Below are 144,179 nucleotides of genomic sequence, written 5' to 3'. Positions count from 1 at the left end.
TCCTTTTTCTCCCTCTGTCCCTCTGACTATACCCCTTGCCCATCCTCGGGGTTCCCCTCCACCCTTGTCTTTCTCCCTGGGCCTCCTGTCCCATGATCCTCTCATATCCCCTTTGCCAATCACCTGTCCAGCTCTTGGCTCCATCCCTCCTCCTCCTGTCTTCTCCTATCATTTTGGATCTCCCCCTCCCCCTCCCACTTTCAAATCTCTTACTAACTCTTCCTTCAGTTAGTCCTGACGAAGGGTCTCGGCCTGAAATGTCGACTGTACCTCTTCCTAGAGATGCTGCTTGGCCTGCTGCGTTCACCAGCAACTTTGATGTGTGTTGCTTGAATTTCCAGCATCTGCAGAATTCCTGTTGTTTGCGTTTTTCCACTGAGGCTGGGTGAGACAACAACTAGAAGTCATGGGTTAAGGGTGACAAGTGAAGTGTTTAATGGGAACATGAGGGGGAACCTCCTCACTCAGTGGGCATTGAATGTGTAGAACAAGTTGTCAGCAGAAAGAATAGGCGCAGGTACAATTTCAGCATTTAAGAGAAATTAGTATAGGTACAGAGCATGGATGGGAGTGATATGGAGGGTTAAGGTCTGGCAACAGGTCTATGGAACCAGGCAAAACAATAGTTCAGCATGGACTAGGTGGGCCAAAGGGCCTGTTTCTGTGCGGTAGTCTTCTGATGACTCTATGAACCTTGAATATGCACTGAATCAAAGCAGTCCTGCATTCATTACTCTGCCCCTTGTGACCAGCTCTTCATGGTCCTCACCTCTGGTACTGCGGTCCTTAGTCTCTACATGTAGGTAGGTAGAAGCACAACTGGACTTACAAAATCACAGGTAAGGGATGAAGTGATGGGTGTTTCTGATGGTGCTAAAGCAATGATCCAGTGTGTTTAGTCCTCTGATGTTGAAGGTGACATATTGATGGGAGATTTCTTCAAGCTGGACTGCATAAAGTCTCCAGTGATGATGAGAAAGGACTCATGGTACATTGTTTTATCCTTACGTCTGCTTGAGGTGATATGTAGACTGCAGTCAGAATGACAGTGTAGAACTCTCATAGTAGGTACAACAGTTGTCACTTGACCATTGACATCCCACATTGGGAGAGCAGAAATGGGACAAGAGTGCCATGTCTGAGCACCACCATTTTATTGACCATTTGACTCTTTGACATTGTTCATACAATGGCATTGAGAAGTCCAGAGGACGTTCACGAGAATTATTCCGGGAATAAAAGAGTTAATATATGAGGAACATTTGATGTCTCTGGGCCTGTATTCACTGGAGTTTAGAAAAATGAGGGGAAATCTCATTGAAAACTATCGAATATTGAAAGGCCTTGATAGACTGGATATGGAGAGCATGCTCCCTATAGCAGGGGAGTCTAGGACCAGAGGGCACAGCCCCAGAATAGAAGGACATCCCTTTAGAACAGAGATGAGAAGGAATTCCTTTAACCAGAGGATGGTCGATCTGTGGAACACATTGCCACAATAAGTTGTGAAGTGCAAGTCATTGAGTATATTTAAAGCAGAGGTGTATAGCTTCTTGATTCATGGCAATTGCGCTTGTGAATATGCACGTCAGCTAATTATTATTTCATTGTGATAGTATTTAACTCTATACTTGTCATCGTAGTGCTTGTCGAGACTTGGACAGAGCACACCAATGCTTCGCTGCCTGTTTGCTTTTGGCCTTCCCTGAGAAATTGGACTTTTGAGCTGACTGACTCTGAAGACTAGCGGTACTCATTTAATATTTTAGTTGTTCTTTTCAGCTACAGTGTAGGCTTCATTTTTTCATTTGAGAATATTAGTTAGCAGCCCTATTTGGCCTAGCGTTTATTTTTTTCTTTCCACTTTAACACTGTTCGCATTAAAGTCTGTGAAGTGTCGACCCGTTTCACTGTCTCTCACTCCGCACTTGGGCCATGTCTGAACCTGGTAACATAAGGATTATGGGGGAGAAAGCAGGAAAATGGGGTTGAGAGGGATTATAAATCAGCTCTGATGGAATGAAGGAGCAGACTCAATAGGTTGATTGGCCTAATCCTGCTATCTCTTATGGTTTTATGGTCTAACGGCTGGAACACTGAGTTGGGTTAAGGCATGTCTCCCTGAAACAGACTACACAGCTGTCCCTTATGTCCCTCCGATACAGCACTGTTGCTCTTTAGTCTTTTACTTAAGGCCATAAGACATAGGAGCAGAATTAGGCCATCTGGCTCATTGAGTCTGCACCACCATTCAATCATGGCTGATCCTTTTTTCTATCTCCTCCTCAACCCCAGTTCCTGGCCTTCGCCCCATAACCTTTGATGCCATATCCAATCAAGAACCTATCAATCTCTGCCTTAAATACACCCAACGACCTGGCCTCCACAGCTGCATGTGGCAACAAATTCCACAAGTTCACCATCCTTTGGCTAAAGAAATTTCTCCACATCCCTGTTTAGAAAGGGCACCCCTCTATCCTGAGGCTGTGCACTCTTGTCCTAGACTCTCCCATCATGGGAAATATCCTTTCCACATCTACTCTGTCTAGGCCTTTCAAAATTTGAAAGGTTTCAATGAGATCCCCCCTCATCCTTCTGAATTCCAGTGAGAACAGACCCAGAGCCATCAAACGTTCCTGGTATGATAACCCTTTCATTTTTGGAATCATCCTCGTGAACATCCTCTGGACCCTCTCCAATGCCAACACAACTTTTCTAAGATGAGGGGCACAAAACTGTTCACAATACTCAAGGTGAGGCCTCACCAGTGCCTTATAAAGCCTCAGCATCACATCCCTGCTCTTGTATTCTAGACCTCTTGAAATGAATGCTAACATGGCATTTGCCTTCCTCACTGACTCAACCTACAAGTTAACCTTCAGAGTGTTCTGCACAAGGACTCCCAAGTCCCTCTGCATCTCAGATTCCTGGATTTTCTCCCCGTTTAGAAAATAGTCCGCACATTTACTTCTACTACCAAAGTACATGACCATGCATTTTCCAACATTGTATTTCATTTGCCACTTTCTTGCCCATTCTCCTAATCTAAGTCCTTCTGCATCCTACCTACCCCTCCACTAATCTTTGTATCATCTGCAAACTTGGCAACAAAAGCCATCTATTCCATTATCTAAATCATTTGTATACAGCATAAAAAGAAGTGGTCCCAACACCGACCCCTGCGGAGCACCACTAGTCACTGGCAGCCAACCAGAAAAGGATCCTTTTATTCCCACTCACTGCCTCCTACCAATCAGCCAATGCTCTAACCATGTTAGTATCTTTCCAATAATACCATAAAGCCCTCAACTTGGTAAGCAGCCTCATATGTGGCACCTTGTCAAAGGCCTTCAGATAGTCCAAATACACAACATCCACTGCATCCCCTTTATCTAACTTCTTCTCAAGCGATTATACATTGGTCAAAAGGAGAGTAGAGAGGGGAGGTCTCAAGCCTCAACACATCAGTCTTGCCAGAAGTTCTCTCCAGTGCCGTTTTCTTGGCGGACTGGAGGCCTCCATGACACTCACGATGCTGTAGCAACATTCTGGAAGGTCAGTTAAGGTGAATTGTCAAACAGTCTTAAGATTGCTATTGCATTTATATAGCTTTGAGCCCATTTGGTATGATATTTGGCAGGTATGATATTGTGGCCATCACTGAGACGTGGCTAAAGGATGCATGTCTCTGGGAGCTGGATGTCCAAGGATACACGGTGTATCGGAAGGATAGGAAGGTAGGCAGAGGGGGAGGCGTGGCTTTATTGGTAAGAAATGATATTAAATCATTAGAAAGAGGTGATATAGGACCGAAAGGTGCAGAATCTTTATGGGTTGAGCTCAGAAATCACAGGGGTAAAAGGACCCTGATGGCAGTTATTTATAGGCCTCCAAACTGCTGCAGGGATGTGGACTACAAATTACAACAGGGAATAGAAAAGACTTGTCAGAAGGGCAGTGTTATGATAATTGTGGGGGATTTTAACATGCGAGTGGATTAGGAAAATCAGATCGGCACTGGATCTCGAGAGAGAATTTGTAGAATGCCTGCGAGATGGCTTTTTAGAACAGCTTGTTGTTGAGCCCACTAGGGGATCGGCTGTACTGGATTGGGTATTGTGTAATGAACCGGAGGTGATTGGAGAGATTGAGGTGAAGGAACCCTTGGAGGCAGTGATCATAACATGATTGAGTTCACTGTGACATTTGAAAAAGAGAAGCCGAAATCTGATGTGTCGGTATTTCAGTGGAATAAAGGAAATTACAGTGACATGAGAGAGGAACTGGCCAAAGTTGACTGGAAGGGGACACTGGTGGGAAAGACGGCAGAGCAGCAGTGGCTGGAGTTTATGCGAGAAGTGAGGAAGGTGCAAGACAGATATATTCCAGAAAAGAAGAAATTTTCAAACGGAAAAAGGATGCAACCGTGGTTGACAAGAGAAGTCAAAGCCAAAGTTAAAACAAAGGAGAGGGCATACAAGGAAGCAAAAATTAGTGGGAAGACAGAGGATTGGGAAGTTTTTAAAAGCTTACAAAAGGAAACTAAGAAGGTCATTAAGAGGGAAAAGATTAACTATGAAAGGAAGCTGGGCAAATAATATCAAAGAGGATACTAAAAGCTTTTTCAAGTATATAAAGAGTAAAAGACAGGTGAGAGTAGATGTAGGACCGATAGAAAATGATGCTGGAGAAATTGTAATGGGAGATAAGGAGATGGCAGAGGAACTGAATGAGTATTTTGCATCAATCTTCACTGAGGAAGACATCAGCAGTATACTGGACACTCAAGGGTGGCAGGGAAGAGAAGTGTGCGCAGTCACAATTACGACAGAGAAAGTACTCAGAAAGCTGAATAGTCTAAAGGTAGATACATCTCCTGGACCAGATGGAATGTACCCGCGTGTTCTGAAGGAAGTAGCTGTGGAGATTGCGGAGGCATTAGCGATGATCTTTCAAAAGTCGATAGATTCTGGCATGGTTCCAGAGGACTGGAAGATTGCAAATGTCACTCCGCTATTTAAGAAGGGGGCAAGGGAGCAAAAAGGAAATTATAGACCTGTTAGCTTGACGTCGGTGGTTGGGAAGTTGTTGGAGTTGATTGTCAAGGATGATGTTATAGAGTACCTGGAGGCATATGACAAGATAGGCAGAACTCAGCATGGATTCCTTAAAGGAAAATCCTGCCTGACAAACCTATTACAATTTTTGAGGAAATTACCAGTAGGCTAGACAAGGGAGATGCAGTGGATGTTGTATATTTGGATTTTCAGAAGGCCTTTGACAAGGTGCCACACATGAGGCTACTTAACAAGATAAGAGTCCATGGAATTACGGGAAGGTTACATACGTGGATAGAGCGTTGGCTGATTGGCAGGAAACAGAGAGTGGGAATAAAGGGATCCTATTCTGGTCGGCTGCCGGTTACCAGTGGTGCTCCACAGGGGTCCGTGTTGGGGCCGCTTCTTTTTACATTGTACATCAACGATTTGGATTATGGAATAGATAGCTTTGTGGCTAAGTTTGCTGACGATATGAAGATAGGTGGAGGGGCTGGTAGTGCTGAGGAAATGGAGAGTCTGCAGAGAGACTTGGATAGATTGGAAGAATGGGCAGAGAAGTGGCAACTGAAGTACAATGTTGGAAAGTGTATGGTTATGCACTTTGGCAGAAGTAATAAACGGGCAAACTATTATTTAAATGGGGAAAGAATTCAAAGTTCTGAGATGCAATGGGACTTGGGAGTCCTCGAACATGATACCCTTAAGGTTAACCTCCAGGTTGAGTCGGTGGTGAAGAAGGCGAATGCGATGTTGGCATTCATGTCTAGAGGAATAGAGTATAGGAGCAGGGATGTGATGTTGAGGCTCTATAAGGCGCTGGTGAGACCTCACTTGGAGTACTGTGGGCAGTTTTGGTCTCCTTATTTAAGAAAGGATGTGCTGACGTTGGAGAGGGTACAGAGAAGATTCACTAGAATGATTCTGGGAATGAGAGGGTTAACATATGAGGAACGTTTGTCCGCTCTTGGACTGTATTCCTTGGAGTTTTGAAGAATGAGGGGAGACCTTATAGAAACATTTCGAATGTTGAAAGGCATGGACAGAGTGGATGTGGCAAAGTTGTTTCCCATGATGGGGGAGTCTAGTACGAGAGGGCATGACTTAAGGATTGAAGGGCGCCCATTCAGAACAGAAATGCGAAGAAATGTTTTTAGTCAGAGGGTGGTGAATCTATGGAATTTGTTGCCATGGGCAGCAGTGGAGGCCAAGTCATTGGGTGTATTTAAGGCAGAGATTGATAGGTATCTGAGTAGCCAGGGCATCAAAGGTTATGGTGAGAAGGTGGGGGAGTGGGACTAAATGGGAGAATGGATCAGCTCATGATAAAATGGCAGAGCAGACTCGATGGGCCAAATGGCCGACTTCTGCTCCTTTGTCTTATGGTCTTAATGCAGAGGGTCTTGGCAGGCATCTGTGAGAGAGATAGTTTGTTAGTAGATAAGGTCAATGACCCTTCATGAGAACCGGTGTCACAAAATATTTCCAGCACTCTCACTTTTTAAACCAAAGGACCATAAGACATAGGACAGAATTAGGCCATCCAGCCCATTGAGTCTGCTTCATCATTCCATCATGGCTGATCCCGGATCCCACTCAATCCCATACACCTGCCTTCTCACCATATCTTCTGATGACCTGATCTACCAGTAAATGATCAACTTCTGCCTTAAATACACCCACAGACTTGGCCTCCACCGCAGTCTGTGGCAGAGCATTCCACAGGTTCACTACACTCTGGCTAAAAAAATTCCTCCTTATCTCTGTTCTAAAAGGTCATCCCTCAACTATGAGTTTGTGCCCTCTAGATGAGCTATTAACTTCAAACTTTCTGCATAATCACTCAGAGTTGAACTGCACATGCATGTAAGGAGAGCCGTATAACTCATCTCCTTCTACCTTAGGCCATGAACTTATCAATCACCCCTGCTGTGGACCACTTTCTGGAGGTCCAAGACGCCGATTTTTACCAAGAAGGGATCCATGTGCTCCACAACCGCTAGACTAGGTGTGTAAATGTAGGAGGGGACTATGTTGAAAAATAAATGTGCTAGGTTTTCTAAAATTGACTCCTTCTACCTTAGGCCACGAACTTATCAATCACCCGTTGTATGATCAATCGCTTAAAAGACATGCCAATTATCTCACAGTGCGAGTCTAACAGTTCTTCCTGCTTCCTGTTATCAGGACTCGTAATTTACCACCAGATGCATCCTTCCTCCTGGTTTCGGGGGTCTAATTGGAGTTCCTGGTACTGTGCTAATCATCCAAGTTTATTCTCGACACAGCTGCTCCAGAATGGTCAAGTATCCCATCATACACTAGTTTTAACCATTTCTACCACAAACACTAAATGTTGACTTTGCATCAGTCTTTTATGTCTTGTCCCTGAGGCTGAAAATTGCTAGCTCATGACATCACGAATTGTTGGAGCACAGAAGAAGACTACTTATCCCACCAAAACTATGCTGGTTCCTGTAGGACCATGCCAATGGTCACCATTCCTCAGAGCCCTAATAATCATTCTCTTTTATGGACAATTCCTCTCACCTCCTCCATGACACACTGGACAAACAGACCTTTTGTAACAGACTGATTCTGATGAGGTGCACCACTAAATGCCAGAGAAGATCCTTTCTTCCTGTGGCTATAAGACTCCTCCTCCCTTTATGGTTTCATTGCACATCTGTATTTTCACTATTACTCTTTAATACACATTTTGTATTTTTTCATACCTCAATGCTTACATAAAAAAACCTACAGCAAACTACAGGCCCTTTGGCCCACTATGCTGTGCCGAACATGTACATACTTCAGAAATTACCTAGGGTTACCCATAGCCCTCTACTTTTCTAAGCTCCATGTACCTATCCAGGAGTCTCTTAGAAGACCCTATCATATCTGTCTCCACCACCACCGCCGGCAGTCTATTCCACGCACTCACCACTCTCCGCGTAAAAAAACTTGCCCCTGACGTCTCCTCTGTACCTACTTCCAAGCACCTTCAAACTGTGCCCTCTCGTGTTAGCCATTTCAGCCCTGGGAAAAAGCCTCTGACTATCCACACAATCATCTTATGTATAAGTTGTATAAGATAATGATCCTGTCACTCAACCTATTCTCATAAGACATGCTCCCCAATCCAGGCAACGTCCTTGTAAATCTCCCTACACCCTTTCTATGGTTTCCACATCCTTCCTGTAGTGAGGCAACCAGAATTGAGCACAGTACTCCAAGTGGAGTCTGACCAGGGTCCTATATAGCTGTAACATTACCTCTAGGCTCGTGAACTAAATCCCATGATTGATGTATGCCTTCTTAGCCACAGAGTCAACCTGCGCAGCAGCTTTCAGTGTCTTATGGACTTGGACTCCAAGATCTCTCTGATCCTCGACACTGCCAAAAGTCTTACCATTAATACTATTTTCTGCCATCATACTTGACCTACCAAAATGAACCACCTCACACTTTATCTGGGTTGAAGTCTATCTGCCAATTCTCAGCCCAGTTTTGCATCCTATCAATGTCCCTCTGTAACCTCTGACAGCCCTCCACACTATCCACAACACCCCCAACCTTTGTGTCATCAGCAAATTTACGAACCCATCCCTTCACTTCTTTATCCAGGTCATTTATAAAAATCATGAAGAGTAGGGGTCCCAGAACAGATCCCTGAGGCACACCACTGGTCATTGACCTCCATGCAGAATTTGGCATTCTTTGCCTTCTGTGGGCAAGCCAATTCTGGATCCACGAAGCAATGTCCCCTTGGATCCCATGCCTCCTTACTTTCTCAGTAAGCCTTGCATGGGGTACCTTATCAAATGCCTTGCCGAAATCCATCTACTGCTCTACCTTCCTCACATCCTTAGATTCTGTATTTTAAAGTATATATTTCTGACTGAGACCAGGCTGGTGGTGTAGTGGCATCAGCGCCGGACTTTGATACGAAAGGTCCTGAGTTCGAATCCAGCCAGCTCCCCTGCGTGCTCTCCCAGCAGAAGGCAATGCTGTAACTTGCCTCATACACAGTTCTCCACTACATGGAGGGAAATCACCCGCTAACCGGAGAAATTCCTTATTTCTGACTGAACAACCCTGCAACAATGAAGTCTTATCTTATCTTATCTTACCTTTCAAGCCTTCTATTAATCAGACCCAGGTTTAGTATTATAAGACCATAAGACAGAGGAGCAGAATTAGGCCATCTGGCCCATTGAGTCTGCTCCGCCTTCAATCATGGCTGATCCATTTTTTCTCTATCTCTTCCTCAACCCCGGTTGCCGTAACCTTTGATGCCGTGTCCAATCAAGAACCTATCAATCTCTGCCTTAAGTATGCCCAACAACCTGGCCTCCACAGCTGCATGTGGCAACAAATTCCACAAATTCACCACCCTTTGGCTAAAGAAATTTCTCCGTATCTCTTTTTTTTGAAAGGGCGCCCCTCTATCCTGAGGCTGTGCCCTCTTGTCCTGGATCTCCCACCATGGGAAACATCCTTTCCACATCTACTCTGTCTAGGCCTTTCTACATTTGTTGTTTTGCAGCAGTACAGTGCAAAGTTGTAAAATTACAAAAATAGATACAGAGTAAGCAGAAAGGAACAATGAGAGTGATATGGGTTCATGGACTATTTAAAACTCTGACGGTGGAGGGGAAGAAGCTATTCCTGAATTGTTGAATGTGGGTTTTCGGACTCCTGTACCTCCTCCCTGATGGTGGTTACAGGTCCCTTGACCCACCGTGTCTGCCTGTCTGTACCAAATCTACTTGGCTGCATTAATTCAGGATATATATTGTATACATCTCTCTGACATTAAATGCACCTATTGAATTCTGTATCCTCTATGCCATGCTCATTCAAGGACCTGTTTAGATGTCTCTTAAATATTCTTACTGTTAATGCCTCACCACCTCCCTTGGCAGCTTATTCCAGATACCAACTACCCTTTGTGTGAAAAATCTACCCCTCAGATCCCCCTTAAACGTCCTCCCTCTCACTTTAAACATATACATTCTAGGTATAGACTCCCCTACAATGGGAAACAGACTGACTATCTACCCTATCTATGCCTCTGATGACTTTAGATACATCTCAGCCTCCTGCACTCCAGGGAAAGCAGACATAGCCTATCCAATCTCTCATTATTATCTGAATGGTGGCCGATTAGGAAAAGGGGAGGTGCAACGAGACCTGGGTGTCATTATACACCAGTCATTGAAAGCGGGCATGCAGGTACAGCAGGCGGTGAAAAAGACGAATGGTATGCTGGCATTTATAGCGAGAGGATTCGAGTACAGGAGCAGGGAGGTACTACTGCAGTTGTATAAGGCCTTGGTGAGACCACACCTGGAGTATTGTGTGCAGTTTTGGTCCCCTAATCTGAGGAAAGACATCCTTGCCATAGAGGGAGTACAAAGAAGGTTCACCAGGTCGATTCCTGGGATGGCAGGACTTTCATATGAAGAAAGACTGGATGAACTGGGCTTGTACTCGTTGGAATTTAGAAGATTGAGGGGGGATCTGATTGAAACATATAAAATCCTAAAGGGATTGGACAGGCTAGATGCAGGAAGATTGTTCCCGATGTTGGGGAAGTCCAGAATGAGGGGTCACAGTTTGAGGATAAAGGGGAAGCCGTTTAGGACCGAGATTAGGAAAAACTTCTTCACACAGAGAGTGGTGAATCTGTGGAATTCTCTGCCACAGGAAACAGTTGAGGCCAGTTCATTGGCTATATTTAAGAGGGAGTTAGATATGGCCCTTGTGGCTACAGGGGTCAGGGGGTATGGAGGGAAGGCTGGGGCGGGGTTCTGAGTTGGATGATCAGCCATGATCATAATAAATGGCGGTGCAGGCTCGAAGGGCCGAATGGCCTACTCCTGCACCTATTTTCTATGTTTCTATGTATTATAACTTCAGCCATTCTGTCCATATGGACCGAGACAGGACCATGGAGCAGTGATTATGATCTGATCAGTCGTGATCTTCTTAAATAGGGGGCAGTCTTGCTGGGCCGAGTGGCCGCAGTCTGCTCCTGATTTACACAAGTTCAGCTGCTTCTTAACATGGGACCATCCTCCCAATGGAGGACACAAATGGTCTCAATCCACTGAGTTATTCAGTGCCTGTTTGCAACCTGTTTACCACCTCCTGGATTGTTTACTTTAAACTGTTTTTATGTCCAAGGGGCTCCAGGACTCATGGCCCTAAAACACAGAACATCATCTGCTGAATTGCATCAATAAACTAGTTTTGATTACGATCCTCCCAACTATAAAGTATAAAAGACTGGGAAATTATCAAACAAAAATGAAATATGTACTTCAGAATTCTCTGATTAATCTATTGTATTATTTATTATGGCATACCAAAGTACAGTGAAGAGCTTTATTGTCACGCTATGCTTATTAAAAAAACTGGGAAATTATTAAACTAAAAGGAGGAACTGGGAGAGGCAGGTGGAAAGGTTTTGTCCAGGCTTATTTGGTTAACCGATTGTATTAATATTGTCACGTAGCAAAGTAGAGTGAAACACAAACAAAATGCTGGAGGTCAGGCGGCATCTACAGAAAGGAATAAAGAGATGCCATTTCCAACCATGACCCTTCATGAGGACTGGGAAAAACTTCATTTTGCATGCTATCCACTCCGATCATTTCACAACCTAAGTACAGAATGCCAGATATAGAGTTACAGTTTCAGAGGCGGGCAGGATAGGTAATTAGGTGCCTAATTAGGTAATAAGCAAGAAGTTATGAGTGGAGATGGTTCAGCCTACCTTGGTGGTGCTCAAGGAGAATTCAATTAAAATGAGACTGTAAACTGTAAAACCTAGCTAAATCTCAGAGATAATCCCAGGGGGTTTATCGGTTTAACAATTCTGCTGTGTTTGTATATTCTGTGTGTTGTAACATGCAGGACTAATTACAACAGGAATCACAAGCCCTTAAAAATCCCACAAAATGATAAAATCACCCTTTCCAATGTTATCAACAACATGCCTGAAAATACAAGGGTTTACACCACCACCTCTTGGTTCCAGGGACCTTGTGTCAATGCTGACCTCCAGTGCTGTCTCTGTGGAGTTTGCACGTTCTCCCTATGACCGTGTGGGATTTTCTGGTTTCTTTTCACAGCTCATGGACTTGTGGGTCAGTAGGTTAGTTGGCCAGTGTAGCTTGCTCCACGTTTAAATGGGTAAGAAATCAAAGAGGAAGTATGGGAGTGAATTGGCTGCAGATGTACGGACAAGTTTTGATTACGATGCTCCCAATTACAAAGTATCTTAATTACCTTATTGAAATGACTGGGAAATTATTAAACAAAAATAGTTTCAGGCTTCACTATTAATCTATTTAATTATTTATTGTGGCATACGAAGTACAGTGAAGAGCTTTATTGTCATGCTGTGCTTATTGACCTGGAGAGGGATGGGCTCCACTAGGTTTCAGATGCCCAAGACACACCGTACGATGAGAACACCAAAAAAAAGCTTGTCATGAGGGCGCCCTGACGACTCTACCAGGAGTTAAGGGCGCACACACACACACACACACACACACACACACACACACACACACACACACACACACACACACACACACACACACACTCACACACACACATGCTTATTGAAAAACTGGGAAATTTTTAAACTAAAAGGAGGAACTGGGAGAGGCAGGTGGAAAGGTTTTGTCCAGGTTTATTTGGTTAACCGATTGGTTTAATATTGTCACATAGCAAATGTTACGTACCCCGTAATTGGGTTGCCAAACCAGCAGAAATGGATCACTCAGTTGGAGTCTGGATTACTAGAACTAAGAAAGTTTTATTAAAGAAACAAGCAACACAGTAATCGAAAGGATAATAAATGCAACAGTTCAGCAATGATAACCACACATGTGCACAGAATTAAGATAACAGCATCAATCAAGCTCTATCGTTGTCTAGGGATAAATGACCAATTTCAAAGTGACACAAAGTTCAGTCCAATTTAGTAGTTCAGTTCGCAGTAATCGTTGCCATGGCGATGGACAACGTGGGGGTAGGGAGAGAGAGAACGAGAACGACTGATCATTCAGAAACGGCTTCCACTCACAGACCGGCGATAATTGCTCACAAGCAGCTTTCAGGCAGGTCCTTGGTGATGTCACCTGAGGTCACCGACTGTGACCCCTCCTCCAGATGCGGTCGATCCTCTGCAGTGAACCCGGCACCCAAGCAAGGGCGGACACACCGGGTTCCCGCTGATCGTACCTTTCCACCCTGTGCGTTGTCCGGTACTTCCCACCGACTCGTGAGAGGCGCACCGCTTCCAGGGTCTCGTTACCTCGGGTGTCGTGTGTGTGTTGCCTTAGCGAACCTGTCCCTTTTTATCCCCCTGCTGGGGTATCGCCTGTCCATCACCTCAAACAGTTCAGGGTTCAAAGGGGGAGCCGCTCCAGACAGCTCTCTCCCGTCCCTTCATTACACATCTCCAGATCGCCTGTCCATCACTTCAAACAGTTCAGGGTTCAAAGGGGGAGCCGCTCCAGACAGCTCTCTCACCCGTCCCTTCATTACACATCTCCAGACGCTGCTCCATTGTTCCTTATCTCTCCTTCCCTTGAGGACAGGTGGCAGACCAACTGCTGATGTCACTGATGCTATACCCAGGCCAGCAAACATCTTAATTTTATGTGTATTCTCGTCACACAAAGTAGAGTGAAACACAAACAAAATGCTGGAGGTCAGGCGGCATCTACAGAAAGGAATAAAGAGATGCCATTTCCAACCACGACCCTTCATGAGGACTGCGAAAAACTTCGTTTTGCCACACTATCCACACAGATCATTTCACAACGTAAGTACAGAATGCCAGATATAGTGTTACAGTTACAGAGGCGGGCAGGATAGGTAATTAGGTGCCTAATTAGGTAATAAGCAAGAAGTTCTAAGTGGAGATGGTTCAGCCAACCTTGGTGGTGCTTGGTGATGTACAGACAAATAAAGAGAGGGGGGAATGGGTTTGATGGGATTGCTCCCCAGGAATCAGCATTGACCCATTGGGCCAAATGGTATCGGCTTATTATTGTCACTTGTACCAAAATACAGTGCAAAGCTTGTCTTGCATACTGCTCTCACAGATCAAATCCTTACACAGTGCACTGAGCGAGAAGAGGCAAAACAATAACAATGCGAAATAAAGTATAAAAGCTACTGAAACAGTGCGTTGCAGGGGAAGAATGAAGTGCAAAATGTTAACGAGGTAGATTGTGAGGCCGAGAGGCCATAAGGTCAGTTCAGGTAACGCTGGGATAGAAGCTGTCCGTGAGCCTGGTGGTACATGCTTTCCGACTTTGCTTGGGTGAAGGGAGAAGAGAGGATGAGCAGGGTGGGTTTGGCTTTTGCTGTCTGCATTACTGAGGTAGTGAGAGGTACAGACAGAGTCCATAGACTGGAAGCTGGTTCCTTTGATTCACTGAGCGGCGTCTACAACTCTCTGCAGTTGCTTGCAGTCATGTGCAAAGCAGTTCCTGCACCAAGCCGTTATACATCCAGACATTCTACGGTGCATCAGTAAAAATCGGTAAGAGTCAATGGGGACATGATGAATTTCTTTAGTCTCCTGAGGAAGTAGAGCCATTGGTAAGCCTCTTGGCCTCCAGTTGTGTTGAAATGTGTAAGTAATTGTTAGACCTCTTCCATCATCGGTGTTTAATTCTACTTGAGGAACGGGGAGGGCATGGGACCGTAGAGCTAGAATATCATCTACAATCTCTCATCAAACTGACTGCAATCTCATTTGTCTCAGGTGGTACGGGAAAGGATTCTGTACAGTATATTCTGACATTGCCATAGACAGATATTGGGTAGCAGACGTGTGCAAGATCTAGAGTGACTACTTACTAAACTGATTTGGACTATTGGGGGTTTGCAGTTAATGTTGCAAATGTAACGGTCGAGAGACTGGATGGGATTTAACTCAACAACACAGAGTCCATTGAAAGACCATTGGCAACCTGATTCCATCTCCCTGAGTTTTAATTTCCACTGAAATTGTTTGACATAATTACTGGTTTTATTTATTGTAGAGTCCCGGTGCAGTCTGCTGCTCATCGGTGATTCAGGGCATTGTCCAGTTTCGTAACACACACATTTTTTTTCTTTCCAACATGTGGTGAGGCACAAACATCAAGCAACACTGCTACAACCTACAACAGTTAAGTGAACTCTTCTCCCTTGTTGACACCGTACTGAACTCTCCAGCTGGAACAGCAGTCCAGGGACAGAATCCACCCTCCGACAACCCCCATCTGTTTCTGAACTGTCCCTGCTGACCATCAAGTACATGTTTACCCTGATCTCATTTTCATCTCCCCGCATTTCCTCAATTCCACCCAGACCCCACCCTTCACCCAGTCACTGGGGCAGTTTTCTACAGCCGATTAACCCAGCAATGTTTGGGATATAGGAGGAAACTGGAACTCCCATGTGAAACTGTAACGAAAACCAATTTCCCCCGGGATCAATAAAGTATGACTATGACTATGAAATGCGTGTGATCACAGGGAGAACATGCAAGCTCCACACAGACATTAGGGATGGGTGTGAGGTTGGATCTGAAGCACTGGGTAGGGATGAGGGGTGGAGCAATTGAGAGAGTGAGGGGGTAATGTAGGGGAGAGTGTGTCAGGGGGGTGGTGGTGAAGATTTGAGAGGAGGTGGGGTTGGCATTGCACCCTGGGAAGAACCATAAAATGCACCTCAACCTCAAATCAGGTTGCCTGACCTACAACGATCTTGGTAAAAGAGACAAAGATTTAGTGGAAGGTGTTAATCAGTAGTGAAAGAACACAGAGAAACCCATCGACATGCCACAGTCTGTCCAACCTGAAATAAGAATAAAACTATAGTTGAGTCAAGATATTGGGGAATGTTAGGGAGGCTGATTGATGAAACAATGTGAATTTCTTTGATACGTTGTAGTAATGAAGCAGTTAAGCTTAAATTTCTTTTGTCTGTGTGAAGTTGGTGACACAAATACCAAGTCATGTAGTCCCTTCTCTCAATTCCCTCGTCTCCACTGCATCTGCTGTCAGGATGAGGCTTTTCATTTCAGAACGAAGGAGGTGTCCTCCTTCTTCAAAGAAAGGGGCTTCCCTTCCTCCACCATCTACGCTGCCCTCAACCACGTCTCTTCATTCCAAGATGGCGCCACGTTTGGCGGCCGTTTTGCGAGCTCCGTTCCGGCTTCACAGCATTCTTTTGATTTCTGCGATTTCCTTTGCATTTCTTTTCAAATAGCTGATAGTCACATCCGATACGATGGACTGACTCTGCTGAACATTGGGAAGACGGCATCTACCCACTACGTGCCACCTTTTCTACACTGGGACCCCGTGCTTGCGTGATCAATGTGAGAGTCACCTAGTGCATCGCTGCGACCTCAGAAGTGACGTTGGAGGCGAGGGGGAAGGGCCAGCGGCCTGGTGAGGTTGAGACGGCGTGCTAATCTGCCGCTGCTCCCTAGCACACTCTTGGCTAACGTTCAGTCCCTGGACAATAAGCTGTACGAACTGAGAGCCAGAATCTCCTACCAGTGGGAAACAAAGGATGTAACGTTTTGTGCTGCGTGGAGACCTTGCTGACGGGGGAGATACCGGGTCATGCCATCGAGCCCTCTGAGTTCTCCCTGTACTGGGCGGACAGGTGTAAGAACCTCTCTGGAAGAGTAAAGGAGGTGGGGTATGCTTCACGGTCAATAATGCTTGGTGCGACCCCCGGAATATGCATGCCCTCAAATCCTTTTGTTCCCCGGATTTGGAGTACATGGTGCTGCTGTGTAAACCTTTCTGGCTGCCTGGGGAGTTTACGGCTGTTATTACCACAGCTGTGTATATTCCGGCTGCAGGCTGATACCGACCTGGCTCTCAAGGAACTGTGCGAGACCATCAGCACCCTGAGACTGCACACCTGGAGAATGCCTTCATCATCGCCGGTGACTTTAATAGAGTGTCGCTGTCTGAAGTCTCTTGTAAATTTTCCCACCACATGCAGCTGAGCACACAAGGAGATAGCGTACTCAACCACTGCTACTCTCCCTTCCGCAATGCTTACAAAGCTCTCCTTTGCCCCCCCCCCCCCACCGTTTGGAAAATCAGATCACTCCTCCATTTTGTTGCAGGCAGAAGCTGTAACAAGAGGCGGCCATAGTTCAAACCATCCACTGTTGGTCTGACCAGTCGGTCTCCATGCAGCAGGACTGCTTTGATGGCATCGACTGGAATATCTTCCAAGATGAGGGTCACACGTTTCATCTGGAAGTGCATCAGGGATGTTGTCCCCCAGAAATCGATCAGGGTCTTTCCAAACCAGAAAGCCTGGATCAACAGTTCCGTGCGATGTACTTACCGCACGAGACAGAGCTTGCACTGCCGGTAATCAGCAAGAGCTTCAAGAAATGCAGCTACGATCTGTGCAAAGTCATCAAGGCAGTGAAACAACAACACAGAGACAAGGTCCAGACACAACTCTCCAACAACAACACACAGCTTATGGCAAGGTCTGCACACCATCAGACTTCAAAGCGAAATGCATCCTGTCACACTCACCTCAATAATAAGTGAATGCTTTGAGAGGCTGGTCAAGGACTACATCTGCAGCTGGATCGCCTACAATTCACCTACTGACACAACCGATCGACAGATGACGCAATAGACAGTGCTCTGCATGCTGTCCTTACACATCTGGAGAAGAGAGATGCTATGTGAGAATACTGTTCTTGGACTACAGTTCAGCATTCAACACCATAATTCCCTCCAGGCTCAACAAGAAGCTCAGAGACCTCGGCCTTGACCCTGCCTTGTGCCTCTGGATCCTGGACTTCCTGTCAGATCGCCTGCAGGTGGTAAGAGTGGGCTCCCTCACCTCTGCCCCTCCGACTCTCAACACAGGTGCCCCTCAGGGCTGTGTCTTAAGACCCCTCCATTACTCTCTGTACACCCATGACTGTGTCACCACCCACAGCTTCAATCTGCTAATTAAATTTGCTGATGATACTACACTGATTGGCCGAATCTCAAATAATAATGAAACAGCCTACAGAGAGGAAGTCATCACCCGACACAGTGGTGTCAAAACAACCTCTCCCTCAATGTCGCAAAAACAAGGGAGCTGGTTGTGGACTACAGGAGGAATGGTGACAGGCTAACCCTTATTGACATCAATGGATCTGGGGTTGAGACGGTGAACAGCTTTAAGTTCCTCGGCATAAACATCACCAGTGATCTCACGTGGTCTCTACATATCGGCTGTGTGGTGAAAAAGGCACAACAGCACATCTTTCACCTCAGATGGTTGAAGAAGTTTGGTGTGGGCCCCCAAAATTCTAAGAACTTTGTATAGGGGCATGATTGAAAGCATCTTGACTGGCTGCATCACTGCCTGGTATGGAAACTGTACTTCCCTCAATCGCAAGACTCTGCAGAGAGTGGTGCGGACAGCCCAGCGCATCTGTAGATGTGAACTTCCCATTATTCAGGGCATTTACAAAGACAGGTGTGTAAAAAGGGCCCGAAGGATCACTGGGGACCCGAGTCACCCCAACCACAAACTGTTCCAGCTGCTACCATCCAGGAAATGGTACAGCAGCATAAAAGCCAGGACCAACAGGCTCCAGAACAGCTTCTTCCACCAGGCCGTCAGACTGATTAACTCATGCTGATGCAACTGTATTTCTATGTTATATTGATTATCCTGTTGTACATAATACTTATTATAAATTACTATAATTGCACATTGCACATTTAAATGGAGACATAATGTAAAGAATTTTACTCCTCATGTATTTGAAGGATTTAAATAATAAAGTCAATTCAATTCAATTTCACTCCCATCTGCTCTCACCCCATCCTCCTGCCACCCTACCAGGGATAGGGTTCATCTTGTCCTCACCTACCACCCCACCAGCCTCCATGTCCAGCACATAATTCTCTGCAACTTCTGCTATCTCCATTGGGATCCCACCGCCAGGCACATCTACCCCCCGCACCCCGCTCACATATTTTGCTTTCCGCAGGGATCACTCCCTACGCGACTCCCTTGTCCATTCATCCCTCCCCGCTGATCTCCCTCCTGGCACATCCTTGCAAGCAGAACAAGTGCTACACCTGCCCTTACACCTCCTCCCTCACTACCATTCAGGGCCCTAAACAGTCCTTCCAGGTGAGGCAACACTTTATCTGTGAATCTGTCGGTGTCTTATTCAGTGGCTGCTGGTCCCAGTACGGCCTACTGTATATTAGCGAGGCCTGAAGTAGATTGGGATTGGGAGACTGCCTCGCCGAACACCTATGCTCCATCACCAGCACAAGCAGGGTCTCACAGTGGCCATCTATTTTAATTTCACTTCCCATTCCCATTCCAATATGTATGTCTGTGGCCTTATCCACTGCCGCGATGAGGCCACACTTAGGGTGAACATCACCTTATATTCTGTTTGGGTAGCCTCCAACCTGATGGCATGAACATCGAATCCTCAAACTTCTGGTAAACCCCTCCTCCCTTCACCATTTCCCATTCCCATTTCCCTCTCTCACCTTATCCCTTTGCCTGCCCATCGCCTCCCTCTGGTGCTCCTCCCCCTTTTCTTTCTTCCATGGCCTTCTGTCCATTTCTATCGGACTTCCCCTGCTCCAGCCCTGTATCCCTTTCACCAATCAACTTCCCAGCTCCTTACTTCACCCGTCCCCCTTCAGGTTTCACCTATCACCTTGTGTTTCTCTCCACCCCGCCTTTTAAATCTACTCCTCAGCTTTTCTAACCCCAGTCCTGCTGAAGGGCTTCAGCCTGAAATGCCGACTGTATTCTTCTTTTGCATAGATGCTGCCTGGCCTGCTGAGTTCCTCCAGCATTTTGTGTGTACGTGCGCGCTTTCGACGCTGGACGTCAGCGTCACTGGATGGTAGCCAGTGAGGCAAGTAACCACACTCGAGCACCAGTACACGAGGTAGGAATGTCAGATGGTACAAGCAAGGCTGGTTGGAATGCGCAGGCCTTTGGTACTAAGCCAGAAATGCCGTCAGGGCCAGACGCTTTAAGGGGGTTCACCCTTCTGAAGGGTGCTCTGACATCAGCCTTGGGGGATCTGAGATCATAGGGGTTGGGTGGGGGGACTTTAAACTATGTGAACTATGTCACATGTACAAAAGTGTGAGTTCATGTGCTGTTGCCACTTTATGATACCTGTTTTCTCCTTGTAGGAAGTGATGACACGCAAACTCTGCCATAGCTGTCAGACTTCTGCCCATGGCCCCAGCTTCGTTCGGAGCTGTCTCCTCACATACACGATGGCCTTCATTAATCACCGTGGATCACCAGCCCCAAAATAGCACTGATCTACTGATTCATTGAGGGGTTTTGGCTGAGGAATACTCAAAATGACTTTGTGGGTACTCATTCTTCCACACAGTTCTTTACGAAATCGGTGGTGACCATGGCATATTCGTTCAGGTCTGCTGAGGTGAGGCCAGGCTTCAGCATGGAGGGGCATAGGCTCTAGGGAGATTCTTTTTTCATTCCTTTTTGTATTACACAGTTAAAACAGTGGGAATTCCAGGTAGGATAGTGGAATGCTCTTCTCGTAGGATGTGGGAAGGCAGGAAGACCTCCTGTGTCCCTGACGACTACACTTGCGAGAAGTGCATCCAGCTTCTTACAGTCTGAGTTAAGGAATCGGAGCTGGAGCTGGATGAGCTGCGGATCATTTGGAAAGCTGAGGTGTTGATTGACAGGCAATGCAGGGAGGTAGTTACACCCAAGGTGTAGTACTCAGGTAACTGGGTCACCGTGAGAAAGGGGGAAAGGGAATAGGCAGTCAGTGCAAGGTACTCCGGTAGCCATTCCCCTCAGCAACAGGTATACCTCTTCGGGAGGGGTGGGGTGGGGGACTTAGCAAAGAAAGGCCAAAGTCAGGTCACTGTCATGGAGTTTGTCTCTGTGGCTCAGAAGGGAAAGGGAGAGAAAAGGAAAGCTGTGGTGATAGGGAATTCCATGGTTAGGGGATAATAGAATTGTGTGTCTATATTACTTAATGCCTGGATCAGTAGAGGATTGTGGTCCTGCCCTTTACCCTACTGCTGTATGCCATAATTGTGGAAGAAAATTTTGAATAAAGGATTAAAATATCTGAGTTATTAACACCCTGCACCATTCTTTAATTAGCAATATGCCTAGTGCTGATCTTAGTGCATAACAGCAGCAGAAACAAGATATCATAGATTGTAGGGAGGACACAAGTTTCAGCCAATTAAATACTGTGTATGATTTTCCTTCGCCTGTCTGGTACTAACATATACAACAAATTATACTTTTGTACTTTAATGACTGACTGGATCTAAGGGTTTAATGAACCTTCCTCAGATCATTAATAAAGACTCACTTGCCAGGGTTCTCAGCACGTTTGCAATAAGCTGTCTTAGTTTCAAGGTTGTTGTGACAACCTATCTCTGTGTGTTGTGGACAGAAAAGAGACTGCCTCTGGCATTTTTGTGGGAACTGATAAGGTGCACAGGACTGAACTGATTTTCTGCATGCATGTATAGAAAGGGCTGGGATATTGTTCTTTGGAAGACTTGACGACAGCACCTTTTGTGAGTCATTCTTTCCTTATTCATAAATCAAGGTATTTTCTAGTCACTTCGAAATCCATGTCAAATTTATTAATGACCAACTTTAATTGAAATTCCTTAGCAAATTCATTTTCCTAACAGCCTCTTCCAGTTCGTTGACTGTACTCTTTTCCGAGATGCTGCCTGACCTGCTGTGTGTTGCTCGGATTTCGAGCATTGCAGATTTTCTCGTTTCTATCTTTTCTTGTTCTCACCCATTCTTTCTTGTTGCCGATTGACGGGCTGGGGGTTTGGGTGATCTGTTAATATTTGTGCGAGAGAGGGGATGGGGTGTTTGGGGTTTGCCAGTTTTTGTTTCCTTTTTTTTTCGTGCACGGGAGGGTGGTGGGGGTGGGAATTGACGCCTTTCTTTCAACTACTTGTATCGTCTTCAGTATTCTCTGGCTATATGGAGAAGAGACAAATTTCAGAGTTGGATTCTGCATTAATACTTTAATAAAATGAGCCTTTGAATCTTTGAGATTGTTGTTGTTGTTCGTCCTTCATAGTCGAAGATGACCATGGCTTCAAAGTCAAATGGGAGATTGGTGGCTATGGGTCCGGAGGTGACTGATGAGGCCAATCCGGGCCCTGAAGGCTCGCCCACATGTGGGACACAAGTGGGTGGGTGCTGTCGTGGCAGTGGATGCTGCTCGGGCCTTGCACACAGCACGCTTTCGTTGCGCCTCGATGATGCGGCTGACTTCAGCTGCACGGGCTCCCGTGGTGATCTTGCTGCACCAAGCTGGACGGTCGAGGGCAAGCATCTCCCACGTGTTGATGTCGACACCCAGGCCTTTGAGGGACGCTTTGAGTCAGTCTTTGTAACGTTTCTTCTGCCCCCGACTGAGCGCTTGCCCTGACACAGTTCTCCCTACAGCAGCTGCTTAGGCAATCAGGGGTCTGGCATTCTAACCACATGTCCAGCCCACCTGGCTTGGGCTTTCAGCAGGAGGGTGTAGACGCTGCAGAGCCCAGCTCGTTCCAGGATTTCCGTGTCGGGGACTTTGTCCTGCCACCTGATGTGGAGGAGTCTGCGGAGACAGCTCAGGTGAAAGTGGTTGAGCTGTTTGGCGTGTCTGCTGTAGACAGTCCAGGTCTCGCTGGCGTAAAGGAAGGTGGTAAGGACCACTGCACAGTAGACCTTCAGCTTGGTGGTAAGGCTGAGTCCTCTCCGCTCCCAGACGTTGTCACGGAGTCTCCCAAAGGCGGCGCTGGCTTTGGCAATCCTGTTGTTGACCTCAGCGTCTATGTTCACTGCACGAGAGAGTATGCTGCCCAGGTAGGTGAAGTTGTCAGCTGCCTGGAGGTTCTGGCCCTTCACCGTGACGCGCGGCTCCTGGTATGACTTTCCTGGGGCAGGCTGGTACATAACTTCGGTCTTTTTGGTGCTGATAGTGAGACCGAAGTTGTCGCAGGCTTGTGAGAAGCAGTCTATTTCACACTGCATCTCCTGCTCTGTGCTGGCGTTGAGTGCGCAGTCATCAGCAAAGAAGTCTCTGATGACAGTCCCTCGCACCTTTGTAACTGCCTGCAGGCGCCTAAGGTTGAACAACCTGCCGTCAGTCCTGTACCTGACGTGGATTCCTTCTTCGTAGTTACGGAAGGCATCTGTCAGCATGGCAGAGAATACCATACTGAATAGAGTCGGGGCAAGAACGCAGCCTTGTTTGACGCCATTTGTCACTGGGAAGGCCTCCGACTCGTCGCCGTCATCCAGAACTTTCACCATCATACCGTCGTGGAACTGCCGGACGATTGTGATGAATTTGTTGGGGCAGCCAAACTTCTCCATGATCTTCCACAAGCCTTCTCTGCTGACCGTATCGAAAGCCTTGGTTAGATCGACAAAGGTCACGAAGAGGTCGTTGTGTTGCTCCTGGCATTTTTCCTGGAGTTGGCGCGCAGCAAAAATCATGTCCGCGGAAGCGCACTGGCTTTCTGGGAGCAGACCTTGCTCAAGATTTTGGAGAAGGCGGCCGAGCAGGACGCGGGCCAGAATCTTCCCCGCAATGGACAAGAGGGAGATGCCTCGGTGGTTGTCGCAAGACTGGCGGTTGCCTTTCCTCTTGCAGATGTGGACTATGCTGGCATCTTTCAGCTGTTGCGGGACCTGTCCCTTTCTCCACATGGACTGGAAGAGTACAGTCAGCTTTTGCATCATGACAGGGCCTCCTGCTTTGTATACCTCAGCAGGGATTGCATCGGGTCCTGGCGCTTTGCCACAGGAGAGTTGCTTCACTGCCTTCCTGACTTCATCTACTGTGGGGAGGGTGTTGAGGTTCTTGTTGATCTCTACCTGGGGCAGGCGGGCAATGGCCTCGTCGTTGATGTCGGCAGGGCGGTTAAGGACATTGTTAAAGTGCTCAGCCCACCGATCAGAATCTACTTCTTCTCTGTCAGCAGCTGCGTCTCATCTGCGTTGAGGAGGGGTGAGGAGCCGGAGGACTGGGGTCCGTATACAGCCTTAAGCGCATCGTAGAAGCGCTTTATGTCGCGGCTGTCTGCATAGCCCTGGATTTCATCGGCCTTCTTGCTGAACCAGCTGTCCTGCATCTCGCAAAGTTTTTTCTGCACCTTTCTTCTTGCGTTGGTAAAGGCATCTTTCTTGGCTAGCGACGTGGGGTAGTTCTGATGCGCTCTGTAATGTTGATGTTTCTCCGTTAGTAGTGCCTGTATTTCTTCATTATTCTCATCGAACCAGTCTTGGTTTCTTCGGGTTGCTGGTCCGAGATGTTCGAGGGCGGTAGTGTAGACAGCGTCTCTGAAGGCCGTCCACTGTTCCTCAACGTTGGTCCGGTCTTCCTGTGGTGTGTCTGGCAGTCTGCCTTCAAGGTCATCGACGAATTCTTCTGCAACCCTGCTGCTTTTCAGCTTGGAGACATTCAGCCTCTTTGCAGTCTTCTACCCTTGGGGTCTTCTCATGGGCAGAATGCGAAGCCTGAACTTGGACACAATGAGGCGGTGGTCGGTCCAGCAGTCGGCACCACACATGGCTCTCGTCACTCTGACATCCATCCTGTCCTTCTTCCTGGTGATGATGTAGTCAATCAGATGCCAGTGCTTCGAGCGTGGGTGCATTCATGACGTCTTCTTACGGGTGGGTAGGTGGAACAGGGTGTTGGTGATGACAAGGTCGTGTGTGGCACATGTCTTGAGGAGCAGAAGGCCGTTGCTGTTACACTTGCCAGTGCCGTGTCTTCCAATGATCCCTTCCCAGGTTTGGTAGTCTGTCCCTACTCTGGCATTGAAGTCCCCGAGAACGATGAGCTTCTCTGACTCTGGGGTTGCTGAGATGAGGGCTTCGAGTTCTTCATAGAACTTGTCTTTAATGTCATCTGGGTTGGTCATGGTGGGAGCGTAGGCACTAATCAGCGTAGCACTCTTCTTGTTCGCAAGTGGGAGCTGAAGAGTCATCAGGCAAAAGTTCAAAATTAATCTTTTGATTGATAGCAAATCCCACGCCTGCTTTTCGTCGTTCAGCGCTGCTGCGACCGCTCCAGAAGAACGTGTATCCACCACTACGTTCTGTCAGCTGGCCCTTGTCTGCTAGGTGCGTTTCACTGAGAGCTGCTTTGTCCACGTTGTAGCGAGCTAGCTCTTTTGCAACCAGTGCAGTTTTTCTCTCTGGTCTGTCTGCCTTGATGTTTATCTCGCAGCGTTCTCACGTTCCATGTGCCAAGGTTGAGCACCATCACTTTCTTCTTCACTGTTGTAGGTCGACCGCTATGAGGGATCCCCACCAGCCGCGGTAAGCTGGCCAGGGTGAAGTGAAGCAGACTATGTTTGAGGCACCTTTTCCAGCCCCTTCCTCCATGAAGGTAAGCAGAGCGATCCTAAAGAGGGCTGCTCAGACACCCAGGGGGCTGCCGAACTCAACTGCTGCTTCAGTCCAGTAGAGAGCGACCCTACACCCTGGGCCGCCTGTGTGCAGGTTTGTGACTACAGCTTCTAGTGTATCTGTACCTGCTGCTTCGCCACTCCCCCATCGCCACAGGACTTTAGGTTGCGCGTTGGGTTTGAAGTCATGACTTGCGCTTGACGTGGATTAAAGTGAGGGAGAGTTGTGCAGGTCGTCAGCCTCACTCTCTCGTCCCGGCCTATCTGGACCCAGTGGCAGGACATAGTCGAGACGGCTGGAGATAGGTCAGGATGCAGTGGATGGCCAGCAGTGTTCTGTGTGTCTCACTGTGCCCTCAGCGCTCCACCACGCATTGCTGAGAATCGCCTTTCCGCCCGTTGAACCAGTGATGGTTTCTTCCGCGCAGTCCGCCGAATCCAGGCTTCACACGCTCGGTAGACAAGCCCTGAGTGTTGTGGGTCTACGGCAGTTCTTGCGGCGTGCTCGCAAGCCTCCCTACCCATTGTTGGGCATCCTCATCCGCCTTTGCAGCCGTTGGGAGATGGCTACCTTTGAGATATAGTAGGAGCAAAAGTTCAAAATTAATCTTTTTTGAAGATCAGAGTGGTCATCTATACACGGAGCTCAAAAAGATGGAGAAGATCTTAAATGGAGTTTTTGCATCTGTATTTACTCAGGAGACAGACACAGAGTCTATAGCAGTGAGGGAAAACAACAGTTAGGACCGTATTCAGATTATAGATGAGGAACCCTTGCTTGAGGCCAAACCCCAGGGCCTGACAAGGTATTTCCTCGGACCTTGTGTGAAACTAATGCAGAAATTGCAGGAGCTCTAGCAGAGATATTAAAAATGTCCTTAGCCACCTGTAAAGTGCTGGAGGATTGGAGGATAGCTAATGTTCCGTTGTTTAAACAAGGCACTAAGAATGTTGGGAAATTATATAATGGTGAGCTTGATGCCAGGAGTGGGAAAGGTATTAGAAGGTATTCTAAGGGAATGGTTATATAAGTATCAAGGACTGATTAGGGATGGTCACCATGGCTTTGTGCGTAGTAGGTCATACCAACCAATCCTATAGATTTTTTCGAGGAAGTTACCAGGAAAATCAATGAAGGAAAGGCAATGGATGTAGCCTACATAGACCTTGACAAGGTTCCACATGGAGGTTGGTGAAGAAGGACAACGCCTGGCATTCATGATGAAGTAGTAAATTGGATTAGGCATTGGCTTCATGGGAGAGGCCAGCAGGTAGAAGGTAATGGTGGCCTCTCTGACTGGGGGCCTGTGACTAGTGGTGTACCACAGGGACTGGTGCTGGGTCTGTTGTTGTTTGTCATCTATAATCAACAATCTGGTAAATTGGATCAGCAAATTTGCGGAATACACCAAGATTGAGAGTGTAGTGGACAGTGAGTTGTCAAAGCTTACAGTGGGAACTGGACCGGCTGGAAAAATGGCAGAAAGAATTTAATGCAGACAAGTACGAGGTGTTACGCTTTGGAAAGACTAACTAGAGTAGGAATTGCAAGGTGAGTTGTAGGGCACTGAGGAGTGTGGTAGGACAGAGGGATATGGGAATACAGATCTATAATTCCTTGCAAGTGGTGTCACAGGTAGATAAGGTTGTAAGAAGAGTTTTTGGCATGATGGCTTTCATAAATCAAAGTATTGAGAACAGGAGTTGTGATGTTATGTTGAAATTGTATAAGACAGTGGTGAGGCCTAATTTGGAGTGTTGTGTACAGTCCTGGCTGCCTCCTTGTAGGAAAGATATCAATAAGATTGAAAGAGTGCAGAGAAAATTTATAAGGATGTTGCTAGGACTTGAGGGGCTGAATTATAGGGAAAGGTTGAATGGATTAGAACTTTATTCCCAGGAGCTGTAGGAGAATGAGTGGAGATTTGATAGAAATATACAAAATTATGAGGGTATAGATGGGGTAAGTGCAAACAGACTTTTTCCACTGAGCAACACACATCAAAGTTGCTGGTGAACGCAGCAGGCCAGGCAGCATCTCTAGGAAGAGGTACAGTCAACGTTTCAGGCTGAGACCCTTCATCAGGACTAACTGAAGGAGGAGTTAGTAAGAGATTTGAAAGTGGGAGGGGGAGGGGGAGATCCAAAATGAGAGGAGAAGACAGGAGGGGGAGGGATGGAGCTAAGAGCTGGACAGGTGATTGGCAAAGGGGATATGAGAGGGTCATGGGACAGGAGGCCTAGGGAGAAAGACAAGGGTGGGAGGGAACCCAGAGGATAGGCAAGGGGTATAGTCAGAGAAACAGAGGGAGAAAAAAAGAGAGTGAGAGAAAGAATGTGTGTATAAAAATAAATAACGGATGGGGTACGAGGGGGAGGTGGGGCATTAGCGGAAGTTAGAGAAGTCAATGTTCATGCCATCAGGTTGGAGGCTACCCAGACGGAATATAAGGTGTTGTTCCTCCAACCTGAGTGTGGCTTCATCTTTACTGTAGAGGAGGCCGTGGATAGACATGTCAGAATGGGAATGGGATGTGGAATTAAAATGTGTGGCCACTGGGAGATCCTGCTTTCTCTGGCGGACAGAGCGTAGGTGTTCAGCAAAGCGGTCTCCCAGTCTGCGTCGGGTCTCACCAATATATAGAAGGCCACATCGGGAGCACCGGACGCAGTATATCACCCCAGCCGACTCACAGGTGAAGTGTCGCCTCACCTGGAAGGACTGTCTGGGGCCCTGAATGGTGGTAAGGGAGGAAGTGTAAGGGCATGTGTAGCACTTGTTCCGCTTACAAGGATAAGTGCCAGGAGGGAGATCAGTGGGGAGGGATGGGGGGGACGAATGGACAAGGGAGTCGCATAGGGAGCGATCCCTGCGAAAAGCAGAGAGAGGGGGGAGGGAAAGATGTGCTTAGTGGTGGGATCCCGTTGGAGGTGGCAGAAGTTACGGAGAATAATATGTTGGACCCGAAGGCTGGTGGGGTGGTAGGTGAGGACCAGGGGAACTCTATTCCTAGTGGGGTAGGGGGGGAATGGAGTGAGAGCAGATGTGCGTGAAATGGGGGAGATGCGTTTGAGAGCAGAGTTGATGGTGGAGGAAGGGAAGCCCCTTTCTTTAAAAAAGGAGGACATCTCCCTCGTCCTGGAATGAAAAGCCTCATCCTGAGAGCAGATGCAGCAGAGACGGAGGAATTGCAAGAAGGGGATGGCATTTTTGCAAGAGACAGGGTGAGAAGAGGAATAGTCCAGGTAGCTGTGAGAGTCAGTAGGCTTATAGTAGACATCAGTGGATAAGCTGTCTCCAGAGATAGAGACAGAAAGATCTAGAAAGGGGAGGGAGGTGTCGGAAATGGACCAGGTAAACTTGAGGGCAGGGTGAAAGTTGGAGGCAAAGTTGATAAAGTCAACGAGCTCAGCATGCGTGCAGGAAGCAGCACCAACGCAGTCGTCGATGTAGCAAAGGAAAAGTAGGGGACAGATACCAGAATAGGTACGGAACATAGATTGTCCCACAAAGCCAACAAAAAGGCAGGCATAGCTAGGACCCATACGGCTGCCCATGGCTACACCTTTAGTTTGGAGGAAGTGGGAGGAGCCAAAGGAGAAATTATTAAGAGTAAGGACTAATTCTGCTAGACGGAGCAGAGTGGTGGTAGAGGGAAACTGATTCCTTTTTCTCCCTCTGTCCCTCTGACTATACCCCTTGCCCATCCTCGGGGTTCCCCTCCACCCTTGTCTTTCTCCCTGGGCCTCCTGTCCCATGATCCTCTCATATCCCCTTTGCCAATCACCTGTCCAGCTCTTGGCTCCATCCCTCCTCCTCCTGTCTTCTCCTATCATTTTGGATCTCCCCCTCCCCCTCCCACTTTCAAATCTCTTACTAACTCTTCCTTCAGTTAGTCCTGACGAAGGGTCTCGGCCTGAAACGTCGACTGTACCTCTTCCTAGAGATGCTGCTTGGCCTGCTGCGTTCACCAGCAACTTTGATGTGTGTTGCTTGAATTTCCAGCATCTGCAGAATTCCTGTTGTTTGCGTTTTTCCACTGAGGCTGGGTGAGACAACAACTAGAGGTCATGGGTTAAGGGTGACAAGTGAAGTGTTTAATGGGAACATGAGGGGGAACCTCCTCACTCAGTGGGCATTGAATGTGTAGAACAAGTTGTCAGCAGAAAGAATAGGCGCAGGTACAATTTCAGCATTTAAGAGAAATTAGTATAGGTACAGAGCATGGATGGGAGTGATATGGAGGGTTAAGGTCTGGCAACAGGTCTATGGAACCAGGCAAAACAATAGTTCAGCATGGACTAGGTGGGCCAAAGGGCCTGTTTCTGTGCGGTAGTCTTCTGATGACTCTATGAACCTTGAATATGCACTGAATCAAAGCAGTCCTGCATTCATTACTCTGCCCCTTGTGACCAGCTCTTCATGGTCCTCACCTCTGGTACTGCAGTCCTTAGTCTCTACATGTAGGTAGGTAGAAGCACAACTGGACTTACAAAATCACAGGTAAGGGATGAAGTGATGGGTGTTTCTGATGGTGCTAAAGCAATGATCCAGTGTGTTTAGTCCTCTGATGTTGAAGGTGACATATTGATGGGAGATTTCTTCAAGCTGGACTGCATAAAGTCTCCAGTGATGATGAGAAAGGACTCATGGTACATTGTTTTATCCTTACGTCTGCTTGAGGTGATATGTAGACTGCAGTCAGAATGACAGTGTAGAACTCTCATAGTAGGTACAACAGTTGTCACTTGACCATTGACATCCCACATTGGGAGAGCAGAAATGGGACAAGAGTGCCATGTCTGAGCACCACCATTTTATTGACCATTTGACTCTTTGACATTGTTCATACAATGGCATTGAGAAGTCCAGAGGACGTTCATGAGAATTATTCCGGGAATAAAAGAGTTAATATATGAGGAACATTTGATGTCTCTGGGCCTGTATTCACTGGAGTTTAGAAAAATGAGGGGAAATCTCATTGAAAACTATCGAATATTGAAAGGCCTTGATAGACTGGATATGGAGAGCATGCTCCCTATAGCAGGGGAGTCTAGGACCAGAGGGCACAGCCCCAGAATAGAAGGACATCCCTTTAGAACAGAGATGAGAAGGAATTCCTTTAACCAGAGGATGGTCGATCTGTGGAACACATTGCCACAATAAGTTGTGAAGTGCAAGTCATTGAGTATATTTAAAGCAGAGGTGGATAGCTTCTTGATTCATGGCAATTGCGCTTGTGAATATGCACGTCAGCTAATTATTATTTCATTGTGATAGTATTTAACTCTATACTTGTCATCGTAGTGCTTGTCGAGACTTGGACAGAGCACACCAATGCTTCGCTGCCTGTTTGCTTTTGGCCTTCCCTGAGAAATTGGACTTTTGAGCTGACTGACTCTGAAGACGAGCGGTACTCATTTAATATTTTAGTTGTTCTTTTCAGCTACAGTGTAGGCTTCATTTTTTCATTTGAGAATATTAGTTAGCAGCCCTATTTGGCCTAGCGTTTATTTTTTTCTTTCCACTTTAACACTGTTCGCATTAAAGTCTGTGAAGTGTCGACCTGTTTCACTGTCTCTCACTCCGCACTTGGGCCATGTCTGAACCTGGTAACATAAGGATTATGGGGGAGAAAGCAGGAAAATGGGGTTGAGAGGGATTATAAATCAGCTCTGATGGAATGAAGGAGCAGACTCAATAGGTTGATTGGCCTAATCCTGCTATCTCTTATGGTTTTATGGTCTAACGGCTGGAACACTGAGTTGGGTTAAGGCATGTCTCCCTGAAACAGACTACACAGCTGTCCCTTATGTCCCTCCGATACAGCACTGTTGCTCTTTAGTCTTTTACTTAAGGCCATAAGACATAGGAGCAGAATTAGGCCATCTGGCTCATCGAGTCTGCACCACCATTCAATCATGGCTGATCCTTTTTTCTATCTCCTCCTCAACCCCAGTTCCTGGCCTTCGCCCCATAACCTTTGATGCCATATCCAATCAAGAACCTATCAATCTCTGCCTTAAATACACCCAACGACCTGGCCTCCACAGCTGCATGTGGCAACAAATTCCACAAGTTCACCATCCTTTGGCTAAAGAAATTTCTCCACATCCCTGTTTAGAAAGGGCACCCCTCTATCCTGAGGCTGTGCACTCTTGTCCTAGACTCTCCCATCATGGGAAATATCCTTTCCACATCTACTCTGTCTAGGCCTTTCAAAATTTGAAAGGTTTCAATGAGATCCCCCCTCATCCTTCTGAATTCCAGTGAGAACAGACCCAGAGCCATCAAACGTTCCTGGTATGATAACCCTTTCATTTTTGGAATCATCCTCGTGAACATCCTCTGGACCCTCTCCAATGCCAACACAACTTTTCTAAGATGAGGGGCACAAAACTGTTCACAATACTCAAGGTGAGGCCTCACCAGTGCCTTATAAAGCCTCAGCATCACATCCCTGCTCTTGTATTCTAGACCTCTTGAAATGAATGCTAACATGGCATTTGCCTTCCTCACTGACTCAACCTACAAGTTAACCTTCAGAGTGTTCTGCACAAGGACTCCCAAGTCCCTCTGCATCTCAGATTCCTGGATTTTCTCCCCGTTTAGAAAATAGTCCGCACATTTACTTCTACTACCAAAGTACATGACCATGCATTTTCCAACATTGTATTTCATTTGCCACTTTCTTGCCCATTCTCCTAATCTAAGTCCTTCTGCATCCTACCTACCCCTCCACTAATCTTTGTATCATCTGCAAACTTGGCAACAAAAGCCATCTATTCCATTATCTAAATCATTTGTATACAGCATAAAAAGAAGTGGTCCCAACACCGACCCCTGCGGAGCACCACTAGTCACTGGCAGCCAACCAGAAAAGGATCCTTTTATTCCCACTCACTGCCTCCTACCAATCAGCCAATGCTCTAACCATGTTAGTATTTTTCCAATAATACCATAAAGCCCTCAACTTGGTAAGCAGCCTCATACGTGGCACCTTGTCAAAGGCCTTCAGATAGTCCAAATACACAACATCCACTGCATCCCCTTTATCTAACTTCTTCTCAAGCGATTATACATTGGTCAAAAGGAGAGTAGAGAGGGGAGGTCTCAAGCCTCAACACATCAGTCTTGCCAGAAGTTCTCTCCAGTGCCGTTTTCTTGGCGGACTGGAGGCCTCCATGACACTCACGATGCTGTAGCAACATTCTGGAAGGTCAGTTAAGGTGAATTGTCAAACAGTCTTAAGATTGCTATTGCATTTATATAGCTTTGAGCCCATTTGTTACGGCAGTATTTATTCTGCATGTTTGAACTTCAGAAGTTTAGAACATGAATAGCGAAGTGTTCTACTGTCCGCATAATATTGCCTCTCCCTAGCCCCAGGTTTTTAGTTGAATCACAGGTGTTGATGAGTCACTGTACAGGAGTGAGACAGATCATCTGGTGAGTGGTGCCACAATAACAACTTCACACTTAACATCAACAAAACCAACAAGCTAATCCCCCTGTCTTTGGAAAGGAGCTCTCGTTGATGGGTCAGAGATGGACAGGATCAGCAGCTTTGAATCCCTGGGTGATGACCTCTCAGATAACTTGCTCTGGGCCCAACACATAGATACAATCACAAGGAAGGTATGTCAGCCACAGAGCCTTTAGAACAGAAAGGCTCTTTTGTTTCCTTTAACAAAAGAGATGTGAATTTGTGGAGGTATATTCAAAGCAGAGGTTGATAGGTTCTTGATTAGTCAGGGTGTCAAAGGTACATGGAGAAGGAAGAAGAATGAGGTTGAAAGGGAGAGTGAATCAGCATGATCAATTGTCGGAGCAGATTTGATGGGTGGAATGGCCTCATTCTGTTCTTATCCCAAGAAGGCAGGCATAGCTGAAGCCCTTGGTTACCCCTTGAGTCTGGCAGAAGTGAGAGGAGCCAAAGGAAACATTGTTGAGGGGTGAGGACAAGTTCTGCCAGACAGAGGAGGGTGGTGGTGGAGGGCAGCTGATTGGTTCTTTTATTGAGAAAGCAGCAGAGAGCTTTAAGGCCTTCTTGACGGGGGATAGAAGTGTATAGGAACCGGACATCCTTTGTAAAAATGAGGCAGCCAGGGGCAAAGGATCGAAAATTAGTGAGGACATCAAGAGCAGAAGTGTCACGTACGTAAATGGGAACTTTAAACACCAGCATGGGAAAACTAGGCTGGTTGGACTGGTGCAGCAGGTTCGGAGTAAAATGATAACCAAGCCTGTGATAGTCAAAATAAGCAGGTATTAATTTCTTCTCAAATTTTTGTGAGAGGCAGTTAGAGTTCGTTTTATTTATCTTACTGTGTTTTTTTTGGTGCTGCTTTGGATCCAGAGTAACAATTATTTTGTTCTCCTTTATACTTGTGTGCTGGAAATAACATTAAGCAATCTTGAATCTTGAAACGTCCACTTTGTCATTCATTGGAGAGAGAGATGCTGTTCACATGAACTCTCAGGTAAATTCTCATGAACACCTAGAAAAATAATACTTACTGGTTTATTTTATTAGCATACCCTTAAGGGAACTGAGGCCTGCTCAATGCATTAAGCAATGATTTGACCTGTCTCATCTGTATGCAAGATAAAGTTTTTATTGTAGCTTGATACATGTGAGAATAATAAATGAATGCCAAGCTCAGCCAAGCATTTATTCCATCATTCTCATCATCGTAAATCACAGGACAGCTCTTTGATGCTTCTCTTACATGTCTTTGAACTGTCAGTGACTGGTTTACTTATTTCCTTAACAATATTCCCACTTACAATCTCCATGTAGCCTTCTCTCCAAGAAGAACAAACAAGTCTGCACATTTTCTGATGACTCATGCAGTATCAAGGACAGGAAACAGCTTTATTTCAGTAATAACTTTTATTTACTGTACATTCTGGGGCATTCTCTTGGTGGGGCTGTAAATTGCATTGTAAAGAAATGGTAGATAAATTAAAGCTTCACAGGCGAGAAAGGGAGTTGACAGAAGTGGTGGAGCCAGTGACATAAAGGAGCAGAAGAGATTCACAATGTGCTTTTGGAACGGAACGGTATTTCAGGTCACACTAATGGTGCTCTGAAAGCTGCATTAAGAGCAAAGAGTTCAACTGCAAGGGTCACAGAGAGATGTCAGGTTTCCTGCGGAACACAACACTGACAACCATCACTGTCCACTTCTTCTCACAATCCAACATGTCACTTGTGATATTTCCAACCAGTTGCTCGTGCTGCTCCTGAACGAATGGGTGATAGGACGGGCTGTGAGAAAACACGATGTGGTGTCAAACAGACCCACGGTTGAGACTGTGATGAAGTACAGCCTTTAGGTAAGTCTCTGTGCCCACGCCATGGGGGGGGGGGGTGCTCCTGCTCATCTTGCCAGCTCCTACTGCTGAAGGAAAAATAGCTGAAGCATCCTGTCCCTGAGTGTTGAGTCAGTGACCACATCATTCAACCCAAATGCAGGCGAGAGCACTGACCTGAGACATGTGGCAGCATGGGTGATGGACGCAGAGGTTCTTACAACACTTAAAGAGTGTCCAGCCAAGCATATGAATCATCAAGGCCCAGATCAGGTGCTGGAAAATGGAGTCGGTACATATGAATACTTGATGTTTGGACATGATGGGCATGTTTCTGTTCTGTACGGCTCTGAGCATCAGTTCATTACAGAGGTAGGGTTGGAGTGCCTGATAAGGATAGAGACTTGGTGCAGGAGAAGGCTTCAGATTCCTGAGGCCCTGGGATCTATTCTAGGATGGAACGGACCTGTAAAAGTAGACTGGCTATGACTGGGCAGGTCTGGTACCAAGGAGAGTGCTGTGGGTCAAAGTTAAGGTAGATACATCCTTAGAAGGACATGCATGTTAAACTGGAGACATGATCAGGACCAGGAGGGAAGGTGATTCAGTGTCAGGAGGGACACAATATACTGATTTACAATGTTGGAGAGAGGCTGCAACACATACATAATCAGTTCTCAAATCATGTGGTCAATTAATGATGAATCTGATAATCTGTTATGTGCACCATTTTTGCATTCACTAATCACAAGCTCCAGCCTCCATCGATGATAAATTCTTTTCCCGTCACATAGGCAGACTGCGAATACAAATAAACAGCGTAAGCATTATTTCGACACCAGAACTGCAGACTCTGAGCATCTGTCCCTCCATATCCATTCTCCACCCTCATCCTCCAGTGTGTTCACTCCTATTCCCAGCTTCCAGCTCCATCATCTCCTAACTTCTTTGTACTTTCACCCTCTTTCTATCTGGCCCCACCCCACCAACTAACGGAACACGACAGAACATCAACCCCCAGACACTCTCCCCTTGCACAACAGGAGGGGCTGTTTGGGGTTCGATGTTGCTGTTCTGTTTTCTGCAGAGGGAGGGGGGCTTTGGGGGTTAATGATCGGGAATGCTGTTCTGTTTTGTGCAAGGTGGGGTTGGGTTGGTGTTTTTCTCTGAACGACTTTCACGTTCTTTCTTTGTCTCGTGGCTATCTGGAGACGACCAATTTCAGAATTGTATATGGATACATGCATTGATAATAAATGAACCTTATGATATGAACTGACTCCATTTTCCAGTTCCACGCTGCTGATGTTTGTGTTATCTCACAGCTCTTTCAATTCTGATTAGTGCATATGAGCAGATAGTCCATACACACAGCCCTTGGGAAGCAGGGGAGGCAGATGGTCAGCTAAGCAATTGAAAGCAAATTAATAGCCTGTCTAATGTGATGAGTGGTATCCATAATGATCAATATTATTGTACAACTGTTAAATGAAGCCAAATGGGGACTAATATCCTTGCGAGAAAGGTTGCTGGTGCTGCTCTGGGGGTTTTAAACTAGGGCTGCAGGAGGTTGGGAACCAAAGTGCCAGTGCAAACAGTGGAATGGATATGGAGACAGATATTACTAAGCCTAAATACAAAGACTGGAACCAAAATGTTCAATGTGGTGGGAATAACGTTCTGAGTTGCACCTAAAGTGGATTCTGATTAATCGGGACACATACATTTTGGTCCAATTTAGCGGCTGCCACAATTTGCTGAAGTTTCATGGAAATAGTTAAAAAGATATAAAACAAGATAAACTGACTAACAAGTTAGGTATTTAAATGTAATACAGAACAAATTAGAACACTACCAACAGTACTACAGTACTATACAACTGTGTATTAATTCCTAATATTTATCCAGTGTAAGCAATGATGGGGTACAGCAGTGTGGCATAAACCTGCTGTAATTGAAAGACATTGTGGGAGATGGTAAGGGTGGATGGCAGGACTGATAATCAGGCTGCCGCCCGTGGCACTGCCTGTTCATTTCTGATTTTACACTTGTGGTGAAACAACATGATTAGGTGTCATTTAGAAAGATGAGTGTGTAGAGTAACTCTGCAACTAAGGTCATTACAAACAGGAGTGGCTAAACATAGAACATAGTAACCTACAGCACATTACAGGCCCTTCGGCCCACAGTGTTGTACCGACCACGTAACCTACTCTAGAAACCGCCAAAAATTTCCCTAGCGTATAGCCCTCTATTTTTCTAAGCTCCGTTCCCTATCTAAGAGGCTTTTAAAAGACCTATTGTATCCGCTTCCACCACCACTGCCGGCAGTGCATTCCACACACCCACCACTCTTTATGTGAAAAACTTACCCCTGACATCCCCTCGGTACAGTATCTATTTCCAAGCACTTTAAAACTGTCCCCTTGTGTTAGCCATTTCAGCCCTGGGAAAAAGCCTCTGCCTGGGATTCTGCAGGGAGCGGTCATGGAGTGAGGTCGCCTCTGGCTTCACTCCATTCCCGTTATCCTTTTTAACCTATGATCTCCTTGATCTAATTAATTTTATCCACACCAGAAGATTTATTCTATGTTACTGATTCATTGATTTTACTGAATTCTTCGTAAATTGCAACTCTGGAGTTTAAAGAAATGAGTACGAGATCCAAAGCCAAAGATGGGAAAGACTCCGACGGGAAAGGAGGAAAAAAGAAAGGTGATTCCAAACAAACTGAATCAACTTACGAGGTTATAATGGAGTGTCTGGAGGAAAAACTCGAGGAACATCGGCAAAAATTATCCGAAAGTTTATCTGCTCAACTTGAACAACATCGCCAAAGTCTTAATGAAGACTTAAAATCAAACACGGAATCTTTGAAATCTCTGGATTGCGAAGTTCAGAAACATAGAGGTAAAATTTCTGAACTGGATACTAAGTCTCAGAAGACGGATTCAAAAATTGAGAACTTAGAGAAGAATTTAGCTTCGACTAATAAGCAACTGCAACACCTTAAATCCAAAGTTATCGATCTTGAAAATCGATTGAGAAGACAAAACTTATGCTTAATTGGCTTATCCAAGGTTGTTGAGACTGGAGACCCTGCAATATTCTTTGCTCAACTTTTAAAGGATACGTTCAGTTCAGTTTTTCCCAACGACCCTCCATTACTCGACCGCGCCCATCGTATACCGTGGATAAAGTCAGCATTGGCTGTATCCAAACCGAGACCAGTTATTCTTCATTTCCATTATGTCAATGTTAAAGAACAGCTTCTCCAGACTGCTCATCGACAAGGGATGATCAAGTATTGCCAGCACTCCTTCAGGATAGTTCAAGATTATAGTCCCGAAGTGATGAAGACTGACTTTTAAACCTCTAATGTCGGAATGTTATCAAAAAAATCTTAAACCAGCACTTTTGTATCCTGCACGTCTCAGAACTTCTCTTTCTGATGGATCTCGTCGTGTCTTCCATTCCATAATCGACGCTCGAAGCTTTTTGGATGACAACTACCCATCTGACACAGATACCCTTCTTTAATCAATGCCCGGTGCTTTCTGCACCAGCTTTTTTTTTCTGGTGTTTTTCTTGAAACAAACCTTCTACCACCGTACGATGAAGGCTTTTTATAAGCTCAAGACTTGTGTTTTGTGCTTACTACTATAGTTATTATTCTATAACCTATATAGAATACTTATTTCTTGTGAATAACATCATTTTCCTTTAGTTAATTTTTTCCTTAACTTTTTGTTTTTCATTATTATTACTAATGATTTGATCTGACGATCATTTTTAGTTATATGTTTTTTATTTTTGGTTTCCGTATAATTAAAATGGCGATCTGTCTTTCATTTTGCATAATCTCCTTTGTTCTTTTTGGGACGCCATATTCCTATGTTTCTTCTCCCCATAATCCCTTTTCCTTTCTGGAAGCGATATTTTACTTACTCATTTATAATTAACTAGTCATACGTATTGATACTAACTTTTTTTTATTTATATATTTTAGTAATTATACTATGTAGATTATTTTACTATAGTGTTTATTTTTTATATATAATAGTTTCCGGGGGATCATCTATATAACATATATCTTTGGAGTTGCCTCCTGCAGAAATGGGGTTAGAGTTAGTGTTAGTTAGTACTTTCTTCAGCCTTCTCTGGCTTAGTTCGGGGGTCTTGGGGTTGGTGGGTGGGGTAGTCTCTTTCTTTTTAAGTTTTTTCTATTGGGCTGATTTAGAACTACAAAGATGTCCGCATTGTTGAGATTTCCGGTTCCTCTCTGATCATGTATTCCTCTTCCAATTTCATGAGCTTACATTATGTTTAACCCTTTACTTACCAAAGGGTTAATCTCAAATTATGGTTCACATTATTAATTTTGTCTCTTGGAATACAAATGGTTTAGACCATCCAATTAAACGGAAAAAGATTTTCAAAGTATTCCAAAGACTGAATGCTCATGTTATTTTTGCACAAGAAACTCATGTAAGGAAAGAGGATAATCAACACTTCTTTAAGTTTTGGATACAATACCATTCAAACGCTCAAGCCAAAATTAAAGGCGTTTCAATTTTTATAGATCCCTCAATTACATTCATTCATCAAGACATTATCTCAGATCCTAATGGCAGATTTTTGTTAATCACTGGGGTGCTTTTTAATAAAAAGGTTGCTATGGTTAATGTTTACGCTCCGAATGTGGATTACCCTGAATTTTTTAAACACCTATTCACTTCCTTTCCTAACTTAAACGAGTATATGCTGATAATGGGTGGTGATTTTAACTTACGTTTAAATCTCATGTTGGACAGATCCATAGGTAGTCCGGCGTTACCGAATAAGTCGGCTACTCTTATTAACTCTTTTATGTTTGATTCTGGGATTTCAGAAATTTGGAGATTTCTACATCCAAACGACAAAGAATTCTCTTTTTTTTCACATGTTCATCGTTTTTATTCCAGAATTGACTATTTTTTTATTGACTCTCGATTAATCCCATCTGTAGTTGATTGTAATTATGACATTATCGCCATTTCAGATCATGCTCCAATGAAACTTTCTATCAAGTTAATGGATACTTCTTCTACTAATAGACAATGGCGATTTAACCCTATTTTACTTCAAGACTCGGACTTTGTCAAGTTTATAAAGGATCAGATTGATTTCTTCTTTTAAACTAATACTACGGAAGAAGTTTCCAATGGAACTGTTTGGGACGCTTTTAAAGCTTATATCCATGGTCAGATTATTACCTATTCGGCTGGTTTGAAAAAATGTGTTAACAATGAAATACTTTTGTTGGTTGATAAAATTAAAGAAATCGATAAAAAATATGCTATTTCTCCCAGTAAGGAACTATACAAACACAGAGTTGAACTTCAATTGGAACATAGCTTATTATTAACATCCTCGATTGAAAATCAATTAATGAGAACTAGAAGTGATTTTTATAATCATAGTGATAAATCAGGTAAATTATTGGCTAATCAATTGAAATTTGATTCTGTTAAACGTCAAATTACTAAGATTCGTAAACACGATGATAGTTTCACAGTTGATCATGTTGGGATAAACAAAACCTTTCAAGAATTTTATACCTCTCCATATCACTCGGATTTTCCTCATGATTCCAATTTCATGCATGATTTTTTAGGTAAGTTGAATTTCCCGAAATTATCACCCGAAGATTGTTTATCATTAGAAACTCCCATTACAGAGGAAGAAATAATAACCGCAATCTCATCATTGAATTCTGGTAAAGCACCTGGTCCGGATGGGTTTACAGTGGAATTTTTAAAGTTTTTTTCCTCCATTCTCTCTCCAAGGTTGTCTAGAATATTCAAAGAAGCAATCAGTTTAGGTAAATTACCACAATCGTTTTACGAAGCCTCTATTTCCTTAATCCTTAAAAAGAATAAAGATCCTACTGATTGTGCATCATACAGACCGATATCTCTTTTGAATGTAGATTCAAAAATTTTTTCAAAAATTCTAGCAACCAGGTCAGAGAAGGTATTACTTCAAATTATATCTATGGATCAAACCGGATTTATTAAAAATTATTCATCATTTAATATTAGGAGGTTATTGAATATTGTTTATAGAAACATAGAAAATAGGTGCAGGAGTAGGCCATTCGGCCCTTCGAGCCTGCACCGCCATTTATTATGATCATGGCTGATCATCCAACTCAGAACCCTGCACCAGCCTTCCCTCCATATCCCCTGATCCCTTTAGCCACACGGGCCATATCTAACTCCCTCTTAAATATAGCCAATGAACTGGCCTCAACTGTTTCCTGTGGCAGAGAATTCCACAGATTCACCACTCTCTGTGTGAAGAAGTTTTTCCCAATCTCGGTCCTAAAAGGCTTCCCCTTTATCCTCAAACTGTGACCCCTCATTCTGGACTTCCCCAACATCGGGAACAATCTTTCTGCATCTAGCCTGTCCAATCCCTTTAGGATTTTATACGTTTCAATCAGATCCCCCCTCAATCTTCTAAATTCCAACGAGTACAAGCCCAGTTCATCCAGTCTTTCTTCATATGAAAGTCCTGCCATCCCAGGAATCAATCTGGTGAACCTTCTTTGTACTCCCTCTATGGCAAGGATGTCTTTCCTCAGATTAGGGGACCAAAACTGCACACAATACTCCAGGTGTGGTCTCACCAAGGCCTTGTACAACTGCAGTAGTACCTCCCTGCTCCTCGAATCCTCTCGCTATAAATGCCAGCATACCATTCGCCTTTTTCACCGCCTGCTGTACCTGCATGCCCACTTTCAATGACTGGTGTATAATGACACCCAGGTTTCGTTGCACCTCCCCTTTTCCTAATCGGGCACCATTCAGATAATAATCTGTTTTCCTACTTTTGCCACCAAAGTGGATAACTTCACATTTATCCACATTAAATTGCATCTGCCATGAATTTGCCCACTTACCCAACCTATCCAAGTCACCCTGCATCCTCTTAGCACCCTACTCACAGCTAACACTGCCGCCCAGCTTCGTGTCATCCGCAAACTTGGAGATGCTGCATTTAATTCCCTCATCCAAGTCATTAATATATATTGTAAACAACTGAGGTCCCAGCACTGAGCCTTGCGGTACCCCACTAGTCACTGCCTGCCATTCTGAAAAGGTCCCGTTTATTCCCACTCTTTGCTTCCTGTCTGCTAACCAATTCTCTATCCACATCAATACCACACCCCCAATACCGTGTGCTTTAAGTTTGCACACTAATCTCCTGTGTGGGACCTTGTCAAAAGCCTTTTGAAAATCCAAATATACCACATCCACTGGTTCTCCCCTATCCACTCTACTAGTTACATCCTCAAAAAATTCTATGAGATTCGTCAGACATGATTTTCCTTTCACAAATCCATGCTGACTTTGTCCGATAATTTCACCGCTTTCCAAATGTGCTGTTATCCCATCTTTGATAACCGACTCCAGCAGTTTCCCCACCACCGACGTTAGGCTAACCGGTCTATAATTCCCCAGTTTGTCTCTCCCTCCTTTTTTAAAAAGTGGGGTTACATTAGCCACCCTCCAATCCTCAGGAACTAGTCTAGAATCTAACGAGTTTTGAAAAATTATCACTAATGCATCCACTATTTCTTGGGCTACTTCCTTAAGCACTCTGGGATGCAGACCATCTGGCCCTGGGGATTTATCTGCCTTTAATCCCTTCAATTAACCCAACACCACTTCCCTACTAACATGTATTTCGCTCAGTTCCTCCATCTCACTGGACCCTCTGTCCCCTACTATTTCTGGAAGATTATTTATGTCCTCCTTAGTGAAGACAGAACCAAAGTAATTATTCAATTGGTCTGCCATGTCCTTGCTCCCCATAATCAATTCACCTGTTTCTGTCTGTAGGGGACCTACATTTGTCTTTACCAGTCTTTTCCTTTTTACATATGTATAAAAGCTTTTACAGTCAGTTTTTATGTTCCCTGCCAGTTTTCTCTCATAATCTTTTTTCCCCTTCCTAATTAAGCCCTTTGTCCTCCTCTGCTGAACTCTGAATTTCTCCCAGTCTTCAGGTGAGCCACTTTTTCTGGCTAATTTGTATGCTTCTTCTTTGGAATTGATACTATTCCTAATTTCTCTTGTCAGCCACGGGTGCACTACCTTCCTTGATTCATTCTTTTGCCAAACTGGGATGAACAATTGTTGTAGTTCATCCATGCAATCCTTAAATGCTTGCCACTGCATATCCACCGTCAATCCTTTAAGTGTCATTTGCCAGTCTATCTAGCTAATTCACGTCTCATACCTTCAAAGTTACCCCTCTTTAAGTTCAGAACCTTTGTTTCTGAATTAACTGTCACTCTCCATCTTAATGAAGAATTCCACCATATTATGGTCGCTCTTACCCAAGGGGCCTCTCACGACAAGATTGCTAATTAACCCTTCCTCATTGCTCAAAACCCAGTCTAGAATAGCCTGCTCTCTAGTTGGTTCCTCGACATGTTGGTTCAAAAAACCATCCCGCATACATTCCAAGAAATCCTCTTCCTCAGCACCTTTACCAATTTGGTTCACCCAATCTACATGTAGATTGAAGTCACCCATTATAACTGCTGTTCCTTTATTGCACACATTTCTAATTTCCTGTCTAATACCATCTCCGACCTCACTACTACTGTTAGGTGGCCTGTACACAACTCCCACCAGCATTTTCTGCCCCTTAGTGTTATGCAGCTCTACCCATATCGATTCCACATCTTCCCGGCTTATGTCTTTCCTTTCTATTGCGTTAATCTCATCTTTAACCGGCAACGCCACCCCACCTCCTTTTCTTTCATGTCTATCCCTCCTGAATATTGAATATCCCTGAATGTTGAGCTTCCATCCTTGGTCACCCTGGAGCCATGTCTCTGTGATCCCAACTATATCATAATCATTAATAACAATCTGCACTTTCAATTCATCCACCTTGTTACAAATGCTCCTTGCATTGACACACAAAGCCTTCAGGCGCTCTTTTACAACTCTCTTAGCCCTTATACAATTACGTTGAAAAGTGGCCCTTTTTGATGCTTGCCCTGGATTTGTCGGCCTGCCACTTTTACTTTTCTCCATAGTACTTTTTGCTTCTACCCTCACTTTACACCCCTCTGTCTCTCTGCACTGGTTCCCATCTCCCTGTTGTGAACTAACCTCCTCACGCCTAGCCTCTTTAATTTGATTCCCACCCCCCAACCATTCTAGTTTAAAGTCACCTCAGTAGCCCTCGTTAATCTCCCTGCCAAGATATTGGTCCCCCTAGGATTCAAGTGTAACCCGTCCTTTTTGTACAGGTCACGCCTGCGCCAAAAGAGGTCCCAATGATCCAAAAACTTGAATCCCTGCCCCCTGCTCCAATCCCTCAGCCACACATTTATCCTCCACCTCATCGCATTCCTACTCTCACTGTCGCATGGCACAGGCAGTAATCCCGAGATTACTACCTTTGCGGTCCTTTTTCTCAACTCCCTTCCTAGCTCCCTATATTCTCCTTTCAGGACCTCTTCCCTTTTCCTACCTATGTCATTGGTACCTATATGTACCACGACCTCTGGCTCCTTACCCTCCCACTTCAGGATATCTTGAACACAATCAGAAATATCCCGGACCATGGCACCAGGGAGGCAAACTACCATCCGGGTCTCTGGACTGCGTCCACAGAATCGCCTATCTGACCCCCTTACTATCGAGTCCCCTATCATAACTGCCCTCCTCTTCCTTTCCCTACCCTTCTGAGCTACAGGGCCGGACTCTGTGCCGGAGGCAGGGCCACTGTCGCTTCCTCCGGGTAAGCTGTCCCCCCCAACAGTACTCAAACAGGAGTACCTACTGTTAAGGGGCACAGCCACCGGGGTACTCTCTATTACCTGACTCTTCCCCTTCCCCCTCCTAACCGTGACCCACTTCTCTGCCTCCCGTGGTCCCGGTGTGACCACCTGCCTATACTCCCTATACTCCTGCTTATACTCCCTCACTTACTACCCCAGAACATATTATCTCACTAGATGCTGAGAAAGCCTTTGACAGAGTCGAATGGCCTTATTTATTTAATGTTCTTGAGAAATTTAATCTTAGTCTGACATTTATATCTTGCATTAAATTGTTATATTACTCCCTGGTAGCCTCGGTTTGTACTAATAATCATAGATCTTTTTTTCGTCTTTTTCGTGGTACTAGGCAAGGATGTCCTCTTAGTCCTTTACTTTTCAATATCGCCCTTGAACCTTTAGCAATTGCTATCTGTGACTCACCCAATATTTTTGGTATTACCCGTGGAAATGAAATGCATAAATTATCACTATATGCAGATGATTTGTTATCATACATCTCCAATCCAGAGAAGTCAATTCCTGCTATTCTAGGTTTGTTGGCTCAATTTAGTAATTTTTCTGGTTACAAATTGAATCTTAATAAGAGTGAATTATTCCCCCTAAATAAGCAGGTACCTATTTATGGACATTTACCATTTAAATTGGTTACTGATTCATTTATATATTTAGGGATAACAATTACGAAAAAGTATAAAGATTTATTTAAAGCTAATTTTTTACCTTTAATTGATCAGATTAAACTTTTGTTTACCAAATGGTCACCAATCTCTTTGTCTTTGATTGGTCAGATTAATGCTATTAAGATGATCATTTTGCCCAAATTTTTATATGTATTTCAATTGGTTCCAATTTTTATCCCAAATTCTTTTCTCGATAATGTAGACTCAAAAATTTCCTCATATATATGGCAGAATAAAAATCCTAGGTTAGGTAAAAGGTATTTACAGAAACCTAAAAAGGAGCGGGGGCTTGCCCTCCCGAATTTCAGGTTCTATTATTGGACAATTAATATTCGATATTTAAAATTTTGGTTACGAGATTTGGATGTATCTTTAAATCCACAGTGGGTAAATCTTGAATGTAATTCATTACAAGGGTTTTCCTTGGGTTCGCTTTTAGGAACTTCGCTTCCTTTTACTTCTTCCAAATTGTATAAACAAATGAATAATCCAATAGTTAAGCATACTTTATGTATATGGTTTCAATTTCGAAGATTTTTTGGGTTTAATCAATTTATTTTAGCAAGTCCTATTATATCTAATTTCCTTTTTCAACCTTCCACTATGGATCAAGCTTACTTTGATTGGAAAACCAAAGGTATAATACGTTTTTGTGATTTATTTCTGGATAATTGTTTCATGTCTTTTGATCAACTTTCTAATAAACATAACTTACCCAGATCTCACTTTTTTAGATATCTACAGATTAGAAACTCTTTAATTACTGTTTTTCCTAATTTTCCACACCCATATCCAATGGACACTTTGGAAAAAATTTTAGATTTAAATCTCTCTCAGAAAAGTGTTGTAGCAATTATATATAATATAATTATGAATTTATGTCCTGATGTTTCCAATAAAATTAAAGCTGACTGGGAAAGTGAACTTAACATTATTATACCGATTGAAAAATGGGAAAAATTCTTCAATTGGTTAATTTATCCTCTATATGTGCTAAACATGTGTTGATACGGTTTAAAGTAGTATACAGGGCTCATATATTTAAAGATAAACTATCTCGTTATTATTCTTATATAAATCCTATATGTGATAGATGTCATTCTGAGATAGCTTCTTTAACTCACATGTTTTGGTCATGTCCCTTGTTGGAAAAATATTGGAAAGACATTTTTGACATTATTTCAACGGTTTTGAATATAGACTTACAACCTTATCCAATTACTGCTATCTTTGGATTACCAACGATAGATTCAAATTATCTAACCTCTTCAGCACGTAGGATGATTGCATTTCTTACTCTAATGGCTAGAAGATCAATTTTGCTGAATTGGAAAGAGATTAACCCTCCTATGGTATTTCATTGGTTTTCACAAACTATGGTATGTTTGAATTTGGAAAAAATTAGAAGTGCAGTTTATGACCCTTCCATTAGATTTGAAAAAACTTGGGAGGCCATTCATTCAGCATTTTCATTTGATGTAATTTGACCATTTCCAAACTTGTTTTATTTCTCTGTACTGTTGGTTGAGAGGAATGGAGTCGTCGACACTAAGGTTTTCTTCTTTCCCATTTTCAAGTTGTTAGTATTGCCCAAGTCTTTTAGTTTAGTTGACTAATTCTGTTTAGTTTAGGTTTTTTGGGGATGGGGTTTGTTTTTTTTTTCTGTTTTTTTCTTTTTCATGATTTTTCTTCAGTTTTTTTTTGCTTTGTATTATTCACTATTATTCTGCACGATTGGGAGCTTTGTTAATTTTTACTATTTGGTTTTACAATTACTCATTTTAAATGTAACAATGTATCTCCTACTACTTGTATTTTTGTTTTGTTATGTTTTCATTCTATGAAATTAATAAAAAGATTGAAAAAGAAAAGAAAGAAAAGCCTCTGCCTATCCATGTGATCAATGCCTCTTCATCATCTTATAGAACTCTATCACGTCACCTCTCCTCCTCCGTCACTCCAAGGAGTAAAGGCCAAGTACACTCAATCTATTCTCGTAAGGCATGCTCCCCAATCCAGGCAACAACCTTGTAAGTCTCCTCTGCACTCTCTCTCTAGTATTCACATCCTTCCTGTAGTGAGGTGACCAGAACTGAACAAAGTACTGCAAGTGGAGTCTGATCAAGGTCTTGTATAGCTCTAACATTACCGCACAGCTCTTGAACTCAATCCCGTGGTTGATGAATGCCAACACACCATATACCTTTCTTAACAACACTGTCAACCTGTGCAGCAGCTTTGAGTGTCCTATGGACACGGACCCCAAGATCACTCAGATCCTTCACATTGCCAAAGGTCTTACCATTAATATTATATTCTGTCTTCAAATTTGACCTACCGAAATGAACCACTTCACATTTATCTGGGTTGAACTCCATCTGCCACTTCTCAACCCAGTTCTGCATCCTATCCATGTCCCGCTGTAACCTCTGACAACTCTCCAGACTATCCACAGCACCCCCAACCTTTGTGTCATCAGCTAACTTACTAACCCAACCTTCTACTTCTTTGTCCAGGTCATTTATAAAAATCACAAAGAGGAGGGGTCCCAGAACAGATCTCTGTGGAACACCACTGGTCACCGACCTCCATGCAGAATACGAACCATCTACGATCACTATTTGCCTGCTGTGGGCAAGCCAATTCTGGATCCACAAAGCAAGGTCTCCTTGGATTCCATGCTTCCTTACTTTCTGAAGGAGCCTGGCCTGGGGAACCTTATCAAATGCCTTACTGAAATCCATGTACACTACATCCACTGCTCTACCTTCATCAATGTATTTTGTTATATCCTCAAAGAATTCAATCAGGCTCGTAAGGCTCAACCTGCCCTTGACAAAGCTATGTTGACTATCCCTAATCAGATTGTGTCTCTCCAAATGCTCATAAATCCTGCCTCTCAGGATCTTCTCCAACAACTTGCCCAACATTGAAGTCAGACTCACTGGTCAATAATTTTCTGAGTTATCTCCACTCCCTTTCTTGAAGGGTTATGGGGAGAAGACAGGAGATTGGGACTGAGAGGGAAATGGATCAGCCATGATGAAATGGCAGAGCAGATTCGATGGGCCAAATGGCCTAATTCTGCTCCTATATCTTATGGTCTCATGGTCTGTGGTCTGCTCGGCCACAGCCTCCTGTCCCAATTAAGCAAAGGGAACCACGGCAATTTTCTCAATTATTTTTTGTTCTTTAAGAGTTGTCCCAAATAAGTAGTGCTCCAATTAACCGATGGTCAAATTAACCAGAACCTACTATATTTCAATGCAGAGTATTGAAAGTATGATGGATGAGTTTAGAGCATGAATCAGCATGTGAAATTGTGACACTGTAGCCATTAGTAAGACTGGGTTGCAGGGGGAGTAGAAGTGGCAGATCAATGTTCCAGGGTTCCTTTGTTTTAGACATGACAGAGCAGGAGAGGAGAGAGATTAAAGGGCTGGGGTGGCATTACTAGTCGGGGAAAATGTCCCAGTAGTGCACAGACAGGACAGATTGGACAGCTCGTCTACTGAAGCTGCATGAATGGAACTGAAAATATGAAAGGCATGGCCACATTAATGATATTATATTATAGACCATACATTAGTCTGCAGAATTTGGAGGACCAAATTTGTCCACTCTATCTATGCCTTTTATCATGTTATATAGATGCTACTTGCCCTGATGAGTTCCTTCATCTGTTCATGTATGTTCTAAATGCCCTCCTGATTCTATGTTAACATAAATATATTACAGCAGTGTACAGGAGTCCCGCTGAATTGAGTTGTGAGGGTACTTTTCAGGCTTTAGTCTGAGGGGAAACCTCTGTACACTGTACCCTGGTGACAGTATACCAGGTGTGATTTTAAGATCAGCATTGTCGTTGCCTGGCTCTTTCAGTGTTATGTCATTGGCCAGCCACTTCATCCGATGCCAAGTACACACAGAGGTGGGCCACCTCCTCAGCAATGGCCATCCTACCAATTCTCTGTCGCTGCAGGAAATTTTGCAACGCCTGGAAGGGCAGAAAGAATGATTTCCCCATTAATTCAATACAGTATGCATTCCATTAAAATTAGTCACAGGGTCTACTGTTACAATGGTGTTGCTAAAGCAGCCAGATGAACCTACTTAGAATGGGAATACATTCACCTGCAGGATTTAGGCATAAAGCAGGACAGTGGGATTATTTTGTCTACATTCAACACGTAGCCACAAAGGGGATCTACAAGGACTGACTGGAAGCAGATTGAACAATTTTCAGAATTAATGTAGAGACATACCAGGAGAAACTGCTGGACTCAGTGAAGGATCTGGGGAGTGGGACTAATCAGAGGGCTCTTTCAATGGCACGAGCTCAATGTGAAGGATGAAAATAAATACAACAGAATTATAGAAAAATGTATACATAAATAGATAAAGATTGACAAACAACCAATGTTTAAAAGATGAACTGTGCAAATTAAAAATAATACTGGGAACAGGAGTTGTAAAAAGTCTTTGAAAGTGAATCTGTAGACAGTCACTCCCATGTCCAGTAAATTCAGCTCTTTGGTTCATGTGTCCCTTAAAAGCACTGTCATTGAGACCTTTCATCATTTTGTTGACTGATCAACAAGTAGCTGGACTGGAATTTGTTCTGTCATTTGTGATCAAGACACAAGGTAGATGCCAATGTGCTATAACCATACTGAAATAACTGAGTAAGAGTTACTTGCTGGTTCCACAGTGCAGATCTTTAGTACCACAACTAGGATGTTATCTGTTTACTCAGCCTCCATCGTATCCAGTCTCTCAGCAGGAGACTGACTTACGTTCTGGTGGGATCTTAGGAGGAACCAGGATGGATCATTCCACTCAGCACTTCTGACTGACTGAACACGGTTGTGAGTGCTTCAGTCTCATCTCCAGCTTTCACAGGATGGGGATGTCCTTGGGGCCTCGTCCAGCATCATACACAACCAGATGAGGTGGGACATCAGAACCTTAATTTGATCACCTATTGGTGGTGGGGTCACTTGGTTCCATTTGAGCTGTACACGGTTCTGTGTTGCTTCACTCAGCTACAGAGCAACATCCCTGAGCATCTCTAGTGCTGCTCCTAGCTCACTCATCTGCACCCGCGGGTCTCCTGGCTTGACAGCATGGCAGAGTGAGGACATGCCAGGCCACGAGGTGACAGACTGAGGGGTGAACATTTCTGCCACTAACGGTTCACAGTGCCTCATGGGTGCCAGATTTTGAACTGCCAGGTCTGTCTGAGTTTGTCTCATTTGGTTTGATCGTAGAGTTACACAACGTGATGGAGGGTGTCCTCCAATCACCTGCTGTGAACATACAGATGTTAGGAGAAGCGGTGGCCGTTCTCGTCTCCAGTCATGCCAATAAAATACCTTGTGCACTATGTCCAGATGTTGGCAATGATCAGTAGATGACTGACACTGTTATACCCTCTGAACACCACTGGTACTGCTCCTCCCCCGCCGTGCAGCACTGGCAAACAACATGAGCCATTCTCACCGACTGTTCTGGAGAAGCAAAGTAAGCTGTACTGGAATGTAACCTCAGTTTGAGATCCTCTTCTGATATTTTCATACCTCCTTATTGTACAAGAGACCCGAATTGAGTCCATGCTGGCTCTGACCACCACCTCAGTTCCATTCGTCCACACCTCCCTGCAGTCTACTCTCTCCCACGTGTACTAATTTCATGATCTGTTCCTCGATCGAGGGATAACACGGGGAACACCTCCATCCCCAATTTGAGTAGATATGTGTCTGACCTGCCAGAGGTTGGATCTTGCTTTGTTCCTGCCAACTCCACAGACAGGCAGAGTGGAGAATGTACATATTGTATGGGCGAAGCAAACAAGACAACATACAGCGCTGGCAACATCAGCAAAGGTTGTGTGTGCACCTGTGCCATAAATCCTAAGTCACATCCACCATGAAACATCTCAATGAGCAGTGGCTTTCGGTGGTAGTATGCTTGGAGGGGGAGGTAGGAATCAAGCCTGGAGAGCTGGGATGTACATACCTGTTCAGGGTTTGGCTGGGCTTGAATTCTGCCTCTTAAAGATGGAGTGTCTACTGTACCTGGTGGAAGGGAAGACAGAATGCAGAATTACTCTCAAGACCAGAACCAGGACGTCACAGACCGATTACAGGGCATCCTCAAGGGTGAAGGTGAACAGCCGGAAGTGGTGGTGCATGTCGGCACAAATGACGTCGGGAGGTTGAGGAAAGAAATTCTGCAGCGTGACTTCAGAGAACTCGGAAGAAGGCTGAAAAGCAGGACCTCCAGGGTGGTTATCTCTGGTTTGCTTCCAGTTCCTTGTGCTGGAGAGAACAGGAACAGGGAGATAGGGGATCTGAATGTGTGGCTGAGGAGCTGGTGCGGGAGGCAGGGATTTAGATTCTTGGACCACTGGGATCTGTTTTGGGGTAAGGATGAATTGTACAGAAGGGACGGGTTGCATCTTAACAGACGGGGGACCAGCGTTCTGGCAGGCAGGTTTGCCACTGCTACACGGGTGTGTTTAAACTAAGTAGTGGGGGGGGGGAGGAGAGGAAATATAAGGATGGAGTTAAAGGGAAAGAGAAAATACAGAAAGTTAAGAAAGACAACTGAATTAACGGGGTGGAAAGCTCAGGAAGAGATCGGAGAGCGTAGCTAAGTGTGAAAGATGAGGGAAGTAAAAGTATTACTTTAAATGGATTAAAAGTATTATATATGAATGCACGGAGTATAAGAAATAAAGTGGATGAGCTTAAGGCCCAGTTGGAAATTGGCAAGTATGATGTTGTGGGAATAGCAGACATGGCTGCAAGAGGACCAGAGCTGGGAAATGAATGTAAGGGGGGTTTCGATTTTTATGTTACTGCGGAGGCTAATTAAAATGGCGTCTTTGTTATGTTAATCTGGGGAATGCAGCTTTGTTGTCTTAAACGCTGAGAAAGTTTGCGCTAGCAGCTTGTTGTGGTTTAGAGGGTGATAAGAAATACGTTATTAACCAATTGGGATAGTAGTTATGGTTTTGGTGTATTTGAAGATACTGCTTGCGAGGGGGTTTTGGGGGCAGAAGGCGGGAGAGTGAGACAGAGGATGGACGAGGTGCTGTGAGTCCGCTAACGGGGTCGGACCCCGAGCAGGACGTTCGGCAAGGAGACGGAGACGGATTCGTGTGGAGCGTCTGGTTGACCACCGTTGTTGGTCCCAGGTGGCCGGTCGAGGTGGTCCGAGGGGGTCGCAGGGTGAGGAAGAAGGTCCTTGAGCTCCAACGGTTTTTGTGCACGAAGAGATTGAACTTTGATAAGTGTGGCGCCTTTTATTTTCCTTTTATATTTTATTCTCTTTTAATTATATAGTTCCAGTAATATCTATAAACTGTAAATCATTTAATTGCATCTGGTGTATTGTCTGTTATTTGGGCAGGGTGGGGTACCTCACACAGCATCCACACAAACTAATTACCCAGTTTGGCGGGGCTGAGGCTGTTTCCCTAGACGACAGCGAGCCGAGCAACCCTGAGGGTGGCCGGGGGGGCTACATGAATATTCAGGGTATACATCCTATTGAAAGGACAGACAGGTTGGCAGAGGGGGTGAGGAGGCTCTGTTGGTGAGGAATGAAATTCAGTCACTTGTGAGGGGGGACATAGAATCAGGAGATGTAGAGTCAGTATGAATAGAACTGAGAAACTGTGAGGGCAAAAAGACCCTGATGGGAGTTATCTACAGGCCCCCAAACAGTAGCTTGGATATAGGGTGCAAGTTAAATCAAGAGTTAAAATTGGCATGTCGCAAAGGTAATACTACGGTTGTTATGGGGGATTTCAACGTGCGGGGAGACTGGGAAAATCAGGTTGGTACTGGACCCCAAGAAAGGGAGTTTGTGGAATGCCTCAGAGATGGATTCTTAGAGCAGCTTGTATTAGAGCCTACCGGGGAGAAGGCAATTCTGGATTTAGTGTTGTGTAATGAGCCAGATTTGATAAGGGAACTTGAGGTAAAGGAACCATTAGGAGGTAGTGACCATAAAATGATAAGTTTTAATCTACAATTTGAGAGGGAGAAGGGAAAATCGGAAGTGTCAGTATTACAGTTGAACAAAGGGGACTATGGACCCATGAGGGAGGAGCTGGCCAAAGTTGACTGGAAAGATACCCTAGCAGGGGTGACAGGTATTTCTGGGAATAATATAGAAGGTTCAGGATCAGTTCATTCCAAAGAGGAAGAAAGATTCTAAGGGGAGTAAGGGGCGACCGTGGATGACAAGGGAAGTCAAGGACAGTATAAAAATAAAAGAGAGGAAGTATAATATAGCAAGGATGAGCGGGAAGCTAGAGGATTGGGAGACTTTTAAGGAGCAACAGAAGATAACTAAAAAGGCACTACGGGGGAAAAAGATGAGGTACGAAGGTAAGCTAGCTAAGAATAGAAAGGAGGATAGTAAAATCTTCACAAACAACAGGAATTCTGCAGATGCTGAAAATTCAAGCAACACACATCAAAGTTGCTGGTGAACGCAGCAGGCCAGGCAGCATCTCTAGGAAGAGGTACAGTCGACGTTTCAGGCTGAGACTAGACATCCTGATGAAGGGTCTCGGCCTGAAACGTCGACTGTACCTCTTCCTAGAGATGCTGCCTGGCCTGCTGCGTTCACCAGCAACTTTGATGTGTGTTGTTAGCAAAATCTTCCTTAGGTATGTGAAGAGGAAAAAATTAGTTAAGACCAAAGTCGGGCCCTTAAATACAGAAACAGGTGAAATTATTATGGGGAACAAAGAAATGGCAGACAAGCTGAACAGGTACTTTGGATCTGTCTTCACTAGGGAAGACACAAACAATCTCCCTGATGTAATAGTGGCCAGAGGACCTAGGGTAAAGGAGGAACTGAAGGAAATTCACATCAGGCAGAAAATGGTGTTGGGTAAACTGATGGGACTGAAGGCTGATAAATCCCCAGGGCCTGATGGTCTGCATCCCAGAGTACTTACGGAGGTGGCTCTGGAAATCATGGACGCATTGGTAACCATTTTCCAATGTTCTATAGATTCAGGATCAGTTCCTGCGGATTGGAGGGTAGCTAATGTTATCCCACTTTTTAAGAAAGGAGGGAGAGAGAAAACAGACCAGTTAGTCTGACATCAGTGATGGGGAAGATGCTGGAGTCAATTATAAAAGATGAAATAGCAGCATATTTGGATAGCAGTGGCAGGATAGGTCTGAGTCAGCATGGATTTACGAAGGGGAAATCATGCTTGACTAATCTTCTGGAATTTTTTGAGGATGTAACTATGAAAATGGACATGGGAAAGCCAGTGGATGTAGTGTACCTGGACTTTTAGAAAGCCTTTGATAAGGTCCCACATGGGAGGTTAGTGTGCAAAATTAGAGCAAATGGTATTGGGGATAGGGTACTGACATGGATAGAAAATTGGTTGGCAGACAAGAAACAAAGAGTAGGGATTAATGGGTCCTTTTCAGAATGGCAGGCAGTGACTAGTGGGGTACCGCAAAGCTCAGTGCTGGGCCCACACTATTTACAAAATACATTAATGATTTAGATGAAGGGATTAAAAGTAACATTAGCAAATTTGCAGATGACACAAAGCTGGGTGACAGTGTGAAATGTAAGGAGGATGTTATGAGAATGCAAGATGACTTGGACAGGTTGGGTCAGTGGGCAGATGCAGTTTAATGTGGATAAATGTGAGGTTATCCACTTTGGTGGCAAGAACAGGAAGGCAGGTTACTATCTGAATGGTATCAAGTTAGGAAAAGGGGAAGTACAATGAGATCTGCGTGTCCTTATTCATCAGTCACTGAAAGTAAGCATGCAGGTACAGCAGGCAGTGAAGAAAGCTAATGGCATGTTGGCCTTCATAGCAAGGGGAGTTGAGTATAGGAGCAAAGAGGTCCTTCTGCAGTTGTACAGGGCCCTGGTGAGACGCCACCAGGCATATTGTGTGCAGTTTTGGTCTCCAAATTTGAGGAAGGACATTCTTGCTATGGAGGGAGTGCAGCGTAGGTTCACTTGGTTCAGTGTGTCTATCCACGGCCTCCTCTATTGTAAAGATGAAGCCACAGTCAGGTTGGAGGAACAACACTTTATATTCCGTCTGGGTAGCCTCCAACCTGATGGCATGAACATCGACCTCTCTAACTTCCGCTAATGCCCCACCTCCCCCTCGTACCCCATCCGTTATTTATTTTTATACACACATTCTTTCTCTCACTCTCCTTTTTCTCCCTCTGTCCCTCTGACTACACCCCTTGCCCATCCTCTGGGTTCCCCCCCCTCTGTCTTTCTCCTTGGACCTCCTGTCCCATGATCCTCTCATATCCCCTTTGCCAATCACCTGTCCAGCTCTTGGCTCCATCCCTCCCCCTCCTGTCTTCTCCTATCATTTTGGATCTCACCTTCCCCCTCCCACTTTCAAATCTCTTACTAGCTCTTCTTTCAGTTAGTCCTGACGAAGGGTCTCGGCCTGAAACGTCGACTGCACCTCTTCCTAGAGATGCTGCCTGTCCTGCTGCGTTCACCAGCAACTTTGATGAGTGTTGCTTGAATTTCCAGCATCTGCAGAATTCCTGTTGTTTGCCACACCAGTATGACTTATGTAACTATAAATTACAATATACAGTATTTCAATAGGGTTGGTGTCCTGAGAATATTTGAGAGAATCAAAAATTTTCCCATAAAGTTACATGCTCTGCCAGGTTTTCACTTTGCCACTTTGCGAGTGGGTTTTGATGTTCTACTTCCATAGTACTACCTGTGTGCCTATGTTCTGACACATCTAGAAGGCTGATCCCTTACCCTGGATCAGCAGATGACCAAGAAGAACGCAGCAGAATGATCTGTTGACTTGTCGGAAACTTGCAGCTCCATCAGGAGAGCAGCCTGTGGAAGTGCACCTTCCTTTGCTTCTGGAGAGCTGTGAACTCCCTTTGACAATCCACAACATCTGTCCTGTTCACCACTATAAACCTGGCTCTCAGCCTCTCTCACTTTATTTGCACTTTGCTGCTAGTGTTTGGAGAGTGCACTGAAGTGAGTAACTTGGGACCAGCGAAATGTTCAAGAGTGTTGAAAACCTCCAGCTGGATGAGACACCTGTGATTTCTGGAAACATGTTGTTCACTTTTATGAACTACTCCACCGATGCACATACATTCAGGGACCTGTGTCCCCGTGGTCAGCTGGTGTAATGGCTTAAAAAGAACCTCAACTGGAGTCTTGTAGAACATTTAACTGGCCATTCAGCCCCCAATGTTGTGCTGAGCCAGCTGAAAAGCAAATCAAAAACACCCAAACACAAATCCCTCCTACCTACACTGTTTCCATATCCCTCCATCTGCCTTATATCCATGTGCCTAGCCAAACATCTCTTAAAAGCCTCTAATGTCTTTCCCGCTACCATCATACCAAGCAGCACATTCCAGCACATGACTTGCTGAGTGAAAAACTTAACCCTCACATCCCTATTGAACCTCTCACATTCAATGCATGTCCTCTGGTATTAGACATTTCAACCCTGGGACACAGATACTCTCTGTCCTCTAGACGTGCAGGTCCCAGTATTTCTATCCCTCTCATAATCTGGTAATCTCTATCAGATCTCCCCTGAGCCTCCAGTGCTCCAGAGAAAACTGAGTTTATCCAGCCTCTTGTGATAGCACATGCCCTCTAACCCAGGAAACTTCCTGACAAGTTTCTTTAGCACCCTCTCCAAAGCCTCAACATCCTTCCTACAATGGGGTGACTAGAACAGTATGCAATACTCTAGATTGGCCTAACCAGAATTTTATAAACTTGCAACATAACCTGCTGACTTTTGAACTCAATCCCTCGACTACATCATGCTGTATTCATTGCCAGTCTTCTACACTATCCATAATTCCACCAGTCTTGGTATCATCTGCAAATTTACTAACCCACCCATTTACATTTTCATCCAGGTCATTTATATACATGACATACAGGAGAAGTTCCAGCACTGATCCCTGTGGAACTCCACTAATTACAGGTCTCCAGCTCGAATAAGTCCCTTCAACCACTACCCTCTGTCTTCTATACACAAGCCAATTCTGAATCCAAGCAGCCAATTTGCTGCACCCCCCCATGCATTTTAATCTTCTGGATTAGCCTTCCTCGAGGGACTTTGTCAAAACGCCTTGTAGACAACATCCACTACCCTACCCTTATTAATCTCTCTCATCACCTTGTCAGAAAAACTCAGTCAACTTGGTAAGGCACGACTTGCCACGCACAAAGTCATGCCGGCTCTCCCCATTTAGGCCACGGGTTTCCAAATGCTCGTATATCCTATCCCTAAGAATTTTCTCTAGCAATTTCCCTACAACTGACGTGAGACTTACCAGTCTATATTTCCCAGGAGTTTTCTTTGTTCCTTTCTTAAATAGGGGTACAACATTAGCCATTCACTAGACTCCTGGGACCTCGCCTGTGACTAGGGAGGACACAAAGGTACCAGTCAAGGCCCCAGCAATCTCATCTCTTGCCTCCTTCAATAACCTGAAGTAAATCAAATCAGGCCCTGGGGACTTATCCACCTTGATACTCCTTAGGAAGTCCAACATTTCCTCCTCCTTGACTTCTAAACACCTTAACATATTTACACGCACAGTACTAATCTCCCAGTCCTCCACATCCTTTTCCTTGGTAAATACTGAAGCAAAGTACTCCTAAGTACCTTACTCACATTCTTTGCATCCAAGCAAATGTTACTCTCTTTATCTTTGAGTGGTCCCACCCTCTCCCTAGTTATCCTTTTACTCTTGATGAATGTATAGTATGCCTTGGGATTCACCTCCATCCTACAGCCAAGGACTTTACTCGGCTCATGCTGGCTTTTCTAATTCCCTTCTTTGGTTCTTTTCTGGTTTGTTTATACTCAACTGCTTCATCGGATCCCGACTTCCAAAGCTTTACATACTATTCCTTTTTCTTCTTGACTAGATATGTAGCCAAGATGTGGGGTTGAGATTGCAAAGGGAGTTGGAAAGGACAATTGTAATGGGGTCTTCAATATGCAAGTGGATTGGGAGAATCAGCTTAGTGTTGAATCTCAAGAGAGAGAATTTGTTGAATGCCTACAAGATGGCTTTGTAGAGCAGTTTGTGTTTGAGCCTACTCGGGGAAAGGCTATCGTAGAGTGGGTGTTGTGTAATAACCCAGATCTTATTAGGGAGCTTAATGTAAAGGAACCCTGAGGAGGCAGTGATCAGAATATGATTGAATTCATACTGCAATTTGAGAGGGAGAAGGATAAATCACATGTATCAGTATCGCAATGGAATAAAGGGCATTACAGAGGCTTGAGAGAGGAGCTTGCCCAGGTGGATTGGAAGCAACCGTGGCTGACAAGGGAAGTTAATGACTGCATAAAAGCCAAGGAAAGGGCATATGAGATAGTGAAAGTGGAAGTTGAATGATTGGGAAGCTTTTAAAATCCAACAAAAGGCAAATAAAAAAGGAATAAGGGAAAAGATGAAATATGAGGGCAAATTAGCCAATAATATAAAGTAGGAGACTAAAAGTTTTTTCAGTTATGTAAAGAGGAAAAGGGAGGTGAGTGTGGATATTGGACCACTGGAAGATGATGATGGTGAAGTAGTAATGGGAGACATGGAAATGGCAGATGAACTTAATGTGTACTATGTATCAGTCTTCATTGTGTGAAAGACACTAGCAGTGTGCCAGAGGTCCATGAGTGTCAGGGAGCAGAAGTGAGTGCCTTTGCTATTACAAAGGAAAAAGTGCTAGGCAAACTCAAAGGTCTTAAGGTGGATAATTCACCTGGACCAGACAGACTACATCTGAGTCCCGAGAGAGGTTGCTAAAGAGATACTGGAAGTATTGGTCATAATCTTTCATGAATCACTTGATTCTGTCATGGCCCATGAGGACTGGAAGATTGCTAATGTCACTCCACTCTTTAAGAGGGGAGGTAAGCAAAAGAAAATAAATTATAGCTTAACCTTAGTGGTTGGGGAAAGTGGAGTCTATTATTAAGTATGAAATTTCTGGATACTTGAAGACTAATAATAAAATAAGTCAAAGTCAGCATGATTTCTATAAAGGGAACTCTTGCCCAACAAATCTGTTAGAGTTCTTCGAGGAAGTAACAAGCAGGGTGAACAAAGGAGAGGCAGTGGATTTTCAGAAGGCATTTGATGAAGTGTCACTTATAAAATCCTATGGCATTACAGGTAAGATCCTGGCATGGATGGAGGAATGGCTGACAGGCAGGAGGCAGTGAATGGGAATAAAAGGGCCATTTTCTGGTTGGTTGCCAGTGACTAGTGGTGTTCCTCAGGGGTCAGTATTGGGACCGCTACTTTTTTCAATTGTTGTCAATGATTTGGATAATGGAATTGATGGCTTTGTTGTAAATTTGTGGATGATATGAAGATAGGTGAAGGGGTAGGTGGTGCAGAGGAAGCAATGTGATTGCAGCAGTACTTAGAAAAAATGGAAGAATGGGCAAAAAAGTGGCAGGTGAAATACAGTGTTGGGAAATGTATGAATGTGCATTTTGGTAAAAAGAACAATAGTGCAGACTATTATCTAAATGGGGAGAAGGTTCAAACATCAGAGGTGCAGAGGGACTTAGGGGTCCTTGTGCAAGACTCCCAGAAGGTCATTTTACAGGTTGACTCTGTGGTAAAGAAGGCAAATGCAATGTTGGCATTTATTTCAAGGGGAATAGAATATGAAAGCAAGAAGGTAATACTGAGCCTTTGTAAGACACTAGTCAGGTCAGACTTGGAGTATTGTCTTCTCTCTGTTTTGCTGCCTTTACTCTCTGTTTGTCTGCCTCCCTAGCCTTGAGCCATTTTAATTGCAATTCATGCTCCATCTTTAATTTTGCCAACTGAAGCTGAAGCTCAGCCTCAGGTTTACCTTCCACGAACATTTTCAACACGTCCTCAGTAAATTGCTTCATCAAAATATAATATTCAACTATTTTTCTTTGAATTTCTACCTTAGTCATACCCTTCTTGACCTCCTAAGTTTCAATTCCGCAACAAGTTCCCGCAACTCATCCTTTCTAGATTTCTTCAAAACCACAGGGTCTGGCCCTGCCAGAAAATCCTTAACTTCCATTTCTACTGTTTTTGCACACCAGCAAATCAAAAGGGATTTTCCCCAATCAATTCGAATAAGCCTCCAACCAATTTGTTCAAATCCCGGATGCAGGCCCCAATTTTGTCACATACCCCGTAACGGGTTAAAGAACCAGCAGAAATGGAAAACACCTTAGAGTCTGGTATTGCTGTTAACTAATGCTCCTTTATTAGTAACTACGCAATACAGTAATATAAATTCAGATATATCAAACAGGTTAGCAATGATTATATATAAAAGTGTGGAAATATATAAAAGCCAAGCTTCCTCAAGCTGAGGAGGTAAATGAGTACAGTCTTATGGTGATGGGTAAATGAAATCAGTTCAGTTCATGGTATTGGTTGAGTAGTGTTGGAGAGAGAGAGCGAGGTGTCTAGTTCTTCAGGTGAGCTGATGCCGTTGATCTTCCTGTTGTCCTCCGAGACTTCCAGGTGAGCCAAACTTGACTAACTTAAGAGCACCATCTTCAAGTGATAGTCTACCAACCCAGGCAAAGGTTAGACACACAGGTAGACTCCACAGGGTTGCTCTTTCACGCACTAATAATCACAGATCAATCCCTCACGATCGATCCTCAGTCCCACACTCGTGAGCACCTGAACAGGATAGTGGTAACTTCACCACACCTTTGTGTGTCTGCGTGTCCTGTAAAACAAGCAATTATGCTGGTTTAAATACTGTTGTGCTGAACACCAGCTGTCCATCAAGTAGCTCCTCCCTTCTCTCTCTGTAGGAACTCAGAAGCTGGCAGTGTCCTTGCAGAAATCCCAAACAAACTGTGAGCAGTCTTCGCCCCTCTCTCTCTCAGTAACAAGTTGCTTGTGCTGTATAGCTGCATGCTCTCTCTCTCTTTTTAAAAGCACAGTCCATAATGAATAACTCAGGATATCATCACAGGCCCCATATGTCAGAAAGGATGTGTTGGCATTGGAGAGAGTCCAGAGGAGGTTCACGAGGATGATTCTGGGAAAGAGTGGGGTTAACATATGAGGACTGTTTGGCAGCTGGGCCTGTACTCACTGGAATTTCGAAGAATGTTGGGGGGGAATCTTATTCAAGCCAACCGAATGGTGAAAGGACTAGGTAGGGTGGATGTGGAGAGGATGTTTCCTTTGGTAGGGGTATCCAGAACTAGAGGGCACAGCCTCAAAATCGAAGGGTGATCTTTTGGAGCAGAGGTAAGGGGGAATATTTTTAGCTAGGGTAGTGGATCTGTGGAATGCTCTGCCACAGACTGCGGTGGAGGCCAAGTCCGTGGGTATATTTAAGGCGGAAGTTGATCATTTTGTGATTGATCAGGGCATCAAAGGATATGGTGAGAAGGCAGGTGTATGGGGATGAGTGGGATCCAGGATCGGCCATGATGGAATGGCGGAGCAGACTCGATGAGCTTGTAAACGTAAATTTGCCGGACCAATGATCACACCACATAGTTCTTTACTTTATCCTTTTCACCACTTTATTTGTTCGAGCTCAGCCGGCGAGAAACTCGGAGCCGAACGTCAAAGAGACAGAATTTCTCTCTCTCTCTGGCAGCTCATGACGAGCTTCTGTGTTACACTCAGAAACATGGCAATTCATACAACTGAAGAGACAAAAAACACTCAATTTCAACAGATATTCCCGCCAAGTCAATTAAAGCAAAACTTAATCTTTCCAACTGTGATAAGACTGCTGAACAGACCCTGACCCAGATCTGGGCCGTACCCTCCGAATATCTGGACCTGCCTCTCAGTTTTTTTGCACTACCTTACTTTCCCTTTTCTATTTTCTATTTATGATTTATAATTTAAATTTTTAATATTTACTATCGATTTGTACTCCAGGGAACACGAACAGCAGAATCAAATATCGCTGTGATGATTGTACGCTCTAGTATCAATTGTTTGGCGACAATAAAGTATAAAGTATAACACGAGGAAATCTGCAGATGCTGGAAATTCAAACAACACACATCAAAGTTACTGGTGAACGCAGCAGGCCAGGCAGCATCTCTGGGAAGAGATACAGTCGACGTTTCGGGCTGAGACCCTTCATCAGGACTAACTGAAGGAAGAGCTAGTAAGAGATTTGAAAGTGGGAGGGGGAGGGGGAGATCCAAAATGATAGGAGAAGACAGGAGGGGGAGGGATGGACTCAAGAGCTGGGCAGTTGATTGGTAAAAGGGATATGAAAGGATCATGGGACAGGAGGCCTAGAGAGAAAGAAAGGGAGAGGGCGGAGGCCTAGGGAGAAAGAAAGGGGGAGGGCGGAGGCCTAGGAAGAAAGAAAGGGGAGGGCCCTCCCCCTTTCTTTCTCCCTAGGCCTCCCGTCCCATGATCCTCTCATATCCCTTTTGCCAATCACCTGTCCAGCTCTTGGCTCCATCCCTCCTCCTCCTAGCTTCTCCCATCATCTTGGATCTCCCCCTCCCTCTCCCACTTTCAAATCTCTTACTAGCCCTTCTTTCAGTTAGTCCTGATGAAGGGTCTCGGCCTGAAACGTCAACTGTACCTCTTCCTAGGGATGCTGCCTGGCCCGCTGCGTTCACCAGCAACTTTGAAGTATAAAGTATAATTACTTAGATAAGGGAGTCCGCTAATTCAAGGTTTTAATTACAGACAGGTTCTTGCCTCATCAGTGTGTTCTCCCTAAACAAACGAGGGAACTTAGATCAGTGATGTGAAATCGTTAAGGCATGATGTATGCGACCTGTGTGAATTCAGCCCCCATGTCGTTCCCAAAGGAACAGCTCTGAGTCATTAATCTAAACAAGCTGAAGGCAGATTACTTAGCCAAAGACAGACTCTGCACACTTTCACAGAACAGAGCACACATAAGCTGGCACTTAATTTTAAGCCGTTATTTACAAGAGTCCAAGGATCATTTCTTACGTCCCCCGATATCCTTAAAACTTCATCATTCCCTCCTTTTTATCATTACAAGATAAACTTTCAGAATAGGTGGTCACCTACAGCAAGATACAAAATATAGCCAAAGGCATCTAAAAATGAGACAACGATCAAAATTAATATAATCAGGCTTCCGAAATGCAAAACACCACTATCAACCAATACATAATAGCTACCAGGACTGGACACCATCTATTCCAGCAGAATCAGGTGGAAAGCAATTAGCATAACCACAGACACCACACACCCCAGCCACTTCCTGTTTGACCCGATGCTGCCCAGCAAAAGGTTCAGGACACTAAAAGCCAGAACAAATAGACTGAGGAACAGCTTCTATCCCAGAGCTGTGGCCTCCATCACACCACTCCCACAGAACAATGACTGAAACTGTGAGCACACACATGCACACACAGGACTCCAATACTTGCACTAACGGTATTTTGTGCATTACTGTGATATTATGGGGCTGCTGCAACTTATTTTCTGCTACTTATCTATTTAATACTGTTTTTCTATTACTGTCTTGTTTTTATCTACCGCTTTATTTAATTGCCTGAGAGGAAGCCAAACAGAGCTTCATTGTACCTATGTATAATGACAATAAAGATTATTCAATTCAATACATTTTCCTTTATTCCAAGAGAGTCCTCCTACTCAGTTCCTTCAATAACACGTTTGCAGCCCATTTGATTGCCCCTCCACAAATGCACTGGGTGGCTTATGGTACCAATGGGCCAGTATTCCAATATGGCAGATTAATTCATCAAGGAGCATTGGCTCAATAAGATTAGTTTCTTTTGAAATCAGAGGTTTTTCTGCCAATACAACTTCCTTTGCTGCCACTGGATCTGTAGAAAGTAGATGCCAGTATATACAGCCATGGTCTTTCAAGTCAGGGTTGTCCAAATCCTGTGTCACCAGGCTTAGAACTTGCTGCACCAGCTCTTGTGTCTCAGTCATTTCTTTTTTAAGAATAGTTTCACAATAGTAGTCAAAAGTTGTAGTTGAATCCATGTGCTCTCATCATGGAATCCTTCCAGGAAGCTCTCTAACAGCTCATCAGCATTGTCAATTCTTTCTGCATACTCTCCAACTATCCATATCATCGCTGCTCTTGTTTCTGGTTCATCCATTGAGTCCAGATTTTCACAAAGTGTTGCAATAAACCTCTCATATTTGTTTGGGTATTTACGGAAAATGTCCCTTATTACTACAATAGCTTCTTGGACGACATAGTTTACTTTTGTCTGAATGAGGCCAAGTAGCGTACTCATGCAGCGTTCCGCTGATTGCTCAACTTTAATTGCACATCGTCCAATTGCATGCACAGCTTTATGTACAAAGTCAACATCTACCTCAGTGGCATACTCCTTCAATTCTGCCAAAACCTGTGCAATGTTGGCTTGAGGAGCCAATCAAATCATAATATCCAGTTTTTCCAGTTTCACTTATATCGGATCATTGTATTTTACAAAGCAAACCTTCATTTAATGTTTAAGAATCTCAGACCTTTTCTGTATAATGAGGTTGATATTTCAGAGGGCAACATATTGGATTTCTGGTTCTGCAGACAATAGCGTTACCAGTGGGGGAGCCAGTTTCTTCAACAAAGTGCCATAGTAATCCAAGTCCTTTGAAAACATCTCCATGAATTTTATCAGAACCTTTACAGCCAACAGGACAACAGCTGAGTTGGCGTGAGATAAACGTGGCGTCACACGCTCACAGATGCTTTGAGCTTCTCAGTTATCCTTTGGGCTATAATTGGCCAAACAATCAAGGATAAACACATGACCCCATTCAGTACATTCATTTAAGGGTGTTAAAAGCTTGTTGATTATCTGAAAATTGAGGTCTAACAAGTTGCTGTTTGGATGAAATTCTGCAATCTCCAACAGAGCAGCCACAGCATTTGCAACGGCCATTGGATTAGAGTCAGGTATCAGATCCTTCAGAGCAGGGGTGTCAAACTCATTTTAGATCACGGGCCGGATTGGGCAAAATGCAACTTCAGGTGGGCCGGATCAGTTGTGCACATGTGAACTCACGCATGCATGCCCCAATAGCTTTCGCTGCCTTCGCTTTTTTCAACCTGCTCTCATGTGTCTCAGTCTCTGCTATAACTACAAAGTGTTTCACTTCATGAATTTCTTTTTTTATGAAGAACATGCCCTAGCAAACATTAACTTACAGTCGTAGGCTACAAGAAAGTTGTGATGAGAGAGAGTAAAAACGTTGCTATTTTGGCTAAAGTCGTTTTGGGAGCCACACCCCTTCCACTAATAAACCATTTGAAATTGATCATTAGCAGAGACAAATGTAGACCTAACGAAACAAATTGTAAATGTAGGCTACACAACTGCACCTCTTGGTGTATAATACAATGAAAATTCCTGAATTCCTGCTCTGGCTTCTCTGTCTGAACTTCCTCTCTGAGTTTCACAACAACACCTGCCTTTGTCCCGACTAAGGACGGTGCGCCATCTGTTGCCTCGCTGACAGCATGACTCTAGTCAACCCCAGTCTGTCCAAGGCCTCGACGAGGCTGGAGAAAACGTCCTTCGCCGTTGTGTTTGTCATAAGCGCTATCCCCACAAACTCCTCAGTGACGGTCAAAGATGCATCAACACCACGAATAAATATTCCCAATTGAGCTACATCAGTCACGTCGGTGCTCTCATCAATTGCAATAGAGAAGGCAATAAATGACTTCACTTTGTCTTTTAGTTGACTGTTCAAATCTCCTGCAAGGTCCCCGATTCTCTCTGCACAGTATTTCTTGACAAGCTGCTATTACCAAAAGCCTGTCTCTTCTCAGGGCACGCCAGCTCAGCGGCCGTCAGCATGCATGCTTTGATGAATTCACCGTCTGAATATGGCTTTGACGCAGCAGCTATTTTGTTGGCAATTAATATAGCTGGCCTTGACAGTTCCATTATGAGTCTCTCGACTTTTGGTGAACACTGACTGCTGTTTTCTCAGAGCTGCTTCAAGCTCGTTTACCTTCTGTGTTCTGAGTCGTCCTGCGTACTTGTCATATTTATCTCCATGTGACTTCTCATAGTGTCGTTTGATATTGTACTCCTTTGCCACAGCCACTTGTTACGAGCATATCAGATACACAAGTCTGCCGTTGACGGAGAATCTCACCTGGTCCCTCAACACCAGCTCCATAGCAAAGAAAGCCCAGCAACGTCTCTACTTTCTGCGAAGGCTGAGAAAAGTCCATCTCCCACCCCCCATCCTCACCACATTCTACAGAGGTTGTATTGAGAGCATCCTGAGCAGCTGCATCACTGCCTGGTTCGGAAATTGCACCATCTCGGATTGCAAGACACTGCAGCGGATAGTGAGGTTAGCTGAGAAGATCATCGGGGTCTCTCTTCCCGCCACACGCTGCATCCGTAAAGCAAACAGCATGATGAAGGACCCCACGCACCCCTCATACAAACTCTTCTCCCTCCTGCCATCTGGCAAAAGGCACCGAAGCATTCGGGCTCTCACGACCAGACTATGTAACAGTTTCTTCCCCCAAGCTATCAGACTCTTCAATACCCAGAGCCTGGACTGACACCAACCAACTGCCCTCTACTGTGCCTACTGTCTTGTTTATTATTTATTGTAATGCCTGCACTGTTCTGTGCACTTTATGCAGTCCTGGATAGGTCTGTAGTCTAGTATAGTTTTGTGTTGTTTTTTTACGTAGTTCAGTGTAGTTTTTGTATTGTTTCATGTAGCACCATGGTCCTGAAGAATGTTGTCTCATTTTTACTGTGTACTGTACCAGCAGTTATGGTCGAAATGACAATAAAATGTGACTTGACTTGACTTGACTTGACCTCACAGAAGAAAAAATGATCTTTCTAATTATCGTTGAATATCCGACCTTCGAAGTCAACTTTTCTTTTCTTGGAAAACATTTTGAACTACAGCAGCAAACAGTCTCAGCCTTGCTACAGGTGTTACTTACCTGAGTACTCCGTGTGCTTATACTGTGTCTGATGACGGAAGTGGGGCCCTAGTGGTCTTCAGTGCAGGGCGGTAGGTGCTTATGCACAGTAGGAGGTTAACAGCCGTCTGTTGTTTTCTAAGTACACACAACAAGCTGCCAGCGCAGCAGGCGGCACAGACTGCGGTGGGAGAGAGAGAGGCTGCCGTACAGATACATAATAAATGGTCGTGATTATACTTTTTTTCCCCCCCAAATCATCCTGTGGGCCCGATTGGACCCCTTTGGGCTGGTAGTTTGACACCCCTGCTTTACAGTGTTCAGAAGTCCCTGATCAGAAGACCAGCTGTGCATTGATGTCATGTAGCTTGGCTACACAGACAGCAGCAGTTTTTGTACATAAGGGTCTTCATCCTTCAGACATTTTAACAGGGCTCACACAAATACTTTGTAATTTCATCCACACAGATGCAGCCTATTGTTCTCACGGCCAGCGCTCTGATAAGTGGATTGGGATCTTCACAGTCCTTAACAAAAGTGTTGACAGCCATAATTGTCATACCTGGTTGGCTCTTTGCATAGCTCATTAGATAGAGGTTCACCAGCTTCTTCAACTTCAAGTTGTCTGTCTGCATACAGTTTACGACATCAGGAAAGAGGGCACGGACATTTTGCTAACGGTCGTTGATGCAATCACTTTCTTTACTGCACCTTTCTTTTTCTCCTTCTTGTCACTGTTGAGTTCTGCTTTGAGTACGAAGATTTCTCCTTTCTTGGTTGTTGTGAAATATTTAGAATCAGTCATGGTGAGTGTGGTCCTCTCCACCGAAGTCCGAGTTTCTCTCGATCCCAGTTCTTGATCAGGACAAAATCTCCAGGCTCAATTGTGGGGTAGTCACACCATGCCGGCTGCTTTTGGATGATGGGTGCAGTGGAACTGCTGTTTTATAGCAAGTTCTTTACAGACTTCCTCATTTATTTTGGCAACAAAATGCAGCCCATTGTCTGAGCTTATCATTTCTGTAAGTCCATAGCGAGGAATTATTTCTTCTAGCAATATTTTCACAACAGTCATGGCAGTGTTATTAGTTGTAGGAACAGCTTCAATCCATCTGCTAAATACATCTACTATCACTAAGCAATACTTGTAACAATGTACTCCAGGTAATTCTATAAAATCCAGTTGTAAACAAGAAAAAGGCCCACTAGGCAAGGGGGTAGTTCTGGAAACACAAGGCATTCCCTTTCCAGCATTTGTTTTTTTTTACAAATTAAGCATGCTTTGGCTCATTTTTCAGCTGCCTGCTGGAGGTCAGGGTGCCACCAAGATTGTAATAAAGTATTAACCATTCCCTCCTTGCCCAAGTGTGTACAATTATGTACAAATTGCTTTCACCACATTGCATCCAGATATAATCGTATGGTCTGACACCAGTAGAGGAGTGGTTATTGGTGAACTCACAGTCCCCTGGGAAGACAACGCTGATGAAGCTCATGAGCGCAAGTTAACTAAATATGCAGAATTAAGATCAGAGTGCAGAGACAGAGGGTGGAAGGTCTCATGCTATCCATTTGAAGTAGGCTGCCGTGGGTTTATTGCGTTCACTTTCCAGAAGTGGCTGCGTGACCTTGGCTTCACTAGAAGAGAGATCAAGTCAACCAGCAGGGCTGCAGCTGAGGCAGCAGAGAAAGGATCAGCATGGGTGTGGACCAAGTATGTCCAGAGGGGCAGGTAGTCAGACAGTGTATACATATCTTGCAAACCCTTCAGTAGTTGCATAGACACCTGAAGAGTAGACTATCTGATTGATGGAAGTGACCAACAACTCTGATAGAGGCAGATGCCAAGTTTTTAAGCTCACCAGTGGGAGATGGTGCTTTAGCACTGCTGGTCCACCACCTCAAGGGAGTCTTGATCATAAGCGAGCCGGAACTCCTGAAGACAGGTGGCAGATCAACTGATGATCCCACTGGTGATAGCACAGGACAGTTAACATCTTAGTCCACGTGTATTTTTTAACTCTAACTGTACATGATCTATCAAAATAGGTAAGAACACAGAGAGAACACAGACCTGTTCCGCAGGGGTCACCCATAAATTGGTCTGAGGTTCAAGGTGGCAACCCATTGGGACCATAGTTTGCGCTCTCCTTCAGGGGCGTCCCCCTAGAATGTACTTACTTCCCCCATATCTGGCATACCTGTCCTTAGATTTTGTCTAATAGGAGCTTGCTGGGTTCCCGAGGGGACTATAAGTATGGGATTCAAGGCTGTCTGTTTAGTTGCTGCATCAACCCGAGCATTACCCTTAAATATCTCATCAGATTCCCCAGTATGGGCTGCACATTTAATAATAGCGAAAATTCAAGGTAGCTGTAGAGCGGTGAGTAAGTTGTTTACAAAGGTAGCATTACTAATGGGGTGGCCAGAGGCAGTCAGGAAACCCCAAAGTTCTGTAGTCAGTGCATAACGGGAGTTTGTGTAAAAGTTCGCACTTTAGTCTGTTGCTAGGATACAGGCACGAGTCAGAGCAAGCAGCTCAGCCTTCTGGGTGGAGACAGCTGTTTCAAAAGAGACTTGCTCAATTACTTCAATGACCATCATTATGACATAGCCAGAACATCATTTCCTTGCTGGATCCACAAAAGAGCTTCCATCCTCATAAAACGTTGCCTCGGGCTTGAGGGGGTATTGCGGAAGGGATAGGAGAGTCTGTCCTTCTTTCACGCTGATCTGGACAGGGGGGCAGTTGGTGCGGCTGACTTCATGATCTGAAATTGCCCAGAGATGTGGTCTTACCAGATGTCCCGTCTTCACCTCCGACTCCTTCCAGTATTGGAGTTGGCCCGCGGCCAAGTCTTGCCATTCTCCCTCAGTGCTGGAGGCTTCTTTCTTCAGTGTGTAGGCAAGGAACCCTAGGCTCTTTGGCTTGAACCTAGGGCAAAACCTAACGGTGGTATGGGGAACCGCCAGTCCTGTCTGTCGCCAAAGGAAATCTGTTACTTCAGCCAGTAATGCACTGTCCTCACTTTCTATAACCTCTCCAATCACCGTGACTGGGAACTTCTGCCCTCGAAAGGTGCATAATATTGACTTTCCTCAGTGGAGCACCTCGAGGGATCATAGCACAGAATGACATAAGGGTCTGCCTCCGGCAGAGGGAGTTCAGATGAAGTCGAATCCAGATTAAGTGCCCACCACTTGGGGAGGCGGGGGGGTCGGTGACTGGGAAAGCTGATGGTTGTTCGCTAGTCCCAGGGTGACACCCTTGTCCATGCAAGGAATCTCGACTTTCAACGGACATAGCAAGTCTCACTCTGCTAGATTACATCCCAGACTGGTGATGGCTGTAAATGAAACCTCGCACTGGGTCCCAATAATATGTTAAAGTTCGTTGCATTCAATTTTTATCATTGTCAGGCCAATCCATGTTATTAGTTTTAATCATGTTGGCTAACTTAATTGGTAAGCATTGAAGCAGTAAGGCATTAAACTGGGGGGACGGATTCCCATTATTAGAGGCTTGGTCTCCTGCGAAAGTGCCATAGCAGGCCACAAATCACTCCCGATAGTCTGGTCCCTATTCCCCAGACTTAGGTTTGCAGTCAAGTACTTTGGTGATACTTACAGGTTGTTGGACAGCTCTCTCCAAGGCTTGAATAATCTGGTCTGTCTGTTCATTCTTATTATGGATTCCCACCTGTAACGTCTGATAGGTTTGGTATCTTAATTCTGCCTTCCATTTCTGCCCCTCATCAGCTGAGAGAATCATGCAGCAGAGACCAAATAAATCTTGCGGGGTGGCAATATACATTTGTAACAGTACTGCGGACATACTGAGCAAACTGTGCTGGTTTTTCTTTTCTATCGGGGGCCTGATTTATGATCACTATCATTTCTTGAGGCTTCCAGGGTGCATGGTTTTATTGGATTCTTTCCCCTGTCTCGGAATAATCCTCAGTATTCCCTTCCTGGCTCTCAGGGTACAGGGAGCCTCCCCTTCCCTGCCGCCGCTGTTTTACCCGAGCGACCACCGTATCTGAGTACTGGGAGGATTGGGTTTCGGGAGCACTGGATGCACTCGGCCCCTGGTAAGGTGGGGGATACGGTGGGTGCCCAATCCTCATCGCGGTCACTGTCCTTAAACAGGGCTGGTATGCCAGACATGGGTTCGGGATCCCGTATTGGCCTGAGATCTCACGCGCGGCACAGCCGATTTAAACCTTCCTGTCTGTCCATATCTGCCTTTGTCTGCGTTCTTTGTTTCTCTCGTTCTCTTTCTCTTCTCCCATTTACCTATTCGCACTCCACCTTTAATGTTTCCCAACTCTTGGGAGCGCACGTCACCTGTACACACCTCTATTCCTCTATCACATGCATTGTTCCTCCAACTGGCCAGTAAAGTATTATTCCATTTGATATCAGTTTTACCTTTCCATTCTTTGACTAATAATTTCCACTTTTATTTTACCGCAATTCTTTTTCCAAATTAAATTTACTGCTTGTTCACAAGAGGTTATATCGCAAGTTCCCCCGGTGGCCACACACTGTTTCCCAGTTTCTTTGTTAGCGCTATACTTAATATCCGGATAGACTGCAGGGGAGTCTATTCCAGAGAGAGTTCTACCACGTCTTCATAGATTTCAAGAAGGCATTTCACAGAGTCTGGCATGATGCCTTATGGGCCACCATGAAGAAATTCAACATGGGGCAGAAGCTGATTCATACAATCCATCAGCTTTACGCCAAGGCAACCAGTGCAGTACTCGCTCAGGGCACCATCAGGGAGTGGTTCCATACCTCTGTAGGAGTCAGTCAGGGCTGCCTCCTCTCCCCCACTCTCTTCAACGTCTTCCTAGAACAGATCATGAGTGCTGCCCTTGAAGATCATTTGGGCACAGTCAGCATCGGAGGGAGGAACATCACAAACCTAAGATTTGCTGACGACATTGATGGACTTGCAGGAACAGAGAACAAACTGGTCAACCTATTCAGCCATCTTGACAGAGCCTCCACAACGTTTGGAATGGAAATAAGCGGCAAGAAAACCAAGCTCATGGCAAATGCCAACGGTGCCATTACAACAGACATCTAAGTCCATGGTCAGAGATTTGAGATAGTGCAGCAGTTCAAATACCTGGGGGCAATCATCAGTGATGAAGGATCAAGACCAGAAGTCCTGGCAAGAATCGCACAGACAATGACGGCACTATCCAAACCCAAAGACAATATGGAGGGGCAACATCTCCTTGAAGTACAAGATCAGACTCCTGCGTGCATTAGTATTCTCCATCTTCCTGTACGCATGCGAGACATGGACTCTCACAGCAGAGCTACAGAGGAAGATACAGGCATTGGAAATTAGATGCCTTCGCAACATCTTGGGCATCTCATACTTGGACCACATCACAAACCAGCAGGTCCGCAAGACCATCCAGCACCACATTGGCCCCCATAAAGATCTTCTCACAATGGTGAAGAAAAGAAAGCTGAGATGGTACGGCCACATAACAAGATCTAGTGGCCTTGCAAAGACCATTCTACAAGGAACTGTGGAGGGGAAAAGAAGGAGAGGCAGACAGAGGAAAAGATGGACGGACAACATTAAAGAATGGACAGGGAAAACATTTGCGGTGACCCAGGCTCTGGCACACAACCGCGACAGATGGAACAGACTGGTGCTAAGTTTGTCATGACGGTGCCCCAACAACTCCACCAGGAGTTAAAGGTACAAGGCAAGGCAAGGCAAGAGTTCCTTTCCCCTCTGTTCGGCCAAATGCCTGTCCCATCCTGTGCTGGTCAATTTACCAGGTCAACCGCCTATAACCCAATTAATTACTTCAATTTACCAGGCCACTGCCACTGGCCCACCAGGCCAACTAGGATAGACCAGGTTGGTTACCCCCTTATCTAATTACTGAGTTTATGCCCCAGGTCTATACACATAGACCTTCTCCTTGCCCGTTGCCCAATTAGTTAAATCGACTCAATTATACAGCTTAATCGACCAGGCCAAAGACCTGTTGTCCAATTCTTCAGCACCCGCAGACTTTAGTACTCACAAAAACAACAGCTAGCCATATTTTCCATTAATACTCACAAAAACAACTCTCACATACCCTGGAGGGGGGTCCCCTTCCCTCCTTTATCCTGAACTTGTCACATTTTGATCATCATCATCAAATTTCAACTGGCAATATTTTTGCTGCCAAGGTGAGAAATTTACCAGACTGCCAGTCTTGTATCCTTAACATCAAAGTTAAACCGGCCATATTTTGAGGCATGCACAACCCTTTACCGAACTCGTCGGGCAGCGGCGACCACTTCTCCCGACTAGAGCTCGAAATCCTGTTTCGAGCGTAATACAGAATAGCCAATGTCACCCGCAGCAACCTCACAAAAACAACTGCTTACCTCATTCTCCTGGTCCGGGTGGTTCGTTGGATCCCATCAAGGTACACGTTTCAATGGGCGAGGGGCGGAATGCCTGACCGGACACAAGGAGTGGCCAGAGGTAAAACACCTCGGGGCACTCTACCACTCGGTTGTGTTCAATTCAAACCCTTGGTCGCTTACTCAGCCCAGAGAAACGTTCCCTACGCTGGGATCCCAGTCACGGCACCAAATGTAAACTTAAACTCGCCGGACCAATAATCACACCACACAGTTCTTTTCTTTATCCTTTTCACCAGTTTATTTGTTCGAGCTCAGCCTTCAAGAAACTCGGAGCCGAACGTCAAAGAGACAGAATTTCTCTCTCTCTCTGGCAGCTCATGATGAGCTTCTGTGTTACGCTCACAAACATGGCAATTTATAAAACTGAAGAGACAAAGAGCACTCAGTTTCAACAGGTATTCCTGCCAAGTCAGTTAGACCAAAACCTAATTAACTTAGGTAAGAGAGTCCACTAAATCAAGGTTTTAATTACAGACAGATACTTGCATTATCAGTGTGTTCTCTCTAAACAAACGAGGGAGCTTAGATCAGTGATGTGAAATCATAAGGCATGATGTATGAGACCTGTGTGAATTCAGCCCCCATGTCGTTCCCAAAGGAACAGCTGCCTAAGTTGTTAATCTTGCTACATGCTCAAGGATTTCTGTTTTTTTTTGTGTGAGAATGATGTGATGGTCTTTTGGAGGTCACCTGATGTGATTTTCCCGCCGATGTGAGGTCACGTGATGACATGTGCCCCATGACTATATAAGGTTCAACTCAGGTGACGCAGTTCGTTTTTGAGTTTGTAGATTTCCAGGTAGAACGTGTTGTGCCTCTGTTTCTGTTGCGTGTTTGGTTTTGTGACACAGTTTCATTTTTAAAACGGAAGGAGCATTTGGACTGGAAATTTGTGGCTGGAAGTGCCAATTTACTCAATTCCGACAGTTTTGAAGGGAGAGTGAAGAATTCATTGAAGTGAAGGATCGAGAGAAGTCGGCATCGTTTGGCAGTTTAATAAAGAATCAACCTTATTGAATCTTCGTTGGAGAGAACCTGCATCGAGATAACTCTTGTAAAAGCGCAATGAGTTCATGCACAAAGGCTCTCTCTCTCTCTCTAAAAGGAATTTAAGGTCAGTTGATTTAAACTGTTTATTTTCGGCATCGGGAATCCTGTGGACAGAATCGGCAGTAAAGGTGCGTCTGTGAAGAAATCTTTCTCCAGAGAAGTCTCCCCCAATTGAATGCGTAAAACTGTTGGACTTTTGAAGTTATCGCTTTAAGAACTATATCTGACTGTATCGCTTTAAGAACTGTTTTCGCATTTAACGCCTTAAGAACCAGAGCCGAGTGGAGTTGATGAAAGGCTGCATACCTGTTTAACCTCTACTTAAAGTTTTCCTTTGTGTTTTTTTTTCCCTTATCGCTTATATGTGTTTAATAAATGTTTGGTTGTTTTCATAAAACCTGTCTCGATTAATATTCATTGTTGCCGGTTACGTAACAATCTAAACAAGTTGAAGGCAAATTCCTTAGCCAAGGACAGACTCTGCACACTTTCACAGAACAGAGCACACACAAGCTGGCACTTAATTTTAACCCATTATTTACAAGAGTCCAAGAATCATTTCTTACATCCCCCAATATCCTTAAAACTTCATCAGGCTGAATGGCCTAATTCTACTCTTATGTCTTATGGTCTTGATCGAGGCACGACTGCGCAAGCGCATGGACGTCAGCCAGTTAGACCGGCGGGAAGTATTTAAAAAGAAGACAGCTTTATAGAGCAGGTGTTAAAAGTAGAGGGAGTCAGAGTAGGAGGGCTATGGCAATAACGGGTCGAGGCGACATAAGTTACTTGTGTAGAATAGAAATAGGAAGCATGACTATGAGGTCAGTGCTCTGTACTGGGTGTCAGATGTGGGAAGTCCAGGAAACTCCCAACCTCCCAGGCCATATCTGCGCCAGGTGCGTTGAGCTGCAGCTCCTTAGCGACTGCGTTAGGGAACTGGAGATGTGGCTCGATGACCTTTGTCTGGTCAGGGAGAGTGAGGAGGTGACAGAGAGGAGCTATAGGCAAGTAGTCACACCGGGGTCTCCGGAGACAGGTAAGTGGGTAACAGTCAGGAGAGGGAAGGGCAAGAGTCAAGTACTAGAGAGCACCCCAGTGGCTGTCCCCCTTAACAATAAGTACTCCTGCCTGAGTACTGTTGGGGGGGGGACAGCCTACCTGGGGGAAGCAACACTGGCTGCGCCTCTAGCACAGAGTCTGGCCCTGTGGCTCAGAAGAGTAGGGAAAGGAAGAGGATGGCAGCAGTGATAGGGGACTCTATAGTTACAGGGTCAAGACAGGCGATTCTGTGGACGCAGAAAGAAACACCAATGGTAGTTTGCCTCCCATGTGCCAGGGTCCGGGATGTTTCTGATCATGTCCATGATATCCTGAAGTGGGAAGGTGAACATCCAGAGGTCGTGGTACATATTGGTACCAATGACATAGGTAGGAAAAGGGAGGAGGTCCTGAAAATAGACTACAGCGTTAGGAAAAAAGCTGAGAAACAGGACCTCAAAGGTAGTAATCTCGGATTACTGCCTGTGCCACACGACAGTGAGTATAGGAATAGAGTGAGGTGGAGGATAAATGCATCGCTGAGGGATTGGAGCAGGGGCAAGGATTCAGATTTCTGGATCATTGGGACCTCTTTTGGTGTAGGGGTGACCTGTACAAAAAGGACGTGTTGCACTTGAATCGGAAGGGGAGCAATATCCTGGTGGGGAGGTTTGCTAAGGCTATTGGGGAGAGTTTAAACTAGAATTGCTGGGGGCTAGGAACCAAACTGAAGAGACGGAGGAAGGGTGGTTAGCTCACAAATAGAGAAAGCTTGTAGGCAGTGTGAGAGGGAGGTGATAGAGAAGGGATGCACTCAAACCGATGGTTTGAGGTGTGTCTATTTTAATACAAGAAGCATCATGAACAAAGCGGATGAGCTTAGAGCGTGGATCAGTACTTGGAGCTAGGATATTGTGGCCATTACAGACCTGGATGGCTCAGGGACAGGAATGGTTAATTAGAGTGCCGGGCTTTAGATGTTTCAGAAAGGATAGGGAGGGAGGCAAAAGAGGTGGGGGCGTGGCACTGCTGATCAGATAGTGTCACGGTTGCAGAAAAGGTGGAAATCATGGAGAGATTATCTACTGAGTCTCTGTGGATGGAAGTTAGAAACAGGAAGGGGTCAATAACTCTACTGGGTGTTTTTTATAGAACACCCAATAGTAACAGAGACATCGAGGAGCATATAGGGACACAGATTCTGGAATGGTGAAGTAATAACAGGGTTGTCTTGATGGGGGATTTTAATTTCCCCATTAATGACTGGCATCTCCCTAGAACAAAGGGTTTAGATGGGGTGGCGTTTGTTAGGTGTGTTCAGGAAGCTTTCCTGACACAACATGTAGATAAGCCATAAGAGGAGAGGCTGTACTTGATCTGGTATTGGGAAATTAACCTGGTCAGGTTTCTCAGTGGGAGAGCATTTTGGAGATAGTGATCACAATTCTATCTCCTTTACCATAGCATTGGAGAGGGACAGGAACAGACAAGTCAGGAAATCGTTTAATTGCAGTAAGGGGAAATATGAAGCTATCAGGCAGGAACTTGGAAGCATAAATTGGGAACAGATCTTCTCAGGGAAATGTACGCAGAAATGTGGCAAGTGTTCACGGGATATGTGCATGCTGTTCTGTACAGGTACGATCCAATGAGACAGGGAAAGGATAGTAGGGCAGAGGAACCATGCTGTACAAAGGCAGTTGAAAATCTAGTCAAGAAGAAAAGAAAAGCTTACGAAAGGTTCAAAAAACTAGGTAATGATAGAGATCTAGAAAATTATAAGGCTAGCATGAAGGAGCTTAAGAATGAAATTAGGAGAGCCAGAAGGGGCCATGAGAAGGCTTTGGAGAGTAGGATTAAGGAAAACCCCAGGGCATTCTACAAGTATGCAAAAAACAAGAAGATAAGACGTGAGAGAATAGGACCAATCAAGTGTGACAATGGAAAAGTGTGTATGGACCCAGAGGAAATAGCGGAGGTATTTAATGAATACTTTGCTTCAGTATTCACTACGGAAAAGTACCTTGGCAATTGTAGGGATGACTTACAGCGGATTGAAAAGCTTGAGCATATAGACATTAAGAAAGAGGATGTGCTGGAGTTTTGGAAAGCATCAAGTTGGATAAGTCACCAGGACTGGACGATATACCCCAGGCTACTGTGGGAGGCGAGGGAGGAGATTGCTGAGCCTCTGGCAATGATCTTTGCATCATCAATCAGGATGGGAGAGGTTCCAGAGGATTGGAGGGTTACAGATGTTATTCCCTTGTTCAAAAAAGGGTGTAGAGATAGCCCAGGAAAGTATAGATCAGTGAGTCTTACTTCATTGGTTGGAAAGTTGATGGAGAAGATCCTGAGGGGTAGAATTTATGAACATTTGGAGACACATAATGTGAGTAGGAATAGACAACATGGCTTTGACAAAGGCAGGCCGTGCCTTATGAGCCATTGAATTTTTTGAGGATGTGACTAAACACATTGATGAAGGTAGAGCAGTAGATGTAATGTATATGGCTTTCAGCAAGGCATATGATAAGGTACTCCATGCAAGGCTTATTGAGAAAGTAAGGAGGCATGGGATCCAAGGGGACATTGCTTTGTGGATCCAGAACTGGCTTGCAAACAGAAGGCAAAGAGTGGTTGTAGTCGGGTCATATTTTGCATGGAGGTCAATCACTAGTGGCGTGCCTCAGGGATCTATTCTGGGACCCCTACTCTTCGTGATTTTTATAAATGACCTGGATGAGGAAGTGGAGGGATGGGTTAGTAAACTTGCTGATGACACGAAGGTTGAGGGGGTTAAGGGTGTTGCGGATAGTGTGGAGGGCTGTCAGAGCTTACAGCATGATATCGATTCGATGCATAACTGGGCTGAGAAGTGGCAGATGGAGTTCAACCCAGATAAGTGTGAGGTGGTTCATTCTGGTAGGTCAAATATGACAGCAGAATATAGTATTAATGGTAAGACTTTTGGCAGTGTGGAGGATCAGAGGGATCTTGGGGTCTGAGTCCATAGGACACTCAAAGCTGCTGCGCAGGTTGACTGTATGGTAAAGAAGGCGTATGGTGCGTTGGCCTTCATCAACCGTGGGATTGAGATTAAGAGCCGAGAGGTAATGTTGTAGCTACATAGGATCCTGGTCAGACCTCATTTGGAGTCCTGTGCTCAGTTCTGGTCATCTCACTACAGGAAGGATGTGGAAACTAGAACCCGAGCTGGGCAGCTCATCTGAGATCAGGACAGGCTCACTATGGCAGTTTTAGTGAATTCTGGGGAGGGGGGGGATCTGTGTCGAGTAATGTAATTGGTGGAAATGTACATAATTCACAACCACTGACACTGAGTTGGGGTTCACTTTAAGAGGCTGAGCTGACGTGATTACGTATTACATGAAGCTCTGTTACCTCATTTTTTGTGGTCAGTGTTTGGAGTACAATAAATGAGTTGTTACAGTTTTTCTTAAACACAAAATGCCTCATGTTGTTTTACTTGTGAAAACTTACAGGAGAGTCTAAGACCAAAAGACACAGTTTCAGAATAGAGTGGTGTTGTTTTAGAACAGAGACGAGGAGGAATTTCTTTAGCCAGAGTGGTGATCTGAGGAGTTTGTTGCCACAGGTGGCTGTGGAGGCCAAGTCATTGGGTACATTTAAGACAAAACTTAATAGATTCTTGATTAGTCAGGGCATGAGTGGATATGAGGAAAAGGCAGGAGATTGTGGCTGAGAGGGAAAATGGATCAGCCATGATGAAATGGTGGAGCAGACTCGATGGGCCAAATGGCCCAATTCTACTCCTGTATCTTATGGTATCGACAATCATCTTGAATGTGACTGTGAAAATGAATACTTGGAGAATGCATTGATCAAAAGCATTGTATGAAAGCAATCCACTATCTGAACAAGGTGTCTGTGTTGATTTTGTTCATTTATAGGCAATCAAAAGGTTATGGCAGTGTACTCCGGATGAATTCCTCTGTTGATAACTACCAATAATTAATGCACAGTTTTGTAGCCCTGTGGGAGTATTGACTGTGCTCTAATTTGCTTTGTTTTTCATTTATATACATAAATTGTAACTCTGTTAAATGGCAGTTTGTGATTTTATACCTTTTCAGCCATTTCCATGAAACTGACTAACTGGGGCAGCCATGTAATTGGGCCAAAATGTACTGGTCCTGATGTGTTCCAATTAACTGGATTCTACAGTATCTAAGAAGGATGTAGATGACAGGTGTTTAGAAGGAAATGGGCCAGTGTTGAGAAATGAGATTATCTTGAATATATATCCTGGTCGGCATGGACAAGTATTAATCAAAGGGCTTTTTTCAAGCTGCGGTGGACTCTGAGCACATCCGCCCCACTATCTGTAGTATCTACAGGAAACTGCCTCAAGAAAGCAATATGCAGTGCCTATAAAAGGTATTCACCCCCCCACCCCTGGAAGTTTTCATGTTTTATTGTTTTACAACATTGAATCACAGTGGATTTAATTTGGCTTTTTTGACACTGATCAACAGAAAAAGACTCGTTCGTGTCAAAGTGAAACCTCCTTTAATATGACACACCAAATCATCACTGGTGCAGCCAATTGGTCTTAGAAGTCACATAATTAGTTAAATGGAGATCACCTGTGTGCAGTCAAGGTGTTTCAATTGATTGTAGTAAAATACACCTGTAGCTGGAAGATCCAACTGCTTGTGAGTCAGTATCCTGGCAAAAACTACACCATGAATGCAGAAGAACACTCCAAGCAACTCCACAAAAAAGTTATTGAAAAGCACAAGTCAGGAGATGGATACAAGAAAATTTCCAAGTCATTTAATATCCCTTGGAGTATAGTTAAGTCAATCATCAAAAAATGGAAAGAATATGGCACAGCTGTAAATCAGGCTATCCTCCAAACTGAGTGACGTGCGAGAAGGGGACTAGTGAGGGAGGTCACTAAGAGACCTATAACAAGTCTAGAGGAGTTACAAGCTTCAGTGGTGGCTGGGGCCAGGCATTTTGGCCAGGAGGAGTTGGTTGATTGAGTGGGTGGGGACTTTGGCGTCAAGAAACCTAGTAGTTTTGAAAGGGTTAGTTTGTAGCCTATGGCTGAAAAAGGGAGGGGGGGGCTGAGATTGAAGGGGGAGGGCGGGAGACTGTGGAATATTCCAGAAGTAAAGGTAGCCAAAAAAGGGGTGCAGCAAGTGAAAGACCTGAAGTGATGGGGGACAACAAATTGAGGAAAATGGGTGAATTGGAGGAATTTATAGTTCTGTATAAAATTAAAGGTCAGAAGGAGGATTTAGGGCCCTTAATCCTTTGAAAGTAGCAGCAGCATTAGAGAACCAAATAGGTAAAGGATTCCAGGCCAAGATTTTGTCTAATGGATTGCTGAAAATTTGTTGCAAAGATATTGACCAATATAACAATGCTAAAATGGTGGGAAAATTGGTTGTGAAAATGGAGTATATTACTCTGAAAGAAAGCAAAGGAGTTAAGGGGGTAGTGTATGGTATTTGGTCTGGCATAACTGAAAAGGAAATTTTGGACAATATTAAAGGTGGTCAAGTGATTGAAGCTAAATGATTAAAATCGAGAGAAGGTGGTAATTGGGTTACCTGTTCTTCTGGTTTTTGCAGGTGATGTTCTTCCAACTAGAGTCTATCTTGGGTGCATGTCTTATCAAGTTAGAGAATATATTAGGCCTCCCTTACACTGTTATAATTGCCAGGGATTTGGACATGTTGCTGGTTCATGTCAAGGTAAAAGAAGATGTATGAAATGTGGAGAGGATCATAATATTAAAGCATGTAAGGCAGCGGTGCCTAAATGCAGTAACTGTGGAGGGGACCATATAGCGGCGTTCAGAGGATGTGAGTATTTTAGTAAGGCAAAGCAGGTTCAGGATGTTAGTATCCAACAAAAAATATCATATGCTGAAGCAGTAAAGAAAGTTGACAGAGAGCAAAGGATAAGTAAAGAAAAGATTGGAACGATGGGGAGTCAGTTCATTCTGAGTTCTCCAACTATGGTTCCTTCAGGCATGTTATTGATGACTAATGAGTCTTTTTTGGCATTTGTTGTTGATGTACTGGTCGGGGCTAAAACTACAGCCAAGAGGTCGGATATGATAAAAGTAGTTGTTGGAGCTGCAGAGAGATTCCTTGATATAAAACAGATTTCACCGGAAAAATTACATGAGTATATGACAGACAAACAATCACTGAATACTTCCCAGTTGTCAGGATCAGAGAGTATGGAGGCGCTTTATGTGGATGAAGAGGCCAATAATTAGTATTTGGATGTTTTTAATATTACAATGGAATGCAAGAAGTTTATTTGCAAATGGTCAAGAATTAAAAAGATTTGTTGGAACTTTTAAAGACAAGCCTGATTTGATCTGTATACAGGAGACATGGTTAAAGCCTCATTTAGATTTTGTGATCCCTGGATATGATAGTTTGAGAGCTGACAGAACAGGTAAATCTGGGGGAGGGTGTGCAACTTTCATAAAAGCAGGACTCCAGTTTAGAAGACTTGATTTTAAATCTAACCTTGAAATTGTGGCTGTGGAGGTTTGGAGCTCTCGTGGTCAAATAACTTTGATTAACTTTTATAATCCAGGTAATATGATGTTATCAGATTTGGATGAAATTATGAATAAGGTAAGATCCCCAGTAATCTGGGTTGGAGATTTCAATGCCCATAATCCTATATGGGGTGGTGAAAGTAAAGATAGTAATGGAGCGGTAGTAGAGGAGTTTCTAGATAAATACAACATGGTACTGCTAAATGACAGCAGGCCTACAAGATTTAATATTGTAAAGAATACTTGTAGTCACTTAGACTTATCTATCACTTCCTCAAATTTAGCTAAGGATGGGGAATGGGATGTTATGGACAGATACACACTAGGAAGTGATCACTATCCTATATTATGTAGATTTGGTAGAAATTTGATAGTAGAAGTTGAGGAGAGGTCTGCTAGGTATAATTTTTCTTTGGTCCATTGGGATGAGTACCAGGAGGAACCTGTGGATATAATAGAAGAGATTAATAGCGAGGGCTCCATAGATGATTGGAATGAATCCTTCTGTTCTATAATTCATAAAGTTGCTCAGTTGACTATTCCGCTATGGAATGTACTTAAGGCTCGAGCATTAGTTCCGTGGTGGAATAAAAATAGTGATATAGCAGTAAGAAACAGAAATAGAGCTTACAGGAAATTAAGAAAGTACCCAGTATTAGATAATGTTATGGAGTATAAAAAGGAAAGAGCAGTAGCAAGGAGAGTAATTAAAAATGTAAAGAGGGATAGTTGGAGAAGATTTTGTGGAACCCTGGGCCCTGAGACACCGATAAAGCAGCTATGGACGATCACTCACAGAATGTCAGGGATATATAGGAAACTATGTATCCCAGCTTTGCTGGAAGGAGATATTGAAGCTGTAACCAATAAGGAAAAGACTGATATATTTGTAGAGGTGTTCCAAGCATTACACAGTTCTGGAGAGTTAGGTGATCTGAGAAAGGAAATTACATTAAAGGAAAGTTGTAAAGTTGGAAATTGGACAGGAGTTTGGATGATAATAGCTCCATAAATTTGTTTTTCTCCCTTCAGGAATTGCAGGAAGCTGTCCAATCAGGTTCAAACACTTTTCCTGGTAGGGATGGACTGTGTTATGAATTGCTTAAGCATTTAGATGACTCTGTAATTATAGAAATTCTAGCATTGTTTAATTCAGTGTGGAAAGAAGGAAAATTACCAGTAGAATAGAAGCATGCGGTGGTAGTTCCAGTTTTAAAGCCAGGTAAGGATGCGTCTAGTCTTAGTTCGCATCGGCCTTTAGCTTTAACGTCAGAGCTTTGTAAAACTATGGAACGCATGATCACCAACAGACTTGTTTATTTTTTGGAGAATAAGGGACATTTTGTTGCCTATCAAAATGGTTTTAGAACTGGAAGATCAACAATGGAATCTGTTGCCCTTTTAGATCATGATATTAAAAAAGCATTTCAAAATAGAGAAGTAATGGTAAGAGTATTCCTAGATATTGAAAGAGCATATGACTCACTGTGGAAGGATGGCTTATTAATTAAACTCTATGATGCGGGAATTAGAGGTAGAATGTTTAATTGGATCAAAGATTTCCTTAAGGAAAGGTCAATTCAAGTAAGAATAGGCGGAACAAGCTCCAAGTCAGTTAAAATAAGTAATGGTCCCCCTCAAGGAAGTGTCATTAGTCCAGTTCTTTTTAATGTCATGACACAGGATTTGGCAAATCATTGTTTGCAGATGATGGTGCAATCTGGAAAAGAGGAAGAAACATCAAGCAGATATTAAGGCAGGTACAAAAGGCTTTAAGATCAGTTGAAAACTGGGCTAATAAATGGGGTTTCAGGATTTCTGCTTCTAAGTCCAAATACATGATTTTTGGCTTTAGAAGAAAGATTCCTGATTGTGAATTGTGTCTATATGATTCTCCACTAGAAAGAGTCAAGGTATTCAAGTTTTTAGGTGTCTGGTTTGATGAAAGACAACAATTGGGAAGTGTGAGAAAGTTTTAAATGTCATAAGTATTGCTGGATGCGACTGGGGAGCAGGGCGGGAAACTATGTACTTAATATATCTAGCTATGATTAGATGAGTTATAGATTATGGTTGTATTGCTTATGGTTCCGCTGCTATGGCAGTGCTTGGAAAGCTAGACACTGTGCAGTCCAAGGCACTTCGACTCTGTTGTGGAGCTTTCAGAACAACATCAGTCCCGGCATTGTGTGTGGGGATGGGAGAAGTTCCTCTACATTTAAGACAAATCCAGTTGGGCCTGCAGTATTGGGTAAGACTAAATGGATTCAATCAGAGCTGTCCATCAAAATGTCTTTTGCAGGGGAAGTCAGAGAGCCAAAGTAAAATTAAAAGATACCCATTTTTAGATTTGGTTAATAACTGGGCTGTGAAATTGAAACTGACTGAGGAAGACATAGCTGACCAAATTTGCCTGCCACCTGTCCCTTTTTGGCTCTTTCCAGAACCAAAAGTAGACCTATTCCTCCTTTTTCAGCTTCAAGGAAGCAGTGCAATTTCATCAGTGTTGATCACAAATGAATATTTAAATAATAAATGGGGATCTTATCTGAAGATTTTTACAGATGGCTCAGTGGACCCAGAGAGCAGTAGGGCAGGATTTGGGATGTATGTGTCTCAACTTGGAGTTAAGATTGGTCACCGGGTTTCATATGGTGTTTCTGTCTTTGCAACAGAATTATTAGCAATCCTCTGGGCCTTATGGTGGATAGAAGACTCTCGACCACGTAGGGTTATCATCTGTTCGGATTCTGCTGCTGCCTTAGCGTCTATAAAAGGGAGTAAATCAAAAGCTCGTCCTGACATAGTTATTGAGATTCTCTTAGTGTTGTTTAGAGTAGGGAAGATGGGTTGTGCAGTTAGATTTTCATGGATACCTGGGCATGCTGGGGTGGAGGGAAATGAAATTGTGGATGGCATTGCAAAGTCTTCCTTACAGAGCAGGCAAGTAGAAATTAGAGTTCCCCTAGGCAGAGCAGAATTGAGAAGTAGGATTAAAAAAAGGTATAGAGAAGAAGTGGCAGGAGGATTGGAAAAATGAATTAAGGGGCAGGCATTATTTTTCTAGTCACCCACTAGTTAAAAAGGTCTCAGACTGTTATCTTTTAAGTCGTAGAGATATGGTGAAATTTACAAGACTTAGGTTGGGGCATTGTGGGCTAAACTATTATTTAAAGATAATAGGAAAACATCCTACTGGATTACGTGACTATGGTAGTCCAGAGACAGTCCAGCATGTTTTGCTGAGCTGTAATCGATACAAAATTGAAAGAAGCATTTGTTCAAGAGGCTATCTGGCTTAAATTTATTCTGGTTTTCTATTAAATCTTTGTTTGGCCATCAAAAGAATCAACATCTGATTGAAGAGTCTATTATTCAGTTTATACGTGAGACTATGTTGTATTTGAAAATTTGAGCCCCTTGAAGTTCTATAATTAATTATACATCCTGCGGAGGGCTGTAATACACCTAGATACATCTAAACAGCCAGAAATAGAAGGAGAAGAAGGAGAAGAATTCTTCTTCTTCAGTGGCTGAGATGCGAGAGACTGTGCATACAACTACTATTGCCCAAGTGCTTCACCAGTCACAGCTTTATGGGAGTGGCAAAGAGAAAGCCACTGTTGGGAAAAAAAAAACTCACATGAAGTCTCAGCTAGAGCTTGCCAGAAGGCATGTGAGATACTTTGAAGTCAGCTGGAAGAAGGTTCTATGGTCTGATGAAAGCAAAATTGAGCTTTTTGGACATCAGACTAAACACCATGTTCACCACGCATCATCAAAACACGCCATCCCTACTGTCAAGCATGGTAGTGGTGCATCACGCTGTGGGGATGCTTCACTGTGGCAGGCCATGAAAAACTTGTGAAGGTAGAGGGTAAAATGAATGCAGCAAAATACAGGGAAATTCTGGAGGATAACCTGATGCAGTCTGCAAAAGAACTGCAACTTAGGAGAAGACCTGCTTTCCAGCAAGGCAACATCTCCAAGCATAAAACCAAAGCTATACAGCAATTGCTTAAAAACAACAGATTTTAATTTCCTGAAGAGGCCAAGTCTGAGTCCAGAGTCCAATTGAGAATGTGTAGCTGGACTTGTAAATGGCTGTTCACTCATGATCCCCAAACTATCTGACAGAATTTGGGCAGTTTTGTAAGGAAGAATGGGGAAAAATATCAGTGTCCTGATGTGCAAAGCTGATAGAGACTGATCCACACACTCAAGGCTGTAACTGCTGCCAAAGGTGCATCAACTGAATACTGACATGAAGGGGGTGAGTAATTATGCAATCAATTATTTTGTATTTAATAATTGTAATAAATTTAGACCAATTTGTCAACATTTGTTTTCACTTTGACATAAGTGTCTTTTCTGTTGATCAGTGTCAAAAAAGCCAAATTAAATCCACTGTGATTCAATGTTGTAAAACAGTACAACATGACAACTTCCAAGGGGACTGTATAGTTCTTACAGGCACTGTATATCACCAAAGATCCCCACGATCCAGTCCAAGCCATCTTCTCACAGCTACCATTGGGCAGGAGATACAAAAGCCCGAAGTTCCAAATCATCAGGTTCAAGAACTGATGAAGTTTAAGGGTGTTGGGGAGGTAGGGAATGATTTTTAGAACTTTGCACTTTGTCAGCATGACTTGTGTATTACCCGCCCCGTGTGACTGCCTGATTGATTTATACCTGCCCCGCACGACTGCCTGATTAATTGTGTATTACTCACCCCTCCGACTGCCTGCTTGACAAAGATTGCTGACTTCTGCATAACTGTCAAACCACAAAGAGGACCCTTCTGTTTGCACATGTTCTGTAATGATTAACAACTCTTTGTATGGTATAAAAGCCAATGCTGTACTAACTAAGTTAGAAGTTCAACACAAGCCAACAGTAGGGAGAGGAAATCCGTCCCACTGGTATTTGGCTTCGAACTTCTCGCTGGTCCGGCGAATTTAAGTTTACATTTGGTGCCGTGACTTGGATCCCAGCATAGGGAAAGTCCCTGCGGCTGAGTAAGTGACAGGGAGTTGCCGGTGAGTATTAACGGGTGGTAGGGTGCCCCGAGGTGTTTTACCTCTGAGTGTCCCTTCTACTTGTCTGAAACTCCCGCCCCTTGCCCAGAGGAACTGGTACCTTGATGGAATCCAATGAACCACCCGGACCAGGAGGATAAGGCTAGCAGTTGTTTTTGTGAGTACTAAAGTCTGTGGGAGCTGAAGAATTGGACAACAGGTCTTTGGCCTGGTTGATTAAGCTGTATAACTGAGTCAACTTAACTAATTGGGCAACGGGCAAGGGCCCGGTCTATTTGTGTAATTGAGCAACAGGTCTTTGGCCTGGTTGATTCACTTGACTTAACTAATTGGGCAACGGGTAAGGAAAAGGTCCGGTCTATTTGTTGGGGGCAGCAACCCGGTAATTAGATAAGGGGGTAACTGACCTGGTCTATTCTAATTGACCCAGCGGGCCAGTGGCAGTGGCTTGGTAAATTGAAGTAACTAACTGGGCGACAGGTGATTGACCCGGTAAATTGACCAGCACAGGATGGGACAGACGTTTGGCCGAACAGAGGGGGATTCCCCTGCAGTCTATCCGGATGTTAAGAGCAACGCTAACAAAGAAACTGGGAAGCAGTGTGTGGCCACCAGGGGGAGCTTGCGATATACAGGTTTCCCCTGCCATCCGAAGGTAGAACGTTCCTATGAAACGGTTCGTAAGCCAGAATGTCGTAAAGTGAAGAAGCAATTACCATTTATTTATATGGGAAAAATTTGTGAGCGTTCTTTTCTGCAATCATTGCACTGTCCACTGTAGCGAAAATCTCACGCAAGCACTCTCGGCAGAAGCATTCTCTCCAGCAACTTCTGAGCTATGAAGCTGCCAAATCATACCAAATAACACATAAAAAATACACAGCCTATATAAAGTAGAAATAATGTATGTACAGTGTAGTATCACTTACCAGAATCAGGAAGACAGCGAGCACACTGATGATGATGTGTTAGGCTGAGTCGTTGGAGACGACTCAGGTGGTGGGACACTGGGGTATCATCTCATCGTCGTTGTTTCCATCAGGGCAGGCAGGTCATCTTCTATGTCTGCCTGCCTTGATGTCGAAGGTCGAGGTTCGTCGTCTGCTATGGCTGATGTGGAAGGCTTGAAAAACGACAGTATGCTTGACTGCTTAGCCTCGCGCGTTTTTCTATCATACAGCTCTTTGTAAGCACTCAAACCATCCTGCAAATATACCCTAAACCTACGTACCCTTTCAAAATTAAAGTCGTACTTTTCTGCAATCATTGTTGTCAATTGCAGCGAAAATCTCACGCAGTTGCTTCATGTTCAGTTCCTGGACGACTTCACTTTCGGTCTGTTCGCTACTGCATTTGGTTTCGATTGTTATCCTTCCCTCTTCCAATTGCATCAGCTCTTCATCTATCAGTTCTTGGTTATGGGATGCCAAAACCTCTTCAACATCATCTTCGTCAACTTCCATATGCCAAACTCACTTTGTCCTTGCTTTGCTCACCGCGATCAAAACGCTTAATTATGTCCAATTTTGCGCTAAGTATAACACCCTTACGAGCTCTTTTAGGCTTTTGCGATACCTTAGAACCCATCTTGCTAACGGATGCTCAAAATAAATCGACATAAAGCACAGACGCTTACAGGCACGTGGTTAAGCAATCCCGGCTAGAATACAGTTCTGGGGGAGGAGCTTGGCTGCTCGGGGTGCACGCTGCCTTTTTTCGCGCACTGCCTTTTTTTGAAACAGTGAAAACACCTTCTGTTAGCAAAAACAGGTAACTAATGTAGGTCTTTCGAAAACAGCGAGGTGTCGTAAAGCGAATGTTCGAAGAGCGGGGACACCTGTAACCTCTTGTGAACAAACAGTAAATTTAAATTGGAAAAAGAATTGCAGTTTTAAAAAAAGTGAAATTATTGAGTAAGGAACGAGAGAAACAAAGAAAAAAGGCAAAGGCAGAAATGGACAGACAGGAAGATTTCGATTGGCAGTGCCGCGCGCAAGATCCAGGACCAATACGGGATCCCGAACCCATGTCTGGCATACCGACTCTATTTGAGGACAGTGACCACGATGAGGAGTGGGCACACACCATACACCCCCCTCCCTTACCAGGAGCCGAGTGCATCCAGTGCTCCCGAACCCCAATCCTCTCGGTACTCAGATACGGTGGCCGCCCGGGGAAAACAGCAGTGGCAGGGAAGGGGAGGCTCTCTATACCCTGAGAGCCAGGGAGGGAAGAATCCAATAAAACCATGCACCCTGGAAGCCTCAAGAAATGATAATGATCATAAATCAGGCCCCAGATAGAAAAGAAAAACCAGCACAGGTTGCTCAGTTGGTCCGCAGTACTATACAAATATATAATGCGACCCAGCAAGATTTATTCGGTCTCTGCTGCATGATCCCCTCAGCTGATGAGGGGTGGAAATGGAAGGCAGAGTTAGGATACCAAACCTATCAGGAGTTACAGGCAGGAATCCATAATGAGAATGAACAGACAGTCCAGATTATTCAAGCCTTGGAAAGGGCTCTCCAACAACCTATAAATATCATTAAAGTACTTGAATGCAAACCTAAGCTTGGGAAATTGGGACCAGACTGTCGAGAGCGATTTGTGGCTTGCTACAACACTTTCACAGGAGACAAAGCCTCTAAAAATGGGAATCTGTCCCCCCAGTTTAATATCCTACTGCTCCAGTGCTTACCAATTAAGTTAACCAACATGATTAAAACAAATAATATGGATTGGCCTGACAATGATCGAAATCAAATGCGACGAGCTTTGACATATTACCGGGACAGGGCTTTCCAATCCCGATCAACACTGAAGGGAACTAATATTAACTTTCAATCTTTTTTTATTGCTTTAAAAGAATAAGGATAAATACAAACCAGAGGAGATATAGAGGAGATACATCTCAAATACATATTTCAATAACAGTACAAACAAAGGAATATACACTGTCAAAATCATATATAGTATTAAGCTAATATAAAGAAAAAGAACCACTTCTCTTAACAGTTCAAAGAGAAAAAAAGACTCAAGATTTCTGTTATTGAGGGAAAAAAAACCCACTAAACTAACCAAAAACAAAAAAAAAACTGGGGGGGGGGGGTACTGGGCAGTCCATTTTGAGGATACAGTTTATAAAAAGAAGCAATCCTTCTGGTCAAATCTAAAACTTCGCCGAGAAGAAAAAAAATTAACTGAAAAAGTAAAAAGAATTAGATCATATGAAAATATCAAATAAAATGTTGCCAAGTTTGCTCAAATTTAAAAGATGTATCAAATGTCCAACTCCTTATTTTCTCCAAACTTATACAAGACATAATGGAGGAGAGCCAAAAAAAACACAGTAGGTAGATTGGGTCCTTCCAGTACAATAGAATAGCTCTCCTAGCCAATAAAGTTGAGAAAGCTATCATGCATTGAGCGGAAGCAGGAAAGTAAAAAAAACCTTCTTCGAATATCCCCCTTGAACTTCCCACCCCTTACCTTAAAGCCATGTCCCCTTGTATTGAGCAGTGGTGCCCTGGGGAAGAGGCACTGGCTATCCACTCTATCTATTCCTCTTAATATCTTGTATACCTCTATCATGTCTCCTCTCATCCTCCTTCTCTCCAGAGAGTACAGCCCTAGCTCCCTTAATCTCTGATCATAATCCATACTCTCTAAACCAGGCAGAATCCTGTTAGATCTCCTCTGTACCCTTTCCAATGCTTCCACATCCTTCCTATAATGAGGCGACCAGAACTGGACACAGTACTCCAAGTGTGGCCTAACCAGTATTATAGAGCTGCATCATTACCTCAGGCCACCACTACAGCTCGGAGCCCCCTGCCCCATGTCCGGGGCCCCGCCTCTACTCCTTCCCAATCCTGCCGCAACTCAGACTGCCCACAGCTAGCCCTCCCCACTACACCTGACTCAGTGGGAGAAGGGCCAAAGGTCTCTTCCTCAATCACAGGGAAGTTAGCAAAAGGCAGCATGTACCACATGTGCAGCACATCATCCTCCGAATCCGTATCCTTCCTCATTCCTTCGATCGGTAGCTGCTGTTTGAGTTTCTCCAAACTGAAACATTTAGCTGGGGCTACCCCTTCAGCCTCCTGCAGTCAAGACGTCAGCTTCTTCGGGGACTCCTTCAACTCTCGCCACAGCCTCAGCAGTTCTGACTCAGGGTTCCTGGCCATCTCAATCTGGGACGCAGTTACCCCACCAGTTTCTTCCACCCTGACCTGAAAAGCAGCAGTTAAAGAATGTTCAGCCTCCGGTTGTTTCTTCCTGAGGACGTCTTCCAGGTCAACTTTCAGTTTTTCTACTTCATTTAAACTCGCCATAGTCACCTTCAGGTTCCTTTCAAGCGTCCGCCTCCCTTTTCTGAGATCTGTCCTCCATTTCTTCACCTCCTCGGGAGTGTAGTCAAACTCCCCTCCCTGGGCTCTCGGTTTTCTGTTGACCTTAGTCAGAACACTTCCTTGATGTTCCCCAACTTGTAAGTCTTCCAACCTGTTCTGAATGGACGTCTTGAGTTTCTGCTGATCCCTTCAAAGGTGGGTCATTGTTTCTTCTCGCTGGATTAATTCATCAGTACATGACCGCAGTATGGTGCAAACCCCCTTGCTTCCCTGTGTCTCATTCAGATTGACGACCTGGGTTTCCATCCCCCGGTCCACCACTGTCTGTCCCAACACCAGGAAGTTCAACTGGTATGTCGGGTCATTTTTCTCACATTGCACCAAACTCCTCCAGCCAAAAATTCCTCCACATTTGACACTTCGCTTCAGTCGCCCGGGCTCAGCCACTCGCCTCGCCGCATAGTCCCCCCAGGCGAATCCAAGCTCTAGGCGGTCATCCACATACGTCAAAACTCCACACACCTTCACTTCCCCCATGGTTTTCCTCATGCCCTGCGGGAAGGATGCAGGGGCTCCGGATATGCCCTTGGGCATCTTTTCCGATCGGAAGAATCCTAGGGAACTAACTAGTAATGGCCATCTTCAGCTCAACAGCCGCACTCTTCAGGATCTGGCAACATCCACTCCTCAGATGCAGCACATTAAACCACATCGCATAATCCACACACACGCTTCCTTCATCTTCCACGCCTCTAGGGTCCAGTTGCCGCGACCTCTCTCTCACTGAGGTGTCTTCAGCGATCAACTCCCCTCCCTTGTGGTAGTTCGGAGCATCTACTAAGAGGGTCTCACCCTCAGCTACTTTCCCCAAGCCGCACCACCGCTGGGTCTCGTTTAAATTCGGTACTGGCTTAGGGCTGCTACACACGTCCTCAGAAGCAACTCAACATGCTGGGTGCCCAGAAAATGCCTCTGTGACTTCCAGGGTCATTAACCAATCATCGTCTTCTGGATAACTACTGCCACTAGTACCCAAAGTCTCCGGTGCCCTTGCAGTTGTCAAGGATAAATGCTTCAGACACCGGTTGTAAAACGAACTGTACAACAACTTGATCTGTGCCCCCGGGTCGAGGATAGCTTTAGCATCACTTCCCTCTATCCATAGCGACACTCTGGGGCGTGGCCCCTCTAGGCCTTCAGGAATAGGGTCTTTTCCTTTCGGAAGTTCATCGGTATGTTGCTGGGAACGTGCTTCCCCAGAGACCCCAAGCCGTTCCCCTCACTGGGCCTCCACTAAGTTTCCCAACACCTCTCTGATCAGCTGAACAACTGGAGGAGGGACTGATCCCCTGAAATGATCCCCCTGGCACTGCAAGCAATTTAGCCGCCCTCCTAGCCAGAGAAGACGCACTGAAAACTTTCCCCCCTCTTTCAAATAACTGACAGCTGTCACTACGGTGTAAGGGAACCTGACAGCTCTAACACTGTCACCAGCCCGCCTACTCAAACTTTCAACCAATCCCTGTCGCTCTCCCTCAACCGAGCACTGCCACTCATCTAACAACTGAGAGATCCGCTCCGCCCTCGTCTCACACGCCTCCGCCCCTCTTGGGGTGGACACTATCCCAAGTGCCAGGCAGAGCCTGCCAGAGCTAGAACATTTATTCGCAGACCCTACCTCCAAATCAGACCACTCTTTCCTCTCTCTCCCAACTGCATGGACAGCCCAGAGTGCCACCTCCAACTCGTCAATGCTAGTCTGAACTCGAACAAAGACCTCACCCACCACACATACAGCAATAACCAGCAAATAACCCACAGAGCCACACATTACAGATTTAAACAGGGCATCCATACAGCATACCAGCAGACTCAATCCCGGACGAGCCCCCACAATGTAGCCCCCCCCGGCCACCCTCAGGGTTGCTCGGCTCGCTGTCGTCTAGGGAAACAGCCTCGGCTCCGCCAAACTGGGTAATAGTTTGTTTGGATGCTGTGTGAGGTACCCCACCCTGCCCAAATAACAGACAATACACCAGATGCAATTAAATGATATACAGTTTATAGATATTACTGGAACTATATAATTAAGAGAGAATAAAATATAAAAGGAAAATAAAAGGCGCCACACTTATCAAAGTTCAATCTCTTCGTGCACAAAACAGTTGGAGCTCAAGGACCTTCTTTTTCACCCTGCAACCCCTCGGACCACCTCAACCGGCCGCCTGGGACCAACAACGGTGGTCGACCAGACGCCCCACACGAGTCCGTCTCCGTCTCCTCGCTGAACGCCCTCCTCGGGGTCCGACCCCATTAGCGGACATCACACCACCTCGTCCATCCTCTGTCTCGCTCTCCCGCCTTCTGCCCCAAAACCCCGCGCATACAGTATCTTCAAATACACCAAAACCATAACAACTATCCCAATTGGTTAATAGCATCCTCTTATCACCCTCTTAAACCAAAACAAGCTGCTAGCGCAAACTTTCTCAGCGTTTAACACAACAAAGCCGCATTCCCTGCATTAACATAACAAAGACGCCATTTTAATTAGCCTCCGCAGTAACATAAAAGTCGAAACCCTCTTACATATGAAAATCCTGCCATCCCAGGAATCAATCTGGTGAACCTTCTTTGTACTCCCTCTATGGCAAGGATGTCTTTCCTCAGATTAGGGGACCAAAACTGCACACAATACTCCGGGTGTGGTCTCACCAAGGTCTTGTACAACTGCAGTATTACCTCTCTACTCCTGTACTTGAATCCTCTTCTATGAATGCCAGCATACCATTCGCCTTTTTCACCACCTGCTGTACCTGCATGTCCACTTTCAATGAATGGTGTACAATGACACCAGGTCTCGTTGCACCTCCCCTTTTCCTAATCGGCCACCATTCAGATAATAATCTGTTTTCCTGTTCTTGCCACCAAAGTGGATAACCTCACATTTATCCACATTAAATTGCATCTGCCATGAATTTGCCCACTCACCTAACCTATCCAAGTCACCCTGCATCCTCTTAGCTTCCTCCTCAAAGCTAACACTGCCGCCCAGCTTCGTGTCATCCGCAAACTTGGAGATGTTGCATTTAATTCCCTCGTCTAAGTCATTAATATATTTTGTAAACAACTGGGGTCCCAGCACTGAGCCTTGCGGTACCCCACTAGTCACTGCCTGCCATTCTGAAAAGGTCCTGTTTATTCCCACTCTTTGCTTCCTGTCTGCCAACTAATTCTCTATCCACATCAATACCACACCCCCAATACCGTGTGCTTTAAGTTTGCACACTAATCTCCTGTGTGGGACCTTGTCAAAAGCCTTTTGAAAATCCAAATATACCGCATCCACTGGTTCTCCCCTATCCACTCTACTAGTTACATTCTCAAAAATTTCTATGAGATTCATCAGACATGATTTTCCTTTCACAAATCCATGCTGACTTTGTCCGATGATTTCACCGCTTTCCAAATGCGCTGTTATCACATCTTTGATAACTGACTCGAGCATTTTCCCCACCACCGATGTCAGGCTAACCAGTCTATAATTCCCTGGTTTCTCTCTCACTCCTTTTTTAAAAAGCGGGGTTACATTAGCTACCCTCCAGTCCTCAGGAACTAATCCAGCATCTAAAGAGTTTTGAAAAATTATCACTAATGCATCCACTATTTCTTGGGCTACTTCCTTAAGCACTCTGGGATGCAGACCATCTGGCCCTGAGGATTTATCTGCCTTTAATCCCTTCAATTTACCTAACACCACTTCCCTACTAACATGTATTTCCCTCAGTTCCTCCATCTCACTAGACCCTCCGTCCCCTACTATTTCCGGAAGATTATTTATGTCCTCCTTAGTGAAGACAGAACCAAAGTAGTTATTCAATTGGTCTGCCATGTCATTGTTCCCCATGATCAATTCACCTGCTTCTGACTGTAAGGGACCTACATTTGTCTTAACCAATCTTTTTCTTTTCACATATCTATAAAAGCTTTTACAGTCAGTTTTTATGTTCCCTGCCAGCTTTCTCTCATAATCTTTTTTTCCTTTCCTAATTAAGCCCTTTGTCTTCCTCTGCTGGACTCTGAATTTCTCCCAGTCCTCAGGTGTGCCGCTTTTTCTGGCTAATTTGTATGTTTCTTCTTTGGAATTGATACTATCCCTAATTTCCCTTGTCAGCCACGGGTGCACTACCTTCCCTGGTTTATTCTTTTGCCAAACTGGGATGAATAATTGTTGTAGTTCATCCATGAGAGCTTTAAATGCTTGCCATTGCATATCCACCGTCAACCCTTTAAGTATCATTTGCCAGTCTATCTTAGCTAATTCATGTCTCATACCTTCAAAGTTACCCTTCTTTAAGTTCAGTAACTTTGTTACTGAATTAACTATATCACACTCCAACTTAATGAAGAATTCCACCATATTATGGTCACTCTTACCCAAGGGGCCTCGCACGACAAGATTGCTAACTAACCCTTACTCATTGCTCAATACCCAGTCTAGAATGGCCTGCTCTCTAGTTGGTTCCTCGACATGCTGGTTCAGAAAACTATCCCGCATACATTCCAAGAAATCCTCTTCCTCAGCACCCTTACCAATTTGGTTCACCCAATCTATATGTAGATTAAAGTCACCCATTATAACTGCTGTTCCTTTATTGCACGCATTTCTAATTTCCTGTTTAATACCATCCCCAACCTCACTACTACTGTTAGGTGGCCTGTACACAACTCCCACCAGCGTCTTCTGCCCCTTAGTGTTACGCAGCTCTACCCATATCGATTCCACATCCTCCTGGAGGCACATAGGAGGCACATTCAGATAGATCTTTCCCTTTTTTCGGAATCAATGAAATTGATGCCTCATAAAAAGTTTTCCAGAGATTCCCAGAGGATATAGGGTCAATGAAAGTTTGACATAAATGTGATGTAAGCATTTCAGTAAAAGTCTTATAAAGTTCCACTGTATATCCATCTAGTCCCAGAGCTTTCCCTAGTTGTATAGAGGATATAGCCCTAGCTATTTCCTCTTGTTTAATAGGCACGTCTAATGTGTTAATATCTTGAATAGAAATTTTAGGTATATTTAATTTTTGCAAAAATCTATTCATAAAGATAGTATTATCAGAAAATTCAGATTTATAAAGACTAGAATAGAAATCCATAAATATCTTGTTAATTTCATGGGGATCTAATGTTTCAGTTCTATCTGGTCTACGTATTTTCAAAATCTGTCTTCTGACCATATTTGCCTTCAACTGATCAGCCAGCAATTTACCTGATTTATCACCATGTATATAAAATTGACTTTTGGATTTAAAAAGTTGCTGCTCAGTGGGGAAGGCCAAAAGCAGATCATGCTGTGTTTGGAGTTCAACCCTTCCCTCATACAGATCTTCACTAGGTCTTACTGAATACGCTTTATCTCTTTAATTTTATTAGTAATCACTAAAAGTTCTGCTTTGGTTTTCTTTCTTAAACCTGCTGACTACGAAATTATCTGACCCCAAAGAAAGAATTTCATCATATCCCATATAACCAAATTTGACATACCTTCAGTTGTATTAAGTTCAAAAAATAAAGAAATTTGCTCGATAAAACTAAAAGTTGGATCTTGTAACAATACAAGATTCAGTCTCCACTGTGACATTTTCAAAATATTATCAGAAAGTCTCAAAGTTAATTTCATAGGTGCGTGATCCGACAATGCAATGACATCGTATGCACAATTGGCAATGATGATGTACGTGTGGAAAAAAAAGAAAAATCTTCATCATTAAGGTGCTTATATCTCCAAATATCAACCAAACCATATTCTAATAGAAAAGAATTAATACAAGTCGCCACTTTATTAGGAAGCAATGGATTGTTTGATGACCTGTCAATCAACGGGTTAAGACAACAGTTAAAGTCACGCCCAGGTTCTGGTGACGTCATTGTTCAGAATGGCTGCTTAAATCAACAGCTCCTCCAGAAAAACGGATATTTTGCCCCGTTATTGCAGCAAATCTAAGATCTTTCGAACATATTTGAATTGATAAGGGGGGCAGGAATAGGGAGAAAGAATCGAGATTTAAAAAAAAGCACCACTGCGGAGCCTATGGAAGAGAGAGGTGCAGCAGCAGCTCTCCTACACGTGCGCGTGGTGGTGAGGCTGACGCTGGGCCTCGTGCAGGCGAAGCGGCAAATATGTTAAGGATTTTGGAGGAAATATGGGAAGTCCAAAAAGATATAAAACAACAACTTGATGATATAAAGTCAGAGCTCGCCAATGTCAATCAGAAAATAGCGGTGGCAGAGACTCGAATTGAGAAGGTTGAAGACCGCGTGCAAAACATGGAACGGATACTAAGTAAGGCGATAAAAATACCAAATCAACAGGAAAGTAAATTGCTTGACCAGGAGGGAAGATCACGACGGAAAAATATCAGGACTTATAATGTTCCCGAAGGAGCAGAGGGAGTGTCGATGATAGACTTTGTACACAAGCTGCTGCGGGAAGCGCTGGAGATCCCCCCCGACTATGGAGCTGGAAATAGAAAGGGCGCACCGTTCTCTCACCCAGCGGCCTGCCGGAGACGGACAAAGTAAACCGCGATCCATTGTACCTAAATTTCTCCGATTCAAGAGCAAGGCGGAGATTCTACGAAGGGCCTGGGGTAAGAAGAGGGTTTTTTGGAACAGGGAGTTAATATACTTTGATCATGATTACCCCCCGGCGGTCCTATGGAAACAGAAGGCGTATTCTGAAGCGAAACGAATATTAAAGGAAGAAAAGATTAAATTTCAAACTCTATACCTTGCTAAACTGAGAGTATCTTACCAAGAAGGGATACGGCTGTACCAGACGGTGGAAGAGGCGACTACAGACATGAACAACCGAGGACTGTCCATTAGTGTGGTCAAACCAAGGGAAAGTCTGGCTGAACAGTTGTCCCGAGCTGCTTGGGAAATAGTAAGAGAACCGAGAAAGCAGGGGATGGGAACAGGAGAAGGATATTACGAAGAGACTCTGAGTTCTCCGAAGACAGCCCTCACCTCCTCCAGAAGAGCCATAAGGTTTGGCTAACTTTAAAAGTGCTGATAAACTAAACGGAAGCAAAAATAGAAGGTGGTATACCTATCTTGAGAAATACATGTTATAATGTGGTTTTTATATTACTCAACTTTTAAAAAAATTCATTTATTCATTCCTTTTTCCCTACCTAAATGAGAATATATACATGGGAAGAATACATAGGGAAATCATTTCTGTGTAATGGACATAGTTTTTTTTACTTACTTTTATAGGTACTGCAGCGGGGGCCTCAACCCACAGGTAGGAGGGACTATCCCCCATGGCTAGACTTTTCTTCTAGCCCAACCCAGGGTCATCTAGAGACCCCAGCCTTGGAACCACATCTTCCTTACCTTTCCTTTTGTTATTCACTTTTCTTGGTTCTCATTTTTTTCAGGGAGTAGATTGATTAAGTTATATTCTGCAAATTTCAATGATATACTAATAGATAAATACACTTAGAGAGTAAGACCATATATTTTGGGTATATACCTCAATAATGGTTGAAAAGAGATAAATATAAATATTTAATGAATGTACTGCTGGTGGCTGGTAAAAAGACTCTTACCAGGAAATGGTTATCACAGGAGAGCCAAACTCTAAATGTATGAATGGAAATGACAATGGACGTTTACAAGATATATTGTGTTAATCATAAGTTGGAACAATTTTATTCATGCTAGAAAAAATGGTTTAACTACATAACACCTCATAGGCCTGATTTTATTCTCACAATCAATGAATATGATGTAAAAAAAAGATCACTCCCTACTATGTACATAGTTTTCTTCTTTCGATTGTTCTTTTCTTTCCTCTCCTTTCTATAGGTGTATACCTCAGATAAATATTATGTGGATATTTGTGACAAATATGATTATATGGTATATATGTACAGTATCTGAAATACATCTTATGGAAATGTTTGATGATGAAATTCAATAAAAAATAAATTACAAAAAAAAAGTCACCGCCCATAATCAACTTATATTCACTTAGATTCGGGAGCGCGGAAAATAGCTTAAAAAATTCAAGACTGTCTAGATTAGATGCATAAACCCACACCAAAGCTACCTTTTGACCACATAGCAAACCAGTGACAATTAAATATCTTCCAATCAAATCAGTAACAGTATTAAAATGTACAAAAGGGATTTTAGAGTTAACAAAAATAGATACCCCTCTAATTTTATTTATTGATAAAGAATGATATAAAGGTCCCTTCTAGAATTTAAAAAAAAATCTTCATCCTGTCTCCGTACGAGTTTCTTGTACGAAAATAATATCCGCATGAAGTGTTTATAATTTCTTAAAAATCTTTTTACGTTTAATAGGATGATTCATGCCGTTCAAATTCCAAGAAATCATATTAATTTTATTAGCATCCATGTTTAAGATTTAATTTTAAATTTTTATAAAGAAAGCTATTGCGCAAGCGCAAACTAGATCCAAAGGAAAAAAACAGCACTGACTTGACCAGAAGTGACGACATGATTGATACAAGATATAACCTCTCAGAACTGCCCAGACGAGAAAAAAAACTATTCTAATAGCTCCAACCCTCTCGCCCAAAGCCCGAAAAGCCATTGAATAAAAGGATGGCATGCTGACCTATGACCCTAACCCCAATCTCCATTTTGCAGCTATATTAACAAAGTTATATGTTTACACCACTGATTTTATACATAATAAAAGAGATGAACAAATTTCAAATATTGTAATGTGAAGCACCTTCAATTACTCCAAAAGACTGAGGTTTGGTAAAATACTGAAAGGCTTTTATTCGCTGTACAATACAACCTCCACAGTGAGTGTCTGCCCCCGGATTGAGGGGGAGGGGCAAGGCGAACACCTTTATACAGGACTCTGTGGGAGGAGCCACAGGGGCAGTCAGCAGAGGGGTGTGTCCAGACAGGTAACCGAGTTACAACATATATACATGGTTTACCACATAATGTTATGTCTAACAATAGTTAAAACGTAATTGGCGACAGCCATCTTAAATTCATCTAAAGTATATTAATCATGTATTCAGAAAAGGATAAATCCAAGCAAATAATATATTACAACTGAAATTTTTTTAAAAACTTACAAATCATGAAAAAAATTATATATCAAACCCAAAGCTATATTAATATTAAGGCAAGCAAGAAAAAAAATTAAATCAACCAGGTCCTGTGTGGACATCCATAAAATGTGGAACAGACTTTCTTCAAAGCAACTATAGATATAATGGTGGCATCCGTTAGTCTCGCGAGACCATGGATCTGCGCCTGGAAAGTCTTGCTTCAGTCTGTGTTAGAGCAGCATCTGTTGTGGCTGTAGAGGCCCACACGGGAGTGACAGTCTCGGCTGCAGCGACTGCACTTGAAGGCGCTGTCCTCCAGTGTTGTCTTGGTGCTGTTTTTCCGACGAGTGCGCTTTTCTTCAGCAGCAAACCTCAGCTTCTCTTCTCCTCTTCTTAGACCTCTGTGTAGTTCCAGCCTCCAGTGAGAGCGATCGCTTGCGATGTCCTTCCACCTCTCGGCGTTCATTTTCAGTGACTTCATGTCTCTCTTGCAAACGTCTTTGAAACGAAGATGGGGCCGCCCTTGTGCTCGCTTGCTGGAGGCCAGTTCCCTGTACAGCAGGTCTTTCGGGCTCCTCCCATCTGACATGCGGTGTACGTGGTCCAGCCAGCGGAGACGGCGTTTGAACAGGGTGAAGAAGCTGGGTATCTGGGCACGGGCCAGGACCTCATTGTTGGTGACTCGGTCAGTCCACGTGATGCCCAGGATGCATCTCAGGCTGCAAAGGTGGAAGGCGTTGAGACGCCGCTCTTGTCTGTAGTAGAGGCTGCAGGTCTCGCTGCCGTAAAGCAGTGTACTGAGGATGCAGGCCCTGTAGACTGCAACTTTGGTGTGCGTCGTCAGCTTTCTGTTCTCCCAGACTCTCTTTGTCAGCCTGGCGAATGTTGGGGATGCTCGTCCAATCCGTCTGTTGATCTCGGGGTCTAGGTAGAGGCTGTCTGTGATGGTGGACCAAGGTATGTAAACTCGTGAACTACCTCCAGCTCGTAGTTGTTGATGGTAATGGCAGGGGGGTGCTCAATGCCTTGGCCCAACACGTTGGTTTTCTTCAGGCTGATGGTCAAGCTGAAGTCCTGGTTCCAAGGTTGTCAAGCCGAGGAGTGGTAGTGGGGATAAGCTCACACTACCTAAGAGTGCTCCTCACGGCATGCGTCTCAAATAGCCTCTGACAACTCCTGGCCTTTTCGTGTGGCTTAGCCTCTAAGCCCGGCAGAACTGTTTCTACTTACAGAAGAGGCGAAGGTGGGCCTCGGTGCCTTAAAACCAGTGCTTCGGGTAGATGGAGCTCATCAGCCTGGGAAGGCAGTCCATCTAAGAGAGGGAAACTCTGACTTCAAACCTCTGCTGCCTTGCAGCCATACCCACTCATGGGGAAGGCTTCAGGAGTAAACCCTGAGGACAAATCCAGAGTTGGAGACCCTAAGGCAGTCCGACGTTGCCTTCAACCTCGTTCTGGTAACTCCTGTGACGACACTTGTGTCAAGTTGTATCGGCCCTTGCCCTTCCCTTGGACAACATTGGTGTCGTGGAGAGGGGAGACTTGCAGCATGGGCAACTGCCAGTCTTCCATATAACCTTGCCCAGGCCTGCGCCCTGGAGAGGACACTCCAGCATCGCCTCACTGCAATGGCACAAAATGGAAACCAGCAGTCTACTGGTTATAAGCCTGCGCTCGACTGGTGTAGAGCAAGGCGCCAGGGGTTGCTTTCAATGGAGGGAGAGACCGTCGCGTCTCACTGGACAGCTACCGCCCACCTCAAGCTGGGCAGCCCTCAGCCAATTAGGTGCTGTCCCACCACAGTCCGCCTGCTCCACTGGGTGCGTGGGGCTTAGGGATACAAGTAGCCTGAACTGCAGACTGTAAACACTGCACCAAGCACAACTAGAAGACAAAGAAAGAAGCCATCACTCAGACTAGGATGCCAGAATATACAGACCATGACAACTGGTATATCAGATGACCTTCAGGAGATCAGCGACACACGCAAGACAGCAGTGATTAACAATGAACTGTCGAGACTCCAAGTGGACATCGCAACGCTCCAAGAGACACGTCTCACAGAATCGGGAACCCTACGTGAAAGAGACTATACCTTCTTCTGGCAGGGGAAGGGCTCAGACGGGACCAGAGAGCATGGTGTCAACTTTGCCGTGAAGCACTCGCTGCTGAAGATGGTAGAGCCTAGCAAGAAAGGGACAGAATGGATTTTCTCATTTCGATCCCACATATCTGATGGGCCTGTCAACCTTGTCAGTATCTATGCCCCAACCTTCTACTCTACACAAGGCGCAACGGACGAGTTCTACGACCTGCTCTCAATGATGATACAGGAGATCCCAAGTCAGGTACAGTTTCTGCTACTTGGTGACTTCAACGGCAGAGTGGGTGCCGACCATGACTCCTGGCCAAGCTGCCTGGGGCGGTATGGGATTGGCAGCATGAATGACAACAGGCAACGACTGCTCGAGCTTTGCATGCTTCACGAACTGTGTGTCACCAACACCTACTTCCAGACCAAAGCTCAGCACAAAGAGTCTTGGCAGCATCCCCACTCCAAACACTGGCACCAGCTAGACCTAATAATCACAAGGCGCAGTCACCTGAGAAACGTGCTCATGACTCACTCCTTTTAGAGTGCTGACTGCGACACAGATCACTCTCTGGTTTGCTGCAAGATCAGACTTCAGCTGAAGAAGATTGCCTGCGCCAAGCCTCCAGGTGAGCAGCGCATCGATGCCAGTAAGACACAACACCCAGACAAAGCTGCAGAGTTCATCAAGTCACTGGAGGATGCTCTCCTTGCAGACCAGGAGATGCTCAGGAGAGATGGGACTCTCTCAGGGACACTATCCTCAGCACTGCACTCAAGGCCTTCGGGAAGAAACGGGGCAAGACACAGGACTGGTTTGAAGTGAGCTCAAGTAAGCTCACCACTGTCATCGAGGTGAAGCATGTTGCACTACTAGAGCACAAACACCACCCCACCCAGGCAACACTGCAAGTGCTAAGGACAGCAAGAAGCAAGGCCCAGGAAGCAGCCAGACGCTGTGCATTGACTACTGGCTACAACTACGCGAAAGCATCCAGTCATCAGTTGACACAGGTAACATCCGTGGAGTGTATGAGGGGATCAAGAAAGCCATCGGGCCAACCCAGAGCAAGACAGTACCATTGAAAACCATAACAGGCGAGACCATCAATGACAAAGGCAAGCAGATGGAGAGATGGGTGGAGCATTACTCTGAACTCTTCTCCAGAGAAAACAGCATCTCGGACAGCACGCTAGGTGCCGTGGAATGCCGCCTGCCATGGAGGAACTTGATGCACTGCCGACTGCTGAAGAGCTGAGTAAAGCCATCGACAGCCTGCCCACTGGGAAGGCACCAGGATTGGGTGGCATTCCACCAGAGGCCATCAAATGCGCAAAGGGCGTCCTGCTAAGCCACCTGCAGGAACTACTGTGCCAGTGCTGGACAGAGGGAGCAGTGCCACAAGACATAAGAGACTGCAACATTGTCACCATATATAAGAACAAAGGGGACAGAAGCGACTGTAACAACTTCAGGGGAATCTCCTTGCTGAGCATCGTTGGGAAGGTCTTCGCCCGCGTGGTCCTGAACAGACTGCAGAAAATAGCCGAAAGGGTATATCCCGAGTCTCAGTGCGGTTTCAGGTCCGAACGCTCCACAATCGACATGATCTTCTCCTTTCGACAGCTACAAGAGAAATGCAGAGAGCAAAGACAATCACTCTACGTCGCTTTCATTGACCTTACCAAGGCCTTTGGCCTTGTGAGCAAAGACAGCCTGTTCAAAATCCTCGCCAGGATTGGTTGTCCCCCAGGGCTCCTCAGCATAGTTCAGTCATTCCACACAGACATGAAGGGTGTCGTTCAGTTCGATGGCTCTTCTTCGGAGGCCTTCAACATCTGCAGCGGTGTGAAGCAGGGCTGTGTGCTTGCCCCCACCCTGTTCAGCATCTTCTTCACAGTCATGCTGAAGCATGCCTTTGGAACATCAACTGATAGGGTCTAACTCCACACCAGATCGGACGGGAGGCTGTTCAGTCTGTCCCGGCTGAGGACAAAAACTAAGGTTCGTGAAGTACTCATCAGGGACATGTTGTTTGCAGACAATGCGGCACTGGCAACACACTCTGAAGAACAACAGATATAGACTATTAACAAATAAAAAAAAATTAAATCAGCCAAGTCTTGTATGGACATCCATAAAACGTAGAACAGACTTTCCTCAAAGCATCTATAAACGTCTCCCGGCTTGGAATTACCTATTCAAGTTGCATTCAGCATAGACTTAAACCCCTTAATAAATTCCCAACCGTCATCTGGAGAGTTAATCTTTTGTGGCTGAGAGTCAGGCGGAAAAATTATCAAATGCGCGGATAACGGAGCGACGGGCGACATCTTCTTTTATGTAATTCAACCATCAGTTTCCAGTATTTCCTTCTTTCGGCAAAAATCTCAGGAGCAAAGTCCTCCACTATACGAATTTCTGTTGCATTGTAGATTAGCTTGGGTGAGGGCTTAGATCGTGGGATTCGATGAGCTGTATCGAGTACAGGGTTCGCTTCAAGAATATCGCTATAAAGTGAATACAGCATATCCGAAAAGAACTTTAACAGGTCACCGGTTTCAGGCAAGCCCAATATATGTAAATTCCTCCTGCGCATTCTGGTGTCTAAATCAATCGTTTTTTTCTTCATTCTTGATAATTCCAAAGTAACTTCATTAATTTTCTTCTCCATAGATGACATCTTCAATTCTTGCTCGTTAATAGTTTGCCTGAATAAATCCTGTTCCCTCTCAATTCGATGAGCAGTCTGTTTGAGCGTCTGAAATTGAAAATTCAAATTCTTCAAAGATTCTTCAATAGTAGAGATGAATTTTTCAAGCTTTCCGTTAGCATCCGTCAGTTTATCAATCTTAGTGTTAAGCGAACCAAATTCAAGTTTCATATCTTGTATTGAAGAGAGCATTCTTTCTAAAATAGAAAGTTCCTCCGATTTCTTTGCTTGTTCCCTTTCGGCAAGGGTCTTGCCGCCTGTCAATTCAATACCGGATCGACTTCCTGCCATTGTAGTTAAGTCATAAATCCTTCAACAAAAGTAGTGAATCTTCAAACTTAAAACGGATCTATCAGTGGAATGTAAAGTATAAAAAGTAGAGCCGCAGTGAAAACGTGTCTCACTCCATTCGCTGCAAAATGGAGTCTTGGAACAAATATTAAAGGAGAAGATGCTCAGCAGGAAGAAGAACGCAAGTGGGCTACATCTGGGGATCAGAAATGGGAACCGAAGCACGGAACGCACGTATTCACGTACCCAGCCACTGCAGGTGGAATTCCAGGGGGACCCATTTACAGCCACCACCAGCCTGGGGTGTAATCTAGCAGGGAGAGACTTGCTCTGTCCATTGTAAGTTGAGATTCTATGCACAGACAAGGATATCACCCTGGGACTAGCGAACAACCGACAGCTTCCCCAGTTTCTGACGCCCTAGTGGTGGGCACTTATTCTGGACTCCACTTCGTTTGAACCCCCACTGCCAGCGGTCGACCCCCATGTGACCCTGTGCTATGACCTTACAGGGTGTGCCACTGAGGAAAGCCAATATTATGCACCCCTCGAGGGACAGAAGTTCCCCGTCATGGTGATTGGAGAGGTTAAAGGAAAAGAGGGCAGTGCATTACTGGCCGAAGTTCCGGATTCCTTTGGCGACACAAAATAATCTGTAGATGCTGGATGCAAAGCAACACTCACAACACGCTGGAGGTCAGGCAGCATCCGTAGAAAAGAAAAGACAACGTTTCGGGCTGGAACCCTTTGTCAGGACTGTGAAGCAGAGTTGAAGTGGGTGGCTACCGGGAGCTCCTGTCTGTTGTGGCGGACGGAGCGAAGGTGCTCGATGAAGTGGTCCCCCAATCTGTGTCGGGTTTCACCGATGTAGAGGAGGCTGCACCGGGAGCACCGGATACAATAGATGACCCCAACAGACTCACAAGTGAAGTGTTGCCTCACCTGGAAAGACTGTTTGGGGCCCTGAATGGTGGCAGGAGAGGAGGTGTAGGGACAGATGTAACACTTATGCTTACAGGGATAAGTGCCGGGTGGGAGACCCATGGGGAGGGACGTGTGGACCAGGGAGTCGTGGAGGGAACGATCCTTGCGGGAAGTGGAGAGGGAAGGATGTGCTTAGTGGTGGGGTCCTGTTGAAGGTGGCGGAAGTTGCAGAGGATAATGTGCTGGATCCGGAGGCTGGTGGGGTGGTAGGTGAGGACAAGGGGGAACTCTGTCCCTGATGTGGTGGCGGGAGGATGGGGTGAGGGCCGAAGTGCGGAAAATGGAGGAGATGTGGGTGAGGGCATCATTGATGATGGCAGAAGGGAAACCACGATCCTTAAAGAAGGAGGACATTTGAGATGTCCTGGAACGGAAAGCTTCATCCTGGGAGCAGATGCGGCGGAGATGGAGGAACTGGGAATAGGGAATGGCAGTTTTTCATGTTGCAGGGTGGAAAGCGGTATAGTTGAGGTAGTTATGAGAGTCAGTGGGCTTATAAAAGGTCTCAATGGACAGTCTGTCTCCAGAGATGGAGACTGAGAGATCGAGAAAGGGGAGAGAAGTGTCCGAGATGGACCAAGTGAATTTGAGGGCTGGGTGGAAGTTTGAAGTAAAGTCAATGAAATTGACGAGCTCAGCATGGGTGCAGGAAGCAGCACCAACGTAGTCATCAATGTAGCGAAGGAAAAGTTGGGGAGCAGTACCAGTACAGGTTTCCCCCACCATCTGAAGGTAGAGCGTTCCTATGAAACGGTTCGTAAGCCGGAATGTCGTAAAGTGAAGAAGCAATTACCATTTATTTATATGGGAAAAATTTGTGAGCGTTCGCAGACCCAAAAAATAACCTATCAAATCATACCAAATAACACATAAAACCTAAAATAACAGTAACAAATAGTAAAAGCAGGAATGATATGATAAATACACAGCCTATATAAAGTAGAAATACTTTTCTACAATCACTGCCACACTGTTCTTGGTAGTGAAAATCTCACGCAAGCGCTCTTGGCAGAAACACTCTCTCCAGTAACCTTTAAGCTATGAAGCTGCCAAATCATACCAAATAACACGTAAAAATACACAGCCTATATAAAGTAGAAATAATGTATGTACAGTGTAATATCACTTAACGGAATTAGGAAGACAGCGCGAAGCACACTGATGGTGGTTTGTTAGGCTGAGTCATTAGAGGTTGGGGTGGTGCAGTGGTCCCCAACCTCCAGGCTGCCAACCGATACTGATCCGCGAAGAATGCAGCGTTCCAGCGGTAGCCGGGATGCACCCAGCACATCTTTAAGAAAAAAACGAAATAAACAAGCTAATTAATTAGGTGCTGCCTGGCACGTAATTAATTAGCTTGTTTATTTCGTTTTTTTCTTAAAGATGTGCTGGGTGCGTCCCGGCTACCGCTGGAACGCTGCATTCTCCGCGGCAATGTATCGGTCCGCGGCCCGTGGGTTGGGGTGGTGGGACATTGGGGCGTCATCTCATCATCATCTGTTTCCATTAGGGCAGGCAGGTCATCTTCTTTTATGTCTGCCCGCCTCGATGTCGAAGGTCGAGGTTCGTCATCTGCTATGGCTGATGTGGAAGGCTTGAAAAATGACAGTTTGCTTGACTACTTAGCCTCACGCATTTTTCTATCATCTCATGCAGTTGCTTCATGTTCAGTTCCTGGACGACTTCACTTTCGGTCCGTTCGCCACTGCATTCTGTTTCGACTGTTATCCTTTCCTCTTCCAACTGCATCAGCTCTTCATCTATCAGTTCTTGGTCATGGGATGCCAAAACCTTTTCAACATCATCTTCATCAACTTCCACAAGCCAAACACACTTTGTCCTTACTTCATTCACCACGATCGAAACGCTTAATTATGTCTAGTTTTACGTTAAGTGTAACACCCTCACAAGCTCTTTTAGGCTTTTCCGATACCTTAGAGCTCATCTTGCTAACGGCTGTTCACAGGCACGTGTTTAAGCAATGGCGGCTAGAATGCAGTTCCGGGGGAGGGGCTTAGCTGCTCGGGGCGCGTGCTGCCTTTTATCGCACGCTGCCTTTTTTCGTAACAGTGAAAACACCTTCTGTTAGTGAAAACAGGTAACTAATGTAGGTCTTTTGTAACAGCGAGGTTTCGTAAAGCAAACGTTCGAAAAGTGGGGGACACCTGTATAGGTTTGGAGCATAGACTGTTCCCACTTAACCAACAAAGAGGCAGGTATCTTGCACATTCCCCTTCGGATATGTCCATACATAGCCTCCTCTACTGCCATGATGAGGCTAAACTCAGGTTGGAGGAGCAACACCTCATATACCGTCTGGATAGTCTTCAGCCCCTTGGTATAAACATTGAGTTCTCCAACTTCCAGTAATTCCCTCCCCCTCCCTTCCCCCATCCCAGTTTCACTCTGCCCCCTCCCCCAGCTACCTACTACCTCCCTCTTGGTTCCGCCTCCTTCCACTACCTATTGTGCTTTCCCCTATTCCTTCTTGACCTCTCCTGCCTATCCCCTCCATGCTTCCCCTCCCCCACCCCTTGATCTTTCCCCTTACTGGTTTTTCACCTGGAACTTACCAGCCTTCTCCTTCCCACCCTCTCCCCACCTTCTTTATAGGGTCTCTGCCCCTTCCCTCTTCAGTTCTGACGAAGGGTTCCAGCCCGAAACGTTGTCTGTTCTTTTCCACAGATGCTGCCTTACCTGCTGAGTTCCTCCATCATGTTGTGAGTGTTCCTTTGGCGACAGACAGTTCCCCATACCACCGTTAGGGTTTGCCCTGGGTTCAGGCCAAAGAGCCTGGGTTCCTTGCCTACACCCTGATGAAACAAGCCTCCAGCACCAAGGGAGACCAGCAAGACTTGGCTGCGGGCCAACTCCGATATTGGAAGGAGTCTGAGGTGAAGACGGGGTATCTGGTAAGACACTCTTTTAATATTGACCAAACCCAGGATGTTGTACCCCATCTCTGGGCAATTTCAGGCCATGAAGTCGGCCGCACCAACTGCACCCCTGTCTGGATCACTGTGAAAGAAGGACAGACTCTCCCATCCCTTCCGCAATACCCCCTCAAGCCCGAGGCAACGTTTTATGAGAATGGAAGCTCTTTTGTCGATCCAGTGGGGAAACGATGTTCTGGCTATGCGATAACGATGGATAGTGAAGTAATTGAGCAAGCTTCTTTTGAAACAGCTGTCTCCGCCCAGAAGGCTGAGCTGTTTGCTCTGACTCGTGTCTGTATCCTAACAACAGACTAAAGTGCGAACTTTTACACAGGCTCCCGTTATGCATTTGGAGTTACGAGATTCCTGACTTCCTCTGGCCACCCCATTAGTAATGCTACCTTTGTAAACAACTTTCTGACCGCTCCACAGCTATCTTGAATTTTGGCTATTATTAAATATGCAGCCCATACTGGGGAATCTGATGAGGTTTCAAAGGGTAATGCTCAGGCTGATGCAGCAGCTAAACACACAACCTTGGACCCCACACTTTTAGTCCCCTTGGGAGCCCAGCAAGCTCCTATTAGACAAAACCTAAGGACAGGTATGCCAGACATGGGGGAAATACGTAACTTCCAGGGGACGCCCCTGAAGGAGAGCGCAAACTATGATCCCAAATGGGTTGCCACCTTGAACCTCAGACCAATTTATGGGTGACCCCTGCGGGACAGGTTTGTGATCCTTCTGTGTTTTTACCTATCTTAATAGATTATGTACGTAATTGTACACACCTAGGCAAGGAGGGAATGGTTAATACATTATTACAATCTTGGTGGCACCCTGACTTCCAGCAGGCAGCTGAAAAACAAGCCGAAGCATGTTTAACTTGTAAAAAAAGGAATGCTGGAAAGCGGATGCCTTACGTTTCCAGGACTACCCCCTCGCCTAGTGGACCTTTTTCTTGTTTACAACTTGATTTTATAGAATTACCTAGAGTACATTGTTGTCAGTATTGCTTAGTGATAGTAGATGTATTTAGCAGATGGATTGAAGCTGTTCCTACAACTAATAACACTGCCATGACTGTTGTGAAAATATTGCTAGAAGTAATTCCTCGCTATGGACTTCCAGAAATGATAAGCTTCAACAATGAGCCACATTTTGTTGCCAAAATAAATGAGCAAGTCTGTAAAGAACTTGCTATAAAACAACAGTTCCACTGCACCCATCATCCGAAAGCAGCCGGCATAGTGGAACGAGCCAATGGTACCTTGAAAGATAAGTTGGCCAAACTTACACAAGAAACTGGATTGACCTGGTTTAAGGTTTTACCCTTAGCCCTATTCCATATGAGAATCACTCCAGGGGTTATCACTTGCAGAAACTATCTACAGGAAACCTATGAGAACCCCATGGAGACCCCGACTTTGTTTGCCGCTCCTCCCTGAGAGCTTACCTGCAAACCTAGATATGCATACCTTGGGGGAGGAAATGGGAAAATACTTATGTAAGCTAACCAAAATTCTCCAAAGCTTGCATTCACAGGTACGACAGGCCTACCGAGAGGACAAAACCCAGTCTAGAGGTGCCTACCCCACAAATGAGCCTGGAGATTTTGTCCTGATTTAAAAACTGGGATCGCAAGAAGTTGGAACCGATGTGGAAAGGACCACACCAAGTGCTACTGACAACACCCACAGCGGTGAAGGTGGAAGGGCAGCTCCGCTGGATACATCGAACGGACTGTAAACGTGTGGAGAAAGTAACTGATAAGGACTAAGCAGAGGAAGATGTACTGGTTGATATTGACTGTTGTGACTCTGGGGGGGAGCTATTGCAGTATCAAGAGGCCCCCAAGTAAATACCTTTTTATCCCTCACCCTACCTCTGTTAAGCAGGTAGAACGAGGGGCGTGTTGGGTATGTGCTGAAAACCTACAGCACGGTAAAACCATGATCCCTATGTCAGTGGTCCCCCCCCCACCTCGGACGAACGAATATCCCTTACCCGGTTCTATGAAAGGAGGAATGGGAGTGCAGTGAATTGTACGGAAACCCATCAATGGACAAACTGTTCTCCCTGCTGCTTTAATGGGTGGTATCTCCGATCCGCTCCCCAAGATCCATCCAAATTGTGGCCCGGGGTTGGTATAGTTCCCCCTCCTGGACCGCTCGATACCCGATGTTATTGTAGTGATAACTGCAATGCCCCATACCAGCTAGGAAACAGCTCCTGTATCCAGTACGCAGATACCTGCAATCTCCTGCAACCTGTCAATGGAACCTATTGGGTATGTGGAAATCGAGCCTACCCATGGTTACCGGGGAGCAGCCGGATCCTAGCGGGATAGGAAGTACAGGAACTCGGAAGGAGGACGAGGGGTGGAGTGGATGTTGTTATACCTGGTGCCGCATTTGAGAGTTATGGATCATCCTAAGGAACACCCCCATTGGAATAGGCAACAAAGGGGCATAACGGAATCTGAGAGATCTTGGATAATCACTTTCCCCTCCTATAGGACAGCTAGAAATTCCAGGGAGGTAATTAACTTAGCAGCAGCCCTAGAGGAGTTAGCCAACAATACGGCTGGGGCACTAACCGATACTCAAGTGCAGGTGACTGAAATGATTGCAATCTGGCAAGCAGTCCTACAGAACCGGATGGCCCCGGCCATTTAATATATTCGGGGTCTTCTGGGGGGTGTTCTTGCATTTCAGAAGTCTGATGGTAATAATTTTAATTACTGTCTGTAGCCTATCTTTGGCCATATTTTGTATCATGTTGTAGAAGTGATAATCTGTTGTGCAAGGTTATCATGTAATGATAAGAAGGAGGGAATGATGAAGTTTAAGGGTGTTGGGGAGGTAGGGAATGATTTTTAGAACTTTGCAGTTTGCCAGCATGACTTGTGTAATACCCGCCCTGCATGACTGCCTGATTGATTTATACCCGCCCCGCGTGAATGCCTGATTGATTTATACCCGCCCTTCGTGACTGCCTGATTGATTTATACCCGCCCCGCGTGGCTGCCTGATTTGATTTATACCCGCGCGACTGCCTGATTGATTTATACCCGCCCTGCGTGACTGCCTGATTGATTGTGTATTACCCGCCCCGCGTGACTGCCTTGATTTATACCCGCCCCCCCATGGCTGCCTGATTGATTTATACCCACGCGACTGCCTGATTTATACCCGCCCCGCGTGACTGCCTGATTGATTTATACCCACCCCCGCGCGGCTGCCTGATTGATTTATACCCGCCCTGCGTGACTGATTTATTTATACCCACCCTGCGTGACTGCCTGATTGATTTATACCTGCCCCGCGCGGCTGCCTGATTGATTTATACCTGCCCTGCGTGACTGATTCATTTATACCCACCCTGTGTGACTGCCTGATTGATTGTGTATTACCCACCCCACGTCACTGCCTGATTGATTTATACCTGCCCTGCGTGACTGATTCATTTATACCCACCCAGGGTGACTGCCTGATTGTGTGTTACCCACCCCACGTGACTGCCTGATTGATTTATACCTGCCCCGTGTGGCTGCCTGATTGATTTATACCCGCCCCCCGCAGCTGCCTGATTGATTTATACCCACCCCCCGACGGCTGCCTGATTGATTTATACCCACCCCCCGACTGCCTGAATGATTTATACCTGCCCCGCACGACTGCCTGATTGATTTATACCCGCCCTGCATGACTGATTTATTTATACCCACCCTGCGTGACTGCCTGATTGATTGTGTATTACCCACCCCACGTCACTGCCTGATTGATTTATACCCGCCCCGCGCAGCTGCCTGATTGATTTATACCCGCGCAACTGCCTGATTGATTTATACCCGCCCTGCGTGACTGATTCATTTATACCCACCCTGCGTGACTGCCTGATTGTGTATTACCCACCCCACGTGACTGCCTGATTGATTTATACCCGCCCCGCGTGGCTGCCTGATTGATTTATACCCGCCCCCCCGCAGCTGCCTGATTGATTTATACCCGCCCCCCCGACGGCTGCCTGATTGATTTATACCCGCCCCCGCGACTGCCTGATTCATTTATACCCCCCGCGACTGCCTGAATGATTTATATCCGCCCTGCACGACTGCCTGATTGATTTATACCCGCGCAACTGCCTGATTGATTTATACCCGCCCGCGCGACTGCCTGATTGATTTATACCCGCCCCGCATGACTGCCTGATTGACAAAGATAGCTGACTTCTGCATAACTGTCAAACCACTAAGAGGACCCTTCTGTTTGCCCATGTTCTGTGATGATTAACAACTCTTTGTATGGTATAAAAGCCAATGCTGTACTAAGTTAGATGTTCGACATGACCAACAATAGGGAGAGGAAATCTGTCCTGCTGGTATTTGGTTTCGAACTTCTCGCTGGTTGAGCTCGAACAAATAAACTGGTGAAAAGGATAAAGTAGAGAAACTGCTGTGGTGTGGTTATTGGTCCAGCGAATTGAAGTTTACAGAACAGCTACTTCTCTTCAACTATTCTGTTCTTAAACCAACTGGCAAAACCCAAATCACTAGAGTTTTGCAACCGCTTTGATCTCTTTGCACTAAACTTGACTTTGTTCATTCTAATTGTGTTATATCTTGTAAAAGTGTGTGTAACTTGTGTTTTTTTCTTGTGAATGCTGCTTATCTGGTGCTATGTGCCTGTGACTAGATTAGATTAGATTATGAGGACACACAGTCCTCTTTTATTGTCATTTAGTAATGCATGCATTAAGAAATGATACAATATTCCTCCGGTGTGATATCACAGAAACACAGGACAGACCAAGACTGAAAAACTAACAAAAACCACATAATTATAACATACAGTTACAACAGCGCAACAATACCATAACTTGATGAAGAATAGGACATGGCACAGTAAAAAAATACAAAGTCTCTCGAAAGTCCCACATCTCACGCAGATGGGAGAAGGAAGAAAACTCTCCCTGCCATGCCTGACCACAGTGTGACTCTGAGTCGTCCGAAAACTTCGAGCTCTGATCAGCCCTCCGACACCAAGTACCGAGCACCTCCTCTGCCGAATGCTTTGACCTCAGCCTCGCTCGCCAGCAGCAGGGAAAGCCGGGGATTTTGGGGCCTTCCCTCCGGAGATTCTAAATCGCACAGTAGCAGTGGCAGCTGTGACGAGAATACACATAGATAAGATGTTAGCTGTCCTGTGTGATCAGCAGTTGGTCTGCCACCTGTCTTCAAGAGAGAGATAAGGAACACAATGAAACAGCATCTGGAGATGTGTAATGAAGGGACGGGAGAGAGAGAGCTGTCTGGAGCGGCTCCCCCTTTGAACCCTGAACTGTTTGAAGTGATGGACAGGCGATATCCCAGCAGGGGGATAAAAAGGGACAGGTTCGCTAAGGCAGGACATACACGACACCCAAGGTAACGAGACCCTGGAAGCGGTGCGCCTCTCACGAGTCGGTGGGAAGTACTGGACAACGCACAGGGTGGAAAGGTACGATCAGCGGGAACCCGGTGTGTCCGCCCTTGCTTGGGTGCCGGGTTCACTGCAGAGGATCGACCGCATCTGGAGGAGGGGTCACAGTCGGTGACCTCAGGTGACATCACCAAGGACCTGCCTGAAAGCTGCTTGTGAGCAATTATCGCCGGTCTGTGAGTGGAAGCCGTTTCTGAATGATCAGTCGTTCCCGTTCTCTCTCTCTCTCTCCCCCCACGTTGTCCATCGCCATGGCAACGATTACTGCGAACTGAACTACTAAATTGGACTGAACTTTGTGTCACTTTGAAATTGGTCATTTATCCCTAGACAACGATAGAGCTTGATTGATGCTGTTATCTTAATTCTGTGCACATGTGTGGTTATCATTGCTGAACTGTTGCATTTATTATCCTTTCGATTACTGTGTTGCTTGTTTCTTTAATAAAACTTTCTTAGTTCTAGTAATCCAGACTCCAACTGAGTGATCCATTTCTGCTGGTTTGGCAACCCAGTTACCGGGTACGTAACACAGCGAACTGGGCATTTCAGAAATTTTTCCAGATGTTCCTCTGCTTCTCACGTCTGTCTTCATCAAATCAGAATTGTGCACAGTAGCCTACTTACAAATATGATATCATTTCACTGGAGAGGCTACGCGCGCTGCGTCGCGCCGCCATCTTCTCCTCCCGCCTGCAAGTAAGTTTTTCATCACACCCGTACTTGGATTTTCAGAAGGCCTTTGAGAGGGTGCCACACGTAAGGCTGCTTAACAAGCTACGAGCCCATGGTATTACAGGAAAGATTCTAGCATAGCTGATTGGCAGGAAGCGAAGAGAGGGGATAAAGGGAGCTTTTTATGGTTGGCTGCTCTTGACTAGTGGTGTTCCATAGGGGTCTGTGTTGGGACCGATTCTTTTTACATTATATATCAATGATTTAGATGATGGAACTGATGGTTTTGTTGCAAAGCTTGTAGACAATATGAAGATAGATGGAGGGGTAAGTAGTTTTGAGGAAGTAGGGAGGCAACTGAAGAATGGGCAAAGAAATAGCAGATGGAATACAGTGTCGGGAAGTGTATAGTCATGCACTTTGGCAGGAGAAATGAAAGGGTTGACTATTTTCTAAATGGAGAGAAAATACAAAAAACTGAGGCACAAAGGGACTTGAGGGTCCTTGTGCAGGATTCCCTAAAGGTTAACTTACAGGTTGAGTCTGTGGTGAGGAAGAAAGTGATGAAGTTAATGCTGCATCGGCAAGTTTTTTTTCTTCCTTCTACCGTCTGCGTGAGGTGATGGGACTTTCAAGAGACTTTGAGACTTTTTTTTACCATGCCCATGGTCTGTTCTTCATCAAATTACTGTATTGCTTTGCACTGTTGTAACTATATGTTATAATTATGTGGTTTTTGTCAGTTTTTCAGTCAGTTTATCGTGTTTCTGTGATATCATTCTGGAGGAACATTGTATCATTTCTTAATGCAGGCATTACTAAATGACAATAAAAGAGGACTGCGTGTCCTCATAATCTAATCTAATATGGCTGGGTGTCCATTGGTCGAGGAGGACATGATGGGCCAAATGGCCTATTTCCCTGCTGCAGGATTTGAGGCTCTTCCCAGCAATCGGCACGCAGCAATACGATTGCTGTGGGCTGTCCATTCAGTTCACAAAACAAACCAGTTTAGTTCTGAAGCTTTTATATGTACCAAGGGTGATTGATAAATTCATGGCCTAAGGTAGACGGAGTCAATTTCAGAAAACCTAGTACATTTATTTTTCAACATAGTCCCCTCCTACATTTACACACTTAGTCCAGTGGTCTACGGATCCCTTCTTTGTAGAAGTCGGCGTCTTGGACCTCCAGAAAGTGGTCCACAGCAGGGGTGATTGATAAGTTCGTGGCCTGGGGTAGAAGGGGATGAGTTATATGGCTCTCAGTACATGCACGTACAATTCAACTCTTTGAGTGATTATGCAGAAAGTTTGAAGTTAATAACCACGAACTTATCAATCACCCCTCGTAGCTCCTTGCGTATGGCGATTAATTCAAGAATTGGCACATAAATTTAACTTTATGCATTTAAAAACACTGCAATAAACAGATAAATATAATAATATAGTGTAATTATATCCATACGTCAAAGCAAATGTAAGGAATGGAAATATTAACAAACTCTAAGAAAGTGCTCTTGAAGTCTTTTATCAAAGCTTGTAGGAACAGCAATGTCTTTACAAAGTAAGCAAAATCATAATTGGTTACCTGGGCAGACACAGTTGCATCTTATGCCTTGTTCAATGAAGTCAGCAGCAACAGACTTTGTCAGTCCAATAACAGCTGCCTTCGAGGTGCTGTACACACATCTGTTTACAACACCTGAAAGAAAAAGCAATCACAATCAATACATAAATTCTCACACACAAAGATTTTTATAAAGTAATCCCCAGACACAGGATCAATGTTAACTGAATGGTAAGAAAAAAATAACATTAAAACACAATCCTCAATTATGTATATACAGGCGCAACGAACAATCGGCTGGAGGAACTCAGCAGGTTGAGCAGTATCCGTGGGGGAGAAAGGGAATCGTTGACTTTTCAAATCCAAAAGAGGAGATGGCAGCTACAACAGAGGTATGGCCAGTATGGAGAAGGGGAATGGTGAAAAGAGAACCCCACGTGGTTAGTGGAGTAAGGAGGAATGAAAAATGAAAGGTGGGTTGCACCTGGAAGTGGGGGATAGAGACAGGAGATGGTGGGGTAATAAATGGTATGGATGATAAATGGAAAAAGATGAGAAGGAGGTGGAACGAGGTGGAGGGAGCAGAGACTGAACACTGGAGACAGCTGCCGGTGAGTGATAAATAGGAACACAGAGCTACTGTGAAAACCACTGGGGGAGAGGTGAATGGCCTGCTGGAACCAGAACATAATGGAAGGTGGACATGCACAAGATAAATCTGTAGGTGAACTGTGTGGAGCGGATAGAACCAGGAGAAGGGGAGTATGGGAAAAGGGGCAAAAATGGAGAAGAAGAGGATGCCCAAAAAGGAAGGAGAGAAATAATTAAATGGAGGGGAAGACTACATAAAACTGGAAAACTCAATGCGCATGCCTTTGGGCTGTAGACTACTCAGGCAGAGTATGAGGTGTTGTTCCTCCAATTTGCTTTCGGTCTCACCCTGGCAGTGGAGAAAACTGAGAATGGACAAATCAGTGTGGGAATGGGAAAGGGAATTGAAATGAGAACTCAGGACTAAACACAGGTGTGCTGTGCATTGGATCCTATGTCTGCAGTCTCACCAATGTAGTGGAGACCAAATAGGGAATATTGATCGCAAAGGTTTCAGGAAGCTTCACCTGGAAGGGCAGTTCAGGTCTCTGGATGGAGACGGAAGAACAAGTGTTATATCCTCTGAGACTGCAGGGAAAGTGTCAGGGGCCAGGGATAGCTGGGTAGAGAGAAGGATGTGTGGACCAGGGAGTCGCGTAGTGTCATATCTTCAATAATACAGGTGACCCGTGCAGTATGGCCATTTCATTATAGAAATTAACCCTTACAAAGTTCACAAATCACCAGCTAAAATTTGAGATATGGAATAAAATACACTTTCATGGGACTCGTATCAAAAAACGTAAACCACTAAGATGAATAAAAGTAAACACAATTTTGTTTCAATTCACTTTCCTAGCTGCATATGCAGATGAAGTGGCTTTACTTTATTGAAAATCACGATGCAGCCTATTTTCTAGGAATGCAACACCTCCTCCCCGCCCTACCCCAGCCTGTATTTGCCAAACTGTGCAATTGACGATTAACCCTTTCCACCTTGATTTTAAATCTAGGATATACTGTATTTTGCTAGACTGTACTGAAGAATGGAAGACTAATTCATAACTAAAAACACAATGTGTAAGTTCAGCTCTTCCAACCGTACTCTCCCGCACAGGGTCAGAACATGATTTTAAGCAATAACCTTTCCTTAGACTGAGTAACAAACAGTTGGTCATGCCTGCATGGAGACACAGGAGATTACAGATGCAAGAATCTGGAGCAATGCATAAAATGCTGGAGGAACTTGGCAGGTTAGGCGGCACGTGTAGAGTGAAATGAACGGTGGATTTCTGGATTGAAACCCAGATGAAGGCTCCTTCAGCATGTTGAGTGTTGGGCATGCAATGACATCACTTCCCACAAATAAAACGTGGTACTGATCTCGTGAAACTCCTTTTCCATTTTCTATCTCCAACTTAACTCATGAAGGCAAAGGAAAAGACTGGGGAGAGGCAAAAGATTAAATTGCCCTCATTTAGTTTAGATTGGTTAAATAATTATGAATAATTGACATTCAACAATATAATGCATCTTTATATAATTCAAGATGCTTCACGGAGCAAAATCATGAAAGTACATGCAGAGCTGATCAAGCTTTGTTACACAAGGTAAATTTTAGAGGGGCCTTTAGTAAGATGAAGGATATGAAGAGGTGGAAGGAGATTAAAGGCAAAGCTTCCAAAGGAGATTGCACAAGAGGTTGATGACAGTGAAATGGAGTGTTCTGAATGAAAAACACAAGTGGGTTAGGCAGGTACAGGGTGGAGATTACAAGCTCTAGTGCAGTAAATCATGATGGGATAAACAGACTTCTAAATTATTAAAAAGGTATGAAATGCATCAAGCTTGGCTTATGATAAATATGGGCAGCAGTTCCATCACTGTGGTCTCAGGCAGTAACAGACAAACGGATTGCATTGAGTGTTTTGTGAGCATGACACTGAGGGAAAGCAAAGTAACCTAGGTAAAGTGGTACACCACTCACCTTTGATGCTGGATGCCACAGAGGACATGTTGATGATGTGGCCGGACTTCTTAGCAAGCATCTGCATTTCAAAGGAAAATCAATCAAAAGAATATTACCATAGGATTAGCATATGATTCATGCAGAGTGACTGCTTTAAAGTTCAAGGTAAATTTATTATGAAAATATATATATATATATGTCATCACTTCCAACCGAGACTCATTTGCCTGTGGGCATACTCAATAAATCCATAATACAATAGTAACCAGATTAGAATCAATGAAAGATCACACCAACTTGGGCATTCACCAGCGTGCAAAAGACAACAAACCGCGAAAATACAAAAGGAAATAAATAATAATAAATATCAAGAACATGAGATGAAGAGTCCCTGAGAGTGAGTTCATAAGTTGTGGCAGGGCAAGTGGAATTGAATGTAACCTTTTTGGTTCTGGAGCCTGATAGTTCCTGTACCACCTTCCTGATGGCAGCAGCAGGAAGAGAGCGTGTCCTGGGTGGTGGTGGTGGTGGGGGGGGGGGGGGGGTCCCTGATGATGGATGCTGCTTTCCTAAGACAACATTTCATGTAGATGTGCTCAGTGGTGTGGAGGGCTTTACCCTTGATAGACTGGGCCGTATGCATTACCTTTTTGTAGGATTTTCCATTTAAGGGCATTGGTGTTGCCATACCAGGCTGTGAGGCAGCCAGTCAATGTACTCTTCATTACACATCTATAGAAGTTCGTCAAAGTTTTAGATGTCACGCTAAATCTTCGCAAACTCCTAGGTATTGGCACTGCCGTGCTTTCCTCATAATTGAAACTGCGTGCAGGGTCCAGGACAGGTCCTCTGAAATGATAACACAGAGGAATTTACAGTTGCTGACCCTCTCCACCTCTGATCCCCAGATGAGGACTGGCTCATAGACCTCTGGTTTCCTTCTCATGAAGTCACTAATCAGTTCCTTGGTTTTGCTGACATTGAGTGAGAGGTTGTTGTCATGGCACTATTTAGCCAGATTTTCAATCTCCCTCCTGTTGACTGATGCATTACCACCTCTGATACAGTTCACAACAATGGTGTCATCAGCAAACTTAAATATGGCATTGTAGTTGTGCTTAACCACAGAGTCATAAGTGTAAAGCGCGCAGAGCAGGGGGTGAAGCACACAGCCTTGTGGTGCACCTGGATTAATGGAGGTCATGGAGGAGATCTTGTTGCCAATCCAAACTGAAGTAAGAAAATCGAGAATCCAGTTGCACAGGGAGGTATTGAGGCCAATGTCTGGAAGCTTAATGATTAGTTTTGAGGGGATGTTGGTATTGAATGCTGAGCTGTAGTTGATAAAGATCATCCTGATGTATGCACCTTTGTGGTCCAGATGTTCCAGGGTTGAGTAAAGAGCCAATAAGATGGCACCTGCTTAAAAACAATGGTCATTTCAAAATAAAATGCAATCATAATTATATGTGTTGCTGATTCAGCAAGAAATTACCAAGTACTGTATTGAAATAAAAGCGCTATCTGCGGGAAATACCCTGCATATGAGGTGTGTGCTCAAACAGCACTCTGGTAGTGCTCCCAACCCTTTCCGAGCACATTAACTTCATCACTTTCATTTGCTTCCAACTTCCATCCCGCCTTTAAATTCACTTAGTCCATTTCTGGTACTTCTCTCCCTTTCTCGACCTGTCTCCCTCACTGGAGACAAACTAACTACTGATATCTTTTATAATCACAAACAAGAGAAAATCTGCGGATGCTGGAAATCAAAGCAACACACACAAAATGCTGGAGGATCTCAGCAGGCCAGGCAGCATCTATATAAAAGAGTAAACAGTTGATGTTTCAGGCCAAGACCCTTCATCAGGACAGAAAAAATAGATGAGAAGTCAGAGTAGGAAGGGGAGGAAGAAGTACAAGGTAGTAGGGGATAGGTCAAACTGGGAGAGGGGGAGGGGTGAAGTAAAGAACTGGAAAGTCGACTGGTGAAAGAGATAAAGGGCTGGAGAAAGAGGAATCTGACAGGAGAGGATATAAGACCATGGAAGAAAGGGAAGAAGGAGCACCAGAGGAAGGTGATGGACAGGTAAGGAGATAAGGTGAGGGAATGAAATGGGATAATGGTGAAGGAGAACAGGTGGGGGCATTAACAGAAGTTCAAGAAATCGATGGTCATGCCATTAGGCTGGAGGCTACCGGCTGGAATATAAGGTAACACACACAAATGCTGGTGGAACGCAGCAGGCCAGGCAGCATCTGTAGGAAGAAGTACAGTCGACGTTTCGGGCCGAGACCCTTTGTCCTGACACGTCGACTGTACTTCTTCCTACAGATGCTGCCTGGCCTGCTGCCTTCACCAGCATTTTGCGTGTGTTGCTTGAATTTCCAGCATCTGCAGATTTCCTCGTGTTTGTGGAATATAAGGTGTTGTTCCTCCAACCTGAGTGTGGCTTCACACAGAAGTAGAGGAGGCCATGGTCTGACATGTTGGAATGGGAAAGTAGAATTGAAATGGGTGGCCACTGGGAAATCCCACTTTTTCTGGCAGACAGAGCATAGGTGCTTGGCAAAGCAGTCTCCCAATCTATGTCGGGTCTCACCGATATACAGGAAGCCACACTGGGAGCACCGGATACAGTAGATGACTCCAACAGACTCCCAAGTGAAGGGTCGCCTCACCTGCAAGTACCTTTGGGGCCCTGAATGAAGGGTCTCAGCCCGAAAGGTCAACTGTTTACTCTTTTCCATAGATGCTGCCTGGCCTGCTGAGTTCCTCCAGCACTTTGTGTGTATTTCTTTTATAAACTCACTAATTCCCATGCCTGTCTCCTATAAAAATATCATTCCCTTTTCTCAGTTCTTGTGTCTCTATTGCATCTGTTCCCAGGATGAGGCTTTCCTTGTCATGACATCAGAGATGTCCAATCAAGAACCTATCAATCTCTGCCTTAAATACATCCAGCGACCTAGCCTCCACAGCTGCATGTAGCAACAAATTTCACGAATTCACCACTCTTTGGCTAAAGAAATTTCTCTGCATCTCTGTTCTGAAGGGGCGCCCCACTATCCTGGGGCTATGCCCTCTTGTCCTGGACTCTCCCATCATGGGAAACATCCTTTCCACATCTACTCCGTCTAGGCCTTTCAATATTTGAAAGGTTTCAGTGAGATCCCCCCTCAACCTTCTGAACTCCAGCGAGTACAGACCCAGAGCCATCAAACGTTCCTCGTATGATAACCCTTTCATTCCCAGAATCATCCTTGTGAACCTCCTCTGAACCCTCTCCAATGCCAGTGCATCTTTTCTAAGATGATGGGCCCAAAACTGTTCACAATACTCAAGGTGAGGCCTCACCAGTGCCTTATAAAGCCTCAGCATCACATCCCTGATCTTGTATTCTAGACCTCTTGAAATGAATGCTAACATGGCATTTGCCTTCCTCACCGACTCAACCTGTAAGTTAACCTTCAGGGTGTTCTGCACAAGGACTTCCAAGTCCCTCTGCATCTCAGATTCCTGGATTTTCTCCCAATTTAGAAAATAGTCTGCACATTTATTTCTACTACCAAAGTGCATGACCATGCATTTTCCAACACTGTATTTCATTTTCCACTTTCTTGCCCATTCTCCTAATCTGTCTAAGTCCTTCTGCATCCTACCTGTTTCCTCAACACTACCTGCCCCTCCACCAATCTTCATATCATCTGCAAACCTGGCAAGAAAGCCATCTATTCCATCATCTAAATCACTGATATACAGCATAAAAAGAAGTGGTCCCAACACCGACCCCTGTGGAACACCACTAGTCACTGGCAGCCAACCAGAAAAGTATACTTTTATTCCCACTCGCTGCCTCTTACCAATCAGCCAATGCTCTAACCATGTTAGTAACTTTCCTGTAATACCATGGGCTCTTAACTTGGTAAGCAGCCTCCTGTGTGGCACCTTGTCAAAGGCCTTCTGAAAGTCCAAATATACAACATCCTCTGCATCCCCTTTATCTATCCTACTTGTAATCTCTTCAAAGAATTCCAACAGGTTCATCAGGCCGGATTTCCCCCTAAGGAAACATTGCTGACTTTGTATTATCTTGTCCTATGTTACCAAGTACTCCATCACCTCAATTGACAATTTACTCCAATCTCTTCCCAACCACCAAGGTCAGGCTAACTGGTCTATAATTTGCTTTCTGCTGCCTTCCTCCCTTAAAGAGTGGAGTGACATTTGCAATTTTCCAGTCCTCTGGCACCATGCCAGAGTCCAATGATTTTTGAAAGATCATTTCTAATGCCACCACAATCTCTAAAGCTGCCTCTTTCAGAACCCTAGGGTGTAGTTCCTCTGGTCCAAGTGATTTGTGTACCTTTAGGTCTTTCAGCTTTTTGAACACCTTCTCTCTTGTAACAGTATTTGCACCCACTTCTCTTCTTCACACACTACAACATCAGGCATACTGCTAGTGTCTTCCACAGTGAAGACTGATACAAAATACTCACTTAGCTCATCAGCCATCTCCTTCTCCCGTTATTATTTCTCCTGCCTCATTTTTTAGCGGTCCTATATCCACTCTCATTTCTCTTTTATTTTTAACATACTTGAAAAAACTTTTACTATCCACTTTGATATTATTTGCTAGCTTGCTTCATATTTCATCTTTTCCCTTCTAATGATTTTTTAAATTGCTCTCTGTGGGTTTTTTAAAACTTCCCAACTCTCTATCTTCCCACTAATTTTTGCTTTGTTGTATGCCCTTTCTTCTGCTTTTACAATAGCTTTGACTTCCGTTGTCAGCCACGGTTGTACTATTTCACCATTTGAGTACTTCTTCATTTTTAGAGTGAAGAATTAGTTCTGCACCTTCCTCATTTTCCCCAGAAACACACAGCATTGCTGCTCTGCTGACATTCCTGTCAGCAGCTCCTTCTAACTTACTTTGGCCAACTCCTCTCTCTCGTACCACTGTCATTTCCCTTACTCCACTTATCCCGATATGGCCTACCCTACATTGGTGAGACCTAATATAGATTGCGTAATGTTTTGTCAAGCACCTCAACTTCATCCACAAAAAGTGGAATTTCCTGGTGGCCAACCATTTCAGTTCCTATCCCCATTCCCATTCTGACATGTCAGTCTATGGCCTCCTCTTCTGTCACCGTGAGATCATTCTCAGGTTGAAGGAGCAACGCTTCATATTTTATCTAGATAGCCTCCAACTGATGACATGAACATCAATTTCTCCAGCTTCTGGCAATATTCCCCTCCCCCTTACCACTTCTTCATTTCCCCACTCTCGTTTCTTACCTTTTCTCCCCACCTGCCTATCACCTCCCTCAGTTTCCCTCTTCCTTCCCTTTTTCCTATGATCCATTCTCCTCCTAACAGTTTCCTTCTTCTCTAGCCCTTTGCTTTTTCTATTTATGACCTCACAGCTTCTTTCTTCATCCCCCCCACCCTCCTGACTTCACCTATCATCTTCAGCTTAATCTCCTTCCCCTCCTCCCATCTTCTTATTCTGACATCTTCCCCCCTTCTTTTCCAGTCCTGATGAAGGTTCTTGGCCTGAAATATTACTGTTTTCTCATTTCATGTCAAGTCAAGTTTATTGCCATTTAACTATAAACACATATATAATGTATATAACCAAATAATGTATATAGAAACAAGGCAACATTTCTTCGAACTATAGTGTAAAACACAGTAATACACAAAACAAATAACACACGATAGCTTATGAAGGTAGGGATAAAATCTACAGGTGAATCATACATAACATTAATGCACTTTAGTTTGCTGTTTAAATATCATAAGGTACTGGACAGATTAACCAGTGACACTTCAGATATGATGTGGCTGTAAGTTCAGAAGCCTGATGGTTTGGGGGGAAGAAACTGTTTCTCATCCTGACTGTTCTTGTTTTTTTTGCATCTTAGTCTCCTGCCTGATGGTTTGGGGGGAAGAAACTGTTTCCCATCCTGACTGTTCTTGTTTTTTTTGCATCTTAGTCTCCTGCCTGATGGTAGAAAGTCAAAGAGGATGCTGGATGGATGGGTGGGATCCTTAATAATACTAAGGGTCCTGCGTATGCAGTGTTCCTGATAAATGTCCCCGATGAATTCTAGGGAGACCCTTATGATCATCTCCACAGATACCGCCTGACCTGCTGAATTCCTCCAGCATTTTGTGTGTGCTGCACCAGTTCTGTTTTCTGTGCCTTGTTCTGATTCGCTCTCCTGTCAACCCAAGATTCCCTTCACCTTCCACCCCATCAGCCTCCACATTTAACAGATTATCCTTCCTATCACTTTCAATGTGATTTTTCAATCAGACACCAGACCTTCTCCATTTACTGTTCCCTCAGTAATTCCCTGGCCCACTCTTCTAACCCACTGACCACTTCCTTATCTCACAGCACTTAATTCTCATAAAGTATTACAGCACGGAAACAGGCCCCTTGGCCATCTAGTCCATGCCATCCTGATCTTCTACCTAGACCCATCCGGCTGCATCCAGACTTCCTGCAGACTCCTCCACCCAAACGTCTCTTAAATGATACAAACGAACCTGCCTCTACAACTTCCTGGCAACTGGCAGCTCATTCCATGCTCGCACTACCCTCTGAGTGAAGAAATTTCCTTTCAGATTCCCTTTAAATATTTCACCGTTCACCTTAAACTTATGGTCTCTATAGTTCTCATCTCACCAAACCTGAGACCTTATGCATTTCCTATCTATAACCCTTATAATTTGTACACCTTTATCATGCCTCCCCTTATTCTCCTGTGCTCCAGGGACTAAAGTCCTAACCTATTTAAACTTTCCTTATTACTCAGGTCCTCAAGTCCAAGTCCAGGACCTGGATTCTGGTGCCCCAATACACTTGGGCTGCCCAGCCAGAAGCCGTTCTCCATCTAACTAAATCGGCTCGGCACTTTGCGCGATACAACCTCAAACCTGGATTAGGTGGACGGGCATCAAAGCTCTTGTCCATCGACTCCTCTTCAAAGTGCTCACTGCATCTCTGACAGCAATATGAACTCCGTCTGCTACTCCAGCTCAAACATGTTGCACCCCACAACGCCCTAGCACAGCTCATCCCCCGAAACAGCCTCACCTCCACCTGCCTCCTGTCCGAGGCGATAGTTCACCACAATTTTCTTCGGAAAAGATGTTATAAGTAACACTTTTAGTCAAATCTCCTGCGTTATGATTTAACTGGAAGCTGCTGCACATCTTCAGTAGCGCTATCTTAAACCGAAACTTCCATGTACTCCTGGAAAACAATTCTTGCCTTTTATACTTCTTCCCTTCCTACTACCCAGACATCCAAACAATCTCTCCAGTAGAAGCAATAATTCACTTCCAGTTTAATGTACAGCATGCTGTGCTCTCCTCTGCTTTGGAGAAACCAAAGAAAGAGTGGGTCAGCACTTTGCAGGACACCTGTGTACAGTCTGCACATGTCATCCTGAGCTTCTAGTTGCCTGTTTCTTGAATTCTCGTCCCATTCTGTCCTCTTCTCCATTGGTCTCTTGTATCTCATCTTCCAACGAGAACCTTTCAGTTAACCAGCCTTTCCAATTTGTATCAGAACTAGAAAGTTCTGAAGAAAGGTCATCAATCTCCATTTTCCTCTCTCTGCAGATGCTGGCTGACTTGCTGAGTATTTCCAGCAATTATAGTGTCTTTTATCTCACACTTTCCTTTTTATCCTCTGTTTTATTCATCTGATTCTATTTACATCTCCTCCAGCCACAGCAGCTGTGATCAACAAATCTTCACTGTTCTCTCAGCCAATGCCTCCACTATTTATTTCATTCAGTCTCTCTTGTTCGCTAGTCACAGACATTCCCTTTTCTTTCTCTCCATCATTCTCTGCAACTTAAAACATGTTTGTTGTCTAACATTTTTAGTTCAAGCCAAGATATTGACCCTGTTTCACTCTCCTGACATGTCAAATGTTTCCAGTATCTATACCTGGTCTGCAGCATCTGCAGTTTTTTTGCTTTCCAAGTATATTGAGAGTTTTAAATCAAGTATTACTTCATTTGCTAATTATTTTGAAAAGAAGGCTTTGTTATTATCTGCAAGGGTATACAGGAAGAGATCAGTTTCAGGACCAAATAGGCAGAAGCAAGATTCAAATCGGGTATTGTTAAGTGCAATAAGTTGATGGCACAAATGAGGCCACCCTGGAGTCAAAGATGGCAATGAAATTGCAGAGTTCAGAACAAAATTTCCTGAAACAAAACAGCTCCTGACGAAGGGTCTCGGCCCGAAACGTCGACTGTACCTCTTCCTAGAGATGCTGCCTGGCCTGCTGCGTTCACCAGCAACTTTGATGGGTGCAGCTCATGTTTGGCAGATTTCAACTGTCTGTAAAGAAAGTTCCATTTTAGTTCTCTCTCTGGTCTTTCAAAGCTACCAAGGGATGTGGACTTCACAGGCTAAGCCAGTGTTTAACTGCTGTAACCTAGTTGCCCTTGAGAAAGTGGTGGTGAGCTGCCTTCTTGAATCACTGCAAAATCTTTGAGGTGTGAGTGTACCTACAATGCTGTTAGGGACAGAATTACAGGATTTGGTCCTTACAACAGTGAAGGACAGCCATATATTTACAAGTTAGAGTTTGTGTATTTGGAGGATTTTGTCTAAGGAGTCTCAGTGAGTTGCTGCAGTGCATTCTGTAGATGGCACTGTGCATCAGTGGTGGGGTGAGTGAATGTTTGGGATGGTGGGCCTGGCAAGTGGGCTGCTGTGTCCTATATGGTGCTGTTGAAGCTGTACTTGTCCACACAAGTATCAGTGCTTGTGTCACTCTCTGGGGTCTCCCTCACCATGGTCTATCTAGATGCAAACTAAAAACAGAACTGGAGAACTGCTGGATTGTTTTTTTCAAACATATAGGTTGTGAAACTCCAAGGTGTTGCTTCAGCATAGTTTGCATTATCGATATTATCTTTATTCCATTTAAAACCACACAGTCAGTGGTGTTGAGCTTTTCATTAATTTTTTTCAAAGTGGTTTACTGGTCAACAGGGAATTGGTGAGGTCGTTTTCCTTTTGAGGCCCTTAGCACTTAGTAGAGCACAGCCTAAAAATGACCTCCTTTCTCCAACATCCCACAAACTCGATGGTATGGTAAAGTTTGTCAATGTTTCTATAATCCATTGCATTCACTGTACAGGGAATTGGCCTATACAGCTTCATAAGAGCCCTGTTGGCCAGCCATATCCATTTCCACCTTTCATGATGCTGGACTTAGGGTTGGACTTTCAGAGGTGGTGAGGGTCTTAAAGAAAATTAATTTATGTGGTCACAGAGAAACAGCATTGCTCAACGCTGAATGCTTCTCAACACATAGGCTAAAAAACAGATGTCTCAAACTGATTCTGAGTCCAACCATTCATTAACTGAATTCACACTGTTTGTGTACTCTATTTGAATAGCACTTTGTTGTCACGAAGACGCAAATCCCTACATAACACATGCTTGTATAACCTTTACACAATTGTTTATGCAAACAGCTGAATCATATTTCCATAAATTGCCAGAGCAGGAAGTGAGAGCTTCTGAACCTTGGGTAAAAAGGCTTTGATCATCAGGTACATGCTGCGGACATTAAGGTTCATGGTAAAATCCCAGTCTTTGTCTTCACAATCCAGAACTGATCCATGATGGACAAAACTAGACAATAAATCATTTACTCATCAAACACAGATACTTTATTCTTCCAAGCCACACACACAAAATGCTAGAGGAACTCAGCAAGCAGGCATCATCTATGGAAGAAGAGTACAGGTGACATATCGGGCCGAGACCCTTCAGCAGGACTGGAGGAAAAAAAACTTCCATCCATGTTTCCGAAAAATGCGTTAATATACGGAAAACCGTATCTTAAATCAGTGGTGGATACTCAGACTCAAGAACCAAATCTATCTCACACAATCACACTTTTGAATGAATCAATTCTTTCACACCCTCTTCTCTGTGTTGCTACCACATTCTCATTCTCTTAATTCTGCCTCTCGCAGTTATGCCACTATTGTTACTTGAGCATTTCTTTTACCCTGCACAACAGGCTTTGCACCATTCTGCTGTTTTGTACTAATCACTGTACGTATTTGTTGTATTTATTTATTACCATATATACTCTGTGAGGTTCACAGAGTAAGGAATTTCATTGCATCCTGCTGTACATGACAATAAGCTAATCTGAATTTTAAGCTTACTCAAGGACAAGGGTATAGAGTCATAGAATACCACAGCACAGGTAAAGGACCTTTAGACCATAATATATGTACGTAAATGTGTAAGTATAACTTCTCTCCTTTTATACCCATCTCCCATTTGAGTTCCCTGCATCCTCTGAATTTTATATGAATGCCATCCTTTCCTTATCCCAATTTTGTTGCCACAGTGATTAAATAGACTTTTTAATTATGGCTTTCAGTCCCCCCTTATGCAAAGGCACCACTACATTTGTATCCTTAATTTTAAGTGATTGTTTGGTAACAATATCTGCCACCTTGTTTCCTTCAACCCCGTGGAATGCTCTGCCTCAGAAGGCAGTGGAGGCCAGTTCTCTGGATTCTTTCAAGAAAGAGTTAGATAGAGCTCTTAAAGATAGTGGAATCAAGGAATAGGGGGAGAAGGCAGGAAAAGGGTACTGATTGTGGATGATCAGCCATGATCACAGTGAAAGGCAGTGCTGGCTCGTAGGGCTGAATGGCCTACTCCTGCACCTATTGTCTACATAGGAGCAAATTTGGGCTATTTGGCCCATCGAGTCTGCTCTGCCATTTCATCTTGGCTGATCCATTTCCCTCTCAGCCCCAATCTCCTGCCTTCTCCCCATATCCCTTCATGTCCTGACTAATCAAGAATCTATCAATCTCTGCCTCAAATATACCCAATAAGTTGGCCTCCAAAGCTACCTGTGCCAAAGAATTCCACAGATTCCCAATTCCCTCAGGCTAAAGAATTTTTTCTTTATCTCCTCTCTAAATGGACGTCCCTCTATTTTAAGGATGTGTCCCCTGGTCTCAGGTTCCCCCATCATAGGAAACATCCTCTCCACATCCAACTTTAGAGGCCCTTTGATCAGTTTCAATGAGATTTTTCCCCCCCCCACCCCCATTCTTCTGAATTCCAGTGAGCACAGGCCCAGAGCCATCAAGCGCTCCTCGTATGATAAGCCTTTTAATCCCAGAATCTCCCATGAACCTTCTCCAAGGTCACCATGTCATTTCTTAGATGAGGAGCCTAAAGCGGCTCACAATACTCCAAGTGAGACCTCACCAGTGCCTTATAAAGCCTCAACATTACACCCTTGCTTTTATATTCCAGTCACTATGAAACAAAATGGTCCTTTTGCCCAAATAGTCCATGCTGAATTGTAATTCTGCCTAGCACCTGGACAACAGCCCTCCATACCCCTCTCATCCATGTATAGTATTTATCCAAACCTCTTACAAAGGTTGCAATCAAACCACTTTGGCTGGCAGCTTGTTCCACAGTCTCAGCAGGGTGACCTCAGATTCCCCTTAAATATTTCACCTTTCACCCTTAACTTAGTACCTCCAGTATGATGATACATTTCAAGTATCTTGAATATTTGTAATCATTATTCAGATGAATTAATGCACTCATTCTTCAAGGCAGGTACAAACTTAGTGAAAACACAAGTACACCTTCAATGCTTGACAGATGCCATCACTCATCTTTAATACAAACACCGATTTTCATTTTAAAAATTCCATTAACAAAGTTTGAACATTTGTATCAAACAACACTAATTATTTACTGTACAAGCTCATTTTCACTGAAATGGGTTCAATAGTACTTCAATGCTATGCAAGGGAATAAGGATAAGCTGAACTCAAACATCCAATTTCGTCAAAGGAAGGTTCATTGCAAAAATATTTGAAGATTTTATCTTTATTACCCTGCACAGTTGAACAGAACATCAATTCTGTCAGTCTCTCTGGCCAGCTTTTCAATTTGTTCTTTCTGAGTCACATCCAGAACTTTGGTTTGAATACCTATTGGAACACAGAAACATTTGACAGAAATGCAGATTAATGCACACATAGGTCACAACACAGGCCCCTACAGCCCACATACTTGTGCCGACCTTTTGGTCCATTCTGAGATCATAGTAACCCTTCCCTACTACATAGCCCTTTAATGTTCTATCATCCTTCTGCCTATCCTTAAATGCCCCTAATGTATCTGCCGCTGTCTCTACCACTACCCTTGGCAGGACGTTCCACACACCCACTACTCTGTGTAAATAAAAAAACACTTGCCTCCGACATCCCTCTTATATAATCCTCCAATCACCTTGAAATTATGCCCCCTCATATTAGCCATTTCTACCCCAAGACAAGACCCTAGCTAGCTATGCCTCTTATCATATTGAACACCTCTATCAAGCCGTCACTCATCCTTTTTTGCTCCAAAGAGAAAAGCTGTGCAAGAGATGATGCACAGTAGCTGTGAGAAAATGGAGGAAAAATGAGCTAGAGATTCACTGTAATATTTTCAAGGAAAAACTAGTCTCCTTTAATGTTGTTATACACTCTGCACGAACAGCCCATTATCCCAAGATTATTACAGAGAATAGTGGTGATTCAGGAATATTGTTCCCAACTATAAACCAACTGTTGAACCCTGCCCCAACTTAATGCCACAAAAAGTGAGGAATTCACAATATTTTTTATCAACAGTTACTTCCACTAGGGAGAATGTAGCTACTGATATTGGTAACCTCTATATCCAATCTCATCAAAAGACAGCAACATGTCAGCATTTACCAGTACAGTGGATTTCATTTAATCGGGTCACATTGGAACCAGTAAATTTTGACCCAAGCAGCCACCCCGATTAACCGAAGTTCCATGGAAATGGTTAAAAAGGTATTTTAAAAACTCAAACTAAGTAACAAATTATGTATTGAAATGTAGAACAAATTAGACTACCACCAATGTACCTTATAGTACTACAGTACAATAAAACTGTGTAATTATTCCTAATAGTTATCAACGGAGGAATTCATCCAGTGTGCACAATGAATAAAATATCTAAGGCGTGTTAACTTTTCCTGCCATACTCAGTGCTACTGAAGCCCAACCACGGCTAGGCACCAATAGTTTGTCGGTCCACTTACCTTGTGTATCATATCTAAGTAAACAAACCTTGCATAAAATGAACCCAAGCTGATGTTACCAAGGTGATCTAGTACACAGACTTCTCAGCAGAGAGGAAGAAAGCAGGGGGAAATGAGAACAGAATTAGGACAGAGACAAAAAGGAAGGTGAGAAGAGAACAAATACGTGTGTGTGTGTGTGTGTGTGTGTGTGTGTGTGTGTGTGAGAGAGAGAGTGAGAGTGTGAGAGACAGCGCACAAGCCAACATGAAAAAGGATGATTCTGAGTCCTCTTGCTCAGCACTCTGTTCCACTACCACAGCCGAACTGAATTATAGCTTCTTCACCTTCATTACTTAAAACTACATCACTCTGTAGAGTTAGCATAGGTACTAACAGCTGAAGAAGCATTTAATCATTTGCTGCAGCAGAGCAACTTGTTAAAATAGTCTTGATGAAATGTTGACTGTTTATTCCCCTCCAGAGATGCTGCCTGACTGGCTTACTTCCTCCAAAATGTGTGTGTGTGGTTGAAGATTTCCAACATCTTGTTTTTATAAAGTAGTAATGTAAATTGCCATATAAATCCACAGCAATCATAAAGCCAGGACTACATGGCCTCTTCAGCCTTATTAAGGCACTGCACAAGGAGATTGGGCAATGCAGACCTCAGATTTAGATCAACACTATTCAGAGGATAATAGTTTTGAGATCTCAATTGTATTTCAAGGCACTTATAAATGAGCTCTTCAGACAGAATCATGAAAACCTGGTATACTATGTAAATTAAACAAGACATAGGAACAAAATTGGGCCATTTGGCCCATAGAGTCTGGTCTACCATTTGATCATAGCTGATTTATTTTCCTTCTCAACCTCATTCTCCTGATTTCTTCCTGCAAACTTTGACATCATTACTAATCAAGAACCTTCCCCATAGATTGGGTGAATCAGGTTGGTTAAGGAAGTCTTGAGGAGGACTTCATGGAATGCATCCATGATGGCTTTCTTGAGCAGCATGTTAGTGAATCTACAAGGGAAAACACTATCTTAGATCTAGTCCTGTGCAATGAGACAGGTAAGATTAACGATCTTGTAGTCAGGGATCCTCTTCGAAAGAGTGATCATAGTATGATTGAATTTTGCATACAGATGCAGGATGAAATAGTTAGATCTAAAACTAGTGTATTATGCTTGAAAAAGGGAGACTACAACAGGATGAGGGAGGAGCTGGCTAATGTGGATTGGGAGCACAGGCTATTTGGTAGGACAGTTGAGGAACAGTGGAATACTTTCAGAGATTTTTCACAGTGCTCAACAAAAGCATATTCCAGTCAAAAGTAAGGACAGTAAGTGTAGGGAGAGCCAGCCTTGGATAACTAAGGAAATAAGAGATAATATCTCTTGTACTACAGGAAACATCCTCTGCACGTACATTCTATCTTCGCCTTCCAATATATAGTAGGTTAAATGAGATTCCGCCCTCTCCCCCCGCCCAATTCTTTTAAACTTCAGTGAATACAGGCACAGAGCCAGCAAATACTCCTCACCTTTTCATTTCCAGGATCATTCTCGCAAACCTTGTCTGCACCCTCTCCAACTGCGTGCACCTACTCTTAGATATGGGGCCCAAAACAGCTCAAAATACTCCAAATGAGGTCTGACCATTGTCTTATGAAGTGTGAAAAAGGAAATGAAGACATTGTACCTTTAGATAGCTAATGGGGAGGTCCTGGGGAAAGTCTGCATTACAGCGAAAAGGTAGTGGATGTGGATGTCTGAAAAGGAATGAAGGTAGGCATGCCTATCTCTAGGGCCCGATTGGGTATAACCAAGAATACTGGGAGGAGCTACAAAAGGAATTGTGGGAGACCTGGCTGAGGTATCTGCATCATTTTTATTCCAGGTGAAGCTGGAAGAATGGAGGGTGGCTAATGTCATGCCTTTATTTAGGAAGGGTTGCAAAGAAAACCTGCCGAGTCCTGATGAAGGGTCTCGGCCCAAAATGCCGACTGACTATTCCTTTCCATAGATCCTGCTTGTCTTGCTGAATTCCTCCAGAATTCTGTGTGAGCTGCCCTGGGAACTATAGAGCAGTAAGGTTAACAACTAAAGTAGAAAGTTACTCGAGGAGTTTCTGGGGGATAAATTATACATACATTTGGAAAGAAAGGGGTTGAATAGAAAGTCAGCACAGCTTTGTACATGAAGCGTCTTGCAAATTTGATTGAGTTCTTTGAAGAAGTAACCAAGAAAGTCAAAGAGCAGGGCAGTATATGTGTTCTGTATGTACTTTGATAAAGTTCCACATGGTAGGGGTCCATGGAAAGCTAGATCTCTTGTGATCCAGGGAAAGCTAGTTATTTAGATTGAGAATCGGCTTGACTGTAGGAAAGATGATGGTGGAAGCCTGTCCTTTGCAGTGGGGTCCCGTAACTAATGGTGTTCCCTAAGGCTCGGTACTAGGCCCATTGCTATTTGTCATCAATATCAATGACTTCGATGAGAATTAACTAGATATTGTTCATCAATTTACAAATCACACTACAATAGGTGATATCATTGACAGTAAGATGGCTTTAGAATTACAGAAGGATCTTGATCCGATAGGAAAATGCACCAAAGAATGGCAAGTGAAGTTTAATTTGGGAAAAGTGTGAAGTGTTTCATTTCGGGAAGACAAATGAGGGTAGCACTTCCACAGAGTACAGTAGGATCTGAGGAAGTGTTGCAAACAGAGGGACCCAGTAGTACAAGTACATGTCTCCTGCGAGTGTTGTTGCAGGTAGAGGGAGTGGTGAAGAAGGCTTTTGGCACCCCGGCCTTCATTAGTCAGGACATTAAGTATACAAGTTTGGAGGTGGAGGTGTAATTGTACACGATACAGATGAGACCTCTGTGTTGATCAAGCTGTTATAGGAAAGATGCTATTAAACTGGTAGGAGTGCCGAAGAGATTTACAAGAACGTAGGTATTCCCTTAAAACCCTCCTTTTTTTTTGAATAAGTATATGGTGAAATGAGTGCACTTCATTCTGAATATGTGCAAATCAACATCAGAGACTTAAAAGATGAACAAACAGTCGACATTTCAGGTCAAGACCCTTCTTCGGAACTGGAAAGGAAGGAGGAAGATGCCAGAATAAAAAGGCGGAGGGAGAGGAAGGAGGATCAGCTAGAAAGTGGCAGGTGAAGCCAGGTGGGTAGGAAAGGGCTGGAGAAGAAGGAATCCGTTAGGAGAGGAGAGTGGACCATGGGAGAAAGGGAAGGAGGGGCACTTAGAGAGGTGATGAGAAGATGTAAGAGGCAAGAGTGGGGAAAAGAACAGAGAAGGGAATTTTTTTTAACAGGAGAAGTTGATGTTCATGCTATCAGGATGGAGGCTACCTAGACGGAATACGAGGTGTTGTTCCTCCACCCTGAGAGAGAATTCATCGTTGCAAAAAAGGAGGCCATGGTCTGTCATGTTGAAACGCGCATGGGGATAGGTATTAAAATGGTTGTGCACCATGAGATTCCACTTTTGGCAGATGGAATGAAGATGCTCGACAAAGCAGTTCCCCAATTTTTTCAGGTCACGCCAACATAGAGCAGGCAGATACAATAGACAACCCCAACAGATTTGCAGGTGAAATATTGCCTCACCTGTTGAGGCCCTGAATGGAGGTAAGGGAGGAGGTAAATGGGCAAGTGTCGCTTGCAGGGATATATGCCAGGAGGAAAATTAGTGGGGAGGGACAAATAGACAAGGGAATCACAGAGGGAAGATGGCAGAAATTGCAGGTTTATGCTCACCCCATCTTCCCACTGTCTTAACAGGGATATAGTTCCTCTTGTTCTCACCTATGACCCAATAAGCCTCCGCATCCAACACATCATTCTTCACAACTTCCACCATCTTCAATCAGATCCAATCAGCAAACACATCTTTACCTCCCCCTCCACTCTCCGCTTTCCACAGGGATTGCTCCTTCTGGGACAGGGTTCAAACATTTCCATACTCTCCGGGACTAACCACTGCAGACTTCCCAACTACTGCAGTGGCAACACCTATCCTTACCATTACAGAGATCTGCACTTGCTTTGGAAGGCAACAACAATAACTTATAGCATGTTTAATATGATGAAATACCTTAAAGAGAAAAATCTGGCCCTAACCAGCGGAAACAGACGTTAGATCAAGAGATCAAAAACCTGGTCAAAGATTGTAGAGTTAGAGATGGCTGCAAAGACAGAGAAAAAGATTATGCAGGAAAATGAAAACAGGGATAAGCACTTTTTTTTAAAACTGCGGCTTTGCTTAATTAGGAACAAAAGAGCAGGATGCACAGAGCACACTGAGACATTGGCTTCAGAATTTGGATTGGCTCATATTTAAGTAGTCTAGAAGATGGGAGATTACTCCGATAACTGGAAATAGGGCAGACTAGTTAGGGAACACCTTGGCAAGAATGGGAGGTCAGAAATAGAGGCTCAATGAAAGAGAAATATCTAGGGGAATTGGAGGCAGGGAGTTAGAGCCCTGCCAGATGAGAAAGGGACTGGCCTCAAGATTGTCATGGAGATCAGTTGTCAGTAGAATGGGATAAGATGGGTGAAAGACATAAGATTGAAGAAAGTTGTGGAACCCAGTAGTTACTTCAGAGCTTCCTAATCCAATAAAGAGCTGGCTGGGAGCAGCAGACAAGTAGACAACTGGGGAGAACTTGGGAGTTCGTAGTGATATACAGTAAAACTGCTTCAGAGTGGGAACAAGGGGAAAGAGACTGAGGATTGCAACTAGAAGATTTGATGGAAGGAAAGGGGAATGATTTTGCACTGTGATATATTTAATTTTTAGGCTTCACTCCCTCTCCTCTGAGACAAAATATGGATGAAGCTCCCTTCCATCCCACTAACCCCTGCATTCAATAGTTCATTCTCCACAATTTCTGTCACCATCAAAATGATTCCACTATCACACACATCTTCTTTCATCATTTTGCAAGGATCATTCTCTCTGGTCCACTTTTCTGTAACCACAAACCACCCCCTTCTTGCAGCACTTCCCCCTGCAACTGCAGTTGATGCAACTCTTAACCTTTCAAGTTTTTTCTTCCCACCATTCAGGGACCCAAACTGACTTTCCAGGTGAAACAATGGTTCACTCACTCTTCTTCCAATCTAATGTATTGCATTTGGTGTTCACAATTTGGTCTCCCCTACAACAGAGAAACCAAACCAAAAGATGGTACTGTTTTGCAGAATATCTGCATTCAGTTCACAGGAGTACTCTGAGCTTCCTGTTGTCAGTCACTTTAATTCTCCATCTCACTCTGACCTCTCTACCTGTGGCCTCCTGCATTGTCACAATAAGGCCCAAGGCAAACTTCAAGAACAGAATCTTGCAGGACTTTATTTGAGAAATATATTCTTATATTTTCTTGCAACATATTCATCCATCAAGTCCATGTTGGGTCGTAGAGTTATTAATCCCATTCCATCACTTGCCTCCCTGTCACATACCATCTCTCTGATGCTCAACATTCCTTTGATTCTTTTTCATCATTAATTTAGACTTCCAAAGTTTTTTAACTTCTATTTTGGTATTCTACTCCCTGTACACTCATGATTTTGTGGCCAGATTCTGGGCTAAATCCATCCGTAAAAAATGGGCCGTAACCCAAACAGTGATGAGTCGGAGTACAGGAGATAGGGAGCTTAGTTACCTGGTGTCATGACAATAAGATTTCCCTCAATGTCAACAAAACTAAAGAGATGGTCAATGACTTCAGAAAGGGAGCGGTGCACATGTTCCAGTCTTCATCAATGGTGTTGTGGTCAAGAGGCTTGAGAGCTTCAAGTTCCTAGAAGTGAACATCACAGCCTGTCCTGATCCAACAACACTGATGTCACAGCCAAGAAAGCACAACAATGACTGTATTTCTTCAGAGACTAAAGAAATCTGACAAGTCCAGTCAACCCTTACTAATTTTTATCGATAAACTACAGAAAGCATCCTATCCACATGCATACTGGCTTGATAATGGCAAATCTCTGCATATGTCCAAAAGAAAGTATAAAGAAATGTGGACACAGCTTAGCACATTACAGAATCTACAATCCATGGACTGTCTATAATTCTCGCTGCCAGCATATAATTATGCAGCCAGCATAATCAAAGACCCACCCACCCTGGACACTTTATCTTTCCCCTCTTCTATTGAACAGAAGGTACAAAGCCGGAAAGCATGTACCACCAGGCTACCCCTCTGTCATAAGACTATGGAATGGTTCCTAGTACTATAAGATGAGCTCTTGCTCTCACAATGTATGTTGTTATGATCTTGTCACTTATTGTCTGTAACTGTAAAACTTCATTCTGCATTCTGCATGCAGCACCTACTTGACAAAAACTTGCTTACGGATGCCCACTTTGGGTTCTGCCAAGGCCACTCAGCTCCTGACCTCATCACCTCCTTGGTCCAAACATGGACCAAAGAGCTAAATACCAGAGGTGAGGTGAGAGTGATAGCCCTCAACATCAAGGCAGCATTTGACCAAGTATGGCATCAAGGTGCCCAAGCTAAAATGGAATTAATGGGAATTAGGGTGAAAAACCTCTGCTGGTTGGAGTCATACCTGACACAAAGGATGACGATTGTGGTGGTTGGAGGTCAATCATCTCATCCTTGGGACATCACTGCAGGAGTTCCTCAGGGTGGTGTCCTAAGACCAAACATCTCCAGCTGCTTCATCAATGACCTTTCTTCCATCATAAAGTCAGAAGTAGGGATGTTAGCAGATGACTGCACAGTGTTCTGCACCATCTGTCACTCCTCAGATAGTGAAGCAGTTCTAAATGCAGCAGGACCTGGACAATATCCAGGCTAGGGCTGACAAGAGGCAAGTATCATTCGAGCCAGGCAATGACCATCTCCAACAAGAGAGGCTCTAATCATCATCCCTTGACATTCAGTGGCATCACTATCACTGAATCCCCTACTATCAACATCCTGGGGGCTTACCATTGATAGGAAACTGAACTGGACTAGCCATATAAACACTATGGCTACCAGAGCACGTCAAAGGCTAGGAATCCTGCAGCATGTAACTCACCTCCTGACTCCCCAAAGCCTGTCTGCCATCTACAAGGTTCAGATCAGGAGGGTAAGGGAATACTTGCCACTCGCCTGGATGAGTGCAGCTCTATCAACACTCAAGAAGCTTGAGATCATCCAGTACAAGGCAGCCCACTTGACTTGTACCCCTTGCACAAATCCAATCCCTCCACCATCAATGAACAGTTGCAGCAGTGTGTACTATCTACAAGATGCACTGCAACAACGCACCAAAGTTCCTAAGGCAGCACCTTCCAGACCCACGACCAGTACCACCTAGAAGGACGAGTACAGCAGATACCTGGGAACACCACCACTTAGAAATCCCCCTCCAAGTCACTCGCCACCCTGATCTGGAAACATATCACCGTTCCTTCATTGTTGCTGAGTCAAAATCACGGAATTCCCTCCCTAACAACACTGTGGGTGTACCTACACCTCAGGGACTGCAGCGGTTCAAGGAGGCAGTTCATCACCACCTTCTCAAGGACTGCTAGGGATGGGCAATAAATGCTGGCTTAGCTAGCAATGACCACTTGCCGTAAATGAATATTTAAAAATTTTTTTTTTTACTTTGTACCACCTCAATAAACTGTGTAATGAATTGATCTGTATGAACACTATGCAAAACAAGCTCTTCACTGTACCACTGTAGGCATGACAATAATAAACCAATTCCCATTTCAATTCCTATATGAGGAATGACTTGTAGTGGTCAATTAAGCTACCAACCTATCATTGGGATGAGAGCAGAAAGCAGAACTTGTAGGGAATCCCAATGTCACAGGGAAAATGTACACAACTCCATGGGCATACTCGTCATGCTTGTATTCAGATCTCTCCATTAACGCCACTCCCAGAACATGTGCCTACGGCTAGCCTAGAAACCTGAGACCAGAGCATCCACTTGGAACGAGTTTCCTGCTAATTTCAGTATAGACTGAATATGGAGAGGAAGTTTCCATTAGTCTATGATCCAAGGGCAAAGCCTCAGAATAAAGGGATGAACCTTTAAAACTAAGACAAGGAGGGACCTCTTCAACCAGTGAGTGGTTAATCTGCAGAATTCATTGCAACAGAAGGCTGCAGGTCCCAAGTCATTGGGTGTATTTAAGGTAGACACTGAAAGCTTCTTGAAATATTGCATCATTTCTTAATGCATGCATCACTAAATGACAATAAAAGAGGACTACGTGTCTTCATAATCTAATAAAGAGAGTTAAGGGTTATGGGGAGAAGGTGGAGAATGGGATTGAAAAATAATCAGCCATAATTGAATGGTGGAGGAGACTCAAGGGGTCAAATACCCTAATTTTGTTCATATATCTTATAGTTTTATCTTCCTAGGATCTTACAAAGTTCAATTAGATCATTTCTTGTCCTTGTGAAGTCCCAAAGAACATAAACTAAAACAGCTTAATCTACCCTTAAAAGACTGCCTGTTCATACTTTAAATTAATCTAGTAAGCCATCTCTTGGCTGCCTCTAACAAGAAAGGAACCTGAGATGATATACATCTTCTAAGTGCAACCTTAAAAGATGTAGCAAAACGTCTCTACTTTCCTACACCATCTTTGGTACAATGAAGACCATCAGACCACTTGTCTTACCAATTCAGTGCTATGCCTGCACATTAACTTCCAGTGTTTCTTTCATGAGAGGTCTCTCTGAAATATAATTGAATTAACTTTTGCCCAAATTGAAAATATGAGTATACAGAAACATCTCAGTTGCATTTTTGAAAACTGTTTAGGAACGGAGCAATATTTGGTTACTTAATTATCTCACATTATATCACATAAACATTAGGATGGGAACATAAGCACACTGTTTGGCCTTGCAAGCATGTTTCACCATTCATCAAGTTCTTAAAAAATCTTAATATATTTTCTCTGCACTATCCCAATATCTCTCAATTTCCTCATTTTTTTCAGATCTATAAAGAGTAAAAGAAAGGCAAGAGTGGACACCAGACCACTGGAAAATGACACTGGAGAGGTAGTAATAGGAGACAAAAAAAATGGCAGACAATAAGTATTTTGCATCAGTCTTCTCTGTGGAAGACACCAGCAGTATGGCAGAAATTCAAAGTATCAGGAGACAAAAGTGAGTGTAGTTGCTAATACAAGGGAGAAGTTACTTGGGAAGCTAAAAGGTACAAAGGCAGATGAGTGACCTGGACCAGATGGACTACACCCTGGGGTTCAGAAAGAGTAAGCCAAAGTCAGCATGGTTTTCTTAAAGAGGGTAAAAAATCAATAATTAATTCCATTAAGACTATTAACTGTAGATTATACAAAACAACACAGCAAAGAACAAGTTGCTTGATCACCTGAATATTGCTGCAATTCCATTAATTTCTCTTCATTTATATCTGTAGCAATGACCTTGGCACCTTCCTTACAGAATGCCTCAAAATGTAAAAGAAAATACACATTAATAGACATTAACATTAATAGAAAAGACATTCTATGCTTTACATAAATTGTAATTGACTTTACATTCTAACTGCTATGCAAAAATAATTTAAATATATATGCAAAGGGGTTTTGAAAACAACAGCTTTTAATTTGCATCACGTCTTCCCTGGGTGGTATTTAATGGATGATTTTTTAAAAATGAAATCAGACTCAGTGGTTTGAAGTCCCAGTTCAACAGGACAACTTCCAAAATAGTACAAATTAAAACTGAGGACTTATGATTGCACATGCTCGTCCAATGCCTTGTGCTGCAGCTGAGAGTACAATGACTTTCCCATCCAGTCGGCCCATCCTCTGTTTGGGGGAAATGAGAAATTACACCCAGGGCAAAACTTACTATTCCCTAAATGGAACAGAGGACTTTTACATTCCATCTAGAATGTAGACAACTAGTCATTGAAATGAAAGCTGTTTGGAGGGATTCCACAAAAATTTACGTTGTTTTGTATTAAAATACTGCGGATTCCAATTAATTGGTACATCGAGCAGCCACTTATTTGGGATAACTCTTAAAGAACAACTAAATGAGAAAACAGCCAAGATTCCCTTAGTTTATTTGGGACTCTATGCTACTTAACTGGGACAGAAGATCGTGGCCAAAGACAGTTTCAAACTAGTGTCAAATGTGTGAACTTGTGCAGCCGTTAGACTCTATACCGTGCTTAGAGCAAACACTTTTTAAATAGTGCCAGTTATATGTGGTTGTGTTTAAAATGCAGTGGGCTTTTGTACTGGATTAAGTTTGCTGACCAGATTATATATGATCAAGGCAAATCAATAGGCCCCTAATTTATCTGCCCATTTATTATTATAAATTGGCAGCATATCTACCTGCCTCTAGTTTTTAGGAGCTAACAGAATGCTATTGCTTGCTCTAGTGCTGAAGGAAGTCACTTCATAAGACCATAAGATATAGGAGCAGAATTAGGCCATGAGGCCTATCAAGTCTGCTCCACCATTTCATCATGGCTGATCCATCTCCCTCTAAGCCCCAATCTCCTGCCTTCTTCCCACCCATATCCCTTCTTGCCCTGACATAATCAAGAACTTATCAGCCTCTGCCTTAAATATATCCAATGACTTGGCCTCCATGGCCCCTTGTGGCAACAAATTCCACAGATTCA

At 44.2% G+C, this 144,179-nt stretch overlaps 1 protein-coding gene and 1 pseudogene across 1 annotated transcript; both read right to left on the bottom strand.

Annotated features, from left to right (window-relative positions):
• Positions 1–35,616: 35,616 nt before the first annotated feature.
• Positions 35,617–143,346, bottom strand: bdh2 (3-hydroxybutyrate dehydrogenase, type 2). The gene is given in 9 exon segments (XM_072256560.1): positions 35,617–35,670; positions 49,309–49,401; positions 51,423–51,481; positions 117,790–117,903; positions 120,347–120,407; positions 129,905–130,013; positions 132,274–132,370; positions 142,908–142,986; positions 143,254–143,346. Coding segments are annotated over 9 exon segments (759 nt in total).
• LOC140196951 (AP-1 complex subunit beta-1-like) lies at positions 64,100–68,190 on the bottom strand (annotated as a pseudogene).
• Positions 143,347–144,179: the final 833 nt, after the last annotated feature.

Source organism: Mobula birostris, chromosome 4, assembly GCF_030028105.1.
Source record: "Mobula birostris isolate sMobBir1 chromosome 4, sMobBir1.hap1, whole genome shotgun sequence".
Lineage (NCBI taxonomy): Eukaryota > Metazoa > Chordata > Chondrichthyes > Myliobatiformes > Myliobatidae > Mobula > Mobula birostris.
This window is presented reverse-complemented; position numbering and strand designations above follow the sequence as displayed.